Source organism: Malus sylvestris, chromosome 5 (genome assembly GCF_916048215.2).
Source record: "Malus sylvestris chromosome 5, drMalSylv7.2, whole genome shotgun sequence".
NCBI lineage: Eukaryota > Viridiplantae > Streptophyta > Magnoliopsida > Rosales > Rosaceae > Malus > Malus sylvestris.
The window spans coordinates 20,823,018-20,967,196 of NC_062264.1; the positions used below are offsets into that span (position 1 = coordinate 20,823,018).

Sequence of the window (144,179 nt, forward strand, 5' to 3'; positions counted from 1 at the left end):
TTGTAGAGATCCATCCATCATGAATCTAAGCAAGCTAATGGGAGCTATGAGCATCTTATGAGAAGAGGATCAAATCGTTTGATTTCTCATAAAGATGTAAATGAATCTTTTGTTTACTAGGTTTACAAAAGGTTAGTGGGAGTTAATCATGTTCCTAAAATTTAAATATATATGATATATTAATTTTGGAAATGAAAAGAATACTTCTTCGTTAAAGTTATGACTTTAAAACATTATATGAAGATAGAATGTATATGGGAGATATAGTCTATATACATGGGAAGGAAATCTATAATGATATATTTCATGATATAATTGGATTATATCAATCCCTAATAATAGACAATAGATGCTAGGAAGTTTCTCATATGATGATAAACTTCAATTAGAAGGACAACTCTAATGAGACTAAGAAGTTGCTCTTCTCAAAGAGAACGTACTCTTTGACTCCCAAAGAAATAATGCGTAAATAGAATCCTTTATGCATACGCACAAAGGTGATTTATGTATTTCATACTGTATGAAAAAAATTGATATGAGTTGTACCTAGAAAGGTACAAGACGATATCAGTGCAAGCCCAGGATCAGAACCATGGCAATTGTCAAGAGAGTCCTTAAGTATTTAAGAAATACTAAAGGATAGATTCCTCAAAGAATGAGGAAGAATTAGAGTAACGTAAAGGAAGCATAAATGTATTAGATTATGAATCTAATCCATCATTGGATGTTTCTTCATTATGAATGAAGAGATAATCAGATATCTCTTTATTATGACTAAAGAGATATTTGGATGGAAACATTAAAAGTAATGACTTTAGTGTGTTCCATTATGAATGCAAAATATATATTGCCATATAGAAGTTTACAACAATGTTGTTTGGATGGGAAAGTTCATTTATGAACTCTCTATTCGGTTCCAACCAGAAAGTGTTTGACACTAATGGGGCGATAGCTCAAGCCAGGGAATCAAGGTCTCATCAAGGTCCGAACTCAAATGAGAGACTGAACCACATGATTGAGAATCATGTATAATGGTGACGTCGTTATTCTCAAGGTTGCTTTTATGGATAACATATAGATATCCATTGTCTAGGCCTACTATTCAGCCATTTATGAAATGACTACAGAAGAGGTATCATCACTGATGACCAAGCTGATTGGCTCTGGTGCAAGTTGGAGATTGTTGGAAATGTGCCCTAAAACCAATCATATGATGATACTTTACGGACATTTCGCATGTTAAACTAATCTAGTTTAACTATAAAGGGCAAAGATTATTGTTTGAGCCGTCTCATATAAATGTTATATGCTTAAACGATAAAGTCCAAGGAATATGTGATTGGGAGAATGCGATATAAAGAAGTTAGATTCATGAGACCATTCTTTCGTAGACACATCCTAAACGTTCCTGATCATAGGATTGCCAATTGGGCATTGACAGTCCGTTAAGATCAGTACGTGTTGTATCTTCTCTCAGGGAGAGTGACTAGTCTCGAGTCATTGGTGTGTGTGACATCAAGACAAGTACGTAGGTGCTCAATAGAGAATGAGTTCACTAAACACGATCAACGAAGAGTTCTCATATTCATGTCACATGAGAACTCATGGTTGGGATAATGCAAAGTAGTCCTTTGACCTGAGGCATCGTCGTTGTCTTGTGGTTAAGTCCTTGATCTTTGATTATGTCAAACGTCATTCCATTGGAGTGTCCACGGCATCGTTGGGGTTAAGCCACTTAGCCATGGAGGCAAGTGAATGCGCAACAAGGGATCTCTAACCTTCAAACTGTTTGAGGGAGAATACTCTATGATATGATTTAGAATCTCTGGCCAGAGTATGAATGAGATTTAGGAATGCGTTCCAAATCACATTCAAGGTAATCATATAAGCACACGAATCACATTGGATAGTAGACATGAATAAATAAACTATCAAACCAAACAATGTGGTTAAGAGTATTGTATTAGAGAAAGACCGTATTGCATTTGTAATCCTAAACTGAATAGGTTCTCCACCTCTTCTGATTAGCTTGGGTAACCATGATATGCTGCTAGGTGTCACTCTTGGTTTGTGGAAGCCCTAAACGTGTATAATCACTAAAGGGAGAATTGAAAGTAAGTTTCAATTCACAATCGATTTGAAAGAGTTTGAATCGCCCACTGCCTCGCTAAAAGGAACCTAATGGATCGTACACCGTGTAAGGTGGAGATTGAACAAACAATGGAGATGAGTAAGAATAATTAAATGGTTTAATTATTTATGGCAAGGATTAATTAATATGTTAATTAATCAAACGAATAAGTTCGTTAAAGACCTCGGGATAGTTTTGGACATTTAGGCCCAATGGGCTTCGAACGTCAAGCCCATTGACTTAAGTTGTATGACAACTTAATTCACAAAAGCCCAAAAGCCCAAACAACACCCTAAGGCCGGCCATATGGTTAAGGGTAGTGAACTTGGACTTATTTACAAGTTTGCCACTCAAATGAATAAAGGTATAAATATGACTTTATAGCCAAAATTCATTAAGGGTTTGTTTTGGAGAAAATTGGAGAGACACATGTCTCTCCATTTCTCTCTAAAGAGGCCGGCCCCTTGAAGGGTGCATCTAGCAATCCCATTACTCCAAGGTCACTCATTTCTTCTCCTATCTAACCTTGGTGAAGAGACTTAGAGGTTCTCAATTTTGGGAACTTGGAGAAACCTTTTCATCCATCCAAATCCATAGATTTAAGATGCAAGGAATGAAGGCCCTCTCTTTGGGTGATTAGCCTTTGCTTATGCAAAGAGGAATCTACAAAGGTATAAATCTCAACTCACTTTGTTTTGAGTTGATTAATGGTTCACCAATCTACTAGGCTTTGAATTTCTTGGTTAATGTTTTGTTTTTAAGTGCATGCTAGCATGATTCCGCCTTTAATTGTTAATTGCATGCTTATAGATGTTGCTTAAATGAACATGTTTTCACAAAATCTTCCTTCATCCTGTGCCACAACAGACACATCGCTTGTGACAGTTTCCGAAGGGAATTCCAAATTCAAAATTCAACAATCTAAACCATAATTAACTCACAATTTAGTTCCATCAACATGATAGACATACCAACTGTCAACAGACTAACAAAATAAACATACAGCCTTCCTAGAAAAGGCCCAATAATAGGATTATGTAGTCCGACTGTGTTGAACTAAATAAGACATTCAAGCCATCAAAGATAATCCAAAGCTTTCTCCGCTCCCAAACACAGCAAGAATAGTCAATTTCAAGAAATTCACAGAAAGAGAGAAAGAAAGGGATAGAGTAGTACAAACCTCAGATCGACTGTCCTCGATCCTCTGGATTCCATCATTATCATAGCAGAAATCGACAAAAGCATATATCCACAAACTGCATAACCAAAACCAAAACCAAAATTTTAAAATTTAAATTTAAATTTCAAGAAAAAATGCAGTAGAATTGTATAATGAGAAATTCTCGAACGTGGATAAATTAATCTTGTGGATGCGATCAATTGCATTGGGCTGGCAGCAGGCCCCAAAAGTACCTCAAGAGGAAACAGATCAAACACACTGCATTAGCAATTTGATTTACAAAACAGAATGACATAATTCATATACTTTTACATCATTATACCATGAGTTATTTACTACTGGTTCTCTGCAATTAAGCTTTTATATGCAACTTAAGAATATATCAACCCAAAAAATCCCCACGAACCCCAAACAAAATAACTAAACATGCCAATCCTAAGAACACAAACCATATAAAAAACAGTGAACCACACACATAAACACAATTGTGTTTACACAGTGGCCCTTAATCAAATGCACACAAATTCAGTGAGAAGAGAGAGAGAGAAAGAGAGAGAGAGAGAGAGAGAGAGAGAGAGAGAGAGAGAGAGAGATTACTCGGATAGTTCTTTGAAGTAAGGGACGCGTGAGCACATAATGATAGGAGCATATTTATGCGACTTAGTTGGCTTGTTCTTGTGCATTTATGTCGTGTTTCCTTAGTTATTTTAATGTTTAAAGTCATTTTCGTGTGTTTTCAGATTTTATGGACAAAGTAGGCAAGAAGATGCATTTTGGAGCATTTTGGAGCAAAATGGGGCTTGGAATGGATAGCAAATGCATGGGCCAAAGTGGATGGACGAATTTGAGAACTAAAGAGGCCAAGAATATGAAGAATTATGGTCCAAAAGATGAAGAAAACAGCCCAAAAATCTGTCACCCCAACTTGCATTCCTTGCCATGCAAACCACATAGAATTCCCTTTGGATTCCTATGCCATGCTTGATCACTCTTGTCCCCTACATAATTTCTGATTTCATGCTTCAATTCATTTAATTATTACACTCAATTGCTTGATACCTCTTGTTCCCTTCACTCATTAGATTTTAGACAACATTTACATCCATTACATGCACCAATTGATGCTCCATCATTCACATTTGGAATCCAATGCCATGTGCAACACATGTTGTTGCACCTTTGACCCATTTGTTGACACATTTCACCTCCCTTTCCATCTCTATGCAATGTACACAATCATTCATGCTCCCTAGCTACAACACCACTCCATTTTACCCTTCACACTTTGCATCATTACTTCATTTTCACCCTTGGACCATTGCACACCACACACACAAATTGCCATGCATTTCATCCTTAACCTAACCTGATTTCTAAGGTTTTTGGGGCCTATAAATACATGTTTACACCCCTTGGCCAAAGGACATTCCCCCATATTCATCATTTTATCACAAAAATTCGTCCATACACACCCTAGGAAGCAAAACACCCCAAAAACATCATTCTAGTGCCTAGAAAACATAACAGCCACTCCACCTTCTTCCACCCTCTTTGCCTAGTTCTCCACCACCCTCCAACCATCAAACACTCATCCACACTCACCCTAAACCCTTCCATACCATTCCCCATCCATTCTACATCATAAAACTACCCAAAATCTGTCCATAACCCAATCTGCCGCAAGCATAGGGAAAGGAGGAATCTTGGATGCACTTGCTACCAAGTTGGAGCATTTTAGGTGTTTTCTTTCCTTTGATTTTAATGTCTAATTTTATGTATCTTTGCTTTGTGAGTATGAGGAACTAAACCCCTCTTAGTTAGGGGGTGATTCGAAACTATGTTCATACTTGCAATATGATTTGATTACATCCAGTTGTGATTCATAAGTTGTGAATTCAATTTACTTATCCGTTCATATAAAAACTAATTTGTGTATGTTGGTTAAGAGTGCACGCTTAATTTTCATGCATGAATTTGACGCTAGAATATAAGGGAGTTTCACCTAATCGTTATAAACTTATATTCACAAGTAGTGAAGGTTGCTAGTCACAATCACGTTAAGTAAACTCTTGGCATAAGTTTCATGCAAATCATAGTAACGAGTGCCTCGTCAATGCTTATGTTTTTCATAGAACTTAATGATTCTTGCTTGTATCTCTATTATGCAATTCATGTAGGGAACTTGTAGGGAATGTTTTGGGTTGTCGTATGCAATCATCCAACCTAATAACTTGTGGAAAAAACTGAGGGTTAATTAGTGCAATTCACGGTTAATTTGGGGCGTTGAGTATTCATAGCTTATCGAAAAGCAACTGGAAATCGTTTTGTATGCAAGTGTGACATATGTGGAGAAGAACCTCCTAGCTAATCTTCCATCCATAAGTTTCATTCAAATTCACTTACAATCTGTTTTGTTTTACAAAGTTGTTTTGTTTTCAAATTCATTAAAACCAAAATCCCCCTTTTACTTTATTGTTTCAAAGTGTTTAATTTCTGTTTTGGTTGTGTGTTAGAGTGTTTTGATTCACCCAAATTTGTCTAAGAATTTGTTTACTTTGTTCTTGTCTTAATTTAATTATTTTCGTCGAAAATCAACCCCATCTTATTTCTTTGAGTCATATTAATTAGAACTTGTCTTAGATTATGTTTTTAAGTGTTTTAGTTCATTAGAAAACCAAAATTTGTCCAAGTTTGTGTGAAAGTCCCAAAATTGCCCAGATTGTGTTTTTAAGGTAGTTTTGAGTGTTTAGGGGCTGTTTTGAGTCTTTTGGTTTGTTTTAGTGTTTTAAAGTATAGTTTTGCATTCTTTGAGTCTAGTTAGTGTTTTAAACTTTGTTTTTACGTTTTCAAGTCAGTTTCCAAGTGATTTAGCAATCCCTCCTAATCCCCGGCCTAGAACGATCCCTACTTACATACTTTACTACAATTGATAAAGAGAGGGTTTAATTTGTGTGTTTAGTTATTTTACGCATCACATAACACTCTTAATCTAGGACTGGATACCGTGAGCCTCCTTCAGAGGGCTCTCGCTATCTTGCGCATCCTCCACCATTACCATGAACTCCATCTCTCTCTCTCCCCCTCCCTAAAATCGGAGACTCTTTGTCAACAAATCCCATAGATTCAAAAATCTAACCCCAAAAACTGTTATCCAGACCCTTCATGAATCACTTCCACAGAAACACACTGATCATAGTAATTTACTGATCAATTATACCACATCAATTATACCAGTGCATTCATCAAATAAGCATTTCCATAAACAGCATTCATCAAATCAAGTTCCACAACCTACGAAAACAAAGTGGCAACTGAGAGATCGTTTGAGGGATTTGAGACTGAGCTTCTTCCATAAACAACATACCTAGAACTCCCCAAGTTTTCAAATGGAAATTAAACATTTAAATGGCTTATAGTAATTTAACAAATTCTTTGTTAGTGGAGTAAATAATTTGTAACCACCTATTTCCTAGTAGGAAAAATAAAAAAATTCAATTTTAAAAAAGAAATGTACATTTTAGTTCAATTTCCACAACAATAGTAATTTATGTGGACTAAAATTAAGATTAACTAATACATCCCATCAACTGCAACTAAACAACTTATAGTAATTTAATCTGTGTTTGTGGATATGAGAGAGAGAGAGAGTTATCTATTATAAAGCCAACCTTCTTTGAATTCACTTCTTGGTCCTCTTGTGGCTTATTACCAAAACTCTCCACTGCATTTGCAGTAATGCCCTCTACTTCTGCTCCTGCGATAATTATCATTCCGTAAGTAAAAGGTACAAAAATATCAATTATTTAATGATAGATATTTACTTTAGACTTTTGAAGATTCAATTCATCCTGCATCTTCTCACACTCATCTTCATGCTGAAGCCGCAAACTTGTCAGCTCAGCTTCATGTTCGCTCCTCATTGAAGTTATTTTCTATGAAAATGATAAACTGGTTTGTAACGTAAGCATATAACACTATACTTAAATTAGCAGTTCCAATTCAAACTATTTATTTGAACCTCTCAGTTCATTTTCAGCTTGCAGTTGGATATGCTTTAGCTCTTCACTGTGTTCAGATTGTAGACTGAGTATCACGTTCTTGGTGCTCCAACCTATCAAAATACAAACAATATTTTACGAAATTTCCAAACAACCAACAACAACAACAACAAAGCCTTTTCCCACTAAGTGGGGTCGGCTACATGAATCCTAGAATGCCATTGCGCTCGATTTTGTGTCATGTCCTCCGTTAGATCCAAGTACTCTTAAGTCTTTTCTTAGGGTCTCTTCTAAAGTTTTCCTAGGTCTTCCTCTACCCCTTTCGGCCCTGAACCTGTCCCGTAGTCACATCTTCGAACCGGAGCGTCAGTAGACCTTCTTTGCACATGTCCAAACCACCGTAACCGATTTTTTCTCATCTTTCCTTCAATTTCGACTACTCCTACTTTACCTCGGATATCCTCATTCCTAATCTTATCCTTTCTCGGGTGCCAACACATCCAACGAAGCATCCTCATCTCCGCTACACCCATTTTATGTACGTGTTGATGCTTCACCGCCCAACATTTTGTGCCATACAGCATCGCCGGCCTTATTGCCGTCCTATAAAATTTTCCCTTGAGCTTCAGTGGCATACGAAGGTCACACAACACATCGGATGCACTCTTCCACTTCATCCATCCAGCTTGTATTCTATGGTTGAGGTCTCCATCTAATTCTCCGTTCTTTTGCAAGATAGATCCTAGGTAGCGAAAACGGTCGCTCTTTGGTATTTCCTGATCTTCGATCCTCACCCCTAACTCATTTTGGCCTTCATTTGCACTGAACTTGCACTCCATATATTCTGTCTTTGATTGGCTTAGGCGAAGACCTTTAGGTTCCAACACTTCTCTCCAAAGGTTAAGCTTCGCATTTACCCCTTCCTGAGTTTCATCTATCAACACTATATCGTCTGCGAAATGCATACACCAAGGAATATCATCTTGAATATGTCATGTTAACTCATCCATTACCCATGCAAAAAGGTAAGGACTTAAGGATTGTTGATGCACAAAATCAGTGAGGACTTTGGTACAACAGAAAGTATTAAGTTTGTGACCTTCGCTAGATTGCTCTGGTCATTAGTGTGGATAAGTATGTAAATGGATAGAGACAGGAAAGCAAACACAAAATGTACGTGGTTCACCCAGATTGGCTACGTCCACGGAGTAGAGGAGTTCTCATTAATTGTGAAGGGTTTACACAAGTACATAGGTTCAAGCTCTCCTTTAGTGAGTACAAGTGAATGATTTAGTACAAATGACATTAGGAAATATTGTGGGAGAATAATCTCCTTTTATAGAAGAGAGTTTCTAGCCTTGTTCTGACATTGACACGTTTCATGTTATGATTGGCTTCCGATGTTGACACATGTCGCGCTATGACTGGCTCAAGTATGGTACAAACAGTGCTCCCCTAAGTTCCCGAGTGAGGGAAGCTCCTCGGTCGGGGACTTGCAAGATCTAAGCCACTGAGTAATCATGAAACTTTTAAGTACCGAAGTGTGGTATTGTCTTCACTTGCCTTATCTGTCTCATAGGTAGATGTGGCATCTTCTCTTGAAGTACTCTTCCTCCATCCATGAGTGGTATCTTTAACCGGTGGAGATGCACAAGGTAATGTATCAATTTCACTTGAAGCTTACTTGTAGTTTCAGGCTTGGTCAAGCGCGATACAAACCATGTAGTAGAAGTCCCCCAAGTCGCCAAGCTAGGAGATCTGCTGAAAGAGGTGATAGACAAGGTAAGCAATCAGAGCTCCAAGCAATCAGTCCCAGATCAGAAGTTTAATTTCGAGTTCCGGCTGATTGTTCTCATTCTCCCTATCTTGCAGGCAGCATGAAGGATAAAGAGAAGAAAAAGGAGAAGAGATGATATGAGATATTTTTGCTTTTGAAAAAGTAACTTTCCACAGGCTTATTCTTGAACTGGGCTGGAGGGTTTTCTGGTTTCCTCCAGAGTATAAGGCCGACTGAAGAATTTGAGGGTCAAAACAAGTCCATCAAATCTAGAGTACGTTCGACCCTGATGATATGGGATACTTTTGCTGTTGACAAAGTAATGGATGTATCGGCATGTGTTCTGTTACGCTTGTCTCCACATGCTTCCTTGTATCCTTCTCACTTGCCTTATCTGTTCCTCAGGCAGATGTGGTATCTTCTCTAGAAGCATAAGATGTTGAAGATAAGTACTCGAGAGCAATGTCAGGTAAGGGGTTCCAGGCAGTCAGTTCCTGACTGAAAGCTTGATTCCAAGCGCTGACTGATTGCTCTTTTTCTCTTTGTCTTGCAGGTAAGAACAAGGCCAAAGGAAAAGACAGGGAAAAAGCATGATATGGGATACTTTTGCTTTTAACCCTGATGATATGAGATATTCTTACTCTGGTGTAGCTTGTTTGCAGATGTATTATCGGGGGGAAAGAAAGCTGAGTATTTCGAGAGGCTTCGTTGGGAGTACCTTCTCAGATATGAGGAAGGGTTAAGCATTTTTACAGGTCTGCCTGTCCGTTGAGGATTGAGGTCGACATATATAGGAGTCTCCCTAACAAAAAATAGTAATGCTATTCCTTTACCCTTCTTGGTCATAGCAATGTAGTGGGAGCTGCAAGCTTCACGTGTTTTAACTTTGTCAGAGCACTTTGAAAAAGTGGTCTGTGGTATCTGGAAAGCTGATGTTGCGTGTGAAGATTACAGACAAGCTTTATCCAAGGAAATCTGGCTCTCGAAGTTTAGAAAGCGGTGCCTCTTCGATTTTCGAACAAGCAATCTTGTCGGGGATCTGGCTCTCGAGATTCGGAGAACGGTGCCTCTTCGATTTTTGAGAAAGCAATCCTGCTGGGAGTCTGGCTCTTGAGATTCGGAGAGCGGTGTCTCTTCGATTTTTGAGAAAGTAATCATGTTAGGAGTCTGGCTCTCGAGATTCGGAGGGCGGCGCCTCTTCGATTTTGGAGCAAGCAATCTTGTTGGGAGTGTTTTCTCGAATGTGAGTAAAGGTTGGGCATTTTTGCTAGTCTACCTTGCCACGGAGCACAGAGGTTGACACACATAGGGACTTTCCAGTTATCAAGCAGTGGTGTTGTTCCTTTATCCTTGTGGGTAATAATATGGTAGCTAGACCTTCAAAATTTATGTGTCTAAACTTTGTCAGAGATCTTTGACAAAGTTATCTGTGGTACCAGAGGAGCTGATGTTGCATGTAGAAAGTGGTGCCTCTTTGAAATCCGGAGAGTGGTGCCTCTTCGAGTTTTGAACCAACGACCATGTTGCTCTTTCTTTGCTATTCTTTTACCCTTCTTGGTCATAACAATGTAGTGGGAGCTGCAAGCTTCACGTGTCTAAACTTTGTCAGAGAATTTTGGCAAAGTTATATGTGATACCCATGAGCTGATGTTGCGTGTGGAAAGTGGTGCCTCTTCGAAATCCGGAGAGTGATGCCTTTTCGATTTTTGAACCAACGTCCATGTTGCCCTTTCTTTTCTATTCCTTTACCCTTGATCATAGCAATGTAGTGGGAGCTGCAAGCTTCACGTGTCTAAACTTTGTCAGAGATCTTTGACAAAGTTATTTGTGGTACCCGAGGCGCTGTTGTTGCGTGTGGAAAATGGTGTCTCTTCAAAATCCGGAGAGTGGTGCCTCTTCAATTTTTGAACCATCGACCATGTTGCCCTTTCTTTTATAAGGGCACCAATTGTGTGCAAGAAGTACATTCAGAGAGTTATTGCTTGTAGGAATTTTCCCCTTATTTTGTACTTCAGAGATTTATTAGACCTCATTTCTCCTTCATCATTTCTGAAAATGTCTGGCCCATCCAACCGTCGTTTTGACTTGAACTTTGGTGAAGAGGCAGCTATGTCTCCTCAAGACAACATATGGCGCCCATCCTTCTTATCCCTTACTGGTCCTCTTACCGTTGGAGACTCTGTGATGAAGAATGATTTGACCGTTGCGGTGGTGGCCAAGAACCATTTCACTCCCATAGATAACAGACTACTTTCCAAACGGTCTGATGAGTTGGCTGTTAAGGATTCCCTGGCTTTCAGTGTTCAGTGTGCAGGTTCTGTGTCTAATATGGCCCAACGCCTATTTGCTCGAACCCGCCAAGTTGAATCATTGGCGATTGAAGTGATAAGTCTCAAATAGTAGATTAGAGGGCTCAAGCATGAGAATAAACAATTGCACAGGCTCGCACATGACTATGCTACAAACATGAAAAGGAAGCTTGACCAGATGAAGAAATCTGATGGTCAGATTTTACTTAATCATCAGAGGTTTGTGGGTTTATTCCAAAGGCATTTATTGCCTTCGTCTTCTGGGGCTGTACCGCGTAATGAAGCTCCGAATGATCAACCTTCGATACCTCCTCCTTCTAGGGTTCTATCCAGTACTGAGGCTCCGAATGATCATCCTCCGGCGCCTTCTCTTTCTGGGGCTCTACCGACTGCTGAGACTTCTCCTAAGCAACCTTTGTGAAGGCTCCCTCTTGTTTGTTTATTTTGACTCATGTATATGTACATATTTGTAACTTATCGAAGATATCAATAAATAAGCTTTGCTTCTTTTCAACGTATTGTGTTAAATACACCAAAGCCTTCTTCACTAAGTTCTTTGAATTTTTTCTTTTGTTGAAGCTTGTATGTTGAAGCTTTGTGAGTGAAGCATATAGGCTGAGGTAGTGTTCCCTTAATTTCTCGAGTGAGGAAAATTTCTCGGTTGGAGACTTGAAAAATCCAAGTCACTGAGTGGGGTCGGCTATATGAATCCTAGAATGCCATTGTGCTCGGTCCTGTGTCATGCCCTCCGTTAGATCCAAGTACTCTAAGTCTTTTCTTAGAGTCTCTTCCAAAGTTTTCCTAGGTCTTCCTCTACCCCTTCGGCCCTGAACCTCTGTCCAGTAGTCGCATCTTCTAACCGGAGCATCAGTAGGCCTTCTTTGCATATGTCCAAACCACCGTAACCGATTTTCTCTCAGCTTTCCTACAATTTCGGCTACTCCTACTTTACCTCGGATATCCTCATTCCTAATCTTATTCTTTCTCGTGTGCCCACACATCCAACGAAGCATCCTCATCTCCGCTACACCCATTTTATGTATGTGTTGATGCTTCACCGCCCAACATTCTGTGCCATATAGCATCGCCGGCCTTATTGCCGTCCTATAAAATTTTTCCTTGAGCTTCAGTGGCATACGGCGGTCACACAACACGCCGGATGCACTTCATCCATCCAGCTTGTATTTTATGGTTGAGATCTCCATCTAATTCTCCGTTCTTTTGCAAGATAGATCCTAGGTAGCGAAAGCAGTCGCTCTTTGGTATTTCCTGATCTCCGATCCTCACCCCTAACTCATTTTGGCCTCCATTTGCCCTGAACTTGCACTCCATATATTCTGCCTTTGATCGGCTTAGGCGAAGACCTTTAGATTCCAACACTTCTCTCCAAAGGTTAAGCTTCGCATTTACCCCTTCCTGAGTTTCATCTATCAACACTATATCGTCTGCGAAAAGCATACACCAAGGAATATCATCTTGAATATGTCCTGTTAACTCATCCATTACCAACGCAAAAAGGTAAGGACTTAGGGATAAGCCTTGATGTAATCCTACAGTTATGGGGAAGCTTTCGGTTTGTCCTTCATGAGTTCTTACGGCAGCCTTTGCTCCTTCATACATATCTTTTATAGCTTGGATATATGCTACTCGTACTCCTTTCTTCTCTAAAATCCTCCAAAGAATGTCTCTTGGGACCCTATCATACGCTTTTTCCAAATCTATAAAGACCATGTGTAAATCCTTTTTCCCATCTCTATATCTTTCCATCAATGTTCGCAAGAGATAGATTGCCTCCATGGTTGAGCGCCCTGGCATGAACCCGAATTGGTTGTTCGAAACCCATGTCTCTTGCCTCAATCTATGCTCAATGACTCTCTCCCAGAGGTTCATTGTATGACTCATTAGCTTAATACCCCTATAGTTCATGCAATTTTGCACATCGCCCTTATTCTTGTAGATAGGCACCAAAGTGCTCTTTCGCCACTCAACCAATATAATTAAAAGCTTGCATACAGTTTGCTTAATTACAAATAATGCAGGGCAATTTTCATTTCCAACCAACTGTACAAACACAAAGATGTCTGCTTTAACTACCGCTCTATTGAACAGTAAAAAACCCAAAAACTCTGAACTAAATCAAAATAAAAAAATTGGGTAAATTTAACATCATGTTATATCAGTGTTTCAAAAAACTCGCCTCGGAGTGTGCCTAGGTAGCCAAGGCATGCCTGAGGCGTTTGATTGGGCGTTCCCAGTACCCTTCAGCGACCCAAATCTTGCTTGAAATTTGAAGTTTTCTGGAAACCTGGTCTGGGTTGCAGCGGCGTCTTCATGAAGAAGACGACCGCGCAAAGAAGAAGAAGGGTTTTTTTTTTTTCATAAAAACTTGGCCCTGAATGATGCCGTTTTGGCCAAGCCTTTTAATGTTTTTAATGACTTGGCCCAAAACAACGTCATTTTGGCCAAGTCTCTTTTTCTTTTTTTTTAATATAGGAACATTTGGTCCCCATATATCAGCAACAAGCAACCCAATCACAAGAGGTCTCTCCTCCTTCCCCCCTCCCAATCCTATATTTCAATTTTACTCCAATCTCATACCTCAATTTGTTTCAAAATTCTCCACACCAGCAAGTAAGTTTTTTCGTATTCTAATTAATTGGTCACTGGTAGTTTGGCCACTTGTTTGATTGTTGAAGTTGATTAATTTGTTTTACAAGTATTGTAATATATATATATATATAGATGTAATTTTAGGTCTCATCAGGCTTCACCTCACGCCTCACGCCTCACGCCTAGGCAGGGCTATCCATAAAACACCTCGCCTACGCCTTCGCCTTTTAATACATTGCGCTATATGTACCTTCACAGATTTGCGAACTCATAGAGTCATTGGTGAGTCGACTCAGCCTTGTGTTGTGTTTGGCTCATATAATTATGAGTTGGCAACAATTTTGATAGTGTAACTTTCTGAGTGCCACAGGGAAATGGCAGCAACCACTTTGTGTTTGGCTTTCGGTTGTGGCATGGAAGTCTTGTTTCAAGAGAAGACATGGTGACTACCACAAGCAAAGTTGGAAGCAAGCAAGTCTTGACTTTGTGTTTGCTTGCACGTAATTGTGCATGTTTTATTTTCTATGCATTAAATGGCAAATGGAGAAAAAGTTGCACTCTATAGGCTAGGTATAGAAAAGGGTGTTGCCGTGTGAACTTAAGATTTTCTTGGTCTTGGTTGTTGGCATAATTGTCGGTGCATGACTATAAGTGAAGGAAATAGTTATGCATTGAGAGTGCATCCGGAGGAGAACACAAAGGAGAGAAAATAGAGTGAGAGAGAAACTCTTGGGGTAGAGTGAGGTTCTTGGGAAAATTCTGTGAGTGTACAAGGGATTGGGGTTTGGGTTATGTTGATTTAACTCAAGTGTATCTTGTACTAGTTATTCTCAAAGTGAAGAACAATATCTTTCCGGGAACGTAGGCAGGATTTTGCCGAACCTCGTAATTCTCTCGGTGTCTTTATTTCTTGCATTTTAAATTGTTCAACTGTGGGTTTGTAGTTTGGTGAGATAATCTGAATTTGGTTTTGCACTGACCGGCCAAAGCACAACACCTTCATGCCTGCGTGTAGACTCATCCCTGCGAATTGCAAAGCTCGAGTCACCGAATCAATAGGGCGCAAATATATATGGGAAGAGGCATACGTTGAAACATGTGCAACATAGATATATTAAATAAATGCGAAAGCAACCATTAATACACCTGCAAGCAAGAAACTACTCACGGTGCCCTTGGTGCAGATGGACCAACAACCAAAGCGTTTTGAGCTCCTCCCATCTGCATTTCCTTATAATCTTCATGACACACATGATATTACAACCAACAAAATAGCTTAAGCATGTTACAGTGGCAATATAAAATACCCAGATAGACTTAACTTCCACAAAACAATAAGCTATAACTTCCCTACTTCTAACTGCTTATTAGAAATTTCAATTAGAACAAATAATACCTGTGAGGGCAAGGGCATCAGAAGGTCATTCAGAACCACTTCTCGGTGCACCAGACTCAGCCGGGCAAGGCGGTTTTTGGCTAGCCATAGGTTGAATCCTACATACTCCATGCTTATCTAATAATTCAAATCAAAATTTTCATTCCAACCCAACATTCTTCAAATCAATAACTTCAGAAAGCTTATAATTCACAAAAAAAACAAAAGAAAAACACTAACATTTCAACTCTATAAATTCAGTAACCTTGTGGCTAATGCGAAGTCTTTTACTGCAAAGAAAAAACAAAGAGTGAGCACAATTAACGCACAAATTTTCAAATAAAAAAAAACTACATTCAACTCAATAATTTCAGAAAGCTTATAATTCACAAAAACCAAAAGAAAAACACTAACAATTTCAACTTTATAATTTCACTAACCTTGTGCCTCATGCGAAGTCTTTTACTGCAAGAAAAAAAAAAGAGTGAGCAACAATTAAAACACAAATTTTCAAAGAAAAAAAAAAACTACATTCAACTCAATAATTTCACAACCCCAAAAATGACAAAAAGTAAAGGCAACGGCCGTACCTCTCGGGGGTCAGGAGGAGGGAGTTAGCCATGGGTGGGGGGAAGAGATCGAGAGATTGTTTGAGGGGTTTAAGACTTAGCTTCTTCCATAAGCAATATACCTAGAATTCCCCCAAGTTTTCAAATGGAAATTAAACATTTACATAGCTTATATAAAAAACCAAAATATAAAAAATTAATCAAAAGGTTGAGAAAACTCACATCCCAGTAATGCTCATTGCTGATATTAACACCCACTGACAACAGCCCTTGATTTGTGGAATTCCCACGCCCAACTCCATGACCTCTGTCTCTGCCATCCCTCTCTCCCTCACAACCATACCCACTTTTGACCCACCCCTCAATCCCGACGCCAACCCTTGATTTGAGGAGGAAAAATCAATCCAACCCCCATTTTCGCAAGTCTCACTCCTCCCTCTCAATTCCCCTCCTTACTAATCCACGCCCATCTCCCTCGTTGTAGCTCTGCAACCCACGTTTTTTGGCAAACCTCCCTTCTCCCTTCCTCTCCCTGACATTCCACACCATCCTCCCCTTCTCTGTCTGTAAATAATCCAGCCCCATTCCACAAACCCAGCCTAAGCCTTACCCCTACTCCGGCCCCCTCACCTTCTCGAAACCAACTCTCAAACCCTAGAACGCAACACTCTCACTCTCTCGCAACCCACTCTAAGTGACACGGATGCAAGCCTCGCCCTATCTCCCGTCGTCGCCTAACCCTAAAATCACGCTCTCCCTCCCTCCTCTCTCTCTCTCTCTTTCTCTCTCTCTTTCTCTCTCTCTCTCTTCCAAAATCGAGCATCACCACTCAATCCCCCTATTTTTCTCTCCCTCGAATTGTACACCCCCTGTGACTCTGTCTGCCTAAGCCGCATGCCCTCCTCTCACCAAATCCCTATCACTCTCTCCCTCCCTCCCTCCCTCCCTCTCTCCCTTCTCTCTTTGCTCGCTCGCTCTTTTCCGACGGCATGGTCTTACCGAGTCCCACTGCAGCTCACAAAGAAAGGAAAGTCTCTAACCCACCCAATCCGTTCGAAACCTTACAGACTAAAATGACCATCGCACCCTTGCCTTTCCATAATTATCAACACGCGGCTTGAAGATCAGCGGCAGAGAGAGTAGTGGCAGCCTCGTAAATAAGGTGAAATTCGGACCCAAACATTGTTCATTTGTACAACAATTTCTCCCCCTTCTTTAGACTATAGTAATTGTATATTCGATTGGAGAAAGCCTTGGCCTTTATTTGTTTAGAAGGGAATATTCTAAACAATTTTAATTCAAGAGAATTCGAGCTCGAGTGCAAGAAAGTAAACACATTATTTCATTGGCTTAACTCACATCTATCGCTACTTAGTACTACAGTTTAGTAGTATTCATATTCACTTGTAAGTGAGAGGTCATAAATTTGATTCTCACAAAAAGTAAATTTAAACTACATTATTATGACTAGCCCATTACGAGGTTTAGCCTACTCCCCCACTTCCTACATAAATAATATCGCTTGTTAAAAAAATAAAAAATAAAAACTCACATGTACAAGTTATCATAATCTTTAATCAAGTACGAAAAACTATGATATGGGAAAACATAATGTACCAAAATTATGAAAGACGTTACGGTTAAGTAAATGTACTTGTAGTTACACAGTATCCTCTCTATCAAACGAGGCCTTAGTGTGGTAGAACAGATTAAATAGGAGAATGCCCTAGCCACCTATTGAACATATCAAAACACTCCTTAGGATTGTACTCTGGAGCTGTATGCCCTCCTGCCCGCACAATTGCATCTTGGAATCAATTCTAAGATCAGAAATGGTTATTGATTTTAATTAGTACATTAATGTACGGATGTTATCGGACATGCCTTTATGGTCGCATATGTCAAATTATACTCTTTATTTGAATGGTAAATTGTGTATCTGCAAAATGAATCAGTGACAAAAGAAAATTGAGAACAAAGGACCAAGAGTTAGTATTAAATATTCCGAAAAAATCACGAAAACAATAAAAACTGAGCTTTATAGGTATAATATACTAACCCTGCAACTTGATCATCAGAAAACCATGGTTTCCAATCATCTTCAAGTGTCAAGTTCAAGGATTCTATCCACGCCAGTGTGCTTACATATGGTATGCTCATATCACGATCACCACTGTAGATAAATACATGTAACTAAGCTGCCTCTTCAATTTTTTTTTTCTAATTTTTTATTTCTTAGAACGGTAAAACATGAAGAACGTATCATATTTAACAATTTACCTGTAGACTAAAGCACGAAGGGACTTTTTGCTGAGGCTTCGATGATATTCAAAACTACTTGGGACATCAAACGTATAAGGTGTGGTTTTATTGCATTCAGCCCATTCACCTTTTGTTCCCTGTTTGTAATTAATTGTTAATATATATTTTTGTTTGAAATTAAATGGCTGCAAGTTTGTATCTTCTATTTAATTGATTAGAGATAGCATTAGGATATATATACCTCTCGAATGTTGAGAGCTTTACGGACATTTACATCATTCGCCCAAAGAACAGCGTAGCGGATCCTATCTTCCTGCAACACATCTGTCAGTTTGTTACTACTCAATAAAATGAGTCATTTCGCAGTTAATAGAGTCCCTTTTCAGTTAACAGAGAGGGTGGATTCGTATTTGTGACCTCTTCCAGCATTGAAAAGAAGTAATGCTAAACTAAGAGCAAATTACCATACGATGAATATCAGAGAGAGAGAGAGAGAGAGAGAGAGAGAGAGAGAGAGAGATATACCCGGCACAACTGCAGAGAAGAGGGGAAATCTTTCAAAGTATCCTCAACAGGGATTGAGATACCCGCCTTCCAATTCCAGTTCATTTCTAACACTGTTAATTCGTTATAGTCGTTTGCCTTGGGGCAGAAAGGTGCCAATATGTGTTCGGAATCAAGTCTTCCAGTGCACTGCGTACTCAATGATCAAGTTATTGAACTAAACATGGTAAATACCAATATTAAACTAAACATGGTAAATACCAAAAATATATATGACAATATTTGGGAATTTCTTATATATTCATTAATCTTCAAAATGGAGTATATATAGGAGTTACAATTGGTATTACATATGTACTTCACCAATGTGGGACAATAAACTACTATTTATACTCTAACTAATATATAACTCGCACCACAAGTGACTTTATATAATAGAGGATCAAAACCATGTAGGGTGTTAGGATTGTGTGTGTGTGTGTGTACACATTTGACACTTTACATGATCAGATTGAAAATCAAGAATGTATATAGGGTGTCAAGTTCTGATCCACATTTTAGATTTTCCTTTGAAGATTATCGTTATAAAAACATGAACTAAATATGAAATTATTTAGTCATATACCTAAGAGAGAATAAATAAAACAATCCTTTATTGACAAACAATAATGAAACCTTGATAAGCATAATCAAATGATCAACGATTTCTGATTTCTTAAAAATTTTCACACAGATATTCTGAAAGCTTGAATAATCGAACCACACTTTGAGATGACCCCCAAAATACTTTAATTCTTTGGATATGCAACCATGGTGATACGTACTGTTCGCGTCAGGAATTTCCGTCGGGGACGTTTTCCTGGCCGACAAGCGCACAGCTCCCCAAGAGGTTGGCACCGGTTGAGAGTTGCTGTCGGGCTTCGTCGGGCAAGTCTCGTTGGGCAAGTCTTGTCGGGCAAGGCTGAAAGAGAAGGACAAAGTTAACTTTGAGAGGTGCCTTTGTGGGGCCTTAGGAGTAGGCCTTGAGGCTCACAATCAAGGTTAACTTTTAAGTACTCAGGCGTGCCACTGCCATCTTCAGCATGGCAGATGTGAAATGGATGTCGAGTTTTAGTTGTATATATGTATATACCCGAGAAACCGTGTTAGTTATGATAGGTGCCTTTGTGGGGCCTTAGGTATAGGCCTTGAGGCTTCCTATCAATAACTAAACCAGTGCTCGAACACATCATATTTGTGCTCGTAAGTGTAGGAGTCTTTATAACTATTATACTTCTGATTACCCGAGTCTGAGAGGTAGAATGAACCCAAATAGGTACCTTTGTAGGGCCTCAGATGTAGGCCTTGAGGCTTCCCTTTAGAGTTCGTTCTTATACTTAAACGTTCTAGACCGCAGAACGGAATGAATCCAAATAGGTGCCTTCATGGGGCCTTAGGTGTAGGCCTTGAGGCTTCCCATCAGAATCCATTCCATGCTTACGCGTTCTATGATAATCATAATATAATAGAAATAAGACTAAGAGGTAGGTCGATTACTTGCGCCCCAAGTAACTTCGGATTTCTCGTTTATCAAGGATTGTCGTGGATGGGTTAAGTCCACATAAGGTTCTTTTTTATGCCTTGAGGCCAAAGACTTTTAACTGATCAAATTTACATGCCCGAGGGCTTAGAACTTAGATCTGGTTTGAACAATGAATATATATTCAAATCGGATCCGAGTACTGAGAAAGCCTTTTAATAGTCATCTTGCTAGAAATAACTGGAATATAACTGGAAGTATACAACATATTGCTAGGCTAATGAATGAAAAGAAAAAAACACAAAGAAGGTCGGGCAAGGTTTAACCTTGTCGGGCAAGCCTGGTCGTCTTGCAGGTTCCTATCTTTGTGGCTTATTAAGGGTCTGAGAGCTTTTTAGGGAGAGGTAAGGAGAGGAGTTTTAAAGAGAAATCGATACTAGAGCAAGGTTGAACAGGGTAGCAGAGCTATTACAAGGGTTTGAGTGAAGGCTTGTCCCGAGAGGGATGAAGGCTTGGGCTGACTACAGCTTCGTTCTGAAGGCAAATCTGGCTTTGAGCAGAGTTTGTGCTTGCATTTGTTTGTTTGTTTGAGTGTCTTTATTCCTGGTTTCTCTTTCTTCTTATATAGACAACTCGACTTGGCCTCCTGTAGCAGTAACCTTGCCCGAATGCGGTTTGAAGGGTGATGACTCATCAGCTATTTTACATGTACTGCCACCATAAAGTACTTTATGGGCTGTGTAGCTGGTCAGTCTATACCACTTGGCCTTTGGGTAGGTAAGCAAGTGGTCTTCATGAGCTGCACCAAGTCAAAAAAGGCCCTTTCAGCTTTTCTAGATTTCGACTGGGCTTCGCCTGACTTTCCCTTCAGGCCTCCTTTTGGGCCAGCTCCTTTCTTGAGCCCAAAGTTCAAGTTTTGATCAAAACAGTGCCCCCTTCAATCGATATTTAGCCTGGAATTCCAGGCGCCAATATTAATTGAAAAAGCTCCTTTATTAAAACCCATGAATCCCTTGCGTTTGAACTCTCCAATCCCCTGTGTTTACAGCAAGAAATCCCCCTCTAAGGTTTCACCCTCGTCATCTTCTTTGGTATCCCCTTCTCGAACTTCATCAAATGGCTTCGGAATCTAGCCAAACCCAACCCTTTTATGAATCTGGCGAAGGAATCGCCACTCTGCGTCGTCCACTCAACGGGCTGCATCGCCCTCGGGCAGGTTTGCATTCCGAGCTCTTCTTTGAGGTGCATTGGGCACAATCATTGGGTCCCGCTTGGATCTCTCGGGTCCCTTCAATGGTAGAAAGTAACATGCCCAGCGATAATTGGTTTTCCCCAAATCCCTATTCGGCTAGGTCGGGCATCTTTTCATCCAAATGGTCATCATATTGACGAGGCTTTCCTCTGATGAACGACCCTGCCTGGGCTCAGTGGATTGATGAATTAGAGCCTACTTTTAAGAAGAGATGGATGGATAATGGTATTTACGAATTAATTATGCTCTCGAAGATTTCCATCACTCCCAAGCCCGAATTGCTTGTTTCTGCCCTCCTTTTCTGGAATTCGGGCACGAATACTTTCGACTTCCGCATGGGCCCCATGTCTCCAACCATTCTTGACATGGCCCAGGTTTTCGGGTTAAGGCCCTTGGGCAGGATAGTGGACGTCACTCAAGACTGGGTTCCGTCCTCTACCACTGGAAGCTCAAGTTCATCTACTACCTTCCTTTCTTTGAACTATAACTCTGCAACTTTCAAGAGTTATGGGACCTCCTTCAAAGGATTTATTCCTTTTGTAAAGGAGAATTTTGGGGCGGGCTCTTCTCGGGTTGATAAAGATCAAGAGCACATGTATTTCCTCTTATACTGGCTCAACAAACATATCTTCCCCAACAAGTCTAAATGGGTGAGGGTTGAATGGATCCCCTTAGTAGAAGCTCTTCATAACTTTGATGACGTAGCTACAGGTCCATTCCTCATTTCCCATCTTTATCATCTCCTTTTCGAAATGACTCAAGGCGAGCCATTTGAGACCAACTTGAATGGGCCTATATGGATGATACAAACTTGGCTTCAATGGTACTTCCCAGAGTTTCGGGCTGCCAATTTGGAGTTCCCGGAGGGTGTGGCCCCTGCCCGAATCTTGGCTGAAGCTGCCCCTATAGACCACTCCACCTTTGCCTGCTTCTACTTCTTCAGAGTTTGTAGGACTCGGTCAGATTTAGAATAGGGTGCGTCGGTCTTGAGGAGATATCCTTGGTTTTCTGACCAAGTTTTTCAAGATGCCCCTGGCGAAAATGCTACTCCCTTTTGCAGGGAGAAATTCATTAGCTGCATTCAACCGAGAGACCTGGCCTGGGGAGTTCGGGGTAATAGATATGACAAAGGTTTGGAGGTGTACCATCCTAACTTTTGCAGCAGGCAGTTGGGATTTAGGCAGGCCATTCCTGTCCTGTTCTTCGACTCTATCCATTGTGGTACTTCATTCCAGTTACTAACTCCACCTGAGGTGACATTCTGACCTGCCCGACGCAGTCTTGACGTAATGAGTCAAGCGACTCGAAAGTCCATCGTTCTCAATTTTGAATGTACTTCGCTCTTCTCTTCTTGGTGGGAAGACAAATGGACCAAGAAGTATGGAGGAGATTTGAAAGAGACTCATGATCGCCTTTTCAACCAACTTTCTCTTAAGTTATACCCCAGCTCGGGCGAGCTTGAAAATTGGAAGGAGATGATCCAAGAGAAGAATCGGTCACTTCTGATAGGTACTTCTCTTTTAACCTGATTCTGTTTCCCTTCTGAAGTCTTTCTATCCTTACTTTTGTTTGACCTTGCAGCCCCAATGGATGTTGAATCAGAAGCCATTGAGTCCGAGGATGACTCAGCTGATGTTGCAGTTCTCCATAGGGCGGTCGCAGAGGCTGAAAGACAAGAAGCTGGGGAAAGTGTGGATGTTTCGGAATCCTTTGGGGATTCAAGAGCTGAAGAAACACCCGAGGCAATTATTAAAGCACCCAAACGAAAGAAAGCGGCTGTGTTTAAGGCTTCAGATCCTGATCCTGCACTTCTACCCAAAACCACACGACCAATTCTTACTAGAAAGAGTAAGAGAGCAAAAACTATTGCCTCTCTTAAGTCATCAGCCCCATCTGCTCCAGTCCCTGAGGCAGGCACAAAGAAGCAATAATCTTCCAGTAAGTTTCTGCTTTCCTTTATCAAACTGCTACCTTTCTCCTTTATCTAACTGTTTCTTGTTTTTTTTTTCTCGAAAAACAGGACCTCAAGCATCCAAAAGACCAATCATTGCTTCTAAGGAGGAACCATTAAGAGCTGCTATGCTCAAAAAGGCTGAAGAACTGCAAAATATCGTCCTCAAAGAACTCGAGGTATGATTTATATATTTTTTGCTAGACCTCTTCTTACTTTCACAGAACTTTTAAATCTGATTACTTTGAATCAGGACGCAAGAAAATAAAAGCTTTTTCCGCTCGAGGCCTCTCCACAACTTGCCCGAGAGACAAGTTTCTCTTCTTCCCAGGTTAACCCTTCAGAGGTGTTTTTTCTTCCTTTCTAACTCTTGGATAACTCTTCAATTTCTAGACCTAATGCCTGAATCTTTTCTCTTCTTCTATTTGTATTTAGGCTGGGGCATCTGCCTCCTTGCCTAGTCATGGCCCTCTTCTGAAGTCTGTGGTTTCTTCTACTGCTCTGGATGCAACTCCTTCCTCTCAATTTGATCCATCTACAGGAGTTATGTTGCACTTCGTGGATGAGGACAGTAACTTGGTGAGCCATTATTCCCACATTGAAATCCTGTATATTGCTTCCAAATTAACTCCCGCTCATGTTTTCTACAGCCTTCTCCGGTATATGACCCACCTCATCCCTTAGTGGTATCAGATAATGAACCCATAGTTCCTGAGATTCATGTAGCCTCAGAGGTAGCAATCTCGCGGGTATCTGTTTGCCCGACAGTTGGTATTGATGAACCTTCTTCTCCTCCTCAAGACCAAACTCAGGTATAGGAATATTTTCTTCTTGTTTTCCTCTTATGATTTATTTACTAACAATTACTGCTGTCTCTGGATATCTCTAGGGCACTGGTACAGGTTCAGGTGCAGCTCTTTCCTCTCTTGCTGATGGTAAAGAATCTTCCCCCCAACAAGGAGTTAGTACTCTTCCTGGTGAAACCCCAGGGCTGAGTCAGGTACATTTCTTCTCTCCAAAGCCTCTTTTTGCCTCAAACTGTATTTAGATTGTCTTGACCTGGTCTTTTGGCTTTTTCCAGCAAGTTCCAAAAGAAACTTCTCCCTCTCATTTGGTCTGTAAATCAAAACGCTCCCGTCCTCATTTATCTTCTTGAGGTACTGACTTTCCCCCCTCTGGAATTGAGAAGATCAGGCAGACAGAGATTGCCCCCCAGTTGGCATTGCTCCATTAGAGGGAGCTGCAGTGCAGGATCCTCCTCCTTTTCCATCCCCAAACCCTGCTAAGTTGCCCAAACTTTTTGAAGCACTTGGGCGGCTTGAGACGAGGTTAAGATCCTTAAGACATACTTCAGTGACCTCCAGTTCTTCAGAGCAGCAACAAGTCTTCCAAGAATGGGCGAGGAAGGACTTCACTGCATTATTCAGCCTCAAGGCTCTTTGTGATTTAGAAAAGGTCACAATTGAGTCTTTCAAAACTGGTCGGCTATCAAAACCTCAGCACGATTCCTTTCTCTCTTTCTTTGAGAATTTGAGGGCTCTTATGGAGCAATACCAGAGAGCTGATAGACAAGCTAATCGGGCAAGATTCTTTATGGAGAAAGAGTCAAGTGTCTCCGCTCAAGTTGATCGGTTAATGGATGAAAGCTTGCGAACAAAAGAAAGGGTTAAAGTTGTTACTTCTGAAATTCAAAAGCTGGAGGAACAACTGGTTGCTCTTAAAGCTGAACAAGCAACTCTTCTGGATACCCTCGAAAACCAAATTGAGGGAGTAGAGAAGTCAAACTCGGAGTTAGAGCATACTAGGTCCCAACTTGTAAATAGCCATACTGTTTTGGCCGAACCTAGTAGGATATTTGTTATTATACAGACATACCACTCTCGAATAGTGACCCTGAGTGAAGATGTCAATTTTTTAGAATAGGATGATTTGTAACCCTTTTCTTATTGGAATGAACATGTGTTTTGTCCTCTGCGCTGCTCTTGGTACTGTTAGAATTGACTTCGGGCAACTCTTCTTCCCCTTGATTACTTTCTTATTTCTTCTACTTCCCTCGTTAGCAACAATCTTAGGGCCTAATCTTGATTCCTTGGTCCCCCTCATGGTACTTTTATTCATGCAGGGGTGTTAGGACAACCCGAGATCTTTCCTTTCCTCTGCCGTACCAACTGGTGACCCCGACTCTTCTTTTTAAATGAGGTTGATCATACTGATAGGAGCCTCCGGGAAAGGGTTTGTATCCACCGTCATACCGGCTTGTGGCTTGTCAAGTGACAACTTTCCCTTCACTATCAGGTCTTGTATCCAATCTCTAAACTGGACGCAATTGACTATGGAATGGTTGAAGGTATAGTGTAACTTACAATACTTCTTCCCTCTGAGTTATTCTGGCTTGGGCATCTTTTTGGTATTGTCGGGCAAAATTACTCTTGCCTGCACCAGTTCTTCATAGATCTCAGGTGCCTTGGCCAGATCGAACGAATAACTCTGGTACTTGGGTGGTTTCATGGGGACGAAACCCCCATCGTTCATTACGATCTTCTGATCTTTGACAGGTTGGACTAGCCCTTTTACCGTTAGTGGTTTGAAAGGTGTGGTCATTTCAGCGGCACATACGTCAATGTCTTCTTCATCATGGCCACCCTCATGCTCTGGCCTGGTTTCTCCTACTTCCACACGATGAATTGCAGCTTTGTTTTTGTAAAAGGGAGGGATCTTGGAAGTGTGCTTCACTTGTTGCTCTTCTTGCAACAGCCTCTCATACTTAGTGGCAGCAATTACCAATTCTTGCAGCTCGTTGAATTGTGTATCATAAAATCTCTTCCTCAAAGGTAATTTCAGAGCCCTCTGAGCAATTGATATGAGCTGCGCTTGGTTGACGGGGAATTGGCATCTCATCCTTGTTTTCCTGAACCTCATCATGAAGTCCTCAATAGATTCATGATCGTATTGTTTGACTTCAACAAGGTCATTGATAGTCAATTCTGGCTCAATTCTGTAAAACTGTTCGTGGAAAGCCATCTCCATTTGCCCCCAGTTGGCAATAGAGTTAAGGGGTAATAGCGAATACCACTGAGATACTAAACCAGCCAATGAATTCCCAAACAACCTCAATTTATAATTTGGGTTGCCCTCATATGCCACACAATGATTGGAGAATTTGAAAATGTGGTCTCTGGAGGACACGCTACTGTCTTCACCTGTGAACGTTGGGAATGCAGGCATCTTGAAGTTGAGAGGGAATGGATTTAGCTCGTCAATATATTCAGGATAAGGCTTTTGGTAAGTGACCCTGAACATCGAGCGGGCCCGCGGTTGAGCATTTTGAGCTACTATCCTTCTTAGCTCAGCCAATTCTTCCCTCAGCTACTGAGTAGCTGAATTATCATCATGATCGATGAGAGCAGTGTCGATTTTGGGCTCCGGTCGTTGCCCGTACCAACTTCTCTCCTTGGTTCGGGCTTCCTCCAGTTAGTCCCCCCTCCCTTATTAGCCAACGGGGGTGGCCTGTAAGGTGGAGGTTTATCTGAAGTAGTGGTGCCCTCCTTTCTGCTAGTCTCCCCTATCATTACAGGCATTCCATACTTCGTTCTCTCTTGCTCGCTCTGCCTCCTATTATTAAATGATAATAATGGGAAGCTGGAAGACTCTTTTTCCAGAACTAGCTCTATCACAGGTTGACTCTTTTCAGGAACCACTTTATTATTTCCCTTATCCTTTTCTTCTTCTAATAGTGGGAATAAAGGAATGATTGGTTCACTTCTCATGGTGACTTGGCTCATCCCACTTTCCTGAGGCCCTTTTGGAGTAGAAAACTCTAGATCAAGTCTTCTCTGTAGATTCCCTGTTAATGTACAGAGCCTACTCACTTCTCCCTTGGTTTCCAAGGAGATTATTTCCATGCTTTTTAGTACTTGGATCATAGTAGCTTGTAGTTCTTCACTAGTTCCCTTTCCTTCCGATCTCTCATATGCGGTTGGGCTTTCTAGGACCACTCGTCCTGATGGGGAAGAAGGATTTTCTGATTTATTTGCCATTTGTAGAATAAAAGGTTGAGGGAGACCCTCATTTGGGCAAGATCACAAAGTGTATTATCCCACCGGGCGTGCCAAAACTATGTTCGCGTTAGGAATTTCCATCGGGGTCATTTTCCTGGCCGACGAGCGCACAGCTCCCCAGGAGGTTGGTGCCGGTTGAGGGCTGCTGTCGGGCTTCGTCGGCAAGTCTCGTTGGGCAAGGCTGAAAGAGAAGGACAGAGTTAACTTTGAGAGGTGCCTTTGTGGGGCTTTAGGTGTAGGCCTTGAAGCTCACAATCAAGGTTAACTTTTAAGTACTCAAGCGTGCCACTGCCATCTTCAGCATGGCAGATGTGAAATGGATGTCGAGTTTTAATTGTATATATGTATATACCCGAGAAACAATGTTAGCTATGATAGGTGCCTTTGTGGGGCCTTAGGTATAGGCCTTGAGGCTTCCTATCAATAACTAAACCAGTGCTCGAACACATCATATTTGTGCTCGTAAGTGCAGGAGTCTTTATAACTATTATACTTCTGATTACCCGAGTTCGAGAGGTAGAATGAACCCAAATAGGTGCCTTTGTAGGGCCTTAGATGTAGGCCTTGAGGCTTCCTATTAGAGTTCGTTCTTATACTCAAACTTTCTAGACCGCAGAACGGAATGAATCCAAATAGGTGCCTTCATGGGGCCTTAGGTGTAGGCCTTGAGGCTTCCCATCATAATCCATTCCATGCTTACACGTTCTATGATAATCATAATATAATAGAAATAAGACTAAGAGGTAGGTCGATTACTTGCGCCCCAAGTAACTTCGGACTTCTCGTTTATCAAGGATTGTCGTGGATGGGTTAAGTCCACATAAGGTTCTTTTTTATGCCTTGAGGCCAAGGACTTTTAACTGATCAAATTTACATGCCTGAGGGCTTAGAACTTAGATCTGGTTTGAACAATGAATATATATTCAAATCGGATCCGAGTACTGAGAAAGCCTTTTAATAGTCATCTTGCTAGAAATAACTGGAATATAACTGGAAGTATACAACATATTGCTAGGCTAATGAATGAAAAGAAAAAAACACAAAGAAGGTCGGGCAAGGTTTAACCTTGTCGGGCAAGCCTGGTCGTCTTGCAGGTTCCTATCTTTGTGGCTTATTAAGGGTCTGAGAGCTTTTTAGGGAGAGGTAAGGAGAGGAGTTTTAAAGAGAAATCGATACTAGAGCAAGGTTGAACAGGGTAGCAGAGCTATTACAAGGGTTTGAGTGAAGGCTTGTCCCGAGAGGGATGAAGGCTTGGGCTGACTACAGCTTCGTTCTGAAGGCAAATCTGGCTTTGAGCAGAGTTTGTGCTTGCATTTGTTTGTTTGTTTGAGTGTCTTTATTCCTGGTTTCTCTTTCTTCTTATATAGACAACTCAGCTTGGCCTCCTGTAGCAGCAACCTTGCCCGAATGCGGTTTGAAGGGTGATGAATCATCAGCTATTTTACATGTACTGCCACCATAAAGTACTTTATGGGTTGTGTAGCTGGTCAATCTATACCACTTGGCCTTTGGGTAGGTAAGCAAGTGGTCTTCATGAGCTGCACCAAGTCAAAAAAGGCTCTTTCTGTTTTTCTGGATTTCGACTGGGCTTCGGCTGACTTTCCCTTCAGGCCTCCTTTTGGGCCAGCTCCTTTCTTGAGCCCAAAGTTCAAGTTTTGATCCAAACACGTACCCCTGGAAAGCTTGAAGACTATTGAGGCATAGTTGATTGTTTGGATCTACATCTACGTATTCGCCATTGCAATTCCTTGTAGTTGACTAAAAATAAAGCAATTAAAACTGTTAATTTGTGGAGTGCAACTTGAGTGCACTACTGCATCCGAATCTTATAAGAATGTAGCGACACATTGTACTCAACACTTGTATAATTGTTATCTATGAGGGTTTATTCCTTTGCTTTGCATAAGCATATTTTTTATTCAAACTTTAGATATGATATTGCTATGTGCTTCTTAGAAGTTACAAAGGGACCTTAAAACTTAGCTCTTGAAACAAAACCAACAGCGATATGCATACCTCGTATATTCTATCTGATATAAGCGCCATACGATGAGCATACTCGATTCTCGAGTTAACATCCCCTTTAACATTTATAGCTGGATTGCCAATTATGTATCCCTGAAAATCCATTATAGATGAAATCAATTTCTAGCACAATGATGTCATGAAATTTGACAGTATAAGAAGGAATTTTTTCGGGATGTCAGTTTCATCCCTTTGTTTGTTCATAATTGTGTTGAATTTATTCAACTTAAATATGTTTTATTCATCCGATTACGCTTGAAACAGCCGGTTCCCGCGGCAACTCGCGGGCCTAATTTCTAGTTTTTATCTAAATTTCTGAATATCGATTGGTCATGAAAGAAACAAACAATGGGCTAGACTATCAAGAACTTAGTACTTCACAATTTATGCAAGCCCGACAGTTCTTCTCGACTGCATAACTTCTCCTTCTTGGATACAAATCAATCTTCTCATTCGCTTCATCTTCCCGAAAAGAACAAGCGGTCTCCTCATCAATCCTTCCCATCGTCAACCCAACACTGTAACTCCGCACCCCCATTCCATTCATAGTGTTTTTGGGTTGTCTAACAATTGGTTGAGCGATTGGTCTTCTATGCATATCTGAATTACTTGCTGACTTGTTCTTATTATATTTCTCTACACTGTTATTCCTATTTGACGTCGATGTTCTAAGAAGCTGCCTCACGTCCTCATCATTGCTAGAACTCGAAGGATTGATACTGAAGCTTCTGGGAACGTGCGGAACTTGTGAGGTAGTGTAACCGCTCACACCACCACCACCATGACCCACCCTGCCGGCACAATCCTCCACACTTCTCATGTAAAAATTCCTGGTCTTGGTCAAGGTCTTTATGGGTGCACAAATAATGTACATCAGCATGCTTTGCTTGTTTGCTTTGGTAGAGCTCCTCATTTTTGGTAAAATGGTTAAGGATTGAAAACAAGAGAAGTGATTGATTAAATATTTGAACTGTAGTGAGCTGAGCTGAATGATGAAGGTGAGTTAGTGATGTGTGTTTATAAAGTTTTGGGGGATTTGGGGTTTGGACTTGATTTTTAGAAGTAGGCATTTAGAAGTAGTATAATTGGGACGGCAATCCACGGAAAAAAAATTCATCTATAATGTGTGGACTAAATCAAAATTCTTGAATCAAATGGGACATGTGAAAGGATCAAATGTGTAAATAGTATAATATAACAGAATGGACCAAAATAAAAAAACAATGTGACAAAAGCATACAATATAATAAAATTACAGTGAACCATTGAAGATATCAGTGGCTGACATCCATATTTGATTCCAATTCATGGAACCATGTCCACAAGGAAGCGAAACTTTTGGCGGACACAATTGCTAATACTGATTTCAGTTTATAATTTTAATCTTTGGAATAGGTCTTTCTCGTCTGTGGCAAGAATGGCCATGTTTTTCACTATATTGTGACTGGAAGTGACGGCAGTCAATCTCTTTAAGCTTTTTATTTTCTCATAAAAAAATATGCATACACACAGAGTATATATGCACATGTACATATAGCCTTTATTCAAATGAATCTCTAATCTGGTAAAAATGAGGACTAATTGTGGGGCATTATATATTCAATTTCAACGATCCGAACTGTCTATTTATTGAGAGGAAAACTAATGAAAATGACTTCAATACTTTGAATTTTAACCAAAAACATATAATAACTTTATTTAATAGTTAGGACAAAGCCTAACATTAAACCTGTCCAATTAAAATGGCTCAAACAATGAGTTTCCAATTCTACCCCTAACGACAAGTCTTTTGTCTATCTAATATCCAAATCTCTCGGCCATGCTCTGTCTCCCCTCTCCGTCTCCTCTTCAGTTGCTCCGTCGCCCCAACAATGACCGCCTTCGTATCTCAACCGCTCTCAATATCATCAGGTACTACTCTCACTTATCTCCTCATTGTCTCCGTCCATTGATGTCTGCATCAGCATCTACAACAACAACGTTGGAGTTCCCTTTCGAGATTCACCAGGAAGAGAGGTCTATGTCCCGTAGTTGATCTTCGGACACCTCCTGATGAGTAGCAACTATGATAATACGGTGAAGAAGACCATCGGTGGACGCAAAGGCTACAGCGCCAAGCTTATGAACATATTCTCCACCGAATTCATTATCGAGACGGCGGACGGAATGCGACAGAAGAAGTATAAGCAGGTACAAAATTGTGGATTCTCAAATTTACGTGATGTTTAATTTGTATTTTATGATTTTACTATTTTGTGGAATTTAGGAATTAGGATTTGGTCTTCTATTTTAGGGTTTGGTGTGTATAAAATTTTGTATTTTCAGGTTTCAATGTTTGGTGGAATTGCAGAATTAGGATTTGGTCTTCTATTTGTGATTGTTCATTTGAAATTTGATGTAAGTTCGTTTTGTAATCTGTGATTTATTGGGGAATTGCATAATTAGGGTTTCAATATTTGAGTAATTTGTGATTGTTCGTTTTATGGACTTAAAAAGTACGTTTATCTTGTGCACCTTAGGCCATCTCCAACCGATTCGGCCAGAGGGTCATAGGGCTAAAAATAGCCCGAAATGACACGAAAACCGTTGCCAACCGAGGGATAGGCCAAAGGGCTCGTGGGCCCCACCGGACCAAAAATGGGAAAACAGGCCAGCCAACCAGCCCTGGGCCGATCCAATTGTTTGAATGCAACAGCTACCTAGCCAGGTGACCGTTGAATTTGAATTTTTTTTAGGACAAAATTTAAAAAAAATAAAAAACTAAAAAAATTCTAATTTTTTTCTTATAACTACCTAAGCCATCAAACAACATTAAACAACACTAAACAACAGTAAACAACATTATTCAATATTAAATAACATTAAACTTAAACAACACAATCTCCACCCTAGTACTACTTGGGGGAGTTATTCAAACTTAAACAACATTAAAAAAACATTTAACAACATAAAAATTAAATGCCTACTCCATGCTTCTTTCGGCCCAAAGATGTGCAACAAGATCCTATTGTAGGTATTTATTTGTGGCACGTGAACGTATCATCATATGGCACCTCATGTACTCATTTAAAGAGATATTACCAGTTCTTGGATCCAAAGGCAAATTAGGCCCATCATATATTTTTGCACAAGCCCTCCTTGACCTATTTGGATCATCTTGGTCGTCATCAGACTCTCCATCAATATATCTATCTTGCTCATCCTCCATAATCATGTTGTGTAATATGATGCACAACATCATGATGGAGTTCAATTTATGACACGCCCTAACCCTAATATCCACAAATATCAGGGTAGGCACATATTGGCCAACACCTAAGGGTGACGAAGCCATTAAAAACATGAGTACCGATAAAATATGTAATTAGAAAAAGATACACTAGTGTAGAATCGTGTTCAGAGCATACAACTAACCAGGAATCAAGTGAAAGAATTATGATAAGAAGGTACGAACCAAAGAATGGGTCTTACCCAAAGAAGATTTGAATATGCCTAAGCGGAGGTGTCCTGACGCCGGGATTGTGTGCCTCGACTTTAACTCTTGAGGGGGCGCAAAACAAGAAAGGTGAGTGGACCAAAGTTTATAATAATAACAATACTAATAATAGGAAAACCATTTTATTTTAGAACATAGTAACCCCCTGTTTTGAAAACATATATAATACTATATAATAGACTTTATGAAAACCCTAGCATGCCACGCCAAAACCTTCGTAAATATGTACGTGTAAAACCATGCCCAGTAATTCTGAAAACACCGCCTGAAAGCAAATCCACAAATCTCCTCAATACTGTACTCTCTAGGGGTATCATAGATGCCCGAAGGCAATACATGTCCATCACCCGAAAGTGAAGCTGAATAACCTGTCCATCACCAAAAGGTGAAGCTGTATAACCTGTCCATCACCCAAAGGTGAAGCTGGATAACTTGTCCATCACCTGAAGGTAAAGCTGAATAACATGTCCATCACCCAAAGGTGAAGCTGTATAAAATAGCATACATCCACACCGACACTAGCCGTGGCTAGTAAAGCTGTCCGACACTACTTTCGGCAATGAAGCTGGGGTATAGCATATATCATATCTAACTCATCCTCATCAACTGTTTCCTATGGCCATAGACATCTATACTCGTGGTGTGCGGATGTGCCGTATGATAACCCACTAGATAAGTACCGAAAACATATCTCAAAATCTCATATCCAAACCAAAACTCAACTCACAAATCCATGGTAAATCATATTCGTAAATCCATAATAAGTCATATTCGAAATCCATATAAATTCATATAAGCAAATCCAATAATTCAATACCTTTAATAAAACGTATTTTCGATAAATCAAATTATTTCGTAAACCATAATTATAAAAGTCCATAAAGCATATTGTTTGTACCATACTTGAACAATCCCGAAACTACTGAGCACCGGTCAACGTTATACCGTCAAGGACCCAGAAGAGTTTCCCTCCAATCAGGAGGGCAATCACAGCGTGACATGTGTCGACATCTAGTAGCCAATCATAGCGCGACACGTGTCAACATCAGAAGCCAATCACACCACGACACGTGTCAATGTCAGAATGAAACTAGAAACTCTCTTCTATAAATAGAGATCATTCTTTCACAATAGTTCCTAATGTCATTTGTACTAAATCATTCACTAGTACTCACAAAAGGAGAGCTTGAACCTATGTACTTGTGTAAACCCTTCACAATTAATGAGAACTCTTATACTCTGTGGACGTAGCCAATCTGGGTGAACCACGTACATCTTGTGTTTGCTTCCCTGTCTTTATCCATTTACATATTTATCCACACTAATGATCGGAGCAATCTAGCGAAGGTCACAAACTTAACACTTTTTGTTGTACCAAAGTCCTCGCTGATTTTGTGCATCAACATTTGGCGCCATCTGTGGGAACGACACTTATTCTCACTCTCTTCAGCTTTGTTAAGCTGGTTTCCACCATTCGTACACTCTCTTTTGACCAGGCATCCCTCTCCAACATGGGGAACGAAAGAAGCCACAACACACAAAATGACACCCCTTTTGCACCTAGTGCGAAACAACGAAAGAAGGAAGGAAAGAGGGTTGCACTTCAAGCTAAAGTTGATGAGCTAGAATCTCAAAACAACAAGATAGCAATGAAGAATGAGGTCTTCCAGGAGCAGTATGAGAAGCTCTTTGAGATGCTCCACGAAATTAGGCGTACTCAAACACGCGAACTGGTTACCCCTGTGGACATTAACCATCATCTGGATGCCTCCCAACAAGGAGGGTCACCTTCCTTCGACATGGGTATCCTTGATGAGGAGCGAGCTAATCATCAAAACATTGATCAACATGAAACTTCTCTCAACCCAGCTGCTTCGACCCGAAACAGGAGAAGTGGAGGAAGACACCTCCTTGCAGAAAGGTTGGAAGGATCGGAAGCCGTTTATCGTGACTACCGAGACTTCCTGAAGCAACGTCGAGAGAATCCCATCCACATAAGCTTGAAGATCAATGACCTAAGGGTTTCTGAAAGACTCGGTCCCCTCTCATGTCCCAGGCCGGCTACCAATTTGGGGAAGGGGCAACAAGTCCTAGAGAAACACGAAGGTATAGGGGACTCAGAGATGTTTTGACAGACATACCTTGAAAGTCAGTACGGCGAGTCCAGGGAAAAATCACATGCTATTGATCAAACTTTCCTACTTCCAAGAGGAGATGGATATTTACGAAAGAAAGCTCCAGTGGTACATGACTCCACTCAGGACCCTCTTGTCCTACAGCTTTTTAAGGAAGTAAACAAGTTGAAGGCCGAACAACAAGCTGAGATACCTGATTGGAACTAACCTAGGCCTGGCCCTCTTACAAGGAGGATCCTCGACACCCCCTCCAAGCAAAGACAAAGCAGAAGCTTGGCTTGCAACTCTATATTGGAAAGGAGGACCCGATTGAACACCTTGACCTCTTTGAGTCCACCATGGCATACCGGATGCACACCGACGAAGAACGATGTCTTCTTTTCCCCTCAACCCTCTCTGGCGGAGCTCTAAATTGGTATTGCCTTCTTCCACCTGAGACAGTAGACTCATTTGAGGAATTGAGGAAACTGTTTGTTTCTCAACACATTTTCCAGACCGATCGCTTGCATTCTACAGATGACTTGTACACTATTCGCCAGAAGCCGGACGAGTCACTACGAGAGTATGCCGGTCACTTCAGCCATGAGTATTCTTGCTGCGCTGAGGCAGATGACAAGACCGCCCTCAAGGCCTTCATGGCAGGCCTACATGATTGTTTCTTCAAGTACATGATCAATGCCAACACTTGGAAGACTTACTCTGAGGTAATGGCACATGCTTACAACCATGCCTCTGTCGAGGCAATGACATATTAAGGGAAAACCCCCACAGCCACCCCTTATCAGCAAGTAGGGAGTGGAAGCCAGATCCAACCAAATGAGAAGATCTCGACCTTCCAAGTCAACAGACATATCAATCTCAAGGTAAAAGGAAAGATTTCCATCCTTACCAGTCTCATTTTAGTAAAAGGAGTAAGGGACACTACCGCGATAACCAAGGGTATCGCCACGATAATCCCCGACCCCAGGCAGTCAACACAGTGGGTCAAGCACGTGTCAGGATAGCCCCTACCCCGAGGTATGAGGCATACACACCTTTGAACGCCACATGCGTGGCCATTTACCCCAGCATAGCACACCTGATACCGAAGCCAAAGCCGAGGCACTCGGATTACAAGTCCACGAAGAACACGGACACGTTTTGTTGCTACCACGAGTATAACGGCCATGACGGCGAGAAGTGTATCACCATTCGTGATCATATTGAAGCTTTGGCATGGGAAGGAAAAATTGATCAATTCCTCCTTCACCTTCCAAGGGGTAACCATAACCAACGCCAAGTGAATGTGATATATTCCATAAGTGGTGGCACACCCATATCTAAATCTTCCAACAGGGCAATGAAAAATAGTGAACGAGCTTTAAGGTCTGGCCACCAAGTGTTTCACGTGGAAGACATCAGGGGAGGCAAGTATCAAAAGCCTAACTGGGATCCAATATGTTTCTACCCTGAGGAAGAAATAGGTATCATCTACCCTCACAACGACCCACTGATCGTGGAAGCTCACATAGCCAACTTTGAAGTATGACGAATCCTGGTAGACACGGGGGCTTCGGTCAATATCATGTTTGCTGAAGCTTTCAGGGCACTTAATGTAGCTAAACACTTGCTCGATCGCTCAATTTCCCCTCTGATAAGCTTCTCCGGTGATATCGTGCAACCTTTGGGGAGCATACACTTACCTTTCACCATTGGTACATGCCCTTACATAGCTACCATTACCACTAACTTCCTGGTGGTTGATTTCCCAACGGCATATGGGACGCATAGGCATCAATGATCTCAAGGCCATGGTATCCACACATATGTTGTTGATGAAATTTCCAACCCCCTATGGCAATGGTTACATCAGAGGAGATCAACTTAGTGCACGATTATGTTACAACACTTCGGTCAAGCAACAGCACCTGCATGTGCCCAAGGAAACCCTTTATATACATGATCAAGTCATAAAGACCAGCCCAGACGAAGCCAACTTGGATCTTCACGGTGGCAATAGTTAACCCGACGATCCTCGAGATGACTCTTTCACCCAGCAAGCACAACCCGCTGAAGAGTTGGAGAAGGTCTTCATCTCAAAAGATTATCCGGATCGCATGGTTATTGGCACCACCTTGTCACCACCTATTCGGTTGGCATTGATCTCTTTTTTGCAAGAGAACACTGAGGTCTTCGCCTGGTCATACGAGGACATGTCAGGCATCTCTCCCGATATCTTTTGTCATCGCTTAAGTATTGACCCCAAGACCAAGCCAATGAGACAGAAGCGAAGATCCTATGACGCTGAACGGTACGAGGCAATGAAGGCAGAAGTTGAAAAACTCAAAGGCATAGGCTTCATCCGCGAAGTCAATTATCCAACGTGGGTAGCAAATGTTGTCCTTGTTAAGAAGAATCCGACCAAGGAAAGTCTCCTGCTCCAAAAGGTCTTCTGGAGAATGTGTGTCGATTACATCGACCTAAACAAATGATGCCCGAAGGATAGCTTTCCTCTTCCTCTCATAGACAGACTTATAGACTCTACAGCAGGGTGTGAACTCCTGAGCTTCATGGATGCTTACTCAGGATACAACCAAATCCTCATGAACCCTCCGGACCAAGAACACACAGCCTTCACTACTGACAGGGGACTATATTGCTATAAAGTCATGCCCTTCGGCCTAAAGAATGCAGGAGCGACTTATCAGAGACTGGTCAATTCAATGTTCGCCGAACAGATTGGGAAGAGCATGGAAGTTTACGTTGATGATATGCTAGTCAAGAGCAAACATGCTAACCAACACATCACCAACCTATCTGAAACTTTCACCATTCTGAAGAGGTATCGAATGAGGTTAAACCCCAACAAATGTGCCTTCGGCGTAGGCTCTGGCAAATTCTTAGGCTTCATGATAAGCCAACGAGGCATTGAGGCTAATCCTGAGAAGATTAAAGCAATCCTCGACATGAAGGAACCAGTAACTTCAAAAGACATCCAAAGCCTTACGAGCAAGGTGGCAACCTTAACTAGGTTCATCTTTAAGGCCACGGACAGATGTGCTCCTTTCTTCAAAGCATTTAAGGGAAGTAAGAAGTACATTACATGGACTGATGAATGTGCTGAGGCATTCAAGAACCTCAATGACTACATGAGTAAAGCCCTTCTGCTCTCCAAACCTGAGGTTAGTGACACTCTCATTATCTATTTGTCTGTATCGGCTTCAGCAGTAAGTTCCGTTCTCATTCGAAAAGATGGTAATGTCGAACGGCCTGTCTACTACACTAGCAATGCCTTACAAGATGCGGAGACATGATACTCCAACATTGAGAAATTGGCTCTAGCATTGGTCATGTCTGCTCGAAAACTTTGCCCTTACTTCCAAGCACACTCCATCATCATGCTTACCAATCATCATCTTCGACAGATACTCCAAAGTCCTGACACTTCCGGGCGAATGATCAAATGGGTGATAGCATTGGGTGAGTTTGACATCTCCTACCAACCAAAGCCAACTGAGAAGGGCCAAGCAGTGGCAGACTTCATCGTCGACTTCACATATCCTGTTGACATTGTTTCTACGCCTAAAGAAGTGGTTTCATTACCCTTGGAAGCTTAAAAAACAGAACCAAGAGCCCTAGCATGGAGCCTATATGTTGATGGCTCGTCCAACCAACAAGGTTGTGGAGCAGGACTAGTCCTTACGACCCTTGACAAAGTGGCAATGGAGTATGCTCTTCGTTTCAAATTCAAGGCGTCGAACAATGAGGCCAAATATGAAGCCCTCCTGGCAGGCTTACGTTTGGCCAAACACCTTGGGGTTAAACGAATTGATATCTTCAGTGACTCCCAATTGGTGGTTAACCAGGTCACCAACAACTTTGACGCTAAGGATAGCTCCATGGCAGCATATCTAGCACAAACACAATCGTTGCTCAAGCACTTCCACTACCAGATCACCCAAATTCCTCGAGCGGTAAACAGTCATGCAGATGCTTTGGCTCGCCTCGCCTCAGCAGTGGAAGACAAGATTGGGAGAAATATTCAGGTCAAATTGTTGGCAGCACCAAGCACTGTGGTTGCGGAAGTGTGCAACTTACAACAGAAGGATAATTGGATTACCTCGATTTATAGATTCCTTGCTCATGGCACCCTTCCAAATGACAAAGTCCAAGCTAAGAAAATTCGATACAAGGCTACCCGTTACTTGATCATTAATGACCAACTCTACAAGCGGGGTTTTAACCTACCATACCTAAGATGCCTTACGCCCGCAGAGGCGGAAACTGTCCTTCGGGAAATACATGAAGGAGTCTGCGGAGATCATGCCGGATCTCGATCCCTAGCATACAAGGCTTTTCGCCAAGGATATTACTGGCCAACACTCTACCAAGATGCCATCAGAATATCCCGCGCATGTGAGAAGTGTCAACGCTACGTAACTATTCCTCACTCCCCTCCCGAGCCGCTCACTCCTATGATCAGCCCTTGGCCCTTCGCCCAATGGGGACTTGATTTGATCAGCCCAATGCCTGCAGGGAAGGGCAAGGTTCGCTATGCAATCGTTGCAGTTGACTACTTCACAAAGTGGGTCGAAGTAGAACCCTTAGCAACCATTACTGAGGCAAAAATAGAAGACTTCGTATTGAAGAACATCCCTTGCAGATTCAGCATTCCCAATGCGATAGTCACTGACAACGGGCGATAGTTCGACAACAATAAGTTCAAGATGTTCTGCTCTAAGTTCAACATCAACTTATGTTTTGCCGCCCCAGCTCATCCCCAGTCTAATGGACAAGTTGAAGCCATCAACAAAATAATCAAGCAAACTTTGCAAACCAGCTTGGACAAGGGTAAAGGTTGTTGGCCAGAATTTGTACCCCAAGTTCTTTGGTCATACCGCACTTCATATCGGACATCAACAGGAGGAACCCATTTCTCACTTGCCTTTGGTATAGAGGTAGTTGTCCCAGTTGAGCTTGAGCAAGCAACATTCCGAGTCTAGAACTACATGCAAAGCGAGAATGACAAACAACTTACCTTCAACTTAGATCTAGTCGAGGAACACAGAAACCAAACTCACTTGAGGAATGTCGCCTACAAGCAGCGCATCTCCAACTACTATGACTCAAGGGTCAAACCTCGTTCTTTCAAAGTAGGGGACTGGGTATTGAAGAAAAGATTACTCTGTGACAGAGTCCCGAGTAAAGGAACACTTAGTCCAAACTTGGATGGACCGTTTGAAGTTGTTAGCATCAGTCGCTCTGGTTCCTACAAGCTTAGAAGCTCCGATGGCAAGACCTTTGGCCATCGATGGAACGCTGATCACTTGAAGTACTATTACAAGTAAACTCACATTGTACAAGTGTTAAGCTTTAGCCGTTCGGCATCCTATGTAACGAAGACTATTTGTCATGAATTCAATAAAGAGGTGTTTTAGATAACTCAGTCCTAATCTTCTTACATTCCTAGCAATGAAACACTCAGGTTCAAAGCTTCAACATGAATGCTTCCAACATGAAACAAAGTCTAAGTATATGTCAACAAGACTATACAAATAAACGAACAGCTTCACAATATATTCGTTCAATCATACGTTCCAACACATTCATACATAAGCCAACTGTGCTTTGAAAGGGTTCAACATACTTTATGTCATTCGACACTTGCTACAATGTGCCTAGACACCTTGCCCTTATTCTCACCAACTAGGTGATGAAATGTGAAGAAGGAACTCATCTTCATGCCACCAACCAGGTGATGAAATGTACAACCTGTACTCTCCTTCATGCCACCAACCAGGTGATGAAATGTACAACCATTTGGCAACTTGCCACTCATGCCACCAACCAGGTGAAGAAGGAACTCATCTTCATGCCACCAACCAGGTGATGAAATGTACAACCCGTACTCTCCTTCATGCCACCCACCAGGTGAAGAAGGAACTCATCTTCATGCCACCAACCAGGTGATGAAATGTACAACCCATACTCTCCTTCATGCCACCAACCAGGTGATGAAATGTACAACCCGTACTCTAATATCATTTGGCAACTTACCATTCATGCCACCAACCAGGTGAAGAAGGAACTCATCCTCGTGCCACCAACCAGGTGATGAAATGTGATGAAAGGTGATGAGGGAACTCACCTTCATACCACCAACCAAGTGATGAAACCAACTCACCATTCATTCCACCTACCAGAAGACGAGTGGTACAACTTGTACAAGTGAACTCCTAGCATTCACAAATAATAAAAAACCCTCAAGCTTGACAACTCAACTAGGGGAGCACTTACGCCCAACAAGAGTTATAGTCACCAACAAAGTCTTATTGCAAGCCAACAACAACTTCAGTGCATGGCATATGAAGATCAAGCTATTCAGCCCTCTTGCATCTGCTTCAGACATTTCCCCTCTGTAACAATGCAAACACTACAACTCGTAGAAAGCTTCACACACTCTTAATCAAGACAGTGTGAAGCAAAACCAATTTATGGTGCCAATAAGAGCTTCATCAAAGGAGTTCAACCACAATTCTCAAAAGCTTCACACACTCTTGATCAAGACAGTGTGAAGCAAAACCAATTTATGGTGCCAACAAGAGCTTCATCAATGGAGGGCAACCACAATTCTCAAAAGCTTCACACACTCTTGATCAAGACAGTGTGAAGCAAAACCAATTTATGGTGCCAACAAGAGCTTCATCAATGGAAGACAACCATAATTCTCAAAAGCTTCACACACTCTTGATCAAGACAGTGTGAAGCAAAACCAATTCTCGGTGCCAACAAGAGCTTCATCAATGGAGGGCAACCACAATTCTCAAAAGCTTCACACACTCTTGATCAAGACAGTGTGAAGCAAAACCAATTTATGGTGCCAACAAGAGCTTCATCAATGGAAGGCAACCACAATTCTCAAAAGCTTCAGACACTTTTGATCAAGGCAGTGTGAAGCAAAACCCATTTATGGTGCCAACAAGAGCTTCATCAATGGAGGGCAACCACAATTCTCAAAAGCTTCACACACTCTTGATCAAGACAGTGTGAATGAAAACCAATTTATGGTGCCAACAAAAGCTTCATCAATGGAGGGCAACTACAATTCTCAAACCTTCGAAGCAAATTCAAGACTGTTCGAAGCAAATTAAATTTATATGGTTCATCCAAACCTTCGACTACTACAAGGTGTGGCTTGCATCACAATCTCTTGCTCAACAGTGTGGAAGCAAAATTTGTATATGTTGTCTCTCCCACATTTTCAAATTTCTAGTTTCCCAAAAAAAAAAAAAAAAAAAAATTGGGAAATTCAACAAAGCTTCATCAATGGAGGACAACTACAAATTCTCAAAAGCTTCACACTATCTTGATCAAGATAGTGTGAAGCAAAATCAATTCGTGGTACCTAACAAAGCTTCACCACAAAAGCTTCACCAACAAAAGCTTCATCAATGGAGGATAACTACAAATTCTCAAAAGCTTCACACTATCTTGATCAAGATAGTGTGAAGCAAAGTTAATTCATGGTACCCAACAAAAACTTCAACTCCAAAGCTTCACCTATAAAGCTTCAACTCCAAAGCTTCACCTATAAAAGGTTCACCCACAATAGCTTCACCTACAAAAGCTTCACCCACCACAAAAGCTTCACCCACAAAAGCTTCACCAACAAAAGCTTCACCCACCACAAAAGCTTCACCCACAAAAGCTTCACCTACAAAAGCTTTACCTACAAAGCTTCAACACAAAAACTTCACCTACAAAAGCTTCACACTATCTTGATCAAGATAGTGTGAAGCAAAATCAATTCATGGTACCCAACAAAGCTTCACCTATAAAGCTTAATATATATATATATATATATATATATATATATATATATATATATATATTCGAAAATTCGAAAATTCAAAAATTCAAAAATTCAAAAAAAAAAAAAAAAAAAAACCTAGGCCTCCTCTTCTTTGGGCCAAACAACTTTCATAACAAATATATATGAAGGAGGAGTTTTGGGCTACCACTTAGAAAGGAAAATGGTGAAGTTTTGTTACTTTGGAAACTTGGCTATTAGCAAGACACCTCATTCGTCAACTCCCTCGACCGGAGACTTGGGGGACTCCTACCATATGCTACTGCACCTTGATACTCGGAAGTCTCACGACCACTCAGTGACTTGGATTTTTTCAAGTCTCCAACCGAGAAGTTTTCCCCACTCGGGAAATTAAGGGAGCACTACCTCAACCTACATGCTTCACTCACAAAGCTTCAACAAAAGAAAAAATTTGAAGAACTTAGTGAAGAAGGCCTTGGTGTATTTAACACAATACGTTGAAATGAAGCAAAGCTTGTTTATTGATATCTCCGATAAGTTACAAATATGTACATATACATGAATCAAAATAAACAAACAAGAGGGAGCCTTCACAAAGGTTGCTCAGGAGAAGTCTCAACAGTCGGCAGAGCCCCAGAAAGAGGAGGCACCAGAGGGTTATTATTCGGAGCCTCAGTACTAGGCAGAACCCCAGAAGGAGGAGGCACCAAAGATTGATCATTTGAAGCTTCATTACACGGTACAGCCCTAGAAGACGAAGGCAATAAATGCCTTTGGAACAAACCCACAAACCTCTGATGATCAAGTAAAATCTAACCATCAGATTCCTACATTTGGTCAAGCTTCCTCTTCATGTTTGTAGCATAGTCATGTGCGAGCTTGTGCAACTGTTGATTCTCATGCTTGAGCCCTCTAATCTCCTGTTTGAGACTTATCACTTCAGCCGCCAATGATTCAACTTGGCGGGTTCGAGCAAATAGGCGTTGGGCTATATTAGACACAGAACCTGCACACTGAACACTGAAAGCCAGGGAATCCTTAACAGCCAACTCATCAGACCGTTTGGAAAGTAGTCTGTTATCTTTGAGAGTGAGAAGGTTCCTGGCCACCACCACAGCGGTCATATCATTCTTCATCACAGAGTCTCCAACTGTAAGAGGACCAGTAGGGGATAAGAAGGATGGGCGCCATATGTTGTCTTGAGGAGACATAGCTGCCTCTTCACCAAAGTTCAAGTCAAAACGACGGTCGGATGGGCCAGACATTTTCAGAAATGATGAAGCAGAAATGAGGTCTGATAAATCTTTGAAGTACAAAAATAAGGGGAAAATTTTGACAGGCAATAACTCTCTAAATGTACTTCTTGCACACAATTGGTGCCCTTATAAAAGAAAGGGTAACATGGTCGTTGGTTCAAAAATCAAAGAGGCACCACTCTTCGGATTTCAAAGAGGCACCACTTTCCATACGCAACATCAGCTTCTCGGGTACCACAGATAACTTTGCCAAAGATCTCTGACAAAGTTTAGACACATAAATTTTGAAGGTCCAACTACCCTACTATTACCCACAAGGATAAAGGAACAGCACCACTACTTGATAACTGGAAAGTCCCTATGTGTGTCAACCTCTGTGCTTCGTGGCAAGGCAGACTGGCAAAAATGCCCAACCTTTACTCACATTCGAGAAAAGACTCCCAACAAGATTACTTACTCAAAAATCGTAGAGGCACCGCTCTCTGAATCTCGAGAGCCAGACTCTCAACAGGATTACTTTCTCAAAAATCGAAGAGGCACCGTTCTCCAAATCTCGAGAGCCAGATCCCCGACAGGATTGCTTGTTCGAAAACCGAAGAGGCACCGCTCTCCGAACTTCGAGAGCCAGATTTCCTTAGATAAAGCTTGTTTGCAAACTTCACGCGCAACATTAGCTTTCCAGATACCACAGACCACTTTTTCAAAGTGCTCTGACAAAGTTAAAACAAGTGAAGCTTGCAGCTCCCACTACATTGCTATGACAAAAAAGGGTAAAGGAATAACATTACTACTTGTTGTTAGGGAGACTCATATATATGTTGACCTCCATCCTCAACGGACAGGCATACCTGCAAAAATGCTTAACCTTTCCTTATATCTGAGAGGGCACTCCCGACGAAGCCTTTCAAAATAATCAGCTTTATTTCCCCCCTATAATACCTCTGCAAACAAGCTACACCAGAGCAAGAATATCTCATATCATCAGGGTTCAAAGCAAGAGTATCCCATATCATGCTTTTTCCCTGTCTTTTCCTTTGGCCTTGTTCTTACCTGCAAGATAAGGAGAAAGAGAGCAATCAGTCAGCACTTGGAATCAAGCTTCTAGTCAGGAACAGACTGTCTGGAACCCCTTGCTTGATTACTTACCTGGCATTGCTCTCGAGTACTCATCTTCAACATCTTATGCTTCTAGAGAAGATACCACATCTGCCTGAGGAACAGATAGGGCAAGTGAGAAGGATACAAGGAAGCATGTGGAGACAAGCATAACAAAACAAGTGCCGATACATCCACTACTTTGTCAACAGCAAAAGTATCCCATATCATCAGGGTCGAACGTACTCTAGATTTGATAGACTTGTTTTGACCCTCAAATTCTTGAGTCGGCCTTATACTCTGGAGGAAACCAGAAAACCCTCCAGCCCAGTTCAAGAATAAGCTTGTGGAAAGTTACTTCTTCAAAAGCAAAAGTATCTCATATCATCTCTTCTCCATTTGCTTCTCCTTACCATTGTTGTTGTTTACGACACAAGAAGAAAGAGAACAATCAACCGAAATCCGAAGTCGAACCTCCGATCCAGGTTGCTTGCTTGGAAGTCTGATTGCTTACCTTGTTTGTTACCTACTTCGGAAAATCTCCTAGCTCGGCGACTTGGGGGACTCCTACAATAGGGTTTGTATCGCACTTGATCAAGCCCGAAACTACAAGTAAGCTTCAAGTGAAATTGATACATTACCTTGTGCATCTTCATATGTTAAAGATACCATCCTTGGATGGAGGAAAAGTACTTCCAAAGAAGATGCCACATCTACATATAACACAGATAAGGCAAGTGAACATGATACCATACTTCGGTACTTAGAAGTTTCGTGATTACTCAATGGCTTGGATCTTGCAAGTCCCCAACCGAGGAGCTTCCCTCACTCAGGAACTTAAGGGAGCACTGTTTGTACCATACTTGAACAATCCCGAAACTACTGAGCACCGATCAACGTTATACCGTCAAGGACCCAGAAGAGTTTCCCTCCAACCAGGAGGCAAATCACAGCACGACACGTGTCGACATCTAGTAGCCAATCATAGCGTGACACGTGTCAACATCAGAAGCCAATCACAACACGACACGTGTCAATGTCAAAATGAAACTAGAAACTCTCTTCTATAAATGGAGATCATTCTCTCACAATATTTCCTAATGTCATTTGTACTAAATCATTCACTAGTACTCACAAAAGGAGAGCTTGAACCTATGTACTTGTGTAAACCCTTCACAATTAATGAGAACTCCTCTACTCCATGGACGTAGCCAATCTGGGTGAACCACGTACATCTTATGTTTGCTTCCCTGTCTCTATTCATTTACATACTTATCCACACTAATGACCAGACCAATCTAGCGAATGTCACAGACTTAACACTTTCTGTTGTACCAAAGTCATCACTGATTTTGTGCATCAACACATATTATAAATCATATTCAAGTCATGAAATATGGAATGCATGCTAAGCTAATATTTTATAAATACAAGTAAGTTAAAAAGGGGTCCACTCACATATTTTATTACCCGAGAACTGCTCAAACTAGTAAGGATGACCTCGCTTCCCATCAACGCGCCTAAACACAATTAGAGACCTTTTAGTAAAACTATATCTAAACGATAGAATTTGGGAAAACTGACGGCGGATTCATATTCAGCACGTCATAAAACCTAAGCAAGGACCCCGAGTTCCCCCCACACATTGCCGTACGAACCGCTACGAGGCAGCGGTCCGAAAGGCTATGCGCTGCCGCAGCTGGCGATTTCCGACGAATGAAAACCTAATTTTCTGACTAACTCTAAAAATTCCTAAATTTTACAGGCAAGTAGATCTCAATGAGAAGAACAACTTTCATACCTGAGCTGAAGTTCAATTTGATCAGAAAACACCTGATTTGCCCTTGATCCCACCGGAACCCTAGAAATGGGTGATTATCAATTCGTCTCTTCCGATGCTCCGCCGCCCCCAAAATTGTTTAGGGTTTGTTCCTGGCTTATAGAGGAATGGTTTGGTGGTGGTAGTGGTGGTCGGAACCAGTAGGATTGGCGGTTCTCACCGTGACCCCTTGGGAACCCACAGGTTCTGTTCTCCTCAAATCATGGGTTAAAGGACCTAGGTTTTGGGTGGAAATGGAAGAGGGAAGGCCAATGAGTTGTTTGGTAGGGGTGTAAGGCCGTAAATCAGCCGAAAAATGGATAGAAAATCGTCGAGAAAAGTTGTCGGAACATGGGTCGAGTCGCTGTGTAACGGGTCAAGAGGAAAGGGTCCAGTTGGCTGCTCCCTCAACTCTCTCCTTTCTCTTTTTTCTCTGCTTTCTGATTGGTCACCCTCTCCCTTATTTTCTCTCCCGCGCCTCTCATTTTCTTCCTCTATCTCCTTATCTCTCCATCCTAGCCACACACATGGCACCAAATTAATGCTCCAACAAAATCTGGAGCCTTCCAAATTTATGGTCAAATGACCATTTTGCCCTCAACTTTGTTCATTAATAACTCATTCATTATAGCTCTAAGTTATGTTTCGTTTGCACCCATGCGCTCGTAGTGACGAGTACTATAAGGATATGGCAAGAAAATAGATCTTACGTGACATGACATGATGGTCAACAAAAGTCAATGCATTTGCCTCGGAGGTTATTTTCAAAATTTCACATTTTAAAATTATAAAATTTGTAATAATTGGGGACGGGTCGTTACAAACTACCCCCTTAAGAAAATTTCGTCCCTGAAATTTTGAAATAACTAGTTATATGTAAAATACTTGAAATTAGGTAGAAAATATGTGTATAAATGTATATACAAGGAAAAAAATCAAGTTAGAGCGGCTGCACAAAAGAGAATGTTATTCCGTCGCGACCAAATTGCAATTATTCCTCTTTCATGCCTCCAAGCTCATACATTCTTCCTTCCTCGATAATATAGTAGTATAATACTCGTATAAAAATATAAAGTTGCAAATACATATAATTATGCAATAACATAAATTAAAAAATATATATATGTGTAAGAAAACAACTTCTAAAATAGATATATAACATAGAATTAAAATGCTTGTACTAAGTTTAAAACCGAAAGTGGAAATAACTCACCCAAAATTTGTAATGGCAAAATTACCTATATAAATAAAATAATGATTTTTCAAAATGTTTGTACGGAAAATCAAAACCAAAAATGAAAATAGGCCTTGCCCAAGCATTCGTCATGTTATGTACTCCGGGAATGATTGTGTGTCTTTAGTCGAGTCCTAATCATAGCTAACTCATAACTCCTGCCGTAGACGGGCCGACTTGCCCACTTTCTTAGTGAACCCAACAATTAAGCCATCGTTATTACAATCTGCAGCCTGTAATGCCAATAACTCATCATTGTCTCGGTAAGCAAATGAGAAGTTCCCAAAGTTGCCAAAACGTTATTGTGCTCCTTAATGTGAAATGTGCCTAGATCGTCCCATTCACGCCTCGATTGTGCTCCCGCACTATCCCACCGCGCACCAATCAAAACTACTAGAAGTGCCTCAACATCCATTTTCCCACGAACAATAAGATCCTAGAGTGAAGTAGCTAAACGATGCGCAGAGACGAACACATGTCGTATAACATTCCTCTGTGACTAACCACAATCGTCGCTCTCCTGGTCGAGAGGTATAAAACTCAAAACCTATAATAGAAGAACCATAAATTTGCCCACTTTCTCCGAATTTAATCTCTGTCGATGCATATACAAGGTGTTTTAGGGTTGGGTGAGAAATACCCTTAAAATATTTAGGCAAAATCGTTGGAAAAGAACTACTAGAGTATGATATGATGCCTATGAATTGTAGCAAGATAATAGGATGTGACTATTCATTTATACGTGAAGATAGTGATTGGTGATGTAATCCGCTAACCACCTGCATTATTACTTTCACCAATCCCTTACTAAAAAACAACTCCAACCTCAAAACCACTTGGAACTCTTCCTGGTAAGTCTGGTAAGTGTGTGAAAAGGTTATGCTCTTAATGTTCCTGTCAAAATCGATATGAAATTGGGCACACATTTCAGTCGAGTCGATCTATCGTGAATTCCTCACGGATTTAGCAAGAAACCATGTTAGGAAGACTAAAAGAACATTCAAGAATTTGAGGGAAAACAAGTCCATTAAGTCTAGAGTACAAGATCTCTAGATTGAATATACAACTTCGATGTTTGAGTACATATACGTACCTAACTTAATTAGGTAACAAAAACTTGAAATGGTCGAACCTAAATCTACTTGGACGATAATCTAATGAAACTGACGAATAGGAACTTAGATTTTTCCTTGACCCATAATTCACAACAATTCGTTACAACAGTAGTTTTGGGAATAATAAATCACCAATGGTGAAGATTCGGTCGATAGGGTGTTGATTGGGTGATTCAAGGACTCATGACCTCAACTAAAAACTTCAATGTCTGAGTGGTCTTCCTGGGCAGTCCATTTACTTTAGAAATGATACGGAGAATAGAAGAGTGATCCAAGATTGACTAAAACATCTTTTAGTGCCAGGAGGTGAATATGGGATTACGAACAAGGCCAATGCAGACCAAAACGTAAGAGAGTCCGATGATTTCAAAAATGAAGAATTATGTCAAATGACTACTCAGTTCCTTGTCATCTCAGGCCAAGGATAGAAAGGTCGAACTTGAAGACTAGTTAACAAGATTTCTTGATGATCAAACAAGTAACATCACAAAAGTATTCGAGGGTTCTGCATAAGGTGAAAATATAACTGCTTGAAAAGCATTCGATACCTAAGTGTTTTTCTACTGCGATCGTCAGTGACTACAATTGCACAATCGGGATGGTACGCAATGGTGCAATCGTAGACATTGACGTATCATATCCATCGCCGCTATCAAAGATTTAGCTATTTTCGAGTGAAGATAACTGGGAAGTATGCGAGCTTGATAACGATCTAATGCGTTTCTCCATGGAGATTTGTCATCAAATTTCCAAGCCAGGATGGTAGCAGATGACTCAAGGTCATAGATAGGACGGTTTGCATCAGATGGTCCCAACTGTCGAAAGGTAAAAACGTTCACTCGATCATGTTACGTGAGTGCACAACTACACCTTCAGTAAAACATCACTGTCGAATGAAAAATTTATTGATGTCACCGAGGAGTTTAAGAACAATGGTAAGGTGAGGCAACATCATGAACAAAACTGACTCATTTCCTAACTGAAGATGAGGGTTTGGGTTATGGTCAACAAATCAATGATAATTGTCGATAGGAATCGACAAGATCAATGATATTTCATAATTCACGACCCTCGATTGGATCATCGATTACTGACTATCACAACCTTGGATTTGGTAAGAATAACTTTTGTTATGCTCACGTCTCCCTAGAAAGGTACGAAGTCCAAGCGAGGTCAACATTTGAGGAATTAATATAAAGCTAGCTATAGATGTCTAATAACTAACCTCGTGGTTGAAGTAGACAAGGGATATTATCAGTGAAACAATCACTAAGAGATTTCTTGAGAGTCCACATGAACTTCCTTAGTGGAAGCAACAAGTCCGATGAAACTGATTAGGTCTACCTCACAGATACCTACTAACATTGCCTACGATTGGTCTTTCCATAATTTTCTCCAACACGAACTTCGAATGTCATAAGCAATTTCCAAACAAGTATGTCTCTGCCTATCATTCCTAAGAAAAACATGTCGTAGAGAACCATCATTGCCCTCGATCTTCAACTAATCCCAACTAGACTTCATCCCACTAAGTTTTCCTCGAATTCACATCATTTTATGCAGAACTGACACTACCCACCATTCCTTAGGAACGCATGTCGCAGAGTAGCGGTCCGAGTTGAAGTCACTCGTAACCTATGATGTCAAACTTGAGGCACAATCTCGACACGAATTTCTATTGCTTCGAATAAGAAGTGACTAATTAGGCAGAATAGGTGTTGCATAATCGTGCTAAAGGACATCAACAAATGGAAGCCATGGCATCCAAATGATATCAGAGCTGACACATTAACCGAGTAAAAGAAGATCCTAAGTATCTGACACGCCCTAACCCCAATATCCCCAAATATCAGGGTAGACACGTGCTGGCCGACACCTAAGGGTGACGAAGCCATTAAAAATGCGTACCGATAAAATATGTAATTAGAAAGAGATACACTAGTGCAGAATCGTGTTCAGAGCATACAACTAACCAAGAATCAAGTGAAAGAATTATGATAGAAAGGCACGAATCGAGGAATGGGTCTTACCTAAAAAAGACTCGAATATGCCTATGCGGATGTGTCCTGATGTCGGGATTATGTGCCTCGACTCTAACTCTTGAGGGGGTGCAAAACGGAAAAGGTGAGTGGACCAAAGTTTATAATAATAATAATAATAATAATAGGAAAACCATTTTATTTTAGGACATAGTGACCCTCTATTTTGGAAAGATATATAATACTATATAGTAGACTTTATGAAAACCCTACCATGCCACGCCAAAACCTTCGTAAACATGTACATGTAAAACCATGCCCAGTAATGCTGAAAACACCGCTCGAAGGCAAATCCAAAAATCTCTTCAATATTCTACTCTAGGTATCATAGTCGCCCAAAGGCAGTACATGTCCATCACCCAAAGGTAAAGCTAAATAACCTGTCCATCACCCGAAGGTGAAGCTAAATGACATGTCCATTACCCGAAGGTGAAGCTGTATAAAATAGCATACATCTATACCGACACTAGCCGTGGCTAGTGAAGTTGGGGGTATATCATATGTCATATCTTACTCATCCTCATTAACTGTGTCCTATAGCCATAGACATTTACACCCGTTGTGTGCAGATGTGCCGTATGATAACCCACTAGATAAGCACTACTATAAAAGGGCCTTATAGTGTCAGTGGGTGGTGTCGCTTTAATATAATATAGTGGCGGACAAGGCAGTTGCGACACCTACTGAACATGACGTTGGATTTACTGTCGCTTATAAGCGTCATAAAATGTCTATGTCGCTTTTAAACCGATGTAAACATTTAATGTCGCTTATAACGGACATACATTTTAATAATTTTTAAATACTGGTGTCGCTTTAAATAAAATAGTGTCGCTTTTAAGCGACATAAAGTATGGGTGTCGCCTAGAAAGCGACACTAATTATTGTTTTTAATTAATTTAAAGCATGCGTCGGTTCTGAGCGATATAGATTTTAGTTTTTTTTAATATTTTGAAATCCGGTGTCGATTGTAAGGGATAGATTAATGGTCTTTATATACTCTCCCCCGTGTTTTCTTCTTCCTCTCTTGCATCTTTCTTAAGGATGAGTTTATGAGGTGGCACGCAACTAGGCTTGGCAAACGGGTCGTGTCTGTCGTTTTCGTGTAACACCTGTTATCTTAACAGGTCATGTCGTGTCTCACCCATTATCTTAACGGGTCCTTAATGGGTCGGGTAAAGTGACCCGACCTGTTAAGGACCCGTTAAGAAAAATATATATTGTTTCTTAAATTTGCACATACCACACATTGCCACATAAATATTACTTTAAAACATTAAAATACATTTGTCATTTAAGTACTACATCTACACTCGAAAAGAAGAGCCTAATAAACAAACATCCATACACTACTAGTCTATTACAAAATGTTAAATGTGCAAGGATATGCAAAATGAAAGAGTTTTTGTTTTCAAGGTTGTGAAGCCTTTCTCAAAAGTTTAAACCTTGCCAATGGAACTCAAAGCTTACATGTTATTCCTTTTACAAAATCCTCAATTGTCATCGATCATCATGACATAAGATTTTGTGGTATGTAAATATTTTAAATTGACGATCAAATTAGTTCATTGTATTCATATAGGATCAAGGAGTGCATCTGTAAAAAATCATCAAAATCGGAGTTAAAATAACCATTAAATTGTGATTTTTCGTTTATAACCGTTGAAAAGTTTTGTCTCGTTATTTGATCTCTGAATGTTTGTTTTTTGCAATTTTTGGCGTATGCGATCTCGAAGTATATACAAACAAGTTTGACGGTTGGATCATTGAAATTAGTTTCGTAGAATGCGTATCCCATCAAAACGATAGATTCACTAACTCTTAGAGTTTATTTATACTTTCATTAAGTATTAACATAAGATTTTGTGGTATCCACTAGTGTAAATATTTTAAATTGAAGATCGAATTCATTCATTGTATTCATATAAGATTGAATCCATTCATTGTATTCATATAAGGTCAACGAGTGTAGCTGTAAAAAAACATCAAAATTGGAGTTAAAATAACCGTTAAATTGTGATTTTTCGTTTATAACCGTCAAAAGTTTTGTCCCGTTACTTGATCTCTAAATGTTTTTTTTTTTGTGATTTTTTGGCGTATGCGATCTCAAAGCATATACAAACAAGTTTGACGGTTAGATGATTGAAATTAGTTTCGTAGAATGCATATCCCATCAAAACGATAGATTCACTAACACTTAGAGTTTATTTATACTTTCATTAAGTATACAACATAAGATTTTGTGGTATCCACTAGTTTAAATATTTTAAATTGAAGATCGAATTCATTCATTGTATTCATATAGGATCAAGGAGTGTAGCTATAAAAAATAATCAAAATCGGAATTAAAATATATCAATTATTTTATGTATTTTAAGTATTAATTAGACTATGTTTCAATTAGTATGTGATGATATTTTATAATAAAATTATATTTCTGTTTTTTATTATGTATTTTATTTATTAAAATCTTAAAATGTTATATGAGATAACACCAAAAAAAAGAGCTGGCTATTTTTTTTCTTTGGGTTAAACAGTTTTTTTTAAAACTAGTATGATGTCGCTTTTAGCTGACGACATTGGTCGGATAATTTGAAATATTAGGCGGGAAATTTCTCGCTTGTTCTGCATGAGGAAATGGATGGAGCGACTTAGTGTCGGTTTTAACCGACACTATCATCTTTTAATTCGACGTGAGTTTCATTAAACCGACGCTACATGAATTCCAAAAAGTGTGTCAGAAGTTGGTGTCGGTTTTAACCGACGCAATCATCTTTTAATTCGACGTGAGTTTCATTAAACCGACGCTACATGAAATTCAAAAAGTGTGTCAGAAGTTGGTGTCGGTTTTAATCGACGCTATCATCTTTTAATTCAACGCGAGTTTCATTAAACCGACGCTACGTGAATTTCAAAGAGTGTGTCAGAAGTTTGTGTCGGTTAAGACCGACACCAACATTTAAACCGACCCCGTGATTTCCAATAAAGAGTGTCAGAAAGTTGATTGGTTCATTTCAAGAGGCTTCACCTCAAGCCCAGAGGCTAACCTCCCTCATTTATATCTTCCTTCTTCCAAGCACACCCTAAAACCACAGCTCCTCTCTCCACATTTTCTCAAACCCTAACCTCTGTTTCTGCAAACCAAAAGACCTCGCAGCCATGGATTTACTGCATCACTAGAAGGGTAGCAGCACCGATCTTGGTGCCGACGCACTCAGAGGTAAACTTCTCACCCTCCTTTGTCGATTCATGCACTCAGGTTCGCGGATTGAAATATACCATACAAGAAAAAAATTCTTCAACTCCTTATGCTTGTGTTGTTTCTTTTACAGGGACCTGAGATCTGTTAAAAAAAAAAAAAAGACGATGCAATCACTAGTACGCCCCAAATTGCATCTCAAGGACAAACTACCACAAAGTTGTCTCCGTTCTAGATCCATCATTTAAAGGTATAACAACAAAATATGGAGCACTGTTGTAATAGTTTCACTAATCTGATGGGAACCATGGCAGCATGGAGTTGCTAGTATTATATATGGCAGCATGGAGCTGCAGAATCTGTGGTCTTCGACAAAGGCAAGCACGGGAAAGCATCATGGCAGCTGCTAGTATTATATGCAAGCATGGAGCTCTGATTAGTGTTATATGTAATTGTTAGTTTTTTTATCTTCATCCTGTAACCGGTTCTCTAATAGCTCATATATATGTGTTATTTGTACTTCCTTATTTATATGAAATACAATGCATTTAACAAGAAATTCTACACCCAAAGACCCCAATTGAATTCTTGAATAAATTGAATCTGTGAAGTTTGCATCTCATGTACCATCTGTGTAGGAATGCATGAAAATTATTTTATTTATTGAGATGTTGTGTAATGTTGGTTAGGACCAACAATATATTGAGTATTTTATGTGTTAGCTGCTAGTTGACGTCGGTTATGACCGCCATCATATCAGAACATCACGTCGCTTTTAGCCGACGTCATAGTGGGTGTCGCTTTTAACCGACACTGAGTCGTGGCGAATTAAGTGCACAAACCGACATTGAAGCCCTTTCGTGACGCTAGTAATGATGTCGTTATTCCAATCCGACATTGCATAGTTTTATATCGGATTTTTATCAAATTTCCGACAAAAATTGGAGTTCTTGTTGGTTTTTGGTACGTCGATGATAGCCTCTTTTGTAGTAGTGAAGTACCGAAAACATACTTCAAAATCTCATATCCAAACCAGAACTCAAAAGCTCCAAAACTCATCTCACAAATCCATGGTAAATCATATTCGTAAATCCATAATAAGTCATATTCGAAATCCTTAGAAATTCATATAAGCAAATCCAATAATTCAATACCTTTAATAAAACGCATTTTTGATAAATCAAACTATTTTGTAAACCATAATTATAAAAGCCCATAAAGCATATTATAAATCATATCCAAGTCATGAAATATGGAATGCATGCTAGGCTAATATTTTATAAAAACAAGTAAGTTAAGAAGGGGTCCACTCACAGACTTTATTGCCTGAGAACTGCTCAAACTAGCGAGAATGACGTCGCTTCCCGCCAACATGCCTAAACACAATTAGAGGCCTTTTAGTAAAACTATACCTAAACGATAGAATTTGAAAAAACGACAGATTCGGATTCGGCACGTCAGAAAACCTAAGGAAGAACCTCGGGTTCCCCCCACGTGCCTCTGTACGAACCATCACGAGGCAGTGGCCCAAAAGGCCATGCGCAATATGTGGTGGTTTCCGGCGAATGGAAACCCAATTTTCCAACTCTAAAAACTCCCAAATTTTATAAGCAAGTAGATCTCAATGAGAGGAACAATTTTCATACTTGGGCCAAAGTCCAATTTGACCGGAAAACACCCCGATTCGCCCTCGATCCTGCCAGAACCCTAGAAATGGGTGATTATTGATTCGTCTCCTCCGATGCTCCGCCACCCCCAAGCTTGTTTGGGGTTTGTTCCTAGCCTCTGGAGGAATGGTTTGGTGGTGGTAGTGGTGGTCGGAACCTGCAGGATTGGTGGTTCTTGCCATGACCCTTTCGGAACCCACAAGTTTCATTCTCCTTAAATCAGGTGTTAAATGAATTGGGTTTTGGGTGGAAATGGAAGAGGGAAGGCCAGGGAGTTGTTTGGTAGGGGTGGAAGGCAGTAAATCACTGAAAAAATAGACGAAAAATAGTCAGGAAAAGTCGTCGAAATTCAGGTCAGGTCTTTGTGTAACAGGTCAAGGGGAAAGGGTTCAATTGGCTGCTCCCTCAACTCTCTCCTTTCTCTCATTTCTCTGCTTTTGGATTGGTCACCCTCTCCCTTATTTTCTCTCTCGCACCTCTCATTTTCTTCCTCATTCTCTTTATCGCTTCATCCTAGCCACACATATGGCACCAAATCAATGCTCGAACAAAATCTGGAGCCTTCCAGATTTATGGTCAAATGACCATTTTACCCTCAACTTCGTTCGTTAATAACTCCTTCATTATAGCTCCAAATTACATTCTATTTGCACCCACACATTCATAGTGACAAGTACTACGAGGATATGCTAAGAAAACAGATCTTACGTGTTGGAAATGTGCCATAAAACCAATCATATGATGATACTTTATGGACATTTCACATGTTAAATTAATCTAGTTTAATATAAAGGGCAAAGATTATTGTTGTAAGCCGTCTCATATAAATGTTATATGCTTAAACAATAAGTCCAAGGAATATGTAATTGGAAGAATGTGATCTAAAGAAGTTAGATTCATGAGACCATTCTCTTTCGTATACATATCCTAAATGTTCTTGATCATAGGATTGCCAATTGGGCATTGATAGTCCATTAAGATCAGTATGTGCTATGTCTTCTCTTAGAGAGAGTGACTGGTTTCGAGTCATTGGTGTGACTGACACCAAGACAAGCATGTAGGTGCTCAATATAGAATGAGTCCACTGAATTAGATCAACGAGGAGTTCTTATACTCATGTCATATGAGAACTCATGGTTGGGATAATGTAAAGTAGTCATTTGACCTAAGGCATCATAGTTGTCTTGTGGTTAGGTCCTTGATCTTTGACTATGTCAAATTCACTCTGTTAGAGGGTGTCCATGGCATAGTTGGGGTCAAGCCACTTAGTCATTGAGGTAAATGAATGTGCAACAAGTGATATCTAACCTTCAAACTGTTTGAAGGAGAATACTCTATGATATGATTAAGAATCTCTGGCCAGAGTATGAATGAGATTTAGGAAGTCGTTCTAAATCATGTTCAAAGTAATCATATAAGTAAGAGAATCACATTGGATACTAGACATGAATAAACTATCAAACCAAACAATGTGGTCAAGAGTATTGTATTAGAGAAAGACTGTATTGCGTTGTAATCCTAAACTGGATAGGTTCTCCACCTCTTCTGATTAGCTTGGGTAGCATGATATACTGCTAGGTGTCACTCATGGTTTGTGGCAGCCCTAAAGGTGTGTAAACACTAAAAGGAGAATTGAAAGTAAGTTTCAATTCACAATCAATTTGAAGAGTTTTAATCGTCCACTGCCTCACTAAAAGGAACCTAATGGATCGTACACCGTGTAAGGTAGAGATTCAAGAAATAATGGAGATGAGTAAGGATAATTAAATGGTTTAATTATTTATGGCTAGGATTAATTAAATATGTTAATTAATCAAACGAATAAGTTTGTTATAGACCTCAGGTTAGTTTTGGGCTGTAAGGCCCAATGAGATTTGAATGTCAAGCCCATTAACATAAGTTGTATGACAACCTATTGACTTAAGACCCAAAAAGGCCCAAACAGCCCATAGCTCTAAGGAGGCCGGCCATATAGAGAAAGAAAGAGGTTTTGGTTCTTTTAGTCACTTAATTGAAGAGACTATATGAATGACTTTATAACCATTTCATCATTAGGGTTTTCTTTGAGGAAATTGGAGATAACACAAGCTCTCATTTTCTCTCTAAGAGGCCGGCCACCCTAGAGGAAATTAACTAGCAATCTTACTTCCTCTAGGTCACTCATCTCTTCATCAATGCTCTCCTTGGTGTGGAGACTTAGAGGTTCTCTAATTTGGGAACTTGGAGAATCCATTCTACCATCCTTATCCAAGAAATCCATGGAGCTAAGAAGTAAGGAATGAAGACCCTATCTCTGGGTGATTAGCCTTTGCTTATGCAAAGAAGAATCAACAAAGGTATAATATTTCTCAACTCACTTTATTCTTGAGTTGAGTCTTGGTTCACCACACTCACTAGGCCTTGAATTTCATTGGTAAAATTTTGTTTTTGAATGCATACAAGCATGATTCAGCCTTTTAATTGTTAATGCATTTGCCTTCATTACGTGACACAACAAGGCGGTCAACAAAAGTCAATGCATACAAGCATGATTCAGCCTTTTTAAGTGCATACAAGCATGATTCAGCTTTCACAAATATTTCTTTCATTACGTGACACGACAAGGCGGTCAACAAAAGTCAATGCATTTGCCTTGGAGGGCATTTTTGAAATTTCACATTTTAAATTTATAAAATTCGTAATAATTGGGGACGGGTCGTTACAATTTATCTCGACTCCACCCTTTTGTCGGTTCCTTAATGATCTTCCACCTAGCTTGTAGAATACCGAAAGCTCTCTCAACATCTTTCCGGTATGCCTCTTGGTGTAACCTTTGGGTGTCATCCATAGGGTTTCTAATTGTTTGGACAAGTGTCGCCCACTTCGGGTAGATGCCATATGCCAAGTAATACCCCATATTGTGTTGACGCCAGTTGATGTAGTATTAAAGTTGAGGTGATTTACCATCCGTCAAGTTATTGAAGAGGGGTGAACCCCCAAGTACTGTAATGTCATTTTGGGATCCTATGACTCCAAAGAAAGCATGCCAGATCTATGTGTCAAACGAGGCAACCGCCTCTAACATAATCGTTAGCTTTCTCGATCTTCCGCTAAATCCTCATTGTCATTTGGTGGGACGATTCTTCCACTGCTAATGCATGTAATCTAATGACCCTATCATGGTGGGAAAGCCATGGTCTTCAGTTTTGTGAAGAAGCCGATCCAGATTTGCTTGATTTGGTTCACAATGGTACTCCTCTTTGTAAATCTGAATAACTGTATGACAGAAATGTTTGAGTGCATACAAGCATGATTCAGCTTTCACAAATATTTCCTTCATTACGTGACACGACAAGGCGGTCAACAAAAGTCAATGCATTTGCCTTGGAGGGTATTTTTTAAATTTCACATTTTAAAATTATAAAATTCGTAATAATTGGGGACGGGTCGTTACAATTTATCTCGACTCCACCCTTTTGTCGGTTCCTTAATGATCTTCCACCTAGCTTGTAGAATATTGAAAGTTATCTCAACATCTATCCGGTATGCCTCTTGGTGTAACCTTTGGGTGTCATCCATAGGGTTTCTAATTGTTTGGACAAGTGTCGCCCACTTCGGGTAGATGCCATCTGCCAAGTAATACCCCATATTGTGCTAACGCCAGTTGATGTAGTATTAAAGTTGATGTGATTTACCCTCCATCAGGTTATTGAAGAGGGGTGGACCCCCAAGTACTGTAATGTCATTTTGGGATCCTATGACTCCAAAGAAAGCATGCCAGGTCTATGTGTCAAACGAGGCAACCGCCTCTAACACAATCGTTAGCTTTCTCGATATTCCGCTAAATCCTCATTGTCATTTGGTGGGATAGTTCTTCCACTGCTAATGCATGTAATCTAATGACCCTATCATGGCGGGAAAGCCATGGTCTTCAGTTTTATGAAGAAGCTGATCCATATCTGCTTGATTTGGTTCACAAGGGTACTCCTCTTTGTAAATCTGAATAACTGTGTGACAGAATTCAGCAATACTATCAAGGCATGTAGACTCAGGCATACCATATGTATCATCCATTGCATTAGCTTGGGAGGCATAGACAAGCATTCGGAATACAATAGTAACCTTTTAATGATGTGAGAAACCAGGGCGGCCTGCTCTGTCCAGCTTCTATCGAAAGTATGGATTGACATGTTGGACATCATGAAATAAACGCTTGAAGACATGATGTCTCATCTGGAAGCGATGTTTGAAATCCTCTTCGGTGTACACCAAGTTGGGGTTGAAGTAGTTGTTCATCAGAGTATCATGCATCATATCTCCATTTCGTGGTTTGTAAGAGCGACCAGCAGCAGAGCCACCCCATTTAGGTTGTTCTTCAGTTGCCTCACATGCCATAACCCCAGCCATTGCTGCCATATATGTTGTGTTTTGCCATGCTTTATCTTCTTCATTGGACTCTTCATCTTCTCGTCTCATATGCGCCCATTTATCTTCCAATTCTGAATTGGATGAGGACTCCCATTTGGAATTTGAAAAGCATCCAAAGTTGGAATTCATTGCAAACTTGAATTGAAAAAGATATTGGAGAAGGCAAAGATGAAGGTGTGTGAATTATAGCCCAATATCCACCCTATTTATGGACATTGGAAGCTAAAGATAAGAAGTGCCACGCAGATAAAAATCTTATCTAAAATTCGCACAACCAATTACATCTCGACACATGGGAGTCGAAATCCTATCCAAAAAATTATTGAGATTACATATCGACAAGAAATCTGGAGAGTTACTCACATATCGACACGTGGCACTCGAAATCCTATTTGAAAAATTATTGAGATTGCATATCGACAAGAAATCTGGAGAGTTCCACATATTGACACGTGGCACTTGACATCCAATTCGAAAAATTATTGAGAATACATAGTGACAAGAAATCTAGAGAGTTACTTACTTCAGCGGCACATGTCACTCGAAATCCATTCCTTAAAATTATTGATATTACATCTCGAAAAATTATTGAGGTAGTTTAATTTAAGTAACCATATTGATTCAATTGAAATAATAAATTATGTTTGGCCTACGGCCCTTTGACCCCCTCGGTTGAAGATGGTAAGAAATATGGTATAGCACTGTTCATTAAACTATTAGGCCATCTCCAACTAAGGGCTGGCCAAAGGGCTCGTTTTAGCCCTCTAGCCCTCCAAGATATTAATATTTTAATGAATAGTACAGGGCCATATTTGCCTCCGTCTCCAACCGAATGCCAAAAGGCCATAGGTTTCGTTTTAGCCCTGTCATAAAAAACCATCTCCAACCACGGGCCAAAGGGCCATAGGGCCAAACATAATTTATTATTTAAAAACTACAACTTAAATTCAAATCCAATGGCTAAGTGACGTCAGCTAACCGTTGGTAGCTGGCATCATGTTGACGTTAGCTAGCCGTTGGATTTGAATATTTTTTTTTGCTATAAATAGGGTGGATATTGGGCTATAATTCACACAACTTTGAATTCAATCTATTTCAATTCAATCTATTTCAATTCAATCTTTTTCAATTTAATCTCTTTCAATTCAATCTTTTTCAATTCAAGTTTGCAATGAATTCCCAACCTTGGATCATCTTCGGATTCCAACTGGGGGTCCTCATCTAATTCCAAATTGGAAGCAAAATGGGCGCAAATGAGACAAGAAGATGATGAGTCTGATGAAAAAGTTCAAGTTAGGCGTAACAAACAAAACAGAGCAGCAGCCATGGCTGCGACCATGGTGTGTCAGCCAACTGAGGAACAACCTCAATGGGGTGGCTCTGTTGCTGGTCGGTCTTACAAACCACGAAACAGAGCGATGGCGCATGCAAATCTGATGAACAACTACTTCAACCCCAACTTGGTGTACACAGAAGAAGATTTCAGATGTCGCTTCCAAATGAGGTGTCATGTCTTCGAGCGTTTACTTCGTGATGTCCAGTAGGTCAATCCATACTTTAGACAGAAACGGGACAGAGCAGGCCGCCCTGGTTTCTCACCTCATCAGAAGGTTATTGTTGCACTCCGAATGATGGCCTATGGCTCCCCAGCTGATAGGGTCATTAGACTACATGCATTGGGATTGGAAGAACTATCCCACCGGATGGCAATGAGGCTTTAGCGGAAGGTCAAGAAAGCCAATTGTTGTGTTAGAGGCGGTTTCCTCATATGACACATGGATCTGCCATGCTTTCTTTGGAGTCCTTAGATCCCAAAATGACATTATAGTTCTTGGGCGTTCACCCCTCTTCAATAACTTGACGGAAGGTAAAACACCTCAACTTGACTACTACATCAACAGCCGTCAATACAATATGGGGTATTACTTGGCAGATGGCATCTACCCAAAGTGGGCGACACTTGTCCAAGCAATTCCAAATCCTAGGAATGACGCAAAAAAGTTGTTTACCTTACACCAAGAGGCATACTGGAAAGATGTTGAGAGAGCTTTCGGTATTCTACAAGCACGGTGTAAGATCATCAGCGAATAGGCAAGAGGGTGGATTCGAGAAAATTTGGACTCCATCATGATGTCTTGCATCATATTACACAATATGATAGTGGAGGATGAGCGAGATGGGTATATTAATGGAGAGTCCGATGACGACCAAGAAGATCCAAATAGGTCAAGAAGGACTCGTGCAAAAATATATGATGGGCCTAATTTTCCTTTCAATCCAAGAACTGGTAGTATCTCTATAAATGAGTACATGAGGCGTTATAAAATGATACGTTCTTGTGCCACAAATAAGTACCTACAACAAGATCTTGTTGCACATCTTTGGGCCAAAAGAAGCATGGAGTAGGCGTTTAAGTTTTATGTTGTTAAATGCTTTTAAAAATGTTGTTTAAGTTTCATGTTGTTAAATGTTTTTTTTATGTTGTATAATTTGTATGTTGGTTAATGTTATTTAATGTTGTTTCATATTGTTTAATGTTGTTTCATGTTACTTAATTTAATTTAATGTTGTATAATGGCTTAGGAAGTTATAGGAAAAAAATATAATTTAAAAAATATATATGAAACAAATTTTGTAAAATAGAAGTTATAGGAAAAAAATATAATTTAAAAAAAATATGAAACAAATTTTGTGAAATAGAAGTTATAGGAAAAAAATAGAATTTAAAATAAAATGAAACAAATTTTGTGAAATAGAAGTTATAGGAAAAAAAATGGAATTTAAAAAAAATATGAAACAAATTTTGTAAAATAAAAGTTATAGGAAAAAAATAGAATTTAAAAAAAATATGAAAAATAGAAGTTATAGGAAAAATTTTGTAAATAAAAAAAAATAATAAAACTGTAAAAAAAAAGAAAAATCAAACGCAACGGCTAGCTGACATTAGCTAGCCGTTCCATTTGAATTTTAGCTTAAGCATTCATGTTGGTTATTACCGACAAGATTAATGTTTTTTCTAGCCAGCCCTTTGGCCCTTTCAAATTCCGTGGGGCCATCTCAGATTTCACGAGCCCTCGGTTGGAGACGGTTTTTGGGCTATTTTCGGCCCTTTGGTTGGAGATGGCCTTAATTTCTTGGAGGACTATAGGGCTAAAAGGAGCCCTCTGGCCCTCATTCGGTTAGAGATGGCCTTATAAGAGGTCTTGAGGCCTCAACATGCGCAGAGTAAAAAAGCTGGAGGAAGAAGATGGTGAACATGGAAATGGCATTGAAAGCCAACATAACAAAATTTTTGAGATTTCATTTTAATGAATGTAGAGGTTTGGGTGAGGCTTAAAGAATGTTGGGTTGATCTTGAATGGAACGAGGGTCCCTGTAAAGTCATTTCTTAATTATGTTGACCTCTACTTACAACGATGCTTAAAATTTCTGCTTCATACTTTTCTAAACCATAAGCCATATTAATTCTATAAATAGAAACCTATAACCAGTCATTAGAAGAAAAAAAAAAATTGGATGTTTACCCATATATGCAAGCTACAGGTTGATCAAAAGTGAAGTAGTTTGTTCCTTAATCCTTTCTTCCATTTGAAACTAATCAATTAGTAGCCAAACTAATATCATGTCTCCCTTTTTAACCTGTAACAATAGTCGACCAAGCAAAACTCCAGCTAAGCTAATAGCTCTAATTGTGGGTGTGTATATTTTGACACAATGAAAACCAGCTTGCTTCTGTTCAAATATATACAGATACATATATATAAATTCACTTACTTGGAAATCAATTGACACATATAGATATAATTTATTTATTTTTATATATTTTTTTTTCTTTCGGTTATATTATTGTCTTCGGCAGGGCAGAGATCACGGATTGATGTTGGTGGTGGAGAAGATGGAGAACCTCATTACTTTGTTAATGTTGCTGACATTCATTTGTAAGGTTAACTTGGAAACTTTGGTCAAGGTCACAATCTTTGCTAAGAAAATTAGAATATTGATGTGCATTTTGGTTTTATATTACATTGTGATTTGCAGGTACTAAGTGTTCTGCTTCTTTTTTTTTCCTTTCTTTTCGTTTCCATTTCTTGGTTTTATAATTAGGGAAAATTGTGAGTTTCTTAGCTGATGGAGTTGTTTGTATTGTATCTGAAAGTAGGCGGAGGCGGCTATGGTTGCGAAGGTTAGGCACAAAAGATTGGTGAATTTGATTGGGCTAATGATCAAAGTGCTCAACAACCCAAGATGTAGCCTCACGCACTCCGAATTAGGTTCGTATATATCCCATCATATCATCTTAACCATTCAATTGATTATCTTAGACCTCTTGAACACAATTATAAATTTTACAAGCATATAAGGAGGATGAAGATCTTGAAATTTCACGGATTACCAAGATTTGGACATTGCCGCATATTTTTGTAGATACCGAAGGCTTAGGCTTAGGCTTCCCATTATATTGATGCATTGAGTGTTTCCTCCTACATTCTCCATTTATAAATTATAATAAAGAATAACATCATGTATAGTTGGTTAATTATTTTGTCATTAAGCTTTGTTTTTTGACTTTTGAACGAGGTTAGAAATGTATGCATTTTTTTATTAAGTTCTGTCACCAAAACTCAGGGCCATCGTTTCCCAGTGGCACTTTTTATCATGTGGTACTTTCATGCATTTTGTTTATCCTCATAAAATAATAGGATAAATTACACAAAATTACCTCAACCATGGATCGAACAACACTATCATACCTCATCTTTTAAAAATGCTGACGTGGTTAATACCGACATGATTTGGAGAGGGAACAATATCATGGGGATAGTTCATTGCTTTCCGTTGTGATTCTATCAAACCTAAGGTACATTGGATCTTTTTTCTTGAAAGTAACTATAAACTCACGTGAATGGTGTCATTTTACCCGTTATTAGAGCAAGTGGTTAAAGATTTTTTTTTTCTTTCTAATAAGGCTTTTCAACCACTTAAGGTGCTTCATAGAGGGAAATGACTTCAACTTGTGTATGGATATATCATTCATTCCACATAAAGAATAATGGTTTCTCTATTACGGAGTGAAGATGTGAAGAACCTAAGCATCAAATTTTAAAATTACTCAAAAAAAAATTAAAAAAATAAAAAATTTGAAGATGGAGAACTATCTTAAAAAACACCGCAACATTTTAGAAGTATGGATAAAAATGTCCCAAAAAACTATCTGCTTGCGTATCATTCGATCAAGTCAAAACCAAATAAAATATGATGTTTCTTCGAGTACTTGCTACTCCCTTGAAATCCCTCTCCTTTGGAGCATGCTCGCAAGATATATACAATAACACAAGCACATCTTTGCCCTCCTCATCATTAACTACCATAACGAGAATTTTATCATTAATCTCCAAAATGTATGCAGTTTGACGAAAGTGCAGATCAAATTCTTAATCTGCAAATTCTTGGTCGTTTCCTAAGTTTTGTTTAATCTATCTTACTTATGCAAGATTTTACGTTATAAACTGGGAAGCAATTGTCAACCAAAGTTCTTGCTCACCCAAAAGATTCCTAAAATAATAACTAAAAAAATAAAGCAAATTGATCTAGGTCTTTGTATTTTTAGATTTGGGATGAGGCTTTTGTTGCCAAACAATCATCTAAAATAAACTAACACATCTCCCAACCGAAGTGTGTCTTCCCTTCTTAGTCATTTCTTTGATATTAGCCTTTGAAGGTTTAAGATAACCAGACACACAAAGAGAGAAAGATAGGACATATAGAAGAATTATGGCACTGAGAATGTGCGAGTCTCTCTAGGTTAGGCATATATGCTTAAAATGCCAGAAAACCAATTACCGAATCTGTTTTTCGAATATTTCCGTCTCTGTCTTTGTATTTTAGAAAAAAAAGGGTTATTATATATAAGGGGATTTTCGTAACTTAACTCCAGAGAAAAAAAGGGAATGATGTCATCTTTCGCATGTATTAAACTTTTGTCTCTCTTTGTAATGTTTAAATAGTGTTGTCTCAATATAAAATTAAGTATTAAAAGTATACGCTATGTGTAATTTTTTTTCTTTTTACAAGTTGAAAATTAAAAAGAACTTTATCATAATTTTTAATTTCTAACAATCAAACGCCGCTCTAAGAATATTTAACATGCATTTCCGTATTTCAATCTTTGAAGTTCTCAGAGACTATTTTGAAAATTAAAATAATAGGAACTTTTTCATCGACTTTTTGTCACCAAAAGAAGCCTACAAAAGAAATGTGAAGTAGCATCCCGATAAATCAACAATAACTCTAAAATAAAAATAAAATATAAAGATTAATGAGGTCGGCATTAAGCATGCTTCAGCTAATACCAGATGATGCATGGTTGTCATGGCAACAATTGAGACAACATCAGCCCATGATACAACAGGCGGAATGATGACTTTTTGATTGCAAAACTTGCAATCGATGTATAGATTGTGAAGGCAGTAAGCCCATGTTGTGAGGGCATTGAGTGCAGAATTGAAAGGCAACATTCCAGATGACAGGCTTGGAACAGCAATCCGGTTTTCGAAAGAAAGATAGATCACTCTGTCATGGATGTAGGTTTCAAGTGCCCCGTACCTAGGAATCCCGTATTCTTATTGAGCTAACGAAGGTCAATAAAGATAAAATTATAGGGTTTTGGTAAATATTGTTCTAATAATATTCTTCTCTCAATGAGGAATATATAAGTTTACACAAACTCCTATAAATTAGGAAACAAATATCCCATATACACAAGGATATCATTTACATAATTATATACCCAAAATATCTCCACATTCCTTATTCTCCAAGGTTGACTCACGCAACACTCTCCCTCAAGTTGGTGCATAGATATCACCTAAGCCCAACTTGTCAAGTGAGTCCTGAAACACTCTCGCTGATACTGCATGAGTTAACACATCAGTCAACTGGTCTTCAGATCTTACATACGGAATTTCCACCAACTTGTCAATCAACTTTTCTTTGATAAAATGTCTATCCACCTCAACATGTTTTGTACGATCATGCTGAATTGGATTATTAGCTATTTCTCTCGCAGCTTGATTATCACAATACAATAGCATGGCTCTACATGCTTGAACCTGATCTCTGTAAGAAGAATCCTCAGCCATAATAATTCACAAACCCCATGTGCCATGCCACAGTACTAGACCTCTGCTGTTGACCTAGCAACCACATTCTGTTTCTTGCTCCTCCAAGTCACAAGATTTCCTCCAACAAATGTAAAGTACCCTGATGTAGAACGTCTATCAGTAATATTCCCAGCCCAATCAGCATCAATGTACCCTTTGATCTCTAAATGCCTATGTTTCTTAAAAATCAATAATTTTCCAGGTGCACCTTTCAAATAACTCAAAATTCGCATTACTGCAGCCATGTGATCTTCACTAGGAGAGTGCATAAATTGACTTACTACACTAACAACATATGCAATATTTGGTCTCGTGAGAGACAAGTAAATCAACCTTCCTACTAACCTTTGGTATCTTTCCCTGTTTGCTGGAACCTAGTCCAGGTAATTCGCCAACTGATAATTTTGAACTATAGGTGTTTCTGCTGGTTTACATGCCAGCATCCCTGTCTCAGCCAAAAGATCAAGAACATACTTTCGCTGAGATAAGTAAATACCATCACGAGAACGAGCAACTTCAATTCCCAAGAAATACTTCAAACCTCCTAAATCTTTCATCTTAAACTCCATAGAGAGATACTCCTACAATTTCTCCATTTCTTTTGTATCATCACCTGTGACTACCATATCATCCACATATATATTAACAAGGTAACCTTTTCACCCTTACATTTGATAAACAGAGTATGATCTGCATTTCCTTGTCGGTAACCATATCTCTTCATCACATCAGTGAACCTTCCAAATCAGGCCCACGGTGATTGTTTAAGTCCATAAAGAGCCTTTCGTAGTCTGCACACCTTACCTGTGCTATTATGCACTTCATACCCAAGTGGAAGCTCCATGTATACTTCTTCTTCCAGATCTCTTTGTAGAAAATCATTTTTCACATCAAATTGTTTCAACGGCCAATCAAAATTAGCAGTTAAAGACAAAAGAACCCGTATAGTGTTCATCTTTGCTATCGGGGTAAATGTTTCCTGATAATCTACTCCAAAGGTCTGTGTATACCCCTTAGCAACCAACCTTGCCTTGTATCTGTCGATGGTTCCATACACCTTGTGTTTGATGGTGAACACCCATTTGCACCCTACTGTTTTTTTTTCTTGGGGTAGTGTCTCCATGCTCCAAGTTCCATTTTTTTGTAAGGCCTCCATTTCAACCTCCATTGCTTTTTTCCATCGAGGATCTCGCAAGGCTTCTTCCACTTTAGTTGGAATTTTAATTCCATCCATTGTATTCACAAATGCTTGGTACTTGGGAGATAACCGATGAGCAGAGACATACCTTGCAATTGCATATCTCACTTTTCCATCTGGAGAATACCTGTCAGGAGGTTTCCCACGATTTTTTCTAGGCGGCAATACATAAGTACTTTCAACGTTAGTCAAATTATGAGTTACATCAGATTGGGACAAACTTACCTCACGGATATCCTCGGGCACATGGACAGGTACAACTGGAGAGGGGTTATTTGAAGTGTTTGAGCTGTCCAAACTTTGAGTAGGAGAGTGCGGCTCACTGCAGCATGGTCCAATACTCGCTCTGTGCTTATAATGCATGATCAGCTTAGAGGAGCCCTCGACTCTTGAACCTTCAAGCCCACTTGCCGTATATTTTGAACTTGGTAAGCCCAGATTAGGCTCACTAGTGCTGCTGGGCTCACAAATGTTGCTGGGCTTCTCACGGCAATTACTTAAACCCATTGTTGGGTCTTAGCTGATCACATTGGGCTCGGCAATGTTGATGGGCTGCTCTCGGCAATCACTTGCATGTGGTTGGCATATTCCACCACTGCAGATTTCACGCCCACAATCAGTTGGAAGATCAATCCAACTATAATCTTCTGCGCTCATCTCCCCCTGAAGATTATAGTAGGTGTGGTCAGGAAGAAAAAACATCTCATGCTCAGAAAATGTAACATCCATGGTGATATACATATGCTTGGTAGGTGGATGATAACACCGATACCCCTCTGTTGACCATTAAATCCCAAAAAAATACATCGAACCGCACATGGATACAACTTACTACGCTGATTTTATGGAGGTGCACATAGGTCACATAACCAAAGATACAGGGCTGCAACCGAAGTGAAGATGGTAACGTCACATGGTCGGCAAAAACTTCCATAGGAGTGCGAAAATTATGCACCCGGGAAGGCATTCGGTTCATGAGATAAACAAAGTATCTGACGGCATCCGCCCAATAGGAATGTGGAGCATGAGCACCAATAAGGAGTGCTCGAGTGGTTTCCAAAATGTGCCTATTTTTGCGTTCTGCAACCCATTTTGTTGCGGGGTTTGTGAGCAAGTAGTCTCATGAAGAATGTCGTGCTCCTGAAAGTAGTAAGAAAGTTCGGTATTGAGATATTCCCCACCATTATTGGACCTGAGAACCTTGAGGGGCAGGGAGTACTGATTTTTAACCATGCAATAAAACTGGTGAAAAATTTGACCAACATCACTTTTATGTTTCATAGTATAAATTCATGTCATTCTGGTGCAGTCATCCACAAATATAACAAATGAACGAATTCCATGATTAGTAACTACTGGAGAAGGCCCCCACACATCAGAATGAACAAACTCAAAAGGAACTTTTATTTTATTTGAACTTAAATTATAAGAAGTACGATGACTTTTCGCACAAATGTAATCACTACAATGGAAATCAGAGTCTGAAACACCATGAAATAAAGACGGAAGCAATTTTTTTAAATAACCAAAAGACGCATGCCCTAATCGACAATGCCATAACCAAAGTGTCTTATTCTTGCTTGAGTGACTGCTACGTACTTGATTTACTCGACTTGCAGATACATCATCCACATAATATAACCCTTTCCTCTTAGTACCATGCCCAATTATCGCCCGAGTCTGGATATCCTGAAGTAGGCAAAAAGTAGGAAACATTAGCACAACACAATCTAATTGCTCAGTAACTTGACCAACAGAAAGTAGGTGATTGGATAAAGACGGAACACAAGTAATGTGTTGTGAATAGACAAAGATAGAGTAAGGGAAATAGAACCTGCTCCTGTTACAGGAGCAACATCATCGTTGGCAGTAATGACCTCTTCTTTAGATGGTGAGGTCATGTGATAGAATAATGATGCATCAGAAGTCATATGATCTGAAGCTCTAGAGTCAATTATCCAACCAGTATCTCTTTTGGTGGATGTTATTAAAACAGTACCAATTTTACCTGGATCCTCTGAGTTGTCACTCATTGAGATTTGATTGATTAAAGAGAGGAATGGGCCGGTGTCATCTGCTACCTCTGAAGTGATCATTACAGCTTGGGCTGCTGCGATTGGGTTGGACGAAGTGGTCCACGACTAGCTTGTTGCAATAGCAGCCAAGCCTTTGACTCCCTCAATTTTTTCAGGTTGGGCTTTAAGCCCAATTTGGCCCCCTTGTACACCAGGCGCTACTCCTGGTCCAGTAACTGCTACACGGGCTTGACCCCTTCTTTTATTTCCATGAGCCTTTAATTCTTTCTTTCTCTCCTAGTACCAATCTGGGTAGCCATGAATTTCAAAACATGTCTCCTCTGTATGTCGTGTTCCATTACAGTGAATGCAATGGAGTTTATCTTTATCAATTTCTTCCTGAGTACGAGATGGTCGAGTGCTTCCATTAAACTGTGGACGTGAACTAGATGCCTTGGTTGCCATAGCCATAGGGGGTACTGCCATTATAGTCTTTGTTGCCATCATAGTGGTCTTCCTCTGGGATTCTCGTCGTACCAAACTGAAGCATTCTTCAATTCCAGGGATAGGTTTCATCCTTAGAATTTCACTCCAAACTTGATCAAAACCACTATCTAATCCAGCGAAAAAGTCGTACACCCTATCCTTTGCAACTTCTTCTTTTCGAGTTTTCAGGTCTACTCCACACACCATATGGAGAGGACGTCTCTTATCCAGCTCCTGCCAAACGCCCTTTAGTTCGGTGAAATATAAATTGATTGGACAACCATCTTGTCTAGTTCTTGTAGCCTTGCATCGGAGTTCATAGTATTGTGACTCATCGGAACCATCATAAAACATCTAGGTGACACTTTAACAGATATCTTTGGCCGTGGGTAAATCTATAAAGAGGCCAAGTAGGTGTGGTTCCATGGTTTTAAGCAACCACCCGCGCACGATGACATCTTCAGTGGACCACTTTACATATCCCGAATCATCTTCATCAACAGCCGGGATTTTACCCGTTAGGTAGCCTTGCTTCCTAAGGCCTGAAGCGTGAACCTCCATCATCTTGGACCAAACCTTGAAGTTCGAGTTGCTCAACCGAAACCCGAATCGAATGGCATTGACATTGGCAGACTCACTTTGAGTCGCCACGGGTTGCATGGGGATTATAGCGCCAATTTTTTCTTCTGCCATTGCACTACCAATTTTAGCCTTGTTGCTTCCAAGGGCTACAAAACTTGATTTCTGGATGCAAGAATTGAATAACCAAAGTTTTGATGGCTAAGGCTTGTATTGTGTTTTAGGGTTTTTCACGAAGAGTCAGGTCAAATCCTGCTCTGGTACCAAGATAAAATTCTAGGATTTTGGTAAATATTGTTCTAATAATATTCTTCTCTCAATGAGGAATATATAAGCTTACATAAACTCCTATAAATTAGGAAACAAATATCCCAAATACACAAGGATACCATTTACATAATTATATACCCAAAATATCTCCACATCCCTTATTCTCCAAGGTTGACTCACGCAACAAATAATTGTGGTGAGAATTGCTATTATCGATGAGTAAAGAGTGGACAATGAACCTATTGTTTTGGCGGAAATGAGAGAGAGGGTAGTGAGGAGAGAGATGAGCGGCGATGAGAGTCTAGGAGAGGTTGAATAGTTTTTAGGGTGTTTAGTTTTTGTTTTGTTTTTTTTTTTTTTTTACAAATATTTAAATAAACGGGTACCCGTTTGTAACCGCGGGTAATTCTCATAAGCACCCATTTATATTTCACGGGTAAACGATTATCCATAACTGTAACCGTGAAATTTAAATAGACGGATAAGCGCGGTTATCATACCCGTAGATGTTTTGCCCATCCCTAAGAGACTATTGGGGTTGGTTCCAACTACGCCCCCACCGAGCCGTCGGGAGTGGGTGGGTTTGTTGTTGAAGGTGGGATGGGAGGCATGGTTTTACGAAGATTATAAAATCTCCATATAAACGTGCAGGGCAAAAAGTAATTGCCTCAGCTATTTCAATGTTAGTAAAAGGCAAGTGGCCTGTTATGAAAAAACAAGTGGTCTTTTACCACAGTGATGGAAATGTACTGAGTTTGTACATAATATCATGAGTTTGAATTTTGTTGGTAACTAATCTAATGAAAACTATTGATTGAAAAAAAAAAAAGAAAAAAAAAAGCAAGACAATAAGTGAAAGGGATGTGATATCCACCCACCCTATTTTACTTATCACACACCTTTTTAATTTTTGGCCGTCGGATCGGATGAATTGAAGAAGATCAACGGACAGAAATTATCAAGAAGTGTGTGAGAAGTAAAATAGGGTGTGTGGATAGCATACCCCCTAAGTGAAAAAGAACGTGGAGAAAACAAAAACTCAGTCTTTCCGTTATTTCACGTTCATCATGAAGAATTCATTAATGGGGAAAAAGAAGTCTGGACAACAAAATTAAGATCCTATATCCCCTCTTCCTCTTTTCTGCTTCGTCGGTAAAAATCTTAATCTCAATTTTTCTGCATAATAACAATAAGGTGCTCATCATCAAGTGCTCTCTACCGTTGCAGCGGACCGTTATTCTGTCTACCAAGAGGAAGCCTGCGAGCGCCTCTGCAGGTTTTTCTTCTCTTACCATATCAACACCGAAGCCCATATAAACAAATAAATTAGTTGATAGATTGTGCTTTCTTATTCTTCAATTCTGGTGCTTGTATTGGTTTGGATGTATCTCAATTCTTTGATTTCGTTGGTTACGAATTTCAATTTTCTTTGTGGTTGTGTCGTTATCAATTAGTTCAGGGGTGAGTGCGAGGTAGGGACTAATGCTGAGGGTTTTTGCTTGCAGATATCTTTCGATTGTGGAATAGTTGTCAGATCAAACAGCCTGGAATTCATCACCGGATGGGGGTCGTCGCCCAAAAATAATGTGGATAGAGAGGTACTTAGACCGAGTATTTATCATTAATAAACAAAATTTAATACTCAATTTCATGAATGTAATTTTTTATAAAAACTTTCAAATATAGTAAAAAACTTGCATGAATAGACCTAAATACCCTTAAAGTCCAAAACCCTTTTACACAAAAAAAAAAAAGCCAGGACTCTTGAATAGATCTCCTCTACTTCGTTGCTCAAAGTGCGTGGCGAGTTGGTAATATCAAACTTGTGCAAGTCAGTTACTGATTTATTTGTAACTCATTGAACATGAGAGGTCAATGGAATTCTAGTGGGAGCCGTAAGGAAGCAACTCAACTGCTTCAAACTTTGAACTCTTCTTACTCCAAGAAGAATAGAATTGTAAAAGAGGTCATAAAGCAGATGAAAACTCCTGTCAAATCCTTGAACATAAATGGCTTGTCCGAATACAGAATCAACTATCTCGTCTTCTTACTGTAATGCATGTCTTTGTACAGCTAATTAGCCTCTTGCTCTACTGAAATTACTCTAGACACCATATAACTCCAGTATTGAATGCCTATAAATTAAAACAATATAGTTTAGTGCATTTAACCCATTCAAATATACAAAAACCAAAGGAAATATATGATAAAAAAAAAATTGAAAATATGACCACATCAATGGATAATGTTGTCTAACATTCGACAATATTATTCCCAATCAGCAACTCACATAGCCTACCAAATGATATTTTTTTTCCTGAATTATTTGTGTTTTTATATATAGCTAGGAATTGTTCAATCACAGACAGACACCTGCGAAATCTCACTGACTTCATTCCAATTGACTTCTTTTTTTCTCATTGAAAACTACGTAATCATGAAGAGGCCACAACTATGAATTTTTTCCATTACATTGCTAACTGCATCCTTATGTTTATTTGGTTTTAATTTTGAGGGTATTTAAGTCTATTTAAAGTGGATTTTCTGTTATTTTTGAAGGATTTTATAAAAAAAACATTTATAAAATTTGATGTTAAATTTTAGCTACTATCAATAGAAACTCCTAAGAGCCCGTGATTAAAAGAAAAGCCTATCTGGTGGGAAGCGGCGAGGATAGAGGCTCGTAATTAAAACAATTAGTGGAGTGCACTTAAATAAGGTGTGGTGTTTAAATAGAAAAACTCATGCGGTTAGGGTTGAAGTTAAGCTTACCTATGTTCCCGCCTATCTCCGTTCGCTCCCTAACTTCACCATAGTACAAAACCCTAATTGGCTCTTCTGTCACTCTCACTCCTCTAGAATCAGTTAATCTAAATTAGCTTTTGACGCTTCGGAGCAATTTTGGGAAAAAGAAACTCATTTGGTTCACTGGCTTGGTACCCCATTGTTCTGAACAAAAGTGAAGTGAAATGACGGTAAGTTCTTTTCATAATTTCGTGCAATTTGCATTCTTTCAAGTCAATTATTATTGTTGCGGCTCATGGTTTTTTATTAGTGAAATACATCTGAAATTTTGTGTGCTTGTGGATTTGGTTGTTCTCGCGGTGGATTGAAATTATGGAAATCGTCTCTCCTTTTGAGTCCTTCGTTACTTCACATGAAAACAGTTTCACGTTCTAGCTAAGCTCAAAATTTCTATTCTTGAGTTTTTCATCTACCGTCTGCCCCTAATTTTATTTTAAGCTCCATATATAGTAGTCTCGACCCACTACAATTTCATTTCCAACTGGATTGTAAGTTTGCAACCCTACCAAAAATTGAGTCTTTATCATATAGAAAGAAAACTTATCTTATCTCGACTTAAGCCAATCTGATTGAATTAAAACTGATATGTAAGCCATTGTATTACTCTCTGAATATTTTAGAAAAAGCAAAGAAAAGCATCGGAGTCATGTTCGAAAGAGAAGTCAATATTGATCTAATATGAGAGTCATTCTTTTGTGCACGATTGAATGGGATTTAGATACTACTCTCTCTCTCTCTCTCTCTCTCTGTGTTCACACTTAAACACACAAAGGTTACACATTATAAATGATATTTTGACATGACATGCCATTGTGTTAGATTAATGACTTCATGAAACAAGGAAATCAGTCCGAGTCCTCTTTGAAAAGAAAGATGGAGTTGGACAGAATTAGCAACTTACCAAGTGATGTTATAGGACAAATTTTGTCAGGTTTGCCTATTAAGGAGGCAGTGAAGACAAATGTTTTGTCAAGCAAATGGAGGTTCAACTCGGCTATGATTCCACATCTTGTGTTTGATTGTTTCTCGACTTCAGACCGTACATTTATTGAGAGCATTGTAGATCAAGTACTGGTACTTCATGTTGGCTCCATACACACATTCAGGCTTTCTCATCCAGATATTGTAGCCACTAGTGCTATTGATCATTGGATTCGTCATCTATCAAGAAATGCTATCAAAGAGTTGGTGCTTGAAATTTTGGAAGGGGACACTTACAAGATTCCTTCATGTTTGTTTTCTTATCAATATTTGGTTCATTTAGAGTTAAATAATTGTTTGCTAAAACCTCCTTCCACCTTCAAAGGCTTTGGGAGATTGAAGGTCCTTTGTCTTGATCTAGTTACAGTGGTTCAAGATGTGCTTGATAATCTGATTGTTTGCTGCCCTCTGCTTGAGAGATTGACTTTAACAAAATGTGATGGCTTTAATGTGATGACTTTAACAAAATTCTTTGAGTATGACGGCTCTTTTGAGCATGTTAGTATTATGAATACGTTAAATCTTGCTGTAGTTTGCATTAATTTGGTCGGTGATGGCCTTACCTGGACTCGCCCTCTCAGTTCTAGCTATTTGGTCAATTTTCTTGCTCATCTGCTCCATATTCGAAGGCTCACAATTCAGTCTGAATTTTTAGCGGTAATGGATTATTTGGCTTCCTACTTTAATTTCATGACCATTTACCTGCCCATGGGTGTTTCAGCATATTCATTGAGTCTGATGCTTCCATTCTGCTCCAGTACTTGGCGGATGGTGACTTGCTAGTAAAGCTGCCAGAACCATACATGTATCTGAATTTTCTTTCTATGAGCATCTCCTTTCATATTTCGAAGGAAGTTTCAGCTGCTCAGTGCCTTCTGAGAAGCACTCCTGCTCTACAAAAACTCGAAATTGCCGTGAGTATTACTCTCGTGAGTATTACTCTACTGATTCGTCCAATATTCTTCTGGTACATAAAAAAAAAATTTAAAAAAAAATTCAAACCAATGTGGCTCTACAGTAATGTAGTTTAGAGAGCTGATTTGTCAGAGTTCATGATTCTGATGCTATAGACCTTGTGCAGGCATTCGATGAGGATCAGTCTGTTGAGGAAGAAGTGAACTCTTGGTTAGATTGTTAGAGTTTTGAGACTCTTGTCCCACATTGGAGAAAACAAGATTCTCAATGACCTTTATATATGTTTTGTCCTCTACAATATTACGTATGTGTTGGACCACTTGGAATGGGAATTGAGACTTGGGCCACCATTTATTAATTAATTAGTTTTAATTTTCGAATTAAGTTTTTAATTAAAAACGTTTTGATTAATAGACACAACTCTTGCTTCATATACATCCTAAAAGTATTTGAAGAAGTATGAAAGAGCCTATATAACTGAAATCCTCAGTTCCATTCCAGACATCTTTTCTTCCTCCTTGCTTCTGTACGAAATTTCCAGAGAGTAAACACACAAAGCAAATTCGCTAGAATTCTATAATCCAGTCCGGGTTGTAGAATTAGGTAGTTGAATCTTGGTCGAGTAGATGTTATAGAACCATAAGCACAGGAGTGGGACGAAAATACTGTTCGAAGGATATAGCTTTTATGCTAGCCTCTTCCTTCTGTAATCAAGTTAGTAACATTAATTTCTGTAGTTATTGTGTAATTTTCATTTTGTATAGCAAGTATATTTTGGTTAATAAAATATTAGAATTTCTGTTATTTTTGTTTATTTCTGAATTGTTCTCCAACATAGATGACAATCAAGATTGCCTATTGACCCAACTGCGACTTGTTAAAATAACCAACATCTCTGGTATCAAAGCTGAACTAGATTTCATTGAATTCCTACTTTCAAGTTCACCTGTGCTCGAGAAAACTGCGGTTAAGCCTGCTTTTGACGATTGTTCTTCAGACCTATTGAAAAACATGATCCGGTTTAGGCATGCCTCAGCGCATTGCGAGATAATCTACTTGGACCCATGGTTCATCCATGAACATCGCGTCTAACAGGGCTTGATTGCAGAAACAAGGTTTAAGAGGTTTTCACGATGCGGTCTTTTTGTTTTTCGGAACGACGTCTCGTATGGTGGTATCCCTTTTCACGAATTTTTTGTCTGTTTATTAGGAATACTTGCTTGTAGAAACGAATGTGGGTTTACTAGTCTTTATAATGAATTTATTCCTGTCTGGTTTTTCTGAAGAATGATTCACTCTTGCAATGATCTTTACATTTTCACTTCAATTTGATTTTTATCATATGCAATTATCTTAGGTCATAACATGAGTCTGTATGCTGCTTCAGTCACAAACATCTGTATGCTGCTTCAATCACAAACATTACTAGGAAAAACCATTTGCGTGACAGATGTTTGGGCAACAAAGCACCATTCGTCGTGCATATGGGTGTTGCACAACGAATATACACCTTTGTAGTAGAGCGGTGTTGTTTTGCGCGATGCAGAGATTCTTCGCGAAAGATGGTTTGCATGACAAACCAAAAAACCCCGTCACACAAAGTGAGTAAAAAAACACGGGTAAGTTATTTTTTGGCACAAAACAAATGTGTGACAAAATGTTTCCTGCGAAACACTTGCGCGACGAAGGCTTCGTCGCACAAGGCAAGAAACCGATGTTCAATTTTTTCAATCAAAGAATTCAATGCATGTGAATCAAATGAATCAATATTGTATTTAATGCATTAGTATGCGCGACAAAACCTCTGTCGCACAAGGTTCCCTGGCTTTCTATAAATTTGCAGTTCCTCTCTCTACTCCTCACAATTTGTTTCGAAAACAATTTAGTTTTTTTCTAGATTATAATCTAGTTGTTATTTGAATTTTGGTAAAATGGGCGACTGTGGTGCTCATTCGTCAAAGACAATCGATGGCGAAGGTTTCGGAAAAGGTATGCGTTGTAAATTTTGCATTTTGTATAAAGTATATATATAGCTTGAGTATATAAATATATATTTTGTTGATGGACAAGAAGAAGAGAGCTGCACCACGGGTTCGACACACTTATGGTGGGAGCCGCTACCGAATCACTTCTGCTGAATTACTAGGGGTTGTGAAGTCGGATATGCGCACCAAGTTTTGGTCTGACATTGGAGTATTGGTGGATGACAAATGTGGTGTGGATTGGAAGTCTTGGAGAACCGTCCCCGAAGAGATGAAGGAATATTTGATTGCTGAGTTAGCTGTATGTGTTAAGTAATTAGTTAAATAATAATTATGTTTGTTAAATTTAATATATTACCGAGATTTTAATTTATTAATTTTTGCATAAAAACCTAATTGGGACATCGACCAAAGTAACCCAAATCTGATGAAGTGCATTGACAACATATTCAAGTCCCGTTTTCGGGATTAGAAGTTTGATATTCAACGTGCGGCCGAACTATGGCAAGAACCTGACCAACCAGCGGCAGAGTAGAATTGTGTTTTTTTTTTAATTTTATCACTTATTAAATAATGACATATAAATTTGAAGTTTTTTACGTATGAACGGTATAATTAAATATGTACTTAATGTTTATTTTGAATGTAATTAATGACATTTTAATAAATGTTTATATTAATTAATTATGCATGTATGGTTTAATGAAATAAGTTCTTGATTTATTAAGTATGTATGTCTTTTAAAATAAATTAAAGAATGAATGGAAAGAAGAAATTAAAAATATATATATACACACACACAATGCGTGACAAAGCTTTGTCGCATAAGATAGCTTTGTGCAATGACAAACCTTTGTCGCACGATATATCTTTGCACAATGGAACGTGGTTCGTTGCGCAAGGTGGGCTGAAAAACACAACAAAGTACAACGTGGATGGCGCCAAAATATGGAATCTACATGTTTTGCGTGACGGTACTTTCGTTGTACAAAGTGTTATTCACTTTTTGGAATTTAACCAGAACGCAAGGAGGCAAAAGTTGTAAAACAATTGCAACAACTGCCTTCCTCCTGAAAAATTCCAGCCAGCTATTTCGTTGCCATTAATCTCGGAGGTATATTTTCTTAAATAACTAATTTAATTTCCATTCATTTAACTTGTTTTGTTTGTAGTTTAGAATTGTTGTGAGTTCTTTATTTGTATGCAAATATTTTTGTATGGATGTACAAAAAATGTTTTGAAGTGTTCTCTTAGGGGGGTGTATTCAATTAGGATTTTGAGAGAGTTTCAGGGAATTAATAATTCCAGGGGTATTCAATTAGGAATTTAAAAGACTTTATAAAAGTCTTGATATATTCTGTTAGGGAGTTACAATAGTTAATGACACTAATTATAGAATATTGGTCAATTGTCCGTTATATTGTAACTCCATATTTATGTGTATATTTATGATCTTTAAGATGTAACCGTAGAGTATTATCTACTCATTTGTATATATATATATATATATATATATATATATATATATATATATTGTATATTGATGGTGTAATCATTAAGGAAAATCAGTTTTTACATGGTATCACATTTCTAACAAGCCTCGTTCGATCCTCATTCTTTGTGTTCTCTCTCATGGCTTCCTCCTCCACGTTTCCTCCTCTCTCCATTCCCAACATTTCTCATCTTGTTTCTATGAAACTCACTGACACCAATTATCTAATCTGGGAAAGCCAAGTCAAACCTTTCCTTCTTGGTCAAAATCTTTGGCGTTTTGTTGATGGTTCTTTCCCATGTCCACCTGCCACTCTTGCTCTCACTACCTCTTCTGACAAGTCCTCTGACCCTCCCGCTACATCACCAGATTTCCAACCTAATCCGAATTACTTTTCTTGGTTTCAAACCGATCAAAGTCTGATCAGCATTCTCCGTGCCACGTTGTCTGAAACTATTCTTCCTCAAGTAGTTGGTCTCTCTACCTCCAAGGATATTTGGGATTGTCTTTAACAGAACTTTTTGCAGCAATCTCTTGCTAATGGGGCTCAACTGAAGTTTCATCTTTTCTCCATCACCAAAGGTACCAAGTCGATCTCCGACCACCTTGCTCATGCTAAGAATCTAGCGAATCAACTAACTGCCATCCATGACCCTGTCTCCAATTCTGATTTGGTCACCTTTGTTCTTCGTGGTTTGGGTCCTGGATATGGCATGCTTGTTACAGCCATTCTCCATTTCCCGTCGCTGCCTAGTTTTTCTGATCTTCGTGCTCATCTTTTATTCTTTGAGGCTCAGCAAGAGTTGGCTATGAAGATGACTCCTAATGCTCAACCAAGTGCTTTTCTCTCTGCCCATAATTCATGCGGTCCCTGCACCCCTCGAACCCGTGTTCCACCCACTCGCTTTCCTGCTGTTGCCTCTGCACAGGGATATGGTCATGTCCACCCGCCACTCAACCCTGCTCATTCTGAAGGCCTCTTAAGCCATCCTCTTCCTCTTCAGCAATGCTAGAATTACCGCCAGTATGGTCATCTTGCTGCTCGGTGTCTTCATCCTCGTGCTTTTGCTGGTATGCATATTGCCTCTTCAACCGACCCTAATTGGTACTCTGATTCTGGAGCTACCAATCATATGACTCATGATGCATGCTCGGCTTCTACCTCAATTCCACAGTCTTCTTCTGACCAAGTTGTTATTGGTAACGGCACTTCCCGCCCCATCACTCATTCTGGTAATGTCTCTTTCACTTCTGGTACTTATGTCTTCCGTCTTTCCGATGTTCTTCGTGTTCCTACTTTACATAAAAATCTGTTATCCGTTGCTCAATATACTAAGGATTCTCATGTTCGCATTACATTCTTTCCATAGGGCTATACAATTCATGATTTAAAAACTGGAGTTCTTCTTTTTCAAGGCGAATGTAAAGATGGTCTTTATCCTGTTCTTCCAACGCTCTTGTCTACCTCACCGGTTGCCCTTGCTTCTGTAACCGTGTCGTCTTTTGTTTGGCATCATCGTCTCAGCCATCCGTCCAATAAAGTGCTTCGCACACTTGTGTCTCAGTCCTTCTTAGATTCTAAATGTTTGGCAAGTCAATTTTGTAACCATTGTGCATTGGCCAAATCTGTTAAGCTTCATTTTTCTTCGAAAGAACATTGTTCTGTTGCTCTTTTTGAATTACTACATTCGGATGTTTGGATGTCTCCCGTTATTGCTACTTCTGGGTTCCGTTATTATGTTTTATTTACGGATGATTATACTCGCTTCTCTTGGATTTTTCCAATGCGTCTCAAATCTGAAGTCTTTGGTCATTTTTCCAATTTGTCATGTATGTCAAAAATCAATTCTCTTTGTCCATTAAACAAATCCAAAGTGATGGGGGTAAGGAATATGATAACTTCCAATTTAAGCAATTTTGTGCCACTAATGGAATTGTGCATCGTTTTTCTTGTCCACACACACCTCAACAAAATGGTTTGGCTGAATGAAAGCATCGTTATATCGCTGACATGGGTCGTACTCTTCTTCTTACTCCTCAAATGCCTTATCATTTGTGGGCTGAAGCCCTTTGTTCAGCCGTTTACTTGATCAATCGACTTTCGACTCCGGTACTTGAATGGGCTTCTCCATATCAAAAATTGTTCTCTCACAATCCCGATTACTCACTCATTCAGACATTTGGGTGTGTACGTTACCCATTTCTTGGTGATTATGTTTCTAACAAATTACAACCCTGCTCTCTTGAGTGTGTCTTTGTTGGTTATAGCGATCGTCATAAAGGCTACCGCTGTCTACATCCTCCTACGGGTCGACTTTACACTTCTCGTCATGTGAATTTTCATGAAGCAAAATTTTATTTTGGTGCTTCTGACCGTTCCACACCTGTTGTGAGCACCGACTTTGTCCTTCTACCTGTTGCCTTTTGCTTGGACCAAAATTCATTTACAATGCCCACCACTATCACACAAGACTTAAGGCCTATTTTTGTCTCGACTCCAATTCATCAATCAGACCAAACTCCCAACCCCATTAACCAGACTCCTTAACCCGTGCCTAGCACCTAATCTCTCCCCTCTGCAACTTCTTCAGAACCCGTGCCTTCCAGCACCCTTATTCCTGATACATCACCGTTCCCACCAATCTTCAATCGTCCATCTTCTATTCAAACTCGTTCTAAATCAGGAATCTTCAAACCAAATCCCAAATATGCCAATTTCTCTACCCGTTACCCTCTCTCTCATGCCCTGACCGCACTACTCACCTCTGATGTTGAACCCATATGTTACACTCAAGCTGCTCGATCTCCAGCCTGGAAGAAAGCCATGCATGATGAATTCAATGTTCTTCTCAAAAGGTACATGGCCCTTGGTTCCTCCATTCTCCACACAGAACCCAATTGGCTGTAAATGGGTTTTCAAAGTCAAACGGCGATCCGATGGCACCGTTGAGCGCTACAAAGCACGTCTTGTGGCCAAGGGATTTCACCAACAATATGGGGTCGATTATTTTGATACATTCAGCCCGGTTGTTAAACCAACTACAATTCGAATAGTGCTCAGTCTTGCAGTTAGTTCTGGGTGGTCCATTCGACAACTCGACGTCAAGAATGCTTTTCTCCATGGCGCCTTATCTGAGGAAGTTTATATGCAACAACCTACTGGATTTGTTGATCCTAGTCAACCAAATCATGTCTGTAAACTTCACAAGGCTAAATATGCTCTTAATTTCCTTCAACGCAGTAACATGTTGGCATGTAAACCGGTTTCTACACCCATGTCGTTTAAGGGCAGCCTCTCCTGCACTCATGGTACTCCCCTGTTGGACCCCACCCCATATCGACAGATTGTTGGTGCTCTCCAATATCTCACATTGATTCGTCCCGACATTTCGTATGTTGTACAACATGATTCTTAGTTCATTGGATGTCCCACTGATGTTCACTATGAAGCCGTCAAACGCATCCTACGTTATCTTAAAGGTACCCTTGGACATGGCCTCCCTATTTGCTATTCTACGAATTCCTCATTTGTTGTTGCCTATTCAGATGCGGATTGGGCAGGTTGTCCTGGTACTTGCCGGTCCACTAATGGGTATTGTGTCTTTTTCGGACCTAATTTAATTTCCTGGAGTGCAAAGAAGCAACGTACTGTTTCACGTTCGAGTGCCCAAGCTGAGTATCGAGCCTTAGCCTATGCATGTGCAGATACTATATGGATTCAAGGTCTTTTCCATGAACTTCAGCATTTTCTCGCACATCCAATTATTCTTAATTGTGACAATTTAGCTGCCACGTATCTTGCTGCCAATCCCGTTTTTCATGCTCGTACCAAACATGTTGCTATTGATTATCATTTTGTTTGCGAACGTGTTGCTTCGGGCAGTCACCGGGTTCACTTCATCCCTTCTACTCATCAACTAGCAGATGTTTTTACCAAGGGCTTGTCTATTGATCATTTTGGGCGTCTTATTTCCAAACTTGTCTCTTCACCAGTGTCAAGTTTGCGGGGGGATGTTAGGGAGTTACAATAGTTAATGACACTAATTATAGAATATTGGTCAATTGTCCGTTATATTGTAACTCCATATTTATGTGTATATTTATTGCCTTTAAGATGTAACCTTGGAGTATTATCTACTCATTTGTATATATATATATATATATATATATATATATATATATATATATATATATATATATATATATATATATATATATACTGTATATTGATGGTGTAATCATTAAGGAAAATCAGTTTTTACATATTCAATTGAGATTCTTAAAGACTTCTTACAATTCCCTATAAATTTAGGTGTATTCAATTATAACTTTTTGAAAGTCTCTAAAAGTTTAGGTGTATTGAAAAAGGAATTGGATTTAAACAGATTTGTGATTTGGTGGATTTTGGAGGATTTCAATGCGATATGTATAAATACCAAAGAGCTTGGCAAATCTCAACTTAACCCTAAAAACTTTGAGAGATTTTGAGCGCGCTGCTCTCTCCTCCAGAGAGCGTCTTCTCCAACGCCCTCTCTCTCTCCCTGCGATTTGGGTTTCCCATCGTTTCGATCTCTTTGTGAAGGTACAATCTTTCTTCCCCCGCAACTTCTTCCCATTGTTTCAAATATTGTAAGCCCGTACGCAGCAGCAGTCTTGTTGTTCTTCGTTTGCTTTGATTCTAGGGTCTCCTTGTTCTTCGCTGTAATATTGCTTTCATGCTTGTTTTTGGTATAGGATTATGGGTTTTGTTTCTATTTTTTTGGGTTTTTTTTTCTTCAGCGATCTGTTTAGTTTTAGGGGTTTATTTGGTTGGCATTGTTTATATGTTATGTGTGGGATAATGATTCCCAATTTTTTTTGTTTATTATCTATCTAGGGGTTTCCCGTTACTTGATCTCTATATGTTCATTTTTTGCAATTTTTGGCGTATGCAATCTCGAAGTATATACAAACATGTTTAACGGTTGGATCGTCGAAACTAGTTTTATAGAATATGTAACTCATCAAAACAATAGATTCACTAACACTTAGGAGTTTATTCATTCTTTCATTAAGTATAACAAGATTTTGTGGTATCCACTAGTGTCAATATTTTAAATTGAAGATCCAATTCATATAGGGTCAAATAGTGTAGCTGTAAAAAATCATCAAAATCGGAGTTAAAATAACTGTTAAATCGTGATTTTTCTTTTTATAACCGTCGAAAAGTTTTGTCTCGTTACTGATCTCTAAATGTTTGTTTTTTGCAATTTTTGGTGTATGCGATCTCGAAGTATATACAAACATGTTTGACGGTTGGATCGTTCAAACTAGTTTCGTAGATTGCGTATCCTATCAAAACAATAGATTCACTAACACTTAAGAGTTTATTTATACTTTTATTAAGTATAACATAAGATTTTGTGGTATTGTTTGGGCCTAAAATATTAGTTTGGGCCAAGTGTAGAGTCATTCTCGGCCCAGGAGGCTTACGACAAGGTTACCATGGAGCGTTTTAGTTCGTGGGCTTTCAAACCTAGATCGGTTAAGCCATACTGCAAGATGAGTCGAATCCTGGCGCAATAAAGAGTCTCGGCGAGATTAATAACCCTGAAATGAATTCGGCTCGATGAAAGGATAGGTTCAAAATCCTGATGGGAGTAGGAGTACTCGAGGGGATGTTTGATTAGAAGAAGAAATCCTAATCCGAGTAGGTTGTTACCTCGACCTAGAAGGTACATTACTACTATAAATACAAGGCGCTGTGCAGCGCTAGAAGCCCCTTCCAATTCAACACACAACTGCCCTGCGTAAACTCTCTCAACAACTTTGAGATTTTTTATTTTCTCTTTTCGCTAACACATTTTTCGTTGGCATCAACAGCACTGTGAAAGCAACCGGTGATATCTTCAGTCGGCATAGATAGCTATGTCGCTGTAGAATCAACCGATCTCGCAACATCTTCCGTTGGCATCAACAACACTGCGGCGAGGACGGTTGGTTACCTATCCAAGTCTCGGTCGAGAAGGGTTTCTGAATCCTTATTGATTGAGGTCATCTTATTAGCCTTCTCGACGAAGTGAGGTGTTACAGCTTACTAAGCTCGGCGCATTACACGCTGAGTTATTTTATGATTAGATATTCTCAAGTAGGATTTAGAGTTCGGCATTCAGACGGTCGAACCATGTTCACTATTAAGACTCATATTTGCTTTGAGTATTTGTGCCTTTACACTTTGGTGTCGATTTGGCGTGAGTTTACTTTGACGAATACCATCATTGTGACCGAATTCAACGACGACGATTCGTGAACTTCGTAAGAATAGTAGCCTTGTCTTCAGGTTCGAGAACCCAAGAGGCCGAGACGTGGTCATTCCTCGGTCGTAATCGTAAGACGCAGAAGTCAGCCGCGCACCCAACGCAACATCAACAAATTTTACTCCTTGGCCGAGCTCGGTCGACGAGTTGGCATACCCCGCATTCAACCAAAGGCCGTAGTTAGCTCATAGATTACTCGGCCTGCGCGCCACATAGGCTTGGTAGTTTTTAAGGTCAACATTTTGGCACGCCCCGTGGGACCCAGTGCTAAACTACGAAGTTCATACCAATTGAAATGCGATCGGTAAAAAAGAAAACAGCTATGGGAAAATCAACAGCTGATTTTCCAATTCAGAACATAGGACAAAGTGTGCGGCAGGCGCAGAATCCCCTTAGCGCCGTGACACCTAAGTCCACAAGCGCGACTCGTCGAGAAAGGGAAGTTAATCTCGGCGGTCAGTTTCGTAGTCTAGAAATCCCTAACAGGAACACCTGCGTTCTCAATGAAGGGATAATAGAGGATTGTGACGAGGATGGTGGTGAAGGATCTGATCCACCAACAAGATCGTTTCTTCAAAAATGACTTGACGAGCAGTCTCGGACGGTTAAACAGACGTTTAATCGAGGAATCGATAAACTTCATGACGTGATACGCAATACCTGTGAGGTACAAACCAGATTACTCAAAATACTGGTTAGTAAGGTCAGCGACGCTAGGTCTTTCGATCTTGCCCAGCACTTGCCACCAAGAAATAATCTGTTACCAATTGTACCGACCGAGTCAATCCCTGCTCGGCTCAAACTAATTAACTTGGAAAAAGGAGGAGGATCAAATAGTAGGTCAGACGGATCCGACCAGAGAGTGGAAGCAACACCTGTCGATATGACCGAGGTCCAACGGATGATCGATTCGGCCATGAAGAAAGGGTCAAAATTCCCTAAATTTATACATCCGTATCCAGCTTATGTGGAACAATTTGAATACCCTAGAGGTTTCAAAATCCCAGATTTTAGCCTTTTTGCCAGAGAATCATCCTTATCCTCGTTAAAACATGTGGCTCGTTTCACCGCGCAATGCAGAGATGTCAATAGCGACTTTTACAAGCTGCGACTTTTCAACTTTTCACTGACCGGTTCAGCATTTGCTTAGTATATCAACCTCCCACCAAATTCTGTCCAGAGCTGGGAGGAGTTGGTCGAGAAATTTCATGAGCAGTTTTATCGGCTAGGGATAGAAATGTCGGTGTCTTCATTAGCAAGGATGGCTCAAGCATCTGATGAGTCACCAATGGATTATCTGACCATATTTAAATCTGCCAGGAATTGGTGCCGAGTACTTCTCCCCGAAGTCAAATTTGTTAGACTTGCTCTGAACGGTCTTGACGTAGAATACAAAAAGAAATTCTTGGGGGCAAACTTTTGGGATATGTATGAATTAGTCCAGCATGTCGAGCAATATGATTATTTGCTTCGAGAAGAGAAGATCTCGAAAACCCTATCTCGAGGGATGGTCTACAAAAATCCAAATATTAGTTACGTGATGCGTAAAATAACTAAACACACAAATTAAACCCTCTTTTTATCAAATGTAGTAAAGTATGTAAGTAGGGATCGTTCTAGACCGGGGATTAGGAGGGATTGCTAAATCACTTGGAAACTGACTTGAAAATGTAAAAACAAAGTTTAAAACACTAAACTAGACTCAAAGAATGCAAAACTATATTTTAAAATACTAAGATAAACAAGAAGACTCAAACAGCACTCAAAACACTTAAAAACATAATCTAAGACAAATTCTAATTAATATGACTCAAAGAAATAAGATGGGGTTGATTTTGGACGAAAATAATTAAATTAAGACAAGAACAAAGTAAACAGATTCTTAGACAAATTTGGGTGAATCAAAACAGATTGTAAATGAATTTGAATTTAACTTATGGATGGAAAGCTAGCTAGGAGGTTCTTCTCCACACATGTCACACTTGCATACAAAACGATTTCCAGTTGCTTTTCGATAAACTATGAATACTCAACGCCCCAAATTAATCGTGAATTGCACTAATTAACCCTCAGTTTTTCCACAAGTTATTAGGTTGGATGATTGCATACGACAACCCAAAACATTCCCTACAAGTTCCCTACATGAATTGCATAATAGAGATACAAGCAAGAATCATTAAGTTCTATGAAAAACATAAGCATTGACGAGGCACTCGTTACTATGATTTGCATGAAACTTATGCCAAGAATTTACTTAACGTGATTGTGACTAGCAACCTTCACTACTTGTGAATATAAGTTCATAACGATTAGGTGAAACTCCCTTATATTCTAGCGTCAAATTCATGCATGAAAATTAAGCGTGCACTCTCAACCAACATACACAAATCAGTTTTTATACGAACGGATAAGTAAATTGAATTCACAACTTATGAATCACAACTGGATGTAATCAAATCATATTGCAAGCATGAACATAGTTTCGAATCACCCCTTAACTAAGAGGGGTTTAGTTCCTCATACTTACAAAGCAAAGATGCATAAATTTAGACATTAAAAACAAAGATAGAAAACACCTAGAAACGCTCCAACACTCCCAAGGTTTGGGCATAGGCACGGCACAAGATGTTCCTTCTCTTTCCTTCCTTGCAAGCAGCGGCACTAGAGGTTTTGGACGGTTTTGGGTGGTTTTTATTGTGTAGAAAGGATGGGGAATGGTATGGAAAGGTTTAGGATTGATGGGTGGTGTGGCTAGGGGTGGTTTTTGGCTAAATTTGGAGAAAAATCTGTTATGAATTTGATGAATATGGGAGGTGGTATTTATAGGCTTGAGAGAGGACCACTCCATTTCCTTTGCATGTGAGCTTGTGTGGGTGTGTGTTGGCATGTTTCCTCTTTACATTTACACACACATGCTTCATCATTTCAAGCACAAAACACACACATTTTCTGCCATGTTTTTCCCTTTACATTTACACACACATGCATCATCATTTCAAGCACCAAACACACACAAAGCCTTCCTATTGCCGTGTGTGTCCCTTCCAAATTGCATGTGGGCTTCTTCCTTCTTTTGCCTTGAGTTTGCATGTGTATAAGTTGTCATTGTTTATCCTTGCAATTTCACACACACACTTGCACACACAAAAGCCCAAAACGTCCATCCTCATGCATGCAATCCATTTGAGCCCAATATTGATCCAACATGCACCAAAATGCATTATTCTTGCCAAGGTTGTTATTAAGGCCTACAAACAAATGAAAATGGCTTTAAACACTAAAATAACTAAGGAAACACAACGTAAACGCACGAGAACAAGCCAATTAAGTTGCATAAAAATGCTCCTATCAAATTCCCCCACACTTAGCTTTTGCTAGTCCTCGAGCAAAACAAAGAAATAAAATGAAACAAAACAAATAAAACACAACCTAAACCTTCCAACATTTGCCTCAGGGATTTCCAATGCACATGACATTTTAAAAATCATTATCCCCACAGATTTGAGTCATCTTCACACTTAAGCACGTACTTAATCATAGTCACTACTTACTTGTTCACAATTAATCGATTAAAATAATGTTTTTGATGTAGTAACATGCCTTAGAGAAATCACTCAATTCCTTACAAGATATGCACTCAATTTTCACTCAGATTTTCTAACTACACACCCTATACTAGTTATATGTGAGAAGATTGATGTAGATATGAAAACAAACGCTCGCATATATGTATCACAAAGAAAGCAATTTCTGGAGTTAATAAGCATGTTTAGATATGATCTCATGAATGGAATGCTACTACTTAGATGCAAGAACCAGTGACACCATATGCTCATATCAATTTCAAACTCCACATATTGAAACGCATGACACTCAAGATGAAGTTAAGGGTTGTAAAGGGGCTTGGGGTGATGGCTAACAAATGAAGGATAAGGATAACAATCGTTCTTAAAGCAATAGCAAGTAAAGTAATGAAATTGAAACTTAGAATTCACTTAGATTGCAGAAATCAGCTTTTAGACACGAAGGGAAAATTCAAACAATATTTAGGGCCGAATTCTATGTTTTGGACCCTTTCTTCAACAAGCAGCACTTTAAAACTCTTTTTCGCATATTTTTCAACTCTTTTTTTTTTTTTTCAACTCTTCTTTTCTTTTCAACAAGCATAATAACTCACACTTCCTCCACACTTGTTTTCTGCCATACATTAATCAAAAGAAATTCAATTTGAATCATGCTTTACTATGCTTCAAGAACAAGGGTATGGATGGTCCTAAACTAGGCTAGGTAAGGATAATGTGGTTTAACAAAGAATGTAGGCTATCAAGGCTCAATGGGGTTAACTTAAACATATAACGATATGGGATACATGGCAGTTTGGCTTTGGTGGTGGTAACTACACAATTTCATCTTGAATATGTGTTATGCAAATCAATATCATGCTTTGAATGAAATGGGCATGAGTTCTAGCATTTGGAACTAAATGATGAAACGCCTTCTAAGTAGTAACCAAGCAAAGAAAAATGAGATCATGCAACGACTTTAGAAAACAATAATGCACAGATTATCAACTCTCCAAATAACGTTTAGGCTCAAGTCTCACAAGGTTGTACCGTTAGTTTGAGTTCTTTCCTTCAAGCATGTTACAAAAACTAATTTTTTTTCTCTTTTATGATTACATGTGATTTCATAAGTTATAACCACAACCACGCATAAATAAAGAGTAAATCAAACTTTCATCCATGTTTATAACTCTCTTTAACATTCATGCAATTACAAACCGAATCCTCATCATTGTGTTGGAAGGTACCCTAAGACACAAATAAGCGCACAAAAAAAACTTTTTTTTTTTGGATTTTCAAAAACAATTTTTTAAATTTTTATGAATTTTCGGATTTTTATGTCAAAACACACTGAAACACTCCAAAACAGCTTAAAAAATACTTAAAACAACAAGGAACAACACTAGAAGTAATGGGTGATAAATTTCTACGAATTTCATGCAAAACAATGGTTACCCCCCCCACACTTAAATCAAACATTGTCCTCAATGTTTCAAGCATATACTCACACCAAAAACAAGCAAATAATAAACGACAAATAAACATGACAAATATGGCAAAGTAAAAACCAGACAGAGTAGAGTTTAAGAACGCAAATCTGGTTTTGGAGATAGTTGATCTTGTTGACTTTCCACAGCTTTGATCTTGAACTGGATTGGAATTGTACGGCGAAGTTTTTCTCTTTGGCGATGTTGCAATTCCTTATTTGTTCTCCAAGCAGATGTGGCAGCTTCTCTAGTTCTTCATCTCAGACTCCTTCCGCTGGGATGATTGTGCAAGCTGCATTCTTCTCTGCTTGTTTCTTCTGCACGACGGGCAAGCACGAGGGAGAGGTGTTGGTCTGTTTCTTTCTTCAATCTTTCCAAGTGCCCACCTCTTGCTTTCTTTCTCCTTGTCCCTAGTTGAGGATGAATCAGCACGTTGTCTTCACATGCTTCGAGGTATCATCTTCACTTCCCTTATAAGTGAGAGACAAAGAGAAAGCATAAGATAATGAGTACTCGAGAGCAAGAGCTGGCTGGAGAAAGGACAGGGAGAAAGCATGATATGAGATACTCTTGCTCTCAACCCTTATGATATGAAATACTTGTGCTCTGGATGGGTTGTTTGCAGGGGTATCCTAGGGGATGAAAAATACAGAGTGACTCGAGAGGGTTTGTTGGAAAGCCATTTCAGAGAGGATGAAGGGTTAAGTGAGGCTGAAAGTTGGGTGAGACTGCTTCACTTTGAAGTTCAACATTTATAGAATTTTCTTAATGGCTGGGGCATTGTTCCATTACTCGTGTCGGCAAGCCTGGGATAATTTAACAGTAGTTTCCACTTGCATTCCGCTTCTCCAAAAAATTTCGACAGATTGCGCGTGATTTACGCAACGCAGATGTGCAAATTGACAGATGCTGACACGTCTCGATAAAGCAGAGGTCTCTTTAATATCCAGAATTTACGCTTCGAGTTCTGAGCTTCGTTGAGGGCAGAGATTGCATGTGACAAGTGCTGACGAGGCTGAGAGAGACAGATGGTTGGAATCGGTGCTTCGACAGACTGCCCGTGATTTTCGCAAAGCTGAGTTGTGTGTGATGGGTGCTGACGAGGCTGAGACAGTTGACGCTCTTCGGTATCTAGAATTGGTGGTTTGTGAGCAAGCCCAACTTTTGAGAAAGCTGGCGCCTCTTCGATCTCCGAATGGCTTCTTCGATTTCTGAGCTCACCTCTTCGATCTCTGAAATCCCATCACGTGCTGATTTTTATAGAGGTATGCAGGACGTTCAAAACACTCTTGAATTTCTGCCTGTAAAAACTCCCGTTTTGCACTTTTACGATCTTGACTTGTCCGATCTCCTCTTTCTTTAACACCTCTGAAAAATGTCTGGCCCTTCCGACCGTCGTTTTGACTTGAACCTTAGTGAAGGAGCAGCCCCTCCTTCTCCAGACAACATATGGCGTCCGTCCTTCATATCCCCTACTGGTCCTCTTACCGTTGGGGATTCGGTGATGAAAAATGACATGACCGCTGCGGTGGTGGCCCGAAACCTTGTCACCCCCAGAGATAACAGACTGCTCGCTAGACGGTCTGATGAATTGGCGGTTAAGGAGTCTCTGGCTCTTAGCGTGCAGTGTGTGGGTTCTGTGTCCAACATGGCCCAACGCCTATTTGCTCGAACCCGTCACGTTGAATCGTTGGTGGCTGAAATACAGAGTCTCAAATAGGAGATTAGAGGACTCAAGCATGAAAATAAACAATTGCACAAGCTTGCACACAATTATGCCACAAACATGAAGAGGAAAATTGACCAGCTGCAGGAAAATGATGGTCAGATTTTACTTGATCACCGGAGGTTTGTGGGTTTGTTCCAACCGCATCTGCCTTCGTCTTCTGGGGCGGCACCGCGTAGTGAAGCTCCAACTGATCAACCTCTGATACCTCCTCCTTCCGTGGCCCCACCGACTGCTGAGACTCCGCCGACTACTGCAACTCCGCCGATTACTGCGACCTCTCCCAAGCAGCCTTTGTGAAGGCTCCCTCTTGTATTATGCTATGTTTTTTTTTATTTCCCCGTTTCCTGTTCATTTCCATGAAGTTTAATGTTAAAATCCTTTGCATATTTGTTAATGTTTCAAAATAGAAAGTCACAACCAAAAATAATTAAACAAGTAATAAAATTGACAATCAAGCAAAATAAATGGGTTGCCTCCCTTAAAGCGCTTGCTTTAACGTCTTCCAGCCGGACGATGAACACCTTTACTTCTCCTTGGAACCCACGGCATGTAGTGGGATCTCCTCCACAACTTGCTCCACAAAGTGCTCGTAGTATGGCTTCAAGCGATGTCCATTCACCTTGAATTCTTGCCCGGTCCTCAAGCTCTTAATTTGGACTGCACCATGCACAAAAAGATTAGTAACAACAAACGGGCCAACCCACTTGGAACGTAACTTACCACAGAATAGACGAAGGCGGGAGTTGAACAACAACACTTTCTGCCCAATTTCGAAAGTCTTGCCTCGAAGCATCTTATCATGGAATGCCGTGGTCTTCTCTTTGTAAATTCTAGCATTCTCATAAGCTTCATGCCTTATCTCATCAAGTTCACTCAATTGAAGCTTTCGATGAATTCCAGCTTGGTCCACATTCAAATTGAAGGTCTTGATGGCCCAATGAGCTCTATGTTCTAATTCCACGGGAAGATGGCAAGGCTTGCCATACACAAGTCGAAAAGGAGACATACCAATAGGGGTTTTGTAAGCCGTTTGATATGCCCATAATGCATCATCCAACCGTAAGCTCCAATCTTTTCTATTTGGCCCAACGGTCTTCTCCAAAATCTGTTTGATCTCACGATTCGACACCTCGGCTTGGCCATTGGTTTGGGGGTGGTAAGGTGTGGAGACCTTATGCGTCACATGGTACTTCTTGAGTAATGCCTCAATGGTACGGTTGCAAAAAAATAGACCCGCCATCACTGATTAGCACCCTAGGCATCCCAAACTTAGAAAAGATATTAGTTTTCACAAAATCTGCCACAACTTTAGAATCGTTAGTTCGAGTGGCTTTCGCTTCCACCCACTTGGAAACATAATCAACGGCAAGTAATATGTAAGTGAAACCAAAAGATGAAGGAAAAGGACCCATAAAATCGATACCCCAAACATCAAAGATTTCAACAACAAAGATGGGTACCTGTGGCATTTGATCTCTTTGGCTAATATTACCTGTCCTTTGGCAGCAATCACATGTTAAACAAAAGGTTCTAGCATCTTTAAACAAAGTAGGCCAATAAAAACCACATTCAAGAACCTTAAAAGCTGTCCTTTGGGTGCCAAAGTGACCCCCACATGCATATGTGTGACAAAAACTTAAAATTGAGTGAAAATCTGATTCATGCACACATCTTCTTATAACCTGATCTGAACAATATTTCCATAAGTATGGGTCATCCCAAACATAAAATCTAGCATCCTTTTTAAGTTTATCACATTGGAATTTGTTTAGGGTGCTAGGAACTTGTTTAGTCACCAAATAATTTACTAAATCTGCGTACCAAGGAGCACTTACCTGAACGGACAAGAGTTGTTCATCCGGAAATGTTTCGGAGATGGGAAGATCCTCTTCTTCACGCACCAACCTGCTTAGGTGGTCGGCAACAACATTATCACTCCCCTTCTTGTCCTTGATTTCGATGTCAAACTCTTGAAGTAGAAGCATCCAACGAATGAGTCTAGGTTTAGCTTCTTTCTTGGTGAACAAGTACTTCAAGGCTGCATGGTCAGTGAAAACAATAACTTTAGTACCAATTAGATATGATCTAAATTTATCTAAAGCAAATACAACCGCCAAAAGTTCTTTTTCAGTTGTAGAATAATTCAACTGAGCATCATTCAAAGTGCGTGAAGCATAATAAATAACATGTGGCTGTTTATTTTTTCTTTGACCCAAAACAGCGCCAAGTGCATAATCCGATGCATCACACATCAATTCAAAGGGAATGGACCAATCCGGGGGAGTTATGATGGGTGCCGTGGTGAAGAGCTCCTTGAGATTCTTGAATGCCTTCTCACATGCCTCGTTGAACTCAAATGACACATCCTTTTGTAGGAGACGGCATAGGGGTTGTGCAATCTTGGAAAAATCTTTGATAAATCGTCTATAGAATCCTGCATGACCAAGGAAAGAACGAACCTCTCTCACCGAAGTGGGAGAGGGTAAGTAGCGTACAAGATCTATTTTAGACTTATCAACTTCAATTCCACGTTCAGTGATAATATGACCCAAAACAATACCTTGTTTAACCATAAAATGGCATTTCTCCCAATTTAACACAAGGTTTGTTTCAACACAACGTTTCAAGATTAAAGTGAGATTATCCAAGCAATTATCAAATGAATTACCAAACACACTAAAATCATCCATGAATATCTCAATAATTCTCTCAACATAATCAGAAAAGATGCTAACCATACACCTTTGAAATGTGGCAGGAGCATTGCACAAACCGAATGGCATGCGTCGATATGCAAACGTTCCAAAGGGACAAGTAAAAGTGGTCTTTTCTTGATCAGCCGGGGCAATAACAATCTGATTATAACCGGAGTATCCATCAAGAAAGCAATAAAAGGAATGACCTGCTAACCTTTCTAGCATTTGATCTAGGAACGACAATGGGAAGTGATCTTTCCTTGTGGTTGCATTTAGCTTCCTATAATCAATGCACACTCGCCAACCGGTTTGAATTCGGGTGGGCACAAGCTCATTCTCCGCATTCTCCACAACCGTCACTCCAGATTTCTTGGGTACACATTGGATAGGTGAAACCCAACGGCTATCGGAGATGGGATAAATCACCCCACAATCTAGAAGTTTGATTATCTCATTTTTCACCACTTCCATCATTGGAGGGTTAAGACGGCGTTGAGCCTCTCTAGTTGGTTTGGCCCCCTCCTCAAGAAATATGTGATGCATACAAGTCGTAGGGCTTATACCTTTAATATCGGCCAATGTCCAACCTAGGGCAGATTTGAACTCCTTCAAAACTCGAACTAGTTTCTCCTCTTCTTGTGCCGTGAGGGATGAGGAGATGATGGCAGGTAGTGTCTCGTTTTCCCCCAAAAAAATGTACTTCAAATGGCTTGGTAGGGGTTTGAGATCAAGTATGGGTGCCTGAACGATGGATGGAAGCAACTTGTTAGTCGAAATTGGAATGGAATCAAAGTTAGGAGACTTACCACCATGCTTAGGTAGTGACTCAAGGGCAGCAACCAACTCAAAAATTTTATCACTAGGGGGCACGGCATGGCCTAGTCCATGTATGCCGTGGGTTGCCTTAGAATCTGCCCCCTTGGTTGTGAGTTCCATTCCTCGTGTAATGACTTTTTCAAGCGCATCGTCATTCAAATCTTCAAGATATCCCTGCGCCAAAGAGTCAATTATATCAATAGAGAAACATGAATGGTCCTCACTAGGGTACTTAATGGAATCAGAAAGATTAAAATTAACAACTTCCCATCAAATTCCATGGACAACGTTCCACTATACACGTCAATCTTCGTCCGGGCCGTCTTCATGAATGGCCTTCCAAGGAGGATGGGCAATGAAGGAGCATGATCCGATTCATCCATTTCGAGCACATAAAAATCTGCTGGGAAGACTAAATGATCAACCTGCACCAAAACGTCTTCCAACACTCCTTTTGGATAAGCGTTAGATCTATCGGCCAATTGTATGATTACACCATCATGTTTCAACTCACCTAAGTTCATAGATACATAAATGGAGTATGGCATAACATTTATAGAGGCTCCTAAATCTAGCATGGCAGATTTGAAACGAGTGTTACCAATGACGCACAGAATTGTAAAGCTACCCGGATCTTTGCATTTGGGGGGTAGTTTGCGTTGCAAGATGGCGGAGACATTCTCACCTACCTTTACCACTTCCTTAGTCGCCATCCTCTTCCTAGTGGTGCACAATTCCTTCAAAAACTTGGCGTACCTCGGGACTTGCTTGATTGCATCCAACAAAGGTATGTTTACTTGAACTTTCCTAAATGTCTCAAGGATGTCCTTTTCAGCTTCCTCCTTCTTTGTTTGCATAAACCTACTAGGAAAAGGAGCATTCGAAGGAAAAACATTAGTAGGAACCGAATTTGACACATTCTTACCTTTATTGGCCGATTTGGACAGATTGGGGACATTAGAAACTTGCGGCAAAGGTGCTCCCACCTTTGCCGTGACTTGGCTTGCTTCCTCCTCTTCAAATTGAAGTTTTTCATCCTCTTTGTGACCTGTTTTTTATGAAGAACCTGCCCCAATCTCTTTTCCACTTCTCAAGAGTATGGCCTTTGCACTTTCAAAGCCTCCCTTCGGGTTTGGAATGGTAGAACTAGGAAGCCTTCCTTGGTCTCTAATCTGCCCAACAACCTCGGCAATCTGCCCCATTTGTTTCTCTAGTTGGTCAACTCTTTTGTTTTGATTTAAGTGGTTAGTAACTTAACAAGTGTATCATTATCCAAAGCATTACCTGAATTATTTGGGGCAGATTGTGGTTGGACTTGAGGGGGTGCGTATGGTTTGTTGTAGAAGCCCGGGGGTTGTTACCTAAAGCTTCCTTGTGGTTGGGCTTGTTGTGGCTCTCTCCATTTGAAGTTTGGATGGTCTCTCCACCCCAGATTATACTTGTTGGAGTATGGATCATGTCTTGGCTGATTTTGGCTTTGAAACCCAATGGCATTAGCACTCTCCCATCCATCATTCTCGATGAGTTGAGGACACTTTTCGGAAGCATGTCCTTGGATAGAACATACGCCACACACCATGGGTCCTTGAATCTTCATTCCCTCGGCCATCTGTGAAATAATAGAAGTAAGATTAGCTAACTGAGATTGAATATTGGATGTGGAACTTACCTCATGCACTTGTTGCCGTGGGGGTCCTCTTTGGCCTACACCCTCGTATTGTTGAGCGTTCAATGCTCGATTAGCAATCAAGATTTTTGCAGCTATGGGCGTTTTGTCTACCAATGCTCCACCCGCCGAGGCATCGAGCATTTGACGTTCTAGTGGTAGGAGCCCTTCGTAGAAGTATTGCAAAAGCAATTCCTCCTTCATCTGATGCTGTGGACAAGAAGCAACAAGTGATTTAAATCGTTCATAATATGTAGGAAAAGACTCACCTTCATCTTGTTGAATTCCACTTATTTTTTTACGAAGAAGAATGATGCGAGAAGTTGGGAAAAACTTCTCCAGAAACGCCCTCTTCATACTTTCCCAAGATGTAACTGTACCGGGAGCCAACTCGTATAACCAATCCTTGGCTTTGTCCATTAAAGAGAATGGAAAAGCCTTCATCTTTAAAATACTTCCGTCAACGGTAACCGGAGTCATACTTGAGCACACCACTTCAAATTCTTTCAAATGTTTGTTCTGATCCTCCATGGACAGCCCATGGAACTTTGGAATGTGGTGGAGCAAACTTGACTTTAACTCGAACTCTTCGGTTTTACCTTGAGCAGCCATGGGATATTGGATACACAATGGTGCGGCATTATCCAAACCCGAGGCGGCAAGCTCCTTGAGCGTACGGTTGTCCATGGCTATACCTTGCTCTTCTCCACCCACTTGTGCCGTGGGCTTCTCTTCAACCTCAACTTCTTGCTCTTCTAATTCAGGCTCGGGACTAGGAGGATTAGACTCTTGCAATTTCTTTTTCCTTCTCAAAGTCCTCTCAAAATCACCGTCAAAGTCGGAGATATGCTCACGAACAGGTTGTGAGCAACGGGTCATAAACTAGTACCTAAAAACAAAGAAAACAAAACAAATCAGCAACTTAAACAGAAACTTAAACAAAATACAATAATTCGAAAGAAAACAATCCAAGAGATTAGCAAAGTTGCTAATCCCCGGCAACGGCGCCAAAATTTGATGCGTAAAATAACTAAACACACAAATTAAACCCTCTTTTTATCAAATGTAGTAAAGTATGTAAGTAGGGATCGTTCTAGACCGGGGATTAGGAGGGATTGCTAAATCACTTGGAAACTGACTTGAAAACGTAAAAACAAAGTTTAAAACACTAAACTAGATTCAAAGAATGCAAAACTATATTTTAAAATACTAAGATAAACAAGAAGACTCAAACAGCACTCAAAACACTTAAAAACATAATCTAAGACAAATTCTAATTAATATGACTCAAAGAAATAAGATGGGGTTGATTTTGGACGAAAATAATTAAATTAAGACAAGAACAAAGTAAACAGATTCTTAGACAAATTTGGGTGAATCAAAACAGATTGTAAATGAATTTGAATTTAACTTATGGATGGAAGGCTAGCTAGGAGGTTCTTCTCCACACATGTCACACTTGCATACAAAACGATTTCCAGTTGCTTTTCGATAAACTATGAATACTCAACGCCCCAAATTAACCGTGAATTGCACTAATTAACCCTCAGTTTTTCCACAAGTTATTAGGTTGGATGATTGCATACGACAACCCAAAACATTCCCTACAAGTTCCCTACATGAATTGCATAATAGAGATACAAGCAAGAATCATTAAGTTCTATGAAAAACATAAGCATTGACGAGGCACTCGTTACTATGATTTGCATGAAACTTATGCCAAGAATTTACTTAACGTGATTGTGACTAGCAACCTTCACTACTTGTGAATATAAGTTCATAACGATTAGGTGAAACTCCCTTATATTCTAGCGTCAAATTCATGCATGAAAATTAAGCGTGCACTCTCAACCAACATACACAAATCAGTTTTTATACGAACGGATAAGTAAATTGAATTCATAACTTATGAATCACAACTGGATGTAATCAAATCATATTGCAAGCATGAACATAGTTTCGAATCACCCCCTAACTAAGAGGGGTTTAGTTCCTCATACTTACAAAGCAAAGATGCATAAATTTAGACATTAAAAACAAAGATAGAAAACACCTAGAAACGCTCCAACACTCCCAAGGTTTGGGCATAGGCACGGCACAAGATGTTCCTTCTCTTTCCTTCCTTGCAAGCAGCGGCACTAGAGGTTTTGGACGGTTTTGGGTGGTTTTTATTGTGTAGAAAGGATGGGAATGGTATGGAAAGGTTTAGGATTGATGGGTGGTGTGGCTAGGGGTGGTTTTTGGCTAAATTTGGAGAGAAAATCTATTATGAATTTGATGAATATGGGAGGTGGTATTTATAGGCTTGAGAGAGGACCACTCCATTTCCTTTGCATGTGAGCTTGTATGGGTGTGTGTTGGCATGTTTCCTCTTTACATTTACACACACATGCTTCATCATTTCAAGCACAAAACACACATTTTCTGCCATGTTTTTCCCTTTACATTTACACACACATGCATCATCATTTCAAGCACCAAACACACACAAATCCTTCCTATTGCCGTGCGTGTCCCTTCCAAATTGCATGTGGGCTTCTTCCTTCTTTTGCCTTGAGTTTGCATGTGTATAAGTTGTCATTGTTTATCCTTGCAATTTCACACACACACTTGCACACACAAAAGCCCAAAACGTCCATCCTCATGCATGCAATCCATTTGAGCCCAATATTGATCCAACATGCACCAAAATGCATTATTCTTGCCAAGGTTGTTATTAAGGCCTACAAACAAATGAAAATGGCTTTAAACACTAAAATAACTAAGGAAACACAACGTAAACGCACGAGAACAAGCCAATTAAGTTGCATAAAAATGCTCCTATCATTACGCATCAACCGAGGGTGAGGAGTCTCAATGTGTCAGCGTGGACGCAGCTGAGATAATAATAGATAAGCCATACGTTTGCAAGGCGCTGACTCAAATTGACTCTAAAGATGTCAAAACCCGCTCGGCCACTGAAGAAATAACGAAAACGTCAAAAGTTTATACTTTTGATATTACAAAGACGGACGTAATTTTTGATCAATTGTTATCAGCGAAGATCATCAAACTTCGGCCCGGGCATAACATTCCCAAGGCCGAAGAGCTTAAAGGAAAGATATATTGCAAATACCATAATTCAAGCAAACATACGACAAATAACTGCGTCGTGTTTTGAGACAACGTCCAAAGCAGGATTGATAACGGCAAACTCAGATTTCTGGAAAAGAAGATGAGCGTTGATACTTACCCATTTCCCACGTCAACAGTAAATATGGTAGATGCTCGCCTACCTAGGGACAAAGGAAAAGGGAAGGCAGAGATCGTTACAACGCAACGCTTTCTGAATTAGAATTCTCGGCCACGTTTCAATGCTGATTTTCTTTCAAACAAAACACCTACAGCTCTCACGGGACCCGCTATTGTGAAACCCATGACAGATTACAGCATTGATGAAGAAGGTGGGTCAGCTGTTTTATGCAGAAAGTGTAAAGCAAATGTCAACGCTGAGCCGAAGGAAGAGTCATCTCCGGCTATAATGGAACAACCTACAACCGCAATACAGCAAAAAGTGCTCGACGCAGGTCAACATCAAGGGGTTTTTGATAGGCTCGGCCCTAAAGTGCAAGTTGAAGAGAAACCTTCAGTCAGACGGTGCCTCGATTTCGGTGCTCCGTTTTATGATGAAGATTATTACATACGCAATTCTAGCACCTCAGAATCATCACAGAGCCAAAAAAATTTCAAACCTCTCGAACCTCGAGACCAGCGTTGGTATACATATCACTATTCGAAAGGTGTCTACACTGCACAGTCCAAATCCCAGAAACGTCGGCACCAAAGAATAGACTGCATGGCCCACCGATGGGCAGCCCAAGAAACTTCGGTCCCTAAATGGCGGCCGAAGGAAACAGTTGCCAATGATGATGAACGACCATCTCCAACTATTATGACAGAGTTGGTTCAAGGGAAACAGCTGGTCAATCGAGATGTCGAAACCACATTTGAGGAGGCTGATAAACGAATCAAACTTCTTCTTCGTCCTTGGGAAATGAAGGCACGCTTTGAGCATTTAAGGCAAGAATCTGAAAGCAAACTGTCCCCGCCAACCACACAAGAACATTTGATCAAAATTTGACGAAATTTACATCCTCCATTCCTCGGGGAGGCCTTGGAATATATGCGAGAGTTTCATAAAAAACATTCGGCCAACGATCTATATGGTTTGCCGAAAACATGTCAAGATACAATCGATCTCTTCCTAACTTGCCCAGATGTCGAGCGAATTATTCAGAAGACCTCAGACCCAGGATTAAAAGCTAGGTTCCAGCACATACGAGAAGCTCAAGTCCTTGGCTTTGAAGTTGACCCATACACTGATATCGATGTAGCCGACCTTCCTTTCTCAATGGAGGACCTTCAGTATTTACGATACCACTTCGAAGTCTTTTCGACCGTTTCTTTCTTCAGCCTTACGGTCGATGAAATAACACGAGTCGTACGGTTGGATGCCTATCACGACACTAGGGATGCCCGTATAATGTACCAAGAGCAAGCTCGTATCCTGGCACCAATCCCAGGCACAATTTCGATTTTAGACGCACCGCAGGAACAAACAGGCTTCCGCAGAGACACCGCAGGAACAAACCATTGAAGAAAAAATAGAAGAGTCTCTTAGTACAACTCTGATGGAAGCAGATGTCGCAGTCGGTAACCAGGAAAGAGAAGAGGCTGAAGAGGATGATCGTAACCCGATGGGCCCGTCGGTCCTAGATACCATGGAAATCAGTATGGTCCATGTTTTGCCCGCTGATTTTCAGTCGAGCACATCTCAACCGAATTTCCTCGATGGCGACGTAGTTGCCGAGGAAGCCGGTCACATTGATTTTGTAACTGTTGCTAAAGTCGAGTCGATAACAAAAGATGACAACCTCAAGGCAGCTTTGGCCGAATTGTTTCCTCGCTCATCATCGGCCAAACTTCATCATTTGAAGCCACTATCAAAGGGTATCCAGTCTCCAAAGTTTTTGTTGACTGTGGAGCCACTATCAATACCTGTAAACGTCATGAAGGCATTACGTCGCTCCAATGATGAACTTATTCCCTCTGGGATCACAATGAGTAGTTTCATCAGAGACAAATCCCAAACCAAATGGGTGCTTCCTTTAGCGATAAACATTACCGGCCGTAATCACATGACCGCCTTTTTCATCGTCGACTCCAAGACCGAGTATAATGCACTGCTCGGTCGAGATTGGATTCATCAAACCAGCTGTATTCCTTCATCATTATATCAAGTGCTCATCTTTTAGGACGGCAAATCGGTCATTGTTCACCGGGCCAATAGTCACCTCTTCGAAGCTAACATGATCCAAGCACGGTATTATGATGACCACGTCAGCTACATCACCCTACAAGGTTTCAATGATGAAGGACGGCCGACTCAGATTTCTGTTCAGAAAGCTATGGAGGTTGGCACCTAAACTGTCCACCAGGATTCGGCGAGACTTGGGTTAGCTAACTTCATCCCCCACCCCGATGTTTGACACTGATCGGGAAAAACGTTGGGCTGTGGTTTCATCTACTATGGAACGACTGCTGGCTCATTGGTATACTATAAGTAAGCAACCAAATTCAGGCGTTAACCTCGTAGAGTTCCTCGCCGAAAGAGATAATGGTCCTGTCTTATCTCTTGACAAAGTTCAAGCTGCCCCGGTCGAGCTCGAAGACAATCGACCCTAAGTCAATGACCCATTGGAAGAAATTAATGTTGGGATGGCCGATGACCCATGGCCTTTACTTATTAGTGTTTTGCTTCCCCAACCTATGAAAGCCGAACTTCGTGCCCTGCTTGAGGAGTTCAAACATTGTTTTGCTTGGAGCTACCACGAGATGCCTGGCTTATATCACACTCTCGTCGAGCATGAGTTACATATTAAATCGGGGTGTAAACCCTTCCGTCAACCACCTCGACAATTCTCGACCAAAGTGCAACTCGACATTAAGGATGAACTGGTTCATCTCTTGAAAGTAGGGTTCATTCGGACAGCTCAATATGTTGAACGGTTGGCCAATATCGTTCCTGTTTTAAAGAAAAGTGGTGCATTGCGCATTTGCATCGACTTCAGAAATTTGAATCTGGAAACGCCCAAAGATGAGTATACGATGCCGATTTCGGATTTGTTAATCGACGTTGTGGCGAATCATGCAATCTTATCTTTTATGGATGGACATACTGGGTACAACCAAATTTTCATTGCCGAAGCCGATATGCACAAAACCACTTTTCGCTACCCGGGGGCACTTGGTACATACGAATGGGTTGTCATGCCATTCGACCTCAAGAACGCCGGTGCCACATACCAACGAGCAATGAACACCATATTCCATGATTTAATTGGAACCATCGTCAAAGTCTACATCGACGAGGTTGTAATCAAATCTAAACGCCAGCAGACACATCTGGATGATCTCCAATAGGCTTTCCTCTGCATGCTGAACACAACCTTAAAATGAATCCTGCCAAATGTGCCTTTGGTGTGTCAACCGGTAATTTTCTCGGTTTCCTCGTGCACCACCGTGGGATTGAAGTGGATGAAAATAAAGCACATGCAATCATCAATGCCCCACCCCCCACGACGAAGAAACAATTACAGTCCTTACTCGGTAAGATAAATTTTCTCTGCCGATTTATAGCTAACTCGGCGGGGAAAATGAAAGCGTTATCTACACTTTTGAAACTCAAAGACTCAGATAAATTTGAGTGGAAAAACGAGCATCAGGCGGCGTTTACGCAAATCAAAGTCTCCCTCACAACACCACCTGTCCTTGTCCCACCTCGGCGCGGTAAGCCTCTCAAGCTATATATCTCGACGGCCGAAAAGTCCATTGGCTGCCTACTCGCGCAAGACAATGACGCCGGACGAGAACAAGCTATTTTTTACCTAAGTCGAAATATCAATCAACCGAAAATCAATTATTCTACCGTCAAGAAGCTCTGTCTAGCCGTATTTTTCACCGCCTCCAAGCTCCGGCATTACATGCTCCCATCGGTCACCCAAGTCATTGCCCAGACCGACGTCATCCGCTACATGCTTACCCAACCAATCGTAAAAGGCCGAATTGGGAAATGGACAATGGCGTTGTCCGAGTTTAACTTGCAATACACACCCTAGAAAGCTGTCAAAGGGCAGGCACTGGCTGATTTCCTTGCTCAACACCCTTCCCTATATGGTTTTGGGGGCACCGATGTCAAAATCGGCATGGTTGAAACGCGCGATAACTACTGGACGATGTACTTCGACGGTTCACGTACTTCATCCTCGGCTGGCGTTGGAATTGTCATTCAATCCCCAAACCACGATCGTTAGTATTTTTCGCTCAAGCTGGATTTTCATTGCACAAATAATCAAGCTGAATACGAAGCCCTTATCATCGGCATTGGCATCCTTCATGACTTGCGGGCAACCCACGCCCTCATCCTTGGTGACTCCGAACTTTTGATTAACCAACTTAATGGTTCTTTTCAATGCATGAGTTATACCCTAGCACCCTACCACATGGTCGCCAGCTATTTGGCCGAATTCTTCGATGGTATTACATTTGAACATATTTCCCGGATCCATAATACCAACGCAGATGAATTCGCTCAAATCGCCTCCGGTGCACAACTCCTGGAGGGCAAGCTAGGCCAAGAAATACCCGTGTTACGACAGCTATACCCGGCTTTGGTTAACCAGCAAGTCCTCCGACGCGACAACGTGATACGCACAAGAGTCATGTCCTTACCTTCGTTGTTAGACCGACAAGACCTTATAGATGTTTGCGCCGTCAAGGCAATACCAAATGATTGGAGAAAGCCCATTATGCAGTATCTTGACAATCCCAATGGTAAACACAGTCGCAAGACAAGAGTTCACGCCACAAACTATGTCAAGTATCAAAACGAGTTATATCGAAAGAGTGATGATGGTCTATTACTACTATGCCTCGGCCCCTAAGAGGGTGTTCAAGCAATCACAGAAGTCTATGAAGGGGTTTGCAGAGCTCATCAATCTACACCATATTATCCACAAGCAAATGGGCAGGCCGAGGCAAGTAACAAAGTGTTGATCAGCATTCTCGAGAAAATAATAAAAGAAAAGATTGGCATGTGGCATTTAAAGTTGAATGAGGCTTTATGGGCATATCGAACATCGCTCTGATCGGCGACTGGGACAACCCCGTATGCACTAACCTACGGACACGATGCAATGTTACCAGTCGAGTTAAGCATAAATTCGTTACGAATAATTGAACAAAGTAGTCTGTTCAGCGTCGAATATAATCAGTCCATGAGACAGGAGTTAGAAGACTTAGAAGAAGCGTGACTTGATGCTTATAACTTGCTGGTGTCATAAAAATAGATTGCCGAGCGAGCCTACAATCAAAAGGTCTGACAGAAAACATTTGGCGAATGAGAACTAGTTTGGCAAACGGTGTTGCCTGTAGGAATTAAAGACCCCAGGTTCGGCAAATGGTCGCCAAATTAGAAAGGGCCATTCGTCATACATAAGGTTATTGGCAAAGGCGCATATCATCTTAGAGACCGGACCGGTTTAGTTCACAAATTGCCAATCAATGGGAAGTTTTTAAAGAAGTACTATCCGGTCACATGGGAAATGCGGGAATAGAAATTCATTCATTAAGGTCGATAAAAGAATACATAAATTGAGTTGGTCGATCAGTTTACATTTAAATAAATTTAGGACGAATAAGGAAGCAGAGTGCCGAGAAGGGTTTTAAGCTCCAGCCACCGCACCTCGCCCATTATGACCTCGGCCTGCCGGTTCTTCTTGTCCATCTTCAACTGCTCGATTCATTTCGCGCTCATCGTATACTTGGTTAGACAATCTTTGATGCCCGACTCGAAGTCTTTCGCAAGCTCAGAAGCAATAGCCGACCTTCGTTTTGCCAATTCGGCTATTTGACGGTCAAGGTCAGCTAAGGCTTCCCCTTTCACCTTTAAAGCATCAATCTTCAGACGAAGAGTGTCTTGGACGGCCATAGCAGCTTTCAGATCTTGTTTAGCCCGAAGAGCGTTCTCAAGGACACTAAAAGTCTCCCGAACTCGCTCTAAGGCGGACGACGCCTGAACGATGGCTTCGGCGCTCATTTGACCATTTACGTCGAGGTCATTTAGGCAGGCACCCAATAAATTGAGGCATTTACGTTCAAGGACTTGCGACGCAGAGAGAGATAAAACTTCTTGCAACCGAACCAGAGCAGTTGAATCGACGGGGTCAGTTGTAGTGGCCGAAGGGCCAGCCGCTCCAGTAGTGCTTGAAAAATTAGCTTAAGCTCAAAAATATCACAAAAGAACATAACAAGAAGGTTTTGTTTTAAACCTGCCGAGAGGAGATTTCGGCCATGTCTTCAGGTTCATTGCTCGAACCTAAAGAACTTAATGGCCGAGCCCAGTGCCTTAGACTGCTCATCAATTCATGCGGCCAATGAAGGTTATCTACGTTCGATGGCCATGGAGGCAGCCAAGAAATATAGATAACACATTTCGGCGCATAGAATTTTCGATGAAAAGAATGTGTAGGCACCTGACATTAGGTATCTTCTTGGTTTAGAATTCTAAGGTAGAAAAGTAACCAAAAGAGAAGCAGGAGGGGTACCTACGAAGGCCGAAGAGGCTTTTTGGGGAGGAATGTTGAAGCCTTGGTCCTGCGGGTGAACGGGCATTTCCGCCGTCGCTTCTGGCTCTACGGTAAGACGTTTGCCACTGTCGGCTACAGAAGGGCCGACTTGGACAGCTGCCTCGGACGCAGAGGGAGGTTGATTGCGGGGTTGAAAGCGACCTGCCAGCGAAATCTCGTCGCTCCCATTGCTCTTTTCTGGCTCTACGACAGGTCGTTTGCCACGGTTGGCCGCAGAATGGCCGACTTAGATAGACGCCTCGGACGCAGGGGGAATTTGATGGCGTAGTTGAAGGCGACCCGCCAGAGGAATCTCGTCGCTTGCGTCGTTCTTTTCTAGAACGACTGCCGCGTGTTTTGGATTTTTAAGGGGAGTTCTCTCGGCCAGGGGGACCACCTCTTCCATAATAGGTGCAGTGGACGACCCCGAAACTACAGACGGTTCGACCAATGGAGCAGTTTTTGGCCCAGTCACGATTGGAGGGTCAGGACGAGCTTTTGGCGCCTGACTTGTCGGAGCCGGCTGCACAACCGTCGGGATGCATACAGCCGGGGTGGAAGGAGAAACATTGGGAGTGGCTGTTCTCGACGTTTGGCTAGAGATGACGTGAATTTCTCGTTGCCCTTTGTTTGCCAATTTCTTGACGCGTTTTGTAGGACGAGAGACTGCGGCGGCCTTCTCAGTCTCCTGTCAGGGTTATTTGCTCAGCTTGGAAGAGAGGATTGCCTTTTTCTTGGCTGTAATTGCAGCCACCGCTTTTACCTTCTTCGACGCTCGACTGCCTGAGAATTGAAAGCCAAGTCAATAGCAATAAGGATATATATATATATATATATATATATATATATATATATATATATATCTAAATATGTAAAGGAAGCTATATACCATGGGTAGCCTCTTTAGGTTGGGGAGCAGGAGCCTTGTGAGGACGATCGCCGAAGATCTTGTTAATGACATCTTCAACTGGTGCGCTGAAGAAGCTATGAGTGTATTCTTCCCACCAATCGTCGAAGGTATCGGTGCTAAGAGATTCTGGAGTGGCCGATCGAAGACGGAATTTTTGGCATCGCTCCTGGAACTCCTTTTTGGCGTCATCGCATTCCTTCTTTGAAGAACCAGGTTCACGTCCGCAGCTTAGGATAGACTGTAAGGAAATAATGGAGACCGGGCAACCTTGGAGGTAGCCAAGCTGCCGAGCGAGGAAGTTAGGATAATACATCTCCCAACCCGCTCGGCGACCCTCACAGCCAAGAGGCAGGTCGCGGGCAAGCACGAAAAACCCCCCAAGATTGACGAAGGTCAGCATCTTCATCCGCACCCCACACGGATGTAGAAAGCCTGATTGACAAAGGGTATTCTCGATGACAACAAATCAAGAACTCGTCATTAGAAAGATCGTCAAAAGCGAAAAAATATCTGAACACCTCTTCAGCTTAGTGGGGGGGTGTTGGCCGAGAAGCCAGCTGAGGGCCGAGCGTTTTCGTAGGCGAGAAATCAGCGAGCGTTGGCCGAAGAGGGGCGAAGTAGACCTGCAACCAGAGTTGGAAGACCCAGAGAGGACCATTCTGGTACGGGTCAATCTTATCTAGGGTCGTTTCAGCCAAGCAGCGTAGGAGATGGGCGAGAATGGCCGGGCTGAGTGCCAGGGTATGACCGCTAGCTAGGGCTTCAGCTACTGGCATGTTCTCGACCAGACATTTATTGGATTTTGTACAACAGATAAATTTGTTGTACCAATAGAAGAAGAAAGCCTCGTGTTCCCCTTCTCACAAAGCTTCTTCTCCTTGGCCGGTAAAATTGAGATAGAGGGTGTTACAATTGAAGAAGTTATTGTGAAGTTTGTGAACGTCTTCTTTCGAAGGTGCTTGGCCTTCACCGCTCAGTGTCTCAAGGGCCCGTTTGTCGAAAAGTGCCTTCAGGTCAAGGTTCGATGGGTACCCAGAGAGGGTGGCATCGATCGGGATCCTAGTTGGAGAAGTCCCCAAGATGGAAGTAATGTCAAGGATGGTGGGACCAATGGGGTCGAGAGGGAGGACCATAGTGTTGGTAGCCGAGCACCAGAAGCATAGGGCTGCTAAGAGAAGCTCCTTGTCCAGAATGATTTCCATGGATGAAAGGTGAATGGCGTCGTAGATGCCTAAGGCTTTCCATTGCTCACCAAAGAGTTTTTCCATTTGTACAACCCAAGCTGCCCAGGCTGTAGTGGTCGAATGCCATGAACTTTGAGGCCTTGCCAGGTCCCACTTCAACCATTCAAACCCTTGTAGCAAGGGTGATAGGCAGTGCTCCTTGAGAAGTCTGATGATGGTTGGTGGTACTGCCGCTTTGAAGAGAGGACCCAAGATTTGATGAGGAGTGCTCATGTCACTTTCAAAACGGATGGTTTTGATCGAACTTCGATCAATAATTTTCTGGCATCGGTCACATTCCTTGGAAAGCTTGGAGATGAAAGAGGCCATTGTATGTGGGTTAAAGATGCGACACGAGAGTAATTTTCTGGGTTTGGGGGTTTGAAGATTTGGAAGAAAGGGATTCACTGGAGAATAAGGGCAAGAAATTCCAGAGAGTTCGAAAGCGTAAAGTGCAAATGAGAGAATTTCGGTATTTATAGAATTGTGGAAGGAAGGGCAATCGTTCGAAATTTAAAAGGAAGGGTAAAATCAACTAAAGAATTCGCTAATCATTATGAACATTCAATGAATTCAGTTGAAAAGACCGAGGGTTTCGTGTTTTAGGGGGCGCACGATTGCGTGTGGCGGCGAGATTTATGGTGAAAGACGTTTTGGCATTTGCACGATGGTGAATAGTTCGTGGATCAAGGTGACATGTTTGTGCTCAGCAGCAAGGTCATGATGGTATGACGGTTCAGGGAGCCGCACGCTTTAAACGTCATCATTAGGGATGAACCGTGTGAAAAAATGCCACGTGGTGTATTGGTCAGCAGGATCAAGATCGTGCAATCGTGCTCAATAAATGCACCTCAGAAATAGAGTATTTGGATTTTGAGTATTAGTTTGGCTTCTTCAAGTTCAGAACTCGACCAAAGGATTTGGGCCAAAGACCTCAGAAGCGAGGGGGCAATGTTTGGGCCCAAAATATTAGTTTGGGCCGAGTGTAGAGTCATTCTCAGCTCAGGAGGCCTTACGACAAGGTTACCATGGAGCATTTTAGTTCGTGGGCTTTCAAACCTAGATCGGTTAAGCCATACTGCAAGATGAGTCGAATCCTGGCGCAATAAGGAGTCACGGTGAGATTAATAACCCGGAAATGAATCCGGCTCGATGAAAGGATAGGTTCAAAATCCTGATGGGAGTATGAGTACTCGAGGGGATGTTTGATTAGAAGAAGAAATCCTAATCCGAGTAGGTCGTTAACTCGACCTAGAAGGTACATTACTACTATAAATACAAGGCGCTGTGCGGTGTGAGAAGCCCCCTCCAATTCAACACATAATTACGCTGCGCAAACTCTCTCAACAACTTTGAGATTTTTTATTTTCTCTTTTCGCTGACACATCTTCCGTTGGCATCAACAGCACTGTGAAAGCAACCGGTGATATCTTCAGTCGGCATAGATAGCTCTGTCGCCGTAGAATCTGTCGATCTCGCAACATCTTCCGTTGGCATCAACAACACTGCGGCGAGGACAGCTGGTTACCTATCCAAGTCTTAGTCGAGAAGAGTTTCTGAATCCTTATTAATTGAGGTCATCTTATTAGCCTTCTCAGCGAAGTGAGCTGTTACAGCTTACTGAGCTCGGCACATTGCACGCCGAGTTATTTTATGATTGGATATTCTCAAGTAGGATGTAGAGTTCGGCATTCAGACGGTCGAACCACGTTTACTATTAAGACTCATATCTGCTTTGAGTATTTATGCCCTTACACTTTGGTGTCGATTCGGCGTGAGTTTACTCTGACGAGTACATCACTGTGATCGAATCCAACGATGACGATTCGTGAACTTTGTAAGAATAGTAGCCTTGTCTTCAGGTTCAAGAACCCAAGATGCCGAGACGTGTTCCTTCCTCGGTCGCAATCGCAAGACGCAGAAGTCAGCCGCGCACCCAACGCAACATCAACAAATTTTACTCCTCGGCTGACGAGTTGGCACGCCCCGCATTCAACCGAAGGACATAGTTAGCTCATAGATTACTCGGCCTGCGCGCCACATAGGCTTGGTAGTTTTTAGGGTCAACAGGTATCCACTAGTGTAAATATTTTAAATTGAAGATCGAATTCATATAGGATCAAGGAGTGTAGATGTAAAGAATCATCAAAATCGGAGTTAAAGTAACCGTTAAATTGTGATTTTTCTTTTTATAACCATCAAAAAGTTTTGTCTCGTTACTTGATCTTTGAATGTTTGTTTTTTGCAATTTTTGGCTTATGCGATCTCGAAGTATATACAAACATGTTTGACGGTTTGATCGTTGAAACTAGTTTTGTAGAATGCGTATCACATGAAAACAATAGATTCACTAACACTTAAAGAGTTTATTCATACTTTCATTAAGTATAACGTAAGATTTTGTGGTATCCACTAGTGTAAATATTTTAAATTGAATATCGAATTCATTCATTGTATTCATAAAGGGTCAAGGAGTGTAGCTGTAAAGAATCATCAAAATCGGAGTTAAAATAACCGTTAAATCGTGATTTTTCTTTTTATAACCGTTGAAAGGTTTTGTCTCGTTACTTGATCTTTGAATGTTTGTTTTTTGCAATTTTTGGCGTATGCAATCTCGAAGTGGTTGGATCGTTGAAACTAGTTTTGTAGAATGCGCATCCCATAAAAAAAATAGATTTACTAACATTTAAGAGTTTATTCATACTTTCACTAGCCTCTTGCCACATGCATACGCGTGTGGCAATTGACCTTTTTATATTTTTTATTTAAATAATTAATTTACATATTTTTTAAAAATTATTTTAAAAAAAAAAGAAATGAATTAAAGACATGAAACCACCCACTAATGTGGGAGGTTTTGTTTTTGTTTATTTTTCTATAATTTTAAATATTAAATTCATTCAAAATAAAAGTATGGTTAAATACTTTAGCTTCTTTTGGTTCAATTGTAATTTATGAAATTCTTAAAGGGCAATTTATGGTATTTTGAATGTTTCACCATTTTAGGGTGCTCACTTTATATATATAGATTAAGTGTAACATAAGATTCACTAGTTTAAATATTTTAAATTGAAGATTGAATTCATTCATTTTATTCATTTAGGGTCAAGGAGTGTAGCTGTAAAAAATCATCAAAATCGGAGTTAAAATAATCGTTAAATCGTGATTTTTCGTTTTATAACCGTCAAAAAGTTTTATTCAGTTATTTAATATATGAATGTTTGTTTTTTGCAATTTTTGGCGTATACGATCTCGAAGTATTTACAAACATATTTGATGGTTGGATCGTTGAAACTAGTTTCGTATAATGCGTATCCCATCAAAACAATAGATTCACTAACACTTAAGAGTTTATTCATACTTTCATTAAGTATAACATAAGATATCCACCAGTATAAATATTTTAAATTGAAGATCGAATTCATTCATTGTATTCATATAGGGTCAAGGAGTGTAGCTGTAAAAAATCATAAAAATCGGAGTTAAAATAACAGTTAAATCGTGATTTTTCGTTTTATAACCGTTGAAAAGTTTTGTTCGGTTACTTGATCTTTGAATGTTTGTTTTTTGTGATTTTTTAATGATGCAATCTCGAAGCATATACAAACAAGGATGACCGTTGAATCGTTGAAATTAGTTTCCTATAATTCGTATCCCATCAAGTTCAATGGTGTGTGTGTATATATATATATATATTAAGTAGATTTAAATCTATTTCTTATGTACGTATAATTATTATAGTTTTTAGGGGTATAAAATTTAATTTAAAATTATATATATATATATATATATATAATTATTATAGTTAATATTTTAGGGGTATAATTATTATAGTATATATATTTATTATAATTATTATAGTTAATTTAATATATATATATATATATATATAATTATAGTATTTTTTAGGGTTATAAAATTATTAAATTAATATTCCGCTTATCGTGTATCGTGTTACCCACGTGTATACCCGAACCAACCCATTATCATAGTAGGTGCTTATCGGGTTACCCGATAACGACCCGATTTGTTATCGTGTCAACCTGAACACCTGTTAATTTCGTGTCGTGTCGTGTCGGATTATCGAGTCGTGTCAGGAATTGCCAAGCCTAATTAGCATACACATAGTTCAGTAACCAACATCATGTATAAATTTATGTCTAATTAAGTTATATTTTTAGGTCATCTCCAACTGAAAGGGTCGCGTTTAGCCCCCATCCAAATTATAGCCTTAGAAGAAATTATTTTTTAATGAGCAATGTCAGATCATATTTATATACCATCTCCAACTGAGCAGGCCAAGGGCCGTAGGTCAAAACATAGCCCGTTTTGACACAAAACCCATCTCCAACCGAAGGGGGCTATTTTTTTAGCCCCCTCAATAATAAATTATTTTAAGTTTGTTCTTTAATTTATTGGTTAATTGAATTAAACTACCATATTAAAATAAGATCTTTGGACATATTTTAAGTGTCATTTGTCGCTAAATGAATAAACCTCAAGATTTCTTATCTTTATATAATCTCAATATTTTTCAGATATGATTACGAGTGACACGTGTCGCTAAAGTGAGTACTTCTCCATATTTCTTATTTTTATGTAACCTTAATAATTTTTCGAATGAAATTTTGAGTGACACGTGTTGAGATGCAAATTTGATAAATATCATTTTGCCGACAAATATAAAGCCGACAAAACAAATTTTTGTCGGCACAAAAATTTTCCTCCGACGAATATTTTAATTTGTAGGCTCCAAACTTCTAGACCTACGCCTACCAAAATGTTGTTGGTAGAGAACATTCAAGCCGACGAATAAACTAAAGGTCGGCGAAAACATGCCGGTTCGTCATCAAGAGAGGGGCGCAAATTATTAATTCCTTCCCGCCCCTTTATGTTTTGTCTTTTCAATTACCCCGCTTAATTTTTTCTTCGAAAGAATTTTCCCCTTAAATCTAGATACAATGTTTGACAAACCCTATTATTTGTGGATAACCGTCCCCTCTTCTCTCTCTCTCTCTCTCTCTCTCTCTCTCTCTCTCTCTCTCTCTCTCACAAGGCGCCGCTCTTGGCTTTCCGTCTACATTGTTTTTTTTTCTCGCCGTCGTCATGGCTTCATCTACTCTCCGTTTCTGTTGAAGGGCCCCTTCTATTCTAGCTTCGAAATCTCCAATACAAAGTGTTTCTCTGCATTTTGTTTATCTTAAACATTTGGGGTAATGTTTTCAAGCCTATCTATTCTATTTTTCCCCTCAGCTCTCTATTTAATCTCAATTTTATGGTTCCTTCCTTAGATTGCTTTTCCACTGTAATTTTGAGGGGTTTTAGGCAATGATTTGATTGAGGATCCTTAGTTAGGTTTTGTAGTTTCTCTTTCTAGGTTTCCTGGGATTGATGATGCTTAATCCATGTTCTAGAAATTGCTTTTAACTTCGATTTCTGGGAAACTTCAATTATTCTGCAGTAATAGTTTTATAGTTAAAATTGATTGTGAGTCTTTGCAATATAATATTCAATTCCTCTGTTTAATCAATTGAAATTCGGTCATGGTACTTGACTACTTGTGAGATTGTCATTTTCTGTATATTTTACTATTTCAATATAATAAATTGTTTATTTATTTATTTTTAATTCCAAGCTTGACATTGAAACTGAATTATCAAGAAAAATGGTCCCAAAATGTTAAGAGCAATGAAATTGCGTTGATGGGGTGGTGTGAGTAATGGCAACCATATACTTGATAATAGCTTCTTACATTTACAAGTGCCTTGTGATGGTTAATTCTTATTTTAAAGTTGTTGTAGTTTGTGTTCTTGTTTGGGCTGGCCATTTGATTTAAAACTAGGAATGCTCCCCTTCTGGTTTTTGAATTCTTAACCAATTTGAGCAGGCTGTAATGTCATGCCTATTCAAAAGTGAACAAAGGTAAGGTTGTGATTTTATTATCAATTTAAAAAATGTGGTTTAGTATTGTTTTGGCATTTTGGTGAAATGGGTTTGTTTGTACCTAATTGCAAACCTTTTGTTTGCTCGTGATTTAATAGATGACTGAGTATCCATGCTTATACATACTTTAATCATTTTTTTTTTTTTGCAACCTGTGTTTGTGGCTGAAATTCTGTGATTAGTTTTCTTCCTTTAAACCTTTGATTAGTTTAATTCTATTCGAATATGAATTATTTCTTTATGCAACATAGATACCTTTTGGTTTGTTGGTGAGGCATTATTTACTAAAGGTGGTTTTATAGGAACTGCTTATGAAGAGAATGAAGTAGTAAATTTTTCATACAATTGTCAATACTAAAGTTGCAGAATGAATCTAAGGATGTAAGTTTCCTTACAAACTTAGTTAGACTTGAAAGTGTTTCTTTGAAAGTTTGCAAGTTTTATTTCTCTTCATTAACAAAAATTCATAAATTGGCAGCTTGTGACATACTCACTTGTAGTAGTAGAGGGAAAGGCATGTTATCATGGACAAAGAATGCATTCACCAGTCAAGGTTAATTTCAAATCCCTGAACCCTTAAATGCTATTGCACAATTGTATGTGTCGGTTTGGATCATGTTGTAAGAACTACTACTTTGTGCTAAAAGCCTTTATTCACCATGTAGTCATTCAAAAAATTTATCTTTATTTAACTTCATCACAAATAGCTGCCATATACATTTTGAATTTTAAATAGAGTGGATGGTTCACATTTAGGATTGTCAATATGAGCTACAGCTGCATGAAAGGATTTATAAGGTTTTGGTGGAATAAGTGAAGATTCATCTGGGTAATTGATGACTAGTAACTTGAAATGATCTTCAAATTATACACATCAGAGATATTATTAATTGTAGACATTACTTTTCTAAGTATATTGGCAATGTGTTTGTTGGCTAGGAAGTTGTGTCATATGTGATATAGGTATTAATCTTCCCTATTGGGTATATTGTTACATGTTCTTTGCTCTCAAGTATGCAGCAGGTGCAAGATGGTTGTGATTGTGCAGGTGCTAGTGCTAGATGGTTTTGAGTATATAGGGGCAAGATGCAAGATGTGTTGTGATGCTACATGGCAACCAATTTTGAGGAATGATAGTAGGATAATTTTATTATGTGACATGCTTTTGTATAAGTACTCTAGATGTACATTCCAAACTTATCAATCAATAAAGTATTATTTCTTAACAATTTTTGTGTACTGTATTTTGATTTTTGTGTATTCTATTTTGATGTGCATATGTAGCAGCTAAGCATTAAAGCATTTATTATTTTTTTTATAAATTAATTGTCTTCCTGACGAAACTAATTTTGTCGGGAGATAGAAGACTTTGCCGACAAAATATCCATGGCAACAAACACATTTTGTTGGCTGAAAAGTACTATTGGTCAGCTTAAAAAGCCTCTATCGATGAAAATATTTGTCGAGGAAGATGTAAATGCCGACAAAAAGGAGTTTGTCGGGAAAAGTGGAACCTTAGCCGACGAAATACCAAAATTCGTCAGGAAAGTTCTTGCACGACATGCTTTGCGTGACAAAATGGCCGACGAAAATTTTTGTCAGAAAAGACTCTTTGCCGACAAATTTTGACTTTTGCCGACAAACAAATTTTGTCGGTAAAGCCGAAATTTCTAGTAGTGAGTAACCAACATCATGTATAAATTTATGTCTAATTAAGTTATATTTTTAGGTCATCTCCAATTGAAAGGGTTGCGTTTAGCCCCCATCCAAATTATAGCCTTAGAAGAAATTATTTTTTAATGAGCAATGTCAGATCATATTTATATACAATCTCCAACTGAGCAGGCCAAGGGCCATAGGCCAAAACATAGCCCGTTTTGACACAAAACCCATCTCCAACCGAAGGGGGCTATTTTTAGCCCCCTCAATAATAAATTATTTTAAGTTTGTTCTTTAATTTATTGGTTAATTGAATTAAACTACCATATTAAAATAAGATCTTTGGACATATTTTGAGTGTCATTTGTCGCTAAATGAATAAACCTCAAGATTTCTTATCTTTATATAATCTCAATATTTTTCAGATATGATTACGAGTGACACGTGTCGCTAAAGTGAGTACCTCTCCATATTTCTTATTTTTATGTAACCTTAATAATTTTTCGAATGAAATTTTGAGTGACACGTGTTGAGATGAAAATTTGATATAGGATTCACTTCTTATCTTAAGCTTCCAATGTAAATAAATTGGCTAGATATTGGGGTAGAATTCACACACCTTCATCTTTGCCCTCTCCAATATCTCTTTCAATTCCCAACAACCTAGATTTCGGGTCCAAGCCTTTCTTTTGGTTGAAGATGTCGGCATTTGAAAATTATTGAAAAAATTAAAGGAAAGATTATTGGAAGAGGTAAGAGAATAAAATGTAAAGAATTGAAATAAAATGAGGTAAGATAATATGGAATGGTGAAAAAGATGTGGGAAATGGTATTGAAATGGCTTAGGTATTCATAGGAGAAAAAATATTAGAATTTTTAAATTTTGTCTGAAAAAAAAAATTCAAATTCCAACGGCTACATGAAGTTAGCTAGCCGTTGCTAACTGACTTCAAGATGACATCATGTTACCGTTGGACTAGATTGGGTCTACCCAAATCGGGTAGGGTTGAAGATGACCTTAGTACTCGTTCACTATGGTTTGAGTTACAATCAAGTCCAGATTCTTAATCTTCAAATTAACAAATTAGATTCTGACATGGCAACAGATGATCATCACATCCAAGGGCATTTTTCCTTCTCCCAAATGTTTGCAGCAGTCAGCCCAAAACATAAAATATTTGTATTATTACTATTACTATTATTATTAGTATTATTTCTGGATAATAAGCTTTATTTCAACTAAATGACGACTAAACTTGCTAAGATTTGATAAGACAGTGGACCAAAATGGAAAATGAGTGAAATTTGGACTAAAATTGTAATTTTGCCAAATTCATAAACGTGTATATGTTTACGTGAGAGAGAGTGAGAGAGAGTGAAAGAGAGTGAGAGGCAGAACTTACACGACACCATGATTCTGTCAAATGATAAGGCACATCTAAGAAGTTCTCTCCACCAAAATTTTGGTCCCATTTGGATCTTTCTGATTTTGGTGACATAGTGCTACACGCAGGCTCCAATATTTGGGCACCATTTATCTTTTGGATGCACTGAAAATTTATTGGAGTGGCAAATCGATCTTGATCAGGTCAATACAACTTTAATAAAAGCTTTATTAACCAGGTATATTTTGCAGTAATTCACACCTGGGTGACTTCTGTTGGAATTTAAGGTTTTTATTTGAGTTATTGTTTTGGGTATTTTCTTTGTTAGGGTATTTTCGTTATTTTGTTTATTAGGGTTTGCTTGAGGTTTCACTATTTAAACAGTGCTTTGTATTAGGTTTGTTTTCAGTTGTTCAATAATATGTTTCTTTCCATTCTGTTCATCTCTATGTTTCTTTCATTCTGTTCATTTTGGTATCAAGAGCAGTTCGTTGGACCTGTCTCTCTCTGAACCACTACGCTTAGCCTGAACATGTACCTGCCAGTTTGTAGAAAGTCAGATCAGTTATCCCCGTTTGCCCAGCCCAGGTCGCGCCCGTAACACCACCATCGGAACATCACTGCACTGCACCACTGTCCGTTCTCTGACAAAGCTCAGATTGCTGATCGCACTACCTTGATGCCCATCGCTGATCGCACTACCTTGACGCCCCATTTGTTGTTCCTTGCTGTCTTCGTTCCTTCACTGTTCTTTCTGAAACAGCTCGTCTGAACCAGTTGTCGACTTGTTGCTGCTACTGCCTGATTAACCACCGCCAACGTATTTGAACTTGTATCGGCCCTGCACAACCAAAACATCAGGTATCTCTTTGTTACGACTGTCTTTGTGAATATGGCATCTTCAAAAGATGATTCCCTGCAAGCTATCGGTGTGAAATTAAATGGAAATAATTATGTGTATTGGGCATATGTGATGAAGAATTTTCTAATTGGAAAAGGATTGTGAGGCTATGTGTCTGGAAAAGTTTCCATTCCAAATAACCCTAAAGATGAAACACATGACGACTTGCTTACTGCTTGGGAGATGAATAATTCAAAGATTATTACTTGGATTAATAACTCTGTTGATTTGGCTATTGGAATACAACTTGCTAAGTTCTCTACATCCAAGGAAGTTTGGGATCACTTAGAAAAATTGTATACCAAGGCCAATTTTGCTAAGCGATATCAATGAGAAATGGAGGTTCGTGCAATCCAGCAAGGTGATAAAAGTATTCAAATTTTTTATAACGAAATGACCAGTCTATGGGACCAACTTGCACTGACTTAGCCTAAAGGACTTGGTACTATGGAGCTCTATCGTCAATATAGAGAAGAACAATGTCTTGTTCAGTTTCTGATGCCTCTTCGAGATGAGTTTGAGACTCTCCGTAGCTCTATCCTACATCGGACTCCACTTCCATCTGTTGATTCTGTTCTTAGTGAATTACATGCAGAAGAAGTTTGTGTGCAATCACAGTCGCATAAACTCTCTTCGCCTATGTCGAACTCTTCGGCATTGGTTGCTTCTATTAGATTGAGAACTCATACTAGAACTGTTGTTGCTGGGGATGAGTGTGCTTACTGCAAGGAAAAATGGCATTGGAAAGTGGATTGTCCGTGGAAATTTAAAAAACCTCCTGCAGCTGCTGAGACTAATCCACCGAAAGTATTAGCCATGTTGACTCCAGAACTAGGTACAACTGACCATGTCGACGACTTCGACTTTGGTTGGTGATGCATGCATGTCCCTATTCCTGTCTGTGTAGCAAAGCCTGCCTGTCTGTCTGTCTGTCCGCGTTGCGGAGCCTGCCTATCTGTCTGTCTGTCTGCGTTGCAGAGCCTGCCTGCCTGTCTGTCTGTCCACGTTGCGGAGCCTGCCTGTCTGTCTATTTTCCTAACTGAGCCAGTTCGCATCTGCTTGTTGGCAAACTCATGACATGTACCGTCATGAGTTTGACGGGGGGTGTTGGAATTTAAGGTTTTTATTTGAGTTATTGTTTTGGGTATTTTCTTTGTTAGGGTATTTTCGTTATTTTGTTTATTAGGGTTTGCTTGAGGTTTTACTATTTAAACAGTGCTTTGTATTAGGTTTGTTTTTAGTTGTTCAATAATATGTTTCTTTCCATTCTGTTCATCTCTATGTTTCTTTCATTCTGTTCATTTTTGAAGGTCTTCGACACAAGGTGCACTGGTTGGATTTGGATGAGCATTCTCGCCCTTGCAATCTGTTTTAGTTGACTATATAATGCGAGGACTTACATTAATTAGTTTTTATACGAAAAATTATGTCATGCCTGACTGTTATGGCTCGGAAAAAATTAGAAGGAATATGATGTAGGACAAGAATCACATTATTTTACGTGCAAGAAAATTTAGAGGATGAAGTGACGGTTAATGAAGAAAAGTGGATAGAGAATGGGGAATTCAAGGGTTAATTAGTACTAGTAGATTATTTGCTACTGCCATATTTTGGAAGTAAATGTTTTGGACTTTTCGGAATTTGAAGAAAACGACGATATCTTCAAGACTTGTTGCACAACAACATGCCCAGTCAAAATTTGGCCAAATTATATTGTTTATTTCCAAAACAGGATTTTAAAGATTTTAGTGTTGTAGTTATATTTATTATAAGAATGTGATTGTATAAATCTTATCATATCTATGGTATCTTTAGTAGATTCTATCACATCTCTTAGGTTAGATATTATCCTATTAGAGTTGTAGTCATCTTGGGGTAAAGAATGTACCTTCCCTACTACTATAAATAAAGGCACAATGGGGTGGAATACCACACACCTTATAATTACACATCTCTCGTCTCTCTCTGTGTTGTTGGCCACCCCCTCTATATGCCTTCTAATTGTTTAGTAAAATATGTTGGAACTTTTGTGCATAATTGGGGACTGGGAGTCCCACATCGCCCATTTCCCATTTTAAAGTAATCTTTATAAGTGTGTCCTCACACTTATGGTTCGAAAAGAATTGGGCCAAGGCCATGGACCTTGGGCCTTAGACTCGGATGGACGAAAACACAAGTTACGTTTCTGATTTTTTGGATTCAGTTTTTTCTGAAAGGATTGAACAGTTATGACAGTTTTATAACTAATAAGAATGAACAGTTATGTCTGTTCAATTTATGCCATTATATATATGGCTATAAGATCAAAAACTTAACACAGAATTTTCCAACGCTTCCTTTTCATTTTACATAGAGAAACACACAACCAATTCGCCAAGAATCCAAGTTCGGGTGCAAGAACTTGGATTAGATAGTTGTATCCTGCAAGATAGACGTCCGTTGAACTACTGCACGGGTGTAGGGGCGAATTTCTATCTTAGATTATTGCATTTGCAAGCCTCTATCTTCAAGAACAAGTCAGTGATTTGTGATTTTATATGCAATTTACTTAAGTGTTTGTATTTTGATATTTATATTATTTATTGTTGAATTTCACATTCGAAAATAAACTGTGCAAAATATATATTGTGTCAGTGACATTTGGTTGGTTTCTAACAAAATAGGCATACAACATGTTATCAGCACGCTCTTGCCAGAAGCTAAGGAGTTGAAGGTTCTTGGAGAAAGCTCTTCTACAAATTCAATGGCTTTTGTTGTTTTTTGCCAATTAGGTATGCTTAAAATAAAAGAAGATATTTGAAACAACTATGAAGCATGAAAACATTCCCCATGATGCATGAACCCCCTACATTTACATTTACCTTCGGATATATGTGTGTGTGTATATATATTGTATATAATTCATATGTTTGTCAATATATATGTATATAATTTTTGCTATGTGGAATTTGTGAGTCAAAGAATCGAAAGAAATTAGAAGCAATTAAGGTTTTTCAAACCCTAGAATCGAAAAAAAAATAAAATTAAAATCTAGGATTTTTTACAACTGATCCGCGGTTCTAAGCCGTGCCGCCACTAGCATTGACAAATGCTGGCTGGCTTAGATGACGTAGTTTCGACGTCTGGACCATGTACAATAGCTCTCTGGGCTTGCTGCACGCACTGGACAGCCAAGCCTTCGGCCTAGTTTAGGGTTTTCCACGAGCTTGAAGCCCCTAATCCACTCCAGCAGGCTTGTAGCCTTTACTGGGCCTGTCACCTGTGCCCTACCCTAAACTATAATGCCCTGAAAATTTTAAAATATATGATTATGCGGAATTTTTTTTTTCGGGAAGTGAAATGATGGATATGTCCCTCGTTGACAAAACGTAAGTTTATGAGAACGTATTTTATCCTTATATATTTTGGCATGATTCTTCACATATTTGGTTAGAGTTCGATCCTACGAGCGAGTAGGAGAAACCCGTTCGTGAAACGGAATTATAACGAAAGAGTTATTGATGTTTAAAGTTAGGGACAAAATGGTCATTTAATTGTAAATCTGGAAAGCTCCAGATTTGTTGGAACTTTGATCAGGAGCCATGTGTGTGGCTGTGATGAAGAGGGAATAAGAGAAAGGAGAAAGGGGGGATTGGGGTTGCCAATCAAAAAGTAGAGAAATGAGGGGAAATGAGGAAAAGAAGAGGAAGAGAAATCAGATCCCTTTGAGGACCCGTGACTCAACCCGGTGCCATCTCTCTGCTTCGGTCACCGTGGACGACGGGGTTGGTATCAAAATGACCCTTAGCTCAAGGCCAAAGGATCCCTCTCCCATTTTCAACTCAAAACAGATGAAATGAGGTTCGATTTCACAAGGAACCCCACGGTGGATGTGATGGGTTTGGGTGGAGATTCACCAAATCTGAAGCTAACTCAACCAATCATCACCACCAATACACTTCCCTCAACCTTAGGGACAAAGCCCATGCATTGGATAGGGCGTTAGAGTTCGTTTTGGTGTTGAATTGAAACCCTAAAATTCTAGGGTTTTACACGGATAAAGGCCAATTTCAGGTGTTTCCCGGCCGAATTGGACTTCGGCCCAGGTGTGAAAGTTGTTCCTCTCACTAAAATCTACAAACCTATAAAATTTGGTAATTTTTGGAGTTCGTCGGAAAACCGGATTTCTAATAGCCGGAAACCGCCACGCACGGTGGCGCGTGGCTAGTGAGCAAATGCTACCTTTTTATGCCAATTTTGATACTCTGAATCTATATTTGATATGCAATTGGTGTGTTTCACTTGTTGCAAATAGCTAGTGATTGTTAGTCACTTGGTTGATTTTCGAAAAATGAGTTAAAGATTGAATGGTGAACTACGAATGGCTTGATCCCTTCTCAGGGTACGTAGGCAGTCTAACGAGACGGTTAGATGCAACCATAATAGGATTGAATTTAATTTATGGTGGTTAAGAGTCTATTTTTAAACCATGAATTATTTGGGCCTACCTTAGTATTTGGCTTCCGAATTAACTTTTTGGGACGTTACACAAACCAGCAAACTTGCTACTTGCTAAGCTTGTCCCTACATCTCGACTTGCCTACAATAGCCTTTGCACTGCTGGGCTTGCCATTCCATGGCCCAAAACAAAAAGCCAGTGCATGCTGGGCTTTGTCGGTCACATAGCCATACGACTTACCTACAATAGCCTTTGCGCTGCTGGGTTCGCCCCGCGTCGTCTTATGACAGAAGCTAGTCTTTGGTTGGGCTTCTTGTGCCACAGACCCACAACTAGTAGCTCTTTGCAAATAGGCTTTGTTTATACCATATTTAGGGCCTCGTATTTAGACCTCGTATAAATACTCGGAGGACTTAAATGTAATTATGTAATAAAGGAAGGGGCAAATATGTAATCAGGGAAAGAGCCTTTATTCTATAAAAAAGCCTCCTTAACCTTACAAACCCTAAGTCCTTCCTATCTAGAGCAAAACTCTCACACTCTCTCCCTCACAAATACTCTCAGAGAAATACATAATCAGTGTGGACGTAGCCCAAACCTTGGGGTGAACCACGATACATCTTGTGTTATTTACATTACTTGCATATTCATGGCCGGATTTACGTTGTTCCAAGACCATCCAGTTTTATGCATCAACATTTGGCGCCGTCTGTGGGAAACGACACAAAAAACTATGTCGGTTCTCATTCATTTTTTCATGAAATCTCACCATTGTGAATCTGTAAAATCACAAAAACCCAGAAACAGAAAAGATCAAAATCTCAAACACTCCTCACAAGCCCACAGGGAAGATAAAGATCGTTGCTTTTTGGGTTTTGGGAGTTAAAAATGCATCAAGCCCAAACAGATTGGATGACTCATCAGAACAACATCGTCAACACCACCGCCAACACCGACTTGCAAAAAAAAAAAACAGACTCCTTGCATATTCATAGTCTATATGTCTCTCTCGATGGAAGCTAATCCGACCGTAACCTTCGGCACCTCCATCGACCTGTACACTCCCTCCGGCACCTCCACCGACCTGTACACTCTCTTCGGCACTAAATCACTTCTTCTCCCGTACTTTCTTTTAGAATCGCCCAAATCAAATCCGAACGAGCTACCTAGGTTAAAATAGATAACCCGTACCCAAAACGGCGTTAACGGTGGCAGATCTTTTATGCAACAAATGGGCCTGGATGTTGGAGCTGGCAGTGCGTTTTTTCAGCTCCTCCTGCATACCCAATCACCCAGCAGAACTTGGACAAAGTTGCCGAGCTCCCGGGGCAGAGGTTCAACCTTCTGGGTACATCCCTATCAATGAAGATTCCAGGAGAGCTTTCTCCTACTGGTTTGTCGAGGCTGTCGAAGACCCTCATTCCAAGCTTGTTATTTTCTGGCTTAATGGGGGAGGGCAATTCTACCAATTAAGCTCGCTGCCACATCCACAAAGGCCATAAATGAGTCTTGAAAGATTTATCTCTTAGCTCGTTTGGGATCGACAGTCCAAAACTCAGCCATCTTATCGGGATCCATGGCCTTCTTAGCCTCTATGTTATCCAAAGACGCGTCCACAGAGTTGCTATGATGATGCCTCGACCTGGCGGGATGCGAAGCTCTCTGGGAAGGATTTGAGTTTGCGGAAGTGGGATTCAAGTTCAGTGGGGAGGAAAGAGTCGGTGAAGCCGGAGCAGTTGATGGCGGAAACTTGCTCGAGAACGCAGAAGTCTTGGGCTTGGGAGATAAGGTCATCCACAGCAGATTCATCGGTATCGGAAAGAGTCGAGCCAGTTTCTGCTTAAGCACTGGATCATCATTGTTGGTATCTTTGAAATACCCATCAACCAGAAAATACTGCATGACAAGCTAGTGAGGGAACTTGAGCTTCATATCTCCGCCAAACCCACCACCCTCCAACTGCAGGGAACCGCCAGCATTCTCGGGTTTTAGGTCGAAGGGCCCGTTTTCAGGTTTGGATATGAGCTTCTTCCATATTCACCGAGCTAAACTTATGAGGGAACAAGGATGACCCACATCGGTCCTGCTTTTAGCTGATGCCAAAGTGTTTTTCGAATATTTTTTATTAATGTGGAATCTTTTATATGTTGGGGAAGAGTGAAAGGAACATGGGTGGGCAAAGCAATGGAGTGGGAGAAACAAAAGCAAAGTAGAAACGAAAGCAAAAGCAAAGCAGAAACGAAAGCAAAAGCAAAGCAAAAAATAAAAGTAAAAGCAAAAGCAACGCACCAACGATCTGCAACTGTCAAAGCTTTTGTATCGAAACCTTTTGTTTTGAATGATGTAATTTATTTTACTTATCTTTCGCAGACATATGTATAAACCCCATCAGAGGGTAAAAAAAAAAGGCAAAGCCCAAAATAAATAGGTTGGGATGTTGTGGAGAGCGAAGGCCCATAAGCCCAAAATAGCACCAACCAGGTCATCAAAAGTACGCCCAGTACTCCCCAATTATTCGGCAACCCGCCGTTATTACCACCAACCAGGTGACCAAAAGTACGCCTAGTACTCCACAATTATTTGGCAACCTGCCGCTATTACCACCAACCAGTGACCAAAAGTACGCCCGGTACTTCAAAATTATTCGGCAACCCGCCGCTATTGCCACCAACCAGGTGATGAGATGTATAACCCGTACTCTAATTTGGCAACTAGCCATTCATGCCACCAACCAGGTGATCAAAAGTACGCCTAGTACTCCAAATTATACATGAGCATTACTCATGTCATTCATACATAAACATTCATGAACATCAGTCATGACAATCATACATAGACATTCATGACCATCATTCATGTCAACATTCATGAGCATCACTCATGTCAACATTCATGAGCATCACTCATGACAACATCCATGAGCATCACTCATGTCAATCAACATAAACATTCATGAGCATCACTCATGACAATCAGCTTCAAAAGCTTCATTTACAGAGCTCTAGCTTCAAAAGCTTCATTTACTGAGCTCTAGCTTCAAAGCTTCACTTGCAAAGCTTCACCTACAAAGCTTCAGTGCAGGGTATACAAATACCACCTCCGAACAGCCGCCACTTCGGTCCATACATGGATTCAATTTGAAGTCTCCAACCAACAGACTCTATTGACCGAAGACTTTGAGGACTACATTATGTACCATATATTGGGACCATATATTGGGCCTCAACTGGGCCTCATGAAAAATACTTGCGGGACTTAGCCCATTATTTATGTATTAATGAGCGAGCCCTTATTCTATAAAAGGGACTCCCTCACTTTCATTAGAAAGCATCCATTATTTATGTACTGAGGATCGAACCCTTATTTTATAAAAGGGCCTCCTCACCTTCATTGGAGAACAACGCTGCCAGCTGAGCAACCGCCTTACCGCGAGCATCACTCCTAGCCCATCACTTATGTATTGGGGAGCGAGCCCTTATTCTATAAAAATCACTCCCTCACCTTCATTAGAGAGTAACGCCGCCAGCTGAGCAACCACCTCACCGCGAGCATCACTCCTAGCCCATCACTTATGTATTGAGAAGCGAGCCCTTATTTTATAAAAAGGACTCCCTCACCTTCATTAGAGAGCAACGCTGCCAACTGAGCAACCGCCTCACCGCGAGCATCACTCCTAGCCCATCATTCATGTAGTGAAAAGCGAGCCCTTATTCTATAAAAGGGACTCCCTCACCATCATTAGAGAGCATCGCCGAGCAACCGCCTCGCTACGAGCATCGACTCTAGCCCATTATTTATGTATTAAGGAGCAAGCCTTTATTCTATAAAAGGGACTCCCTCACTTCCAACGCCACAAGCCGAGCCAACCCAGGCAACATAAGCCACAAGCAGAGCAGCCTCGTAACATGTGCTACTTCTAGTTGAGCATCATTTCAGATTGAGCACCACCTCATATCGAGCATCAAGTTCAAGACAACATCTAGTTACTTCGGCCCATACATGGATTGAATTTCAAGTCTCCAACCAAAAGACTCTCTTGACTGAAGACTTAGGGGACTACTGTTTATACCATATTTAGAGCCTCGTATTTAGATCTCGTACAAATACTCGGGGGACTTGAATGTAATTATGTGATAAAGGAAGGGGCAAATATGTAATAAGTGAGGAGTCCTTATTCTATAAAAGGACCATTCACCTTCACAATGAGGGGAGGCCAATTCCTAGGCCCTCTCATCCTCTTTCAACGCTCTCACTCTCAGAGCTCTCTCTCCCTCAGATAAATACATAATCAATGTGGACGTAGCCCAAACCTTGGGGTGAACCATGATACATCTTGTGTCATTTACATTTCATGCAGATTCACGGTCGAATTTACGTTTTTTCAAGACCTCCAGTTTTGTGCATCAACAGGCTTCATCCCAGACCCACGACCCAAAATGCTTGCAATATTCCTATGACCCAATGGCCTACAACCGCACTGCAGGGCCTTATACTGTGTACTACAACTAGCCTAATTAAGCTGGGTTGCATTATTTTTTAAACCCGATGTCATATTTTGGCATCCCTGCTTCATAACCATACCCCATATATTTTTTAGGACTTTATTAATTAACGCTAATTAAGCTATAATTTACTTGACACTTGGCCCGCCACCAATCGAAGCTATTATGACCTTGAATGTCATTATTTTGCTTCCACAATCGACCTCATATGGTTCTGATCTATTAAATTAATTAAAAGTGACTAGTAGTCTATTAATCTGACAAGAAATTCAAAATTATCAGCCTGAAGCTCACTTTTGACCATTAACGATTCAATAATTTATTTTTCTTCTTTAAACCGTTAACTCTCTTTCGGAGTCCCAGAGTGCTCACACCTGAGTTCCTGAAGCAACACAAATCCATTGCACTTAAGATTGTACCTTGTGTAATGTGTTCTTGCAAGTACCTCCTTTTTATGACCTAGATGTTCATAACTAAATCGAACTTGTAGTTTCGACTTTTGTGCCTTTGAAACTTGAAGTTTTCATTCAAAACTTACAGCATGAAACCCAAAGCTTTCATGTTTAAATTAAACCTATACATGTCTATAGAACCCGAATGTTCCAAACTGGTCTATGGCTTTCCATATGACTAACCACATTTTTTTTTGTACCCTCTATTTTAAGGACATGTTGAACTTAATCAAGCTGAATTTCACCGCTTTAGAAGTATCTGGAAGAAACTACCTGAAGTGGGTTGAAGACGTGAAGCTCTATCTCAATGCTAAGAGTTTATGAACTATCATTGAAGAGGCTATAGACTTCCAGTTGACGAAGCTAACAAAGCTACTGTCATGATCTTCATCTGAAAACACATTCACGATGTACTACAGACCGAGTACCTCGCTGAGGAAGACCCACGCGCCTTCTGGCACGCCCTGGCCGATCGCTTTGATTACCAGAAAGACATTTACTTGCTCGAAGCAAGACACGACTGACAGCATCTAAACTTCTAAGACTTTAAGTCCTTGAATGAATACAACTTTGAAGTTTTTAGAATCCGATCACTGCTTAAGTTTTGTAATGAGGACTTGACTGAACAAAATCTCTTGGAGAAGACCTATTCGATCTTCAATGGCACCAATATTGTCCTGTAGCAACAATATAGGGCACATAAATTCACCAAATTTTTTTATTTGATCTCTATTTTACTTCTCGCTGAAAAGCAGAACCAACTTTTGATGAAGAATCATCAAGCTCAACCCACTAGCTCAAAATTTATGCCTGAAACGCATGCAACCAATTCTAGCATCCATAAATGACGACTGAATCATTGTGGCCATTGAAATGGGAAAAACCCCCAGCCACGAGGCCAAGGTCAATAGAGCAAAGGTCTTTCCAAGGGAGGAAATTTGACCCAAAAGTGCAATTCTCTTGCCCCTAAGACCACCAACTTCAAGAATAAAGGAAAAGCTATCGTTCAATTGGATTCCACTACATTGGACATGTGCTACCGCTATGGATCAAGGGACCATTGGACACGCTTATGCTGAGCTACTCCTAAGGCTATAACCAAATATCATTCTCGTCGTGAGTTTAACTTTGCATGCCTTAGGAAAACCTAACCTTCAAAGTTGCATGTGTAATTCATTAGTAATTGGTAAAACTACATAGGATTGTTAAGATGACGGCGAAACCCTAGTGCTTTTACAATTTAATTTTCAAAACCGTTTTGTTTTAATTATTTTCTTTTTGTTGAATCTTTTAACTTATTTTCGTTAAATTCGTTTTTATTATTTTGATTCACAAAATCAACATTTTCCCAAACTTCATTTTAAATAATTAATTAAGATTTGATTTTTACATAAATTATTCATTCAATCCCTGTGGAGAACGACCTTACTTTAACCGTTTATACTACAATTACCATATTCTCTTGCAAGTATTTTGAAGTATTTTGATCCCTACTTTTGCAGGTGGTAAAAATCTTATCATTAATCCATATCTACAAGTTATCAATCTTTAATCAAGTAGGAAAAATTATGATAGGAAAACATAATGTACCAAAATTATGAAACATGTTTTAGAGGAATAAATGAATGAAAAACTCCCTACTTGGATAAGACTATTCACTATATTAAAGATATTTTAGAGGAAGAAATGAATGACAAACTCCTTATTTTGTCCTAGTTGAAGGTTACTCATAAGAATAGTTGTCCATTTTAATCCTACCATTTTTGTGGTGATTAGTAGGGATATCTTTTGACACACCTTGACTCCAATAACACAAGTTACAAGGCCGTGATGTGCTGGCCGACATTATATTGACCATATGACTCCATCATAAGATGACGTCATAAGCCAACTTAATGACGAAGTCATTGTAATGTATTTATGATGCGTGAGAATTTGAACCAAAAGCGTTCATTATAATAAATCCAAAGCTGCTCCATAGTTCACTTATCAACCTTCCTACTTAGGGACACAAATTATCTTGGGATTAAATCTTGTTATTATCACATCACATCATAGCAGCTAGAAGTTTCACACAACAATAAACACATAAAAGTGCAGTGCTATGTATAATCAAAAGTGCGATCATGCAATTATTACAATAAAGATAAAATTGCAATAAATGAACCATCACCCTAAATCCAAAAGATGAAAGCCTCAGTACCAAGCCCACTCGTCACCATTGGTGTTCTCCTTATTCCCGTTACGTCCTAAAGGGATCGACAAAACAAAGTGTGAGTGGACCAATTTTATCACATTTAAAATCATTCAACATAATAACCCCTGTTTTGAAAACATATATAGCGAAAACTACATACATAGCAATACTACAATAATAGTAATCAAGATCAACCCAATCTTACTTGTCATATCAAAGAAAGTAAATAATCACAAATAAAGTAATGTATAGCAAGTAGGTGAAATTGCGTATATCTGATCGATATCTAGCGTCTACTAGCAAATTCTAGCCTCTACTAGAATATAATGTACTTGCAATAAGTCCTATTGTCGTAGCTAGCTATACGATATGTATGATAACCATGTGGTGAAAATAAATCACCAATGATCTCAAGATATCATATAATATTAAGATAGGCATAAGTCTCGTCAAAGACTCACATAGAATTATGCATCCGCATATAAAAGCATATATATATATATATCGTTTATTTTTAGAAGGGGTTCACTCACAGATAAGCAGAGCATCCCTTGATATTAAGCTCCTTGCCTAAACTCTTCCAATCCTTTAATAAGCTTGTGATAAACATGTAAAGCTAAATTAAGCTTTAATCAACATTCTATGGAAAATCGTCCAAAACTACCATTTAGGTAAAGAATTTGCACAACTGGAGGGCGCCACATGATTGAGAACACCGAAAAACCTAGGCGTAGGTCACGGGTCTTACACGCACCGCCATGTGCCGAGGTGGTGTCACGCGCCATCATACTCGTCGCCGTGGTTTGACGGGTAGACGTCACACTTGCCGTCATTAGAGCCACACGCCGGTGCTGTTAGGGTTTAATAGAGATAACAGAATATACCTCGCCGTTGGAAGATTCTATTAGAGTTCAACGAATTTCCAGCTTCTACTGTTAAGGTTAACGGTGATCGTCTCCAATCTTTGCTTGCCGTCACCAGAGTCACGCTAGAAATTGCAAAAAGTTTCTCGAGAGATTGCAGAGCCCAAATTAGTTCGAAACTTATGAATTTCATCATCAAATTCAAAGAAAACAACATGTAAGGTATTAGGATCTCACCCAAAATCAAATTAGGACAAGGAGAGGTCGAATCCACCTCGAATTCGACGAGTAGAACTTAGTGAGGTTCGCTAGATTCTAGAAATGGGAAGCAGAGTGTATGCGTGTCAAATATCAGTGATCTTTAACTAATATTCACATGCAACAAGGTATTCAAGTTCTTAAGATTAATTCGAGCTGAGCACGAGCTCCAAAACCCACAAACTCGCCGGAGTTTGCACGGAGAAGATGACCAAAAACTGGGCACATACAAAGAGCGACATGCAGAGGTTAGAACACTAAAAAATATGCTTAAACCTTACCCATTTTAGTCCCCATCGAAGGAGAAATAGAGCGAAGGCAAAGCAAAACCCAAATTGACCTCAAACTCAACCGCAATCTTGCTGGAGTTCGATGTCGAGGATGGGCATGCATTTGTAGAGTTTAATGCGGCTAAGAACACACAGATTTAAAGTTAAATCCAACAGAAAATTCATTTCCAACACAGTTAGTGTAACAACCCGTCCTAAATTTTATGATTTTATTAATTTTAAAGGAATGAATTGACAAAAATGCCCTTAGAGCACGAGATTGTTGACTTTTTGTTGACCGTCATTTTGTGACACGTGTGAACTATATTTTACCATATTTGTGTAGTACTCGACATTGCCTACGCGTAGGCATAAGCGGAATCGAAATTGGAGTTACGTTGGATGTTTTGCGGAACTACGAATCCGAGAAATACTTTAGTAAAAAAATTTCTATTTTATATTTTATATATTTCTTATAATCATTTTTTTACTATATTATTATTTTAATAATATTTGGTGAGATATTTTTAATATTTTCATAATATTTCTGGCCTGTGGGGCCAACACCACACTCAAACTCTCTTCTTATCTCTTGCCACATGTTAATTTTTCCTTCACATAACTGGACCATCTCTCTTCTCTCTATCTTCTCCTGTCTCTCTCATTCTAACTCTTTCCTCTCTCTGCAATCCCCGGCATCGAGGCACGTCAACACCACCTTACAGCTCCGAGTGCGATGTCTAGTTCTCCTCTTCCCCATGAACCAGCGCCACCTCAATTCCTTCTCTCTTTTCCCTGTCAACCCTGTAACAGCATAGACGTGGTGAACCCGCCGTTCTCCGACAAGTTTTTGAATTTCCTGACGTAGGGTAAGCCTCTAGATACTTAAAATCCCTTCATTTTCATTTTCATTTTGGTGGCTCAATTCTAACCTAGGTTACACATTTTGAACGATGGAATTACCCAAGAATGAAGAGAGTAATAAACCCAGTTTTTCGGGGAGGGTCCTGCGGCTTTCGAGTCTTTTTCAGGCCAATTTCGGCCACGGCCGAGGAACCTAATGGTGTATTTTGATTCCTTGTTTCTTGGGCTTCAATTTGATATATTGGATTACTAGTTTTAGGGGAGATTTGTGGTTGATCGGAGCTAGGGACTTCAATCTTTCTTCTTCATGAAAACCGACGACCTGCAACCAGGTTAACCCGGTTGGTTTCAAAAAAAAAAAAAAAAGGAAAATCCAAACCCGGATCCGGATCTGAACTAGGGATCCGGCTTGGCTCATTTCCTAATTGGATTTGAAATATTCTCAAAATATTCCTTGTGTTGACTTCTTCGAAATTTTCTCCTAATTGGATTTGAAATATTCTCGAAATATTCCTTGTGTTAACTTCTTCGAAATTTTCTCGAAAACCCTTCTAGGCTAATTTCGACGTCCTGAGTCCATTTTTGACATCCATTTAGTGAAATTTCAAAGATTTAACGTAGTTGACCGGCTCGGCGTCTTGGTTGACTTTTTGGGGTTAACTATTGACTTTTCATTGACTTTTACGAAAATTACCCGGGATCATTCTTAGTGTATTTCGACACCCTAATTCCAAATCCACAATTTGTTTTTCCAAATTTAATCATTTTAGTTGAGTTTTACTAACGGGTCCCATTATTATGCTTACGTGCGATTACTATCGAAGACTCCGACTTTCTTATCTCAAAAGGATGTGACATCGCAAGTATTTGTGAGTGGGTCTATTCTTTTATATAGCATATATATTTGTTTAGTTTCCACATATATATTTAATAATGAATTTTCTACATGATTGTCGTAATTAAATTCACGTTTATACGAAATGTCGTAATGTTGAGAATTATGAAATTATTTTGAATCCTACTTGATGCACAGGTATGCGTACTATTATTATGGGATGCCTTAATTATATTTGAGGCTATAAATAGTGTTATGTTGACTAGAATTATCAATTTACCATTACACGATCATAATTACATTATCCACTCATTGTGTGCTACACTGGTGTTAGTACTCGCCCGGGCCAGGGCCGGTCTTCACGTGTATGTTCACATCACACCGTACGCTTCCTTTGGATCCATTGTAGGTGTCAGTCCTATCCTATATTTCTATAGAAAATTAGGACTCGTATGTGACGAGCATAACATCAGTCTTCGCGTGATGATAGTACTATATCATAAATCATTGTTACACTCAGTTCTATTCATGTCAGAATACTGTGCATAAACTCGTGCATCATATGTCGATGAGCACTTGATGGTATATGTTCGTTTATCCGAGATATGGTGATTTTTGGAAGTTATATGTTTTATGTGCAAATATTGTGAATTGCTGCATTTTGAGATATTACTATTTACGGTCAGTATTTTCATCGTATACGTAGTATGTTATATTTGGAAATTATACTTTTTTTTTACAGTGAGGGGTTATTATGTTTTGAAAAGGTTTTACAAAGATTTATTTTTAGGCCCACTCACCCTTGTTTTTCGCCCCTCCAGGTTTTAGTGGTAGAGTTTTCGTGTCGATGAGGATTTCTGGCAAAACGTTGTTATGGGAATACTCCTGATGCGAATTTTAACTTAACACACAAATTTAACCCTCTTTTGACAATTGTAGTAGAAGTATAAGTAGGGATCGTTCTAGGCCGGGGATTAGGAGGGATTGCTAAAACACTTGAAACTGACTTAAAAACGTAAAATTAAGTTTAAAACACTAAACTAGACTCAAAGAATTCAAAACAAACTCAAAGAACTCAAAACAAGCTAAAAACACTCAAATCTGCCTAAAAACACAAACTGGGCAGATTTGGACTCTAAACACACTTTTGGAAGAATTTTGGTTTCAACTTGGTTCTAAATACTTAAAACCAACATTTATCAAATTTGAAAAAAAGTAAGAAGAAATGGTTCGATCCTCTTATTTTTATTTCTCGAACCGAGAGATCAACAAGGTAAAGGGGGTTTTGGTTTTGATGAATTTGAAAACAAAACAAGTAAACTAAAGAACTAATGAAATCTGCACGAATTTGAGTAAATTGAATGGATGGAAGGCTAGCTAGGAGGTTCTTCTCCACACATGACATACTTGCACATAAACCAATTTTCAGTTGTTCTTTCGATCAATCATGAAACTCAACACCCCAGGTTAATTAAGTCCGCTTAAATTAACCTTCAAGTTCTCTTTAAGTTATTGAATTGGATGGGAAAGCACATACAACAATTCAAGCATTCTTCAAAAGTTCTTTACGTGAACTGCACAATAAAGATACAATAAAAAATCATTAAGCATTATGAAAACTATAAGTATTGATGAGGCATTCGTTACTATGATGAGCATGAAACTCCTGCCAAGAATTTATTTAACGCGATCGTTTATAAGCATCTACTACTTGTGAATATAAGTTTGTAACTATTAGGTGAAACTCCCTTATACTCTAGCATCATATTCATGCATGCAAACTAAGTGTGCACTCTTAGTAAACATACACGAATAAGTTATCAATCAAGCAGTTAAACAAATTAAATTCACAACTTATGAAATCATAACTGAAAGTAATCAAATCATATTGCAAGCATGAACATGGTTTTGAATTCCCCCTAGCTAAGGGGGGTTTAGTTCCTCATACTCACAAAGCAAAGATAAACAAATTTAGACATTGAAAATAAAAGAATGAAAACACCTAAAAACGCTTCAACAATCCAACTTGAATGGCAAGCACGTCCAAGGGTCCTCTTTCTTCTCTTTGTTGCGGCACAAGTGTCTAGGATGTGTATGGATATATGGAAAAGTTAGGAATGTATTTAGGATTGGTGAATGTCTCGGCCAAGGGAAGGAAAATGTATTTGTGTTTGTGAAATGTAGCTCTTTTTTTATGGATCAAGATTGTTCTTAGGAAGGGGAATGGTGGATGTATTTATAGGCTAAGGAGAGGACCACTTCAATTCCTTGCATGTGCGGTTTGTATGGGTGTGTGATGTCCATGTTTCCCTTTACATTTGCACACACATGACCTCCATCATTTCAGCCACAAAACAAACACATTTTCTGCCATGTTTCTCCTTTACATTTACACACATGTTCTTCATCATTTCAGCCACAAATCACCCATTTTCTGCCCATGTGCCGTGTGTTTCCATGTGATGTGCATTCTTTGCTTTCCCATGTGTGTGTGCTGCCATGTAGTCATCATTTCCACATTGTACTAGCTGTTACACTTGCACACACATGTTCTTCGTCATTTCAACCACAAAACAAACACATTTTCTACTCTCCAACCTGTCCATGCAGTTTGCATGTGTGTGTATGTCATCCTTGCATGTGTGTGAGCTGTTTGATGTCTCCTCCCTTTGCATGTGCCGTGCCTTCTCTTTCTAGCTATGTATTTCCACTTGCTCTAAAGCCAAATGAGTGCAATCATAACCCCATTTGCTGCTAAGTGTTGATGACAAAGCAAAACACAAAACAAGTGCCTTTACTTTCTCATTTTATTAGCCAAATCTGCTTAGCCCTTTTCTGAACCTTTCAGTGTTACAATGCCCATAACTTCTCTAGAAACATGATATTAACAATCCGTAATTGCTCCAAAAAATAGACATCCGTAGCTTTCCAAGTTTATAAGGCTCATTCTCTCATTCATTCTGAGCGGTTTGTAACATGCTTCCAAAGTCAGCTAATCTGCACAGGCAGTTTTGACGAATTTGTTACTTAATATCTCACTTGTGCTACTTTTCTTTTCTTTGCTTGATAAATCACACAAAATACAAAAACATAGTAAATAGCTCAAAAATATAAGGAACTAACTAAGAAAAGACAAGTGAATTTTATATAAAATATATATAAATATGAGCTTATCAACTCCCGATGGTATAATCCCTTTTACTTTTACTTTACTTTCTTATACTTTGACATCACGTGTGAAATGGGTTCATTCTCGCTCACAAGAGCACTTTTACATTTAGGCACTTTTAGGTTTAAATTTACTCAGTTATTCACATCACTACACTTTATGGCTTCGTCACCTTCCTGGTGTCAACCAACACAACTCAATTCGGAGTCTAAGTGGACATTTTAGGTCAGGGTGTGTCAGTTTGGTATCAGAGCATAAGTTTGGACAATATTCCGTCCGTCACACGCGTGATGTAACCATTCTCAGTTCTTGAGCTTATCTTTCAAATCTTGCCACCTTGTCAAGCACGAAAAATGTATTAGCTTTTTCTAAGTTTTAGACAATTTAGACAACTTATCGATATTTTAAAAGATCATTTTGGTGAACACTTTTAGACTTTAAGCAAAGAAATTCCTTGCCAAGGAAATATGTAGATTTGAGACAAGTTAATGGCCCTGAAGTAGGGCTAATATATCGATAGTTGTGCACCATTGGAGAATTACCCATCAATTACACTACTATTCCATCATCATTACCAATCCATCCAAGATAGGAAACCAGAAATAGTTTTGATTCCATGGTAGTAACTGTTAGAATACCACCTATAAGAGTTCCTACGAAATTTTTGATTCCTTGGTCCCCGACTATACTAATCCTTCAAGCATATTTATAATTTTGAATCTTCAGGAGGAAGATTGAATCTCATTAAACCCTGTTCTGAATTAGGTTATTGGCGAACCTTTTTCCCAACCTTAGAACACTTCAACCAACACTAATTCCCAGAATTTCTTTCGGTGTTGTACTCGTCATTCTGATGAGTATAGGCATGGAAGTATGAGTTGTTACCATAAATGCGTTAATTTGTAGTGCGACTGTTAAACTGATTATCAGTGACAACCTGGGTCGAAGAAATTACAATCGTGGAAACTTAGGAGCAAGCCTTGTAACAGGACAGTAAACTCACAGTTGTGTTAACCATATTACCCATCTAGGTAACTAAAACCTCTCCGACCAGTCATATTTCGAATCATATCCACAGACAAGTACTAGAATTGAAGTACCAGTTAATTTTCTGCTGTAAGAGTGAAATGAGTATTGAGGAAGTTGAAAAAAACCTCACACGTGTCGTAAAGAATGGAAGCAGTATTGTACATCCTGAGGATGTATATCCATGACGTCATTTCTCAAAATTTTACCTAGGATATCACCAGATTGTGAAATAAGATACATCATCGACCTATTTTCTAATACAACACTAATTCTCCTTACATCTTTCGAACGACTCTTTTGATATTGAGAAAACTTAGTTGCAGAAACTTACCAATTAGGAATTGACCCAACCGAACACATTATCTAGGGAATCTCAAACCTAGCCACAAAAACATTGGACTGAACGTTAACAAATATTTCGAATTGATGGTCTCTCTAACCAACTTTTAGAGCCCAAATTTTCTTCCATAACTTGACGAATTCGTAGCAGTCCTACAAACAACCTTCTCCCATATTTCAACCACGAGATCAATTCAATAAACAACGACAGTCATCTTTATACCAATTCTTCAAATGTTAGCTTTGTTTAAATTGGTACTTTTCTTGGGAGACGTGATCTCAGCAGACAACATTCTTTTCTTTTCCCCAAAAGGTTATAGCTAAAGAAAGTGTGACAGTCCCACCAATTATTGTGAAATGCAAATTATCCTTGACCTTTTCGATTTTTATCGGCAGTTCGTTAACGACTTTTTAGTCATAGCATTTTTCCTTCCAAGTTGGCTGAGGAAAATCAATTTAGTTAAGACGTGGAATATGATTTAAGTTGACAAATGAGGTATTGTCTATTTCCTATCCTTGCTCGTATACTTTTCTATAACATCGATAATTTCAAAACCAATAGTAATGCTTCTCTGGATGTATTGGTTGCATACTGATCCAACATATCAGAGTATCGCTTATGTTTTCCCAACGGTCAAAATTGTATGAGGTGAACTATCTTACTCATGAACTTGAGTCAATGGTTACCTTTTTTATTTGAAAGGACCTAAATTTTTGACAATGGCGATGGAAAAACCAAATCAACATCTATGATTGCACTATCATGTATTACCCCGGTTGTGCAAACGTAGTTACTATTTTACCGCAGCAAAAGACATATGTACCCTTGAACACTTTCAGTCTGTCCTATCCCATTTCAGCTAATATTTAGGAGTATTGATATGATGTTACCTACAAATCATCAAGAAATCGTTCGAGTGGTTATAATCACTTCATGTACCCAAATAGAGATGGGGAAATATCACCATAAGCTTCTAGTACAAGGTATCTTGTACATGTGGAGATTATGATGATGTTTTAATGATTATCGACGAACTTGACAATTCAGCTCACTTTTTGTTGGTCTAGGGGGACCACATTTTTTTTTACTACTCAGTAAAATTTCTCATTCTTGAATTTATCAAATTTGTTGGGGTTTTGATTAACATTTACTCTGACTGTGATTCCATATTCACCTTCTTGTGCTGGAAAGCTTTTCAGTCAATCCTACTGCACTTCGTATCATTTTTCTTTAACTGACAGACCGTCTAGGTGAATCGCTCGGACATTGAAATTTTAGTTGTGACCATTAATTCCTTAATCACCTAACAAATACTTTGCTAGATGAATCTTTACCATTGGTGATTGAATATCCTAGAAGCTACCGTTGTAGCAAAATGTTATGCATTTAATCTAGTTATCTTGTACTCTAGATTTAATGGACATGTTTTGACCTTCAAATTCTTGAGTGTTCTCTTAGTCTTTTCAGCGTAGTTTTTCACTAAACCCGGTAGAAAATTTATAATGAATCTGCTTGCTAAAGTGTTGTGAACTATTTTGTTCGGCTACATGGTGTGCCTGTCACTCTTGTATCTCAATGTGATGCAAGTGTCATTTTTAAGCCTTGGAAAGCTTTCTTGAAGGCCATGGGTACTAAGTTTTTGTCCAATACCGCATTGCACCCTCAAACTAATGGTCAATCGGAACGAATTATCCAAACCTTAACGGACATGTTGCGTTTGTTCATTCTGTAGTTTTAGCATGGTTACGATAGACACTTATCTCTATTAGAGTTGTGTGTAACTGCGGTTTACTATTCCAGTGTTGGCTACGGTACCGTTTTCACCGTTGTATAAAGATTTTTATGCACATTACATGATTTATAAAAGAGTTTTATGAACATGTAATCAAAGGATTAAGGTTACGATGTAGGAAATTGTGTGATGTTGACGAAGTCTCCCGAAAGGGTAGTATGTGAGTGCGATCAAGGCGTTATTTGGATGATTTATGTGTATTTCCCAATGAGGGGTAAGATGGTAATATTGCACCCTCGGGAATTATTGCTTGCTTATCGAGACAACAATGAGTTGTTGGTATTGCGGGTTGCAGACCGTAATATCGATAACTTATTCGTTAGATTCGTTAAGTAAGTGGATAAGTGGGCAATTAGGCTCGTCTACGTTAGTATTTATTTATTTATTTATTTATTGTTTGGGCTTGACCCAAAGATACTACATACATATTCTCAGAGTACGTGACGCTATGAGTGCGTAGGTGAAATTTTTCTATGTTCGGTTTTGATTTCGGTACCACTATTTTAACTTTACTTTATTATATACTTATTTTGATGTTATGTTATTATATATCTAGTTTTGACTTTATGTTTTTATAAAGGATTTTATATTTTAGTATTGTACTGAAGAAGAAGGAAAGTTTGAGTTTAGAGGCATGAAAGAGGAATCATTACAATCTAATCGTGAAGGAAAGGCACTCTCTTTTATCCAACAACTCTAGCTTAATTTCTTCTTTATATATTTTCTTTCTATCTTCAGTATTTTATGTCTAGCAACTTATTTCAAATTTTGGGGACGAAATTTTTTAAGGCGGATAGATTGTAACAACCCATCCCTAATTTTACAATTTGATTAATTTTAAAAGAGTGAATTGATGAAAATGCCCTAGAGCACGAGATTGTTGAATTTTCGTTGACCATCATTTCGTGATGTGTAAGAACTACCATTTTAGCGTATTTGTGTAGTACTCAACGTTACAAATGTGTAGGTGCATGCGGAATCGAAATCGGAGTTATGGTGGAAGTTTTACGAAACTACAAATCCGAGAAATACTTTTGTAAAAAATTTCCATTTTATATTTTATATATTTCTTATAATTATTTTTTTACTATATTATTATTTTATAATAATATTTGGTGAGATATTTTTAATATTTTCATAATATTTATGGCCCATGAGGCACACACCACACTCAAACTTTCCTATCATCTTTTGCCACATGTCACCCTTTCCCCTACACAACTGGACCATCTCTCTCTTTTCTCTATCTTTTCATGTCTCTCTCACTCTAACTCTCTCATCTCTCTGCAATCACCAGCGCCAAGACACGCCGACGCCACCTCGTAGGTTCGACGACGGCGTCGAGTTCCCCTCTTCCACGTGAACCAGCACCACCTCAATTCCCTCTCCCTCTCTTCCATGTCAACCCTAGAGTAATGAAGACGAAGAGGAGTAGCCGTTCTTCGACGAGTTTATGAATTTCCCGACATAGGGTAAACCTCGGGATACTTAAAATCCCTTCACTTTCATTTTGGTGGCTCGATTCTAACCTAGGTTACACATTTTGAATGATGGAATTACCCAGGAATGAAGAGAGTAACAAACCCATTTTTCCGGCAAGGGTCTAGCGACTTTCGAGTCCTTTTCCGGCCAACTTCAGCCATGGCTGAGGAACCCAATGGTGTATTTTGATTCCTTGTTTCTTGGGCTTCAATTTGATATATTGTATGATTAGTTTAAGGGAGATTTATGGTTGATCGGAGTCAAGGACTTATGGTGTTCTTCTTCGTGAAAACTGGTGACATGCAACCGAGTTGACCCGGCCAGTTTCAAAAAAAAAGGGAAATCTTAACCTGAATTCGGATCTGAACCCGGGATCTAGCCTGACCCATTTCCTAATTAGATTTGGAATATTCTAGAAATATTCCATGGGATATTCTTGGAATATTCCTTGTGTTGACTTTTTTGAAATTTTCTTAGAAACCCTCCTAGGCTAATTTCGACGTCCCAAGTCCGTTTTTGACATCCATTTAGTGAAATTCTGTAGATTTAACGTAGTTGACCAGCTCGGTGTCTTGGTTGACTTTTTGGGGTTGACCGTTGACTTTTTGTTGAGTTTTACAAAAATTGACCGGAACCCTTCTTAGTGTATTTCGACACCATGATTCCAAATCCGCACGTTGTTTCTCCAAATTTAATCGTTTTAGTTAAGTTTTACTAATGGGTCCTAACTTTATGCTTAGGTGCGATTACTATCGGAAACTCTGACTTTTCTTAGCTCGAAAGGATGTGACATTGCAAGTACCTGTGAGTGGGCCTATTCTTTTATATAGCATATATATTTGTTTAGTTTCCACATATATATTTAATAATGAATTTTCTACGTGATTTCCATAATTAAATTAACGCTTATAAGAAAGGTCGTAATCTTGAGAATTATGAAATTATTTTGAATCTTGCGAGATGCACATGTATGTGTACCATTATTATGGGATTCCTTAACTATATTTGTTGCCATGAATAGTATTATGTTGACTAGAATTATCGATTTACCGTTGCATGATCATAATTATTTTAT

The 144,179-nt window shown here is 39.7% G+C and overlaps 4 protein-coding genes, 3 long non-coding RNA genes and 1 pseudogene across 8 annotated transcripts; 4 read left to right on the top strand and 4 right to left on the bottom strand.

Annotated features, from left to right (window-relative positions):
* Positions 1 to 6,291: 6,291 nt before the first annotated feature.
* On the bottom strand, positions 6,292 to 7,240 carry LOC126621172 (uncharacterized). The gene is made up of 3 exons (XR_007622816.1): positions 7,133 to 7,240; positions 6,980 to 7,065; positions 6,292 to 6,396 (listed from the first exon to the last, which is right to left on the bottom strand). It is a non-coding gene; the product is annotated as an uncharacterized LOC126621172 (long non-coding RNA).
* Positions 7,241 to 17,962: 10,722 nt separating this feature from the next.
* LOC126622634 (serine carboxypeptidase-like 10) lies at positions 17,963 to 29,541 on the bottom strand. Its single transcript, XM_050291400.1, has 6 exons — positions 29,512 to 29,541; positions 29,168 to 29,253; positions 18,737 to 18,911; positions 18,453 to 18,524; positions 18,230 to 18,348; positions 17,963 to 18,122 (listed from the first exon to the last, which is right to left on the bottom strand). The coding sequence occupies exons 1-6, from the start codon at positions 29,539 to 29,541 to the stop codon at positions 17,963 to 17,965; spliced, it is 642 nt and encodes a 213-aa protein (XP_050147357.1).
* Positions 23,566 to 24,671, top strand: LOC126621168 (uncharacterized; annotated as a pseudogene).
* A 340-nt stretch (positions 29,542 to 29,881) lies between the features above and the next one.
* LOC126622635 (uncharacterized) lies at positions 29,882 to 30,433 on the bottom strand. The gene has a single exon (XM_050291401.1). It carries the CDS (start codon positions 30,431 to 30,433, stop codon positions 29,882 to 29,884), a length of 552 nt encoding a protein of 183 aa, XP_050147358.1.
* Positions 30,434 to 31,354: 921 nt separating this feature from the next.
* On the top strand, positions 31,355 to 65,264 carry LOC126621169 (uncharacterized). Of its 2 annotated transcripts, none has more exons than XM_050289578.1 (3): positions 31,355 to 31,710; positions 64,652 to 64,830; positions 64,952 to 65,264. In XM_050289578.1, the coding sequence occupies exons 1-3, from the start codon at positions 31,573 to 31,575 to the stop codon at positions 64,995 to 64,997; spliced, it is 363 nt and encodes a 120-aa protein (XP_050145535.1). In that variant the 5' UTR covers positions 31,355 to 31,572; the 3' UTR covers positions 64,998 to 65,264. The 2 variants fall into 2 exon arrangements, with proteins under 2 accessions (XP_050145535.1, XP_050145534.1); XM_050289577.1 differs by having other exon boundaries at positions 64,652 to 64,735.
* On the bottom strand, positions 54,822 to 56,558 carry LOC126621174 (uncharacterized). The gene is made up of 3 exons (XR_007622818.1): positions 56,365 to 56,558; positions 56,033 to 56,094; positions 54,822 to 54,862 (listed from the first exon to the last, which is right to left on the bottom strand). It is a non-coding gene; the product is annotated as an uncharacterized LOC126621174 (long non-coding RNA).
* Positions 65,265 to 75,855: 10,591 nt separating the features above from the next.
* LOC126621166 (F-box/FBD/LRR-repeat protein At1g13570-like) lies at positions 75,856 to 77,538 on the top strand. Its single transcript, XM_050289574.1, has 3 exons — positions 75,856 to 76,943; positions 77,045 to 77,200; positions 77,368 to 77,538. The coding sequence occupies exons 1-3, from the start codon at positions 76,137 to 76,139 to the stop codon at positions 77,422 to 77,424; spliced, it is 1,020 nt and encodes a 339-aa protein (XP_050145531.1). The 5' UTR covers positions 75,856 to 76,136; the 3' UTR covers positions 77,425 to 77,538.
* A 37,971-nt stretch (positions 77,539 to 115,509) lies between these two features.
* Positions 115,510 to 117,847, top strand: LOC126621173 (uncharacterized). Its single transcript, XR_007622817.1, has 3 exons — positions 115,510 to 117,050; positions 117,148 to 117,222; positions 117,693 to 117,847. It is a non-coding gene; the product is annotated as an uncharacterized LOC126621173 (long non-coding RNA).
* The last annotated feature ends 26,332 nt before the right edge of the window (positions 117,848 to 144,179 follow it).

What these genes read in the sequence shown, in the direction of transcription:
- LOC126622634 (XM_050291400.1), bottom strand. Translation starts at nt 29,541, where the DNA reads ATGGCGCTTATATCAGATAGAATATACGAG. An exon ending in AGTCTTCAAGCTTTCCAGGG is followed by an intron (nt 18,912 to 29,167) that starts GTACGTGTTTGG and finishes TTGATCATTGAG; the next exon opens with TACGCAGTGCACTGGAAGAC. An exon ending in AAGCTCTCAACATTCGAGAG is followed by an intron (nt 18,349 to 18,452) that starts GTATATATATCC and finishes AATTACAAACAG; the next exon opens with GGAACAAAAGGTGAATGGGC.
- LOC126622635 (XM_050291401.1), bottom strand. Translation starts at nt 30,433, where the DNA reads ATGAGGAGCTCTACCAAAGCAAACAAGCAAAGCATGCTGATGTACATT.
- LOC126621169 (XM_050289577.1), top strand. Translation starts at nt 31,573, where the DNA reads ATGAGTAGCAACTATGATAATACGGTGAAGAAGACCATCGGTGGACGC. An exon ending in GACAGAAGAAGTATAAGCAG is followed by an intron (nt 31,711 to 64,651) that starts GTACAAAATTGT and finishes TGTCTTCGGCAG; the next exon opens with GGCAGAGATCACGGATTGAT. An exon ending in TGCTGACATTCATTTGTAAG is followed by an intron (nt 64,736 to 64,951) that starts GTTAACTTGGAA and finishes ATCTGAAAGTAG; the next exon opens with GCGGAGGCGGCTATGGTTGC.
- LOC126621166 (XM_050289574.1), top strand. Translation starts at nt 76,137, where the DNA reads ATGAAACAAGGAAATCAGTCCGAGTCCTCTTTGAAAAGAAAGATGGAG. An exon ending in TTCAGTCTGAATTTTTAGCG is followed by an intron (nt 76,944 to 77,044) that starts GTAATGGATTAT and finishes ATTCTGCTCCAG; the next exon opens with TACTTGGCGGATGGTGACTT. An exon ending in TACAAAAACTCGAAATTGCC is followed by an intron (nt 77,201 to 77,367) that starts GTGAGTATTACT and finishes GACCTTGTGCAG; the next exon opens with GCATTCGATGAGGATCAGTC.